This window comes from Sabethes cyaneus, chromosome 1, assembly GCF_943734655.1.
Source record: "Sabethes cyaneus chromosome 1, idSabCyanKW18_F2, whole genome shotgun sequence".
Lineage (NCBI taxonomy): Eukaryota > Metazoa > Arthropoda > Insecta > Diptera > Culicidae > Sabethes > Sabethes cyaneus.
Window position 1 is genome coordinate 125,684,044 of NC_071353.1, and position 144,179 is coordinate 125,828,222.

At 41.2% G+C, this 144,179-nt stretch overlaps 3 protein-coding genes across 3 annotated transcripts; all 3 read left to right on the forward strand.

Moving 5' to 3' along the window:
• Positions 1 to 23,974: 23,974 nt before the first annotated feature.
• LOC128745164 (uncharacterized) lies at positions 23,975 to 68,606 on the forward strand. The gene is made up of 13 exons (XM_053842177.1): positions 23,975 to 24,282; positions 24,339 to 24,953; positions 59,594 to 59,690; positions 59,768 to 60,677; positions 60,736 to 61,033; positions 61,101 to 61,264; positions 61,457 to 61,552; positions 62,594 to 62,800; positions 65,000 to 65,005; positions 67,081 to 67,254; positions 67,321 to 67,894; positions 67,952 to 68,487; positions 68,543 to 68,606. Exons 2-13 carry the CDS (start codon positions 24,576 to 24,578, stop codon positions 68,604 to 68,606), a joined length of 3,504 nt encoding a protein of 1,167 aa, XP_053698152.1. The 5' UTR covers positions 23,975 to 24,282; positions 24,339 to 24,575.
• A 6,577-nt stretch (positions 68,607 to 75,183) lies between these two features.
• On the forward strand, positions 75,184 to 75,603 carry LOC128746198 (NTF2-related export protein-like). The gene has a single exon (XM_053843243.1). The coding sequence runs from the start codon at positions 75,184 to 75,186 to the stop codon at positions 75,601 to 75,603; it is 420 nt and encodes a 139-aa protein (XP_053699218.1).
• A 14,356-nt stretch (positions 75,604 to 89,959) lies between these two features.
• Positions 89,960 to 108,127, forward strand: LOC128746199 (glycine receptor subunit alpha-2-like). The gene is made up of 3 exons (XM_053843244.1): positions 89,960 to 90,029; positions 107,515 to 107,713; positions 107,777 to 108,127. The coding sequence occupies exons 1-3, from the start codon at positions 89,998 to 90,000 to the stop codon at positions 108,125 to 108,127; spliced, it is 582 nt and encodes a 193-aa protein (XP_053699219.1). The 5' UTR covers positions 89,960 to 89,997.
• The last annotated feature ends 36,052 nt before the right edge of the window (positions 108,128 to 144,179 follow it).

A 144,179-nucleotide genomic window follows, 5' to 3' on the forward strand; every position in this document is an offset into this window, starting at 1 on the left:
CAAGTTTGATGTTCCGCAGGTGGTAAGGAAGCAGTAGCTTTCAAAGTTTTCCAAGAAATACATGATTTGGCAAGCGATCTGCTCATGTGGCAAACGGAGTGCGCCGTTCGTGACTACCGAGACTATTAACGGGCAGATCTACCGCAAAAAGTGTCTACAGAAGCGTCTGCTTCTTCTGTTGAAGCAATATGACAGTCCTACAGTCTTCCGGCCGGATCTAGGTTTCGTACTTTTGTACCCAAGGACATGAACCCCCCAACGTACCGGGACCCATCGAGGCCCATCGAAAAGTACTGAACTATTACGAAGCAGGCACTACGGAAGCAACCCAAGGAGCACAGAACAGAAGTGGAAGTTAAAATCAAAACTCGTAACTCTAACCTTTTACAGATACTAGCGAACCTGGCGGTGGAAAGTGGCTTTTTACACGGAAAATTTGCTACACAGTTTTCCAACTTTAGACTAGCTGACCCAAAGCAAAGTTGCCAGAACTATTCTTTGAAATTCTTGTACGGATGTACGGAAATGGCAAAAAGGTGTTAATAATCTTTATGCTCAAGCGACCTAACCAACAAAAACTCAATCATGCACGTATCAATTTAGTTATATAGAAGTGAATAATTTTCTAGGAATCTCAAAAACAGTGCATTGGTAACAATAATTTACATTTGTCTAACATAAAATTTCACTTTTCGGGCGAGAAACAGCTGATGCCGCTACAAAAGTTAAGTTTGCTGCTACGGAAATATCGTATTAATCGTTCTTATACAAGCACACTAGCCGCACACTAGCATAAAAGTGATCCAGATGTGTTGACTTCACCTATTTTGTTCGAAAACGTCAAAGTTGCAACCGTGTGATCAAAATTAGGTGTTTTTTCATCTCTCAAACATGCTAATGTAGTTGCCGCTAGCCGCAGGTGATCAATAATAAAAATCAAAATCTATACCAACGCGACTTTTCATTTTACTCCTGTTTTATACGTTACACCAGTTACGCATATCGTTGGAAGTTTAGCATAGAGATTGCTGACAAGAATATTACGCACACTTCGCCGCGTATACGTATACGCGATTTGCTTGCATCTGGAGTTTTTTTTTCGTTGCAAAGTGTTTCCCAATGCATACAAACCACCAATACAGTCGCACATCAACAATTCTTACATAAAATTTGTTTAAGATCACATGCCGCATGTTGAATTCGATTCTCGTCTCGATGATACATTTTGAAAATTCATAACACTTTTCTTTCTGGCATCCTTGCCAACTCGTCTAAATGCTCCAGTCTCGTCACTAGGGACTGGTGAGGCTGTCCAATTCTACATATTGTCCGTATAGCATTTATCCAAGCCCATGGCAGACAACCATGTTCTCGCCGCCAACATCTCGTGTGTGCGAAAATGAGATAGCAATTGAGCACTGCGTTTCACTCAACTGCCAGCAGTCTGATTTGGGCCCGCTGTCAAATTTTGAGCCCCGGACATGCTGTCGCTGACGTTTACTGCAGCTCGATATAGAGATGTCGATGGGGTGCATTTATCAGTTTTGGTTTTGTTACCCACTTGCTGGTTGGAAGTATTAAACAGGAAGCAATTAAACACTGTATTTTTATTACAATTTTACTATTATTAGCTGTTGTCTCCGTTATGAAATTCAAGTAGTCGAACCAACTGAATCTGTCAGTTCACTCAGTCAAACCAAAACAAAAACAAAAGTTGGGTATTTTAATCCCCCCGTATCTCGTCTAATCTGCCTGGACTGTGGGTAAAGTGATGAAATATGTAGTTATGAATTCTTTTTTTACGATATTCCTAATTTAAAAAGTTTTTGTATAGTTGTCTTCTGTAAGTTATTTCAATTTATTGCTTCTTATAAATTCAAATGATTTACTTCCGTTGTACAATGCATGTCGTTTGATTCCCCAATTAATTTGTATTATCGGTCCATCAAAACGAAAGCATAATCATAAACAACCCAAATTTTGAGCTTGCTCTTTTTCATCCATTTTCAATCCGAACTTCATTTTCTTTGCCTCGCTTGAAAGTTATGACCCAAAACTGACACCCAAGGTAAATTTCGGAGTATTTTGTTGACTAATGGCCGCTTCAGCGTCGGCTGCGGAACATCAACCACTTGTCTCCGGGGACATTTTTGTATTTTGAGATAATTCATTTTGCGGCACATCAAATCACATCGGCTTGGCAAAATAACACTAATGGAACTACCCGGTACTTGGGGGCAATTTTGAATTTTAGGATGATTCATCTTGCGGAACGTCAAATCACATCACCTTGATACCATAAGACTATATTGAAAGTATAATAAAGACATTTTGAAGGCAAATGGTCACATAAGCATCGGTTCTGGGAATATCCGGTACCTGGTTCGGCGGACATTTTTTTGTGCTTTTCTGTTAGGCTCAGGCTTCATGCGGAACATCGAATCACATCGCTTTGATAAAATGAAATTGATGGAAGTACAATGGTGTCAAATAGCCACTCCAGTGTCAGTCGCATAAAATCCGGTACCCGGATTTAGCGGCCCATTGATGATTTAAGGGTACATAAGGTATTTAATTTATAATGAACCGTAAAACGGCATGATTCAGCACAAAGCAAAGCAAAGCCATGGGTATAAACGTCGTCTTGAGAACTTGACCCTTCTTTATCGACAGACTTCACAGCCGGTTATTAGAGTACAGGGTAATTACGGGGCTAGTGCAACGATCCTACTGACTCTATAGCAGAACTTCCAAGCCAAGATTCGAATATACGACGACTGGCTTGTTAGGTTAGCATCATAAGATGGTTTTTATTCCAATGGTAATGGTTGCTTCTAGAACGCATTATTAGTTTGATATATGTATTGTAGTTTTCAGAGCCATACGATTTTGTTTCGATTTGGTTCCAAAATGTCTCCATTGTACTTCCATCAATGTCTTTTGATCAAAGCGATATGATTTAATGTGCCTTATCCCAAAATCCAAAGAATTCCCCTGAATCAGGTACTGGATGTTCCAGATCCGATAGTGATGTGGTCATTTGCTTTCAAAATGTCTTTATTATACTTTCAATAGTCTCATTTTATCAAGATGATGTGATTTGATGTGCCGTAAGATGAATTATCCTAAAATGTAAACAATGTGTCGCGAATCAGGTACCAGATGTTCTTCCGGCACCGATGTTGAAGTGGCCATATTGGTCCAAAATGTCTCCATTACTTCTATTAGTCTTATTTCATCAAGCTGATGTGATTCGAAGTCTGCGGTACATCAATTGATGCCATTGATTAATGATGAATGAGTTATTTCAAAATACAAAACGAAATTCGAATTAAAATGAGAATGAGAGCAAGCTCAAATTTTTTTTTAATGCATTAGGAAGGTTAAGAGGTTATACTATACACAGTTGAGAGGACTAAACCTTTTAACTGATTAACGTGGAAATTTGAATACATGTTACGGCAACAGACTAAAAAAAAATAATTTTAACCTTCGATTAATCTCTAGAAAATATTTCCAGAAAACTTGTTAAATCAACAAATCGAAAATATACCTTGTTCAAAAGTTTCAAGTAGATCGGTTTAGGTTTTTTCGAGAAATCATGCTTATCGACTTTGGTAACACAGTTTTGAGAAACTCGCTTTCGCGATTTGCGCTCTGAAACGAAACGATCAGACAAAAAAGCGCACAATTTTTTCTCTTGAGAATATTGTTCAGTATTTTTGCAAAGAATCTGTTCCAATCTGTTTAGGATAAAATTAACGTATTTCCAAATATTCCTGTGTGAATTGCTGTCCATTTTTTACAAGACTTCGATTTAAGTCATTTTGATTAAAAATCAAATGATTTCTTATTTTAGTTTTGAAATAATCTCAAGAGATGTTCAAACGGGTTCAAAGCTGGACTAAGGGCTGATGTTTTGATAATGCTAAGACAATTGTATTTATGGTATCGACCGCTTACAATGTATATTTAGATTGTTTAAACTCATCATCCCGGTACAATATGAATGTACCATACAACTATAAGTTTACTTTAATATGTTATCACAGAACAGAAGTGGAAGTGGAAATCCAAACACGTACATGCTACTTTCTACAGATACTAGCGAACCTGGCGGTAGCGAGTCACTTTTATCCATGAAAACACACGAACGTATACGAATGCACACAAAAGCATGTGAAAGCTGCTATGCGATTGGCAGCGAGCGTTCTGTTTATATTGCTGTTATTCGCTTCTATACGAAACCTTCCCAAAAGAAAAATAAAAACAAAAAAAGACTTTGTTACCAGTTTTGATCGCCAAATCGTTAGGACTTCCACTTCTGTTCTGGGATGTTCTTCTTGTTGACTTTTTCGGTGAGAAAAAGTTTATTTCAGTTTCGCTTCAGGTTGTTCAGATAATCGAATTTACACTTAGTTCTATCCAAAAATATATAAACTTGTTACCTCAGAGCTTTTCATAAAATTTATTGCGGTCGAATCCATTGAATCTAAATTGGTTTGTGTAAAAAGCCAAAACCATGGATTTATACCGTCTCTAGACATTACCCTTCTTTATCGACAGACTTCGCAGCCGGTTGTTAGAATACAGGAATATTACGGGGTCAGTGCAACGATCCTACTGACTCTAACTAGCAAGCCCCGCCAAGACGAGATGGCTTGTTAGACCAGCATCGTACCTCGAAGCTAACTAGGCGATGCTAACTGGTTTGTGTATGTGACATAAAATTGGTTTGTGTGTGTGACGCCTATGCTTGTATATGCATATGTACATGCGTGTATACATATATACGTAAACATAATGACAAATATATTTTGTTCTTGTCGAACTGAGTCGAATGACAGTCGCCATTATGGCTCGAAGAAGCTGGATACATAAATGCATATCATAATAGTTCGTAATATTTGGATAGCATTTTTGACATTTCCTAAATACATCGCACGTTTTCTTTCCGCACGTTCCTTTAGTTTTAGTGTGAACGTGCGGAAAGAAAACGTGCGATGTAATTACGAAATGTCAAAAATTCTGTCCAAATATTACGAACACACTAACACAGATTATACGGTTCGCCATTACGGATCGTAAAAAGCTGGATAAAATTATTGAAAAATATTCTTCTTTACGCAGAAAATGTACACTTATGTTAAACAAATAATATTTCATTCAGATTTTCAGGTTTATATACCCAGCGATAGGATGCTTCTTGAAAACTGCTATCCAAAATAACAGCATACTCTGTGAAAAAAAAATCAATCAATCCGGCAAGAGCACAACTCACGTGACTTGTGCTCTATTGTGATAATAGAAACGATATTTAGATAAAATCATGCATTTTCCATTTTGGACTTATGGCCAACATTTTGCATCAAATACTCCTATGTGCGAAGTAAAGCTGAAATATTTAGACGAGTCGAGGAATTTCGTTTAGACGAGATTTTGAATGACAAGTGCACTCAAAACAAGAAGTCGTCAAAGTTCTTACTTATTGGTAGAGTTTTAGACCAGAGCGTAGATGCCAGGTTTTGCTCGAACGATTGTTCGAACTTCCACTTCTGTTCTGTGCAAGGAGGTCAAATATGAAGAAAATATGAAGAAAAAGTGGCTTTCCGTACAGAAGAAACTGCAGCCATACGTTGTACAGAACCTTATGAGTGGAGTTGAACCTTGAACGTAAGGTGCGAGCAAAGGGTTATGGTATTGAAGTTAACTGAAATAAATATGCCAATAGCTTACTAATGGGCTATCTTTTATTGTCTGAAAGTTTGAAAAGAATCGGTCAACACGTTTTTTCCATGATGCAATTCGATGTGGGACACCCTTTAGTTCTTAACTGCCGGCTGGTAAATGGTTGGAAAACGCGTTCTATCAGTGCCACACATACCTATAGGCATAAAATAGGCCCCGCAGTGGTCCAGTGGTTATACAGGAACTCCTACTCCTACCTCATCGTGGTACTACCCGAATTAACGAGCAACCTTAGCGGAGATCGGGTAACCAACCTCGGTGAACACTAAGGTTGTATACAGACAGGGAAGCAGCCACTCATGCTTTCGCTGAGTGTTAGCAAAAGTCCTTGCCAGCCGTGATCGCCTGAATACAGGTTAGTGACAGCTCATGACGATGATCACACTGCACGGATAGGCGTTTCCTTACCAAGTGTATCTTACCATCATCCCAGGTTAAGGGCGGTGTTCAGCAGCGATTGATCCGGAGCTGCCGGTTGATTCATGAAACGCTGTGTCGCGCCAGCTATACCTAGGACGGCAGACCTACCTGTGAGATTAATCAATGCTGCCCTAGTAAGGCGGCATAGACTAGTATTCGGTATGGACCTAGGCGAACGAAAAAGCGGCAAGGATTATTGGAAACTTGGTACTTGGAATGGACTCTACTTGAAAGGGCACGTGCGGGTATCCTAGCAAGAGAGAGCTGCAGAAGATAAAGGTACAGTTGGCAGCCATCCAGTAAGTGCGACGGACGAAGACGGGAAAACGTGAGTCCCGAGTAGCAGATCCTATTGCGGGCAGGACATTCAAGTATCACATCTGCTAGAGTGGCGGAACTAAAGCAGACTATGGAGTCGAACTCGTTCTGGAAAACAGATGAAGCGTGCCATTAGGTGGAGGCTCGTTAATAACCGTCTATGTGTGTTGAAGATTAAGGGCAAATTCTTTAACCACAATTTAATAAATCTGTGCGAACCGACGAACGACAAACGCGATGACGTGAAGGAGGAGTTTCTGATCTTCTCGAAATGACATATGGGAAGTACCCAGGACATGACATAAAGATAGTCATCGAGGATACAAATGCAAAGTTCGGACGCAAAGCGGTTTTTCGCCCCGTTACCGGTAGTGAAAACCTTCATCCTACCACAAACGGCAATGACCTGAGGCTAATCATTTTCGCTGCAGTCAGAGAAATGGCTATCTGTAGTACCTATTTTGCCCGACGGAATATTCGGATGCACACCTGGAAACACCCTCAGCATCTTTGGCTCGAGCAGCAACACCCTAATGGAGAGACCTGCTCCCAGATCGACCACATTGTGGTTCATGGCTGGCACTTTTCGGATGTCGCAGACATGTGGTCCTTCCGTGGACCTAACGTCGACTCGGGCCACTATCCATTCGGATTCGGACCGACGTATTCAAATCGACACAAACGGGGAAGATACAACTGAACATTCGGTAGTTATCAACGGAAGGATTTGCTGCAGATCCCTTGGGAAAAGTGATGAGTGGGTCGGTGAACAAATTAAAAGGAACCTGAACGAGCAGTGAAAGTACATATACGATGCGACCAGTAGTACAGTGCGAGAAATGTTGGGTACTATTGCTGCAGTCACTTTCACTGAGTGGTTTGACGCACAGTACCAACAGCTAACTGACGAGAAAAGCAGAGAGAGATACTGATATGCTAGAGCTACCGAAAAGAGACTTCGCCGTCGTAAGAGACGCCAGCACAGGGACGGCGACGGCGTTCTTGCGGAAGCGGAGAATTGCTACGAGAGGCACAATACGCGATGCTTCTTTAAAACGATCAACTAAATCAGGAACCGGACCGTGCCAACTCCTGCTATGAGAAACGATAAGGAAATGAATTTGATTATCGAAAGATCGGAGGTGACCAGGCGTTAGGAACAACATTTCGATGTACTATTAAATGGTGGACAAGATAGAGCTTTCAACAGAAACAGGATACTTATTAAGGATGATAGACAAGCAGTGGATCCACCGACCTTGGACGAGGTTAAGGCACCTATATTGCTAAGAATGTCAAAGTAGCTGGTAAAGACAGCATTCCCGCCGAAATTTTGAAAGTCGGAAGCGAACGGCTGTATTATGCAATCAATCAGGTTATACTACCGGTATGGACTGACGGGGAACTACCTACGAACTGGTTGGAAGGTCTCATACTAATAACCCCTATTTATAAAAAGAGCCATCGATTCGAATGCAGCAATTATCGGGGCATTTCTCTCCTTAATTAAGAACACAAAATTCCCTCTCAAATACTTTTTCATAGACAGGAAACCTTTATTGACGAATACCAGTGCGGTATTCTCCACGACGGACCAAATGTTCATATTGCGACAAATCGTCTACAAATTCCGATAATTCAACTTGCAGTCTCACCACTTGCTTGTAGATTTCAAGACGGCGTACGATTCAGTTAACCGTTATGTGTTCGGCTGGGTACCCGGGTACCTTTTGAGACTTTATAGCCTCGAAAAACAAGGTTTACGACAACTCAGCCAGCTAAAACTCGTAGAATGCTCCTAACTAGTGGGAATAAACCATTTGTCATCAACAGATTGCCAGCAGGGGGGCTTGAAGGGGGGTCTTCGCATTTTTTTACCCCATAAATGTTCGGATGGGTACCCGGGTACCCACCGAAACGAAATGCTTCTAACTTTATCAATTCTTGACCGATTTTGGATCTTGAACCGTCAAAAGATTGGAAAATTTGTCTATTTTTAGAGCATGAGACTTACCAAGCCTGGGACCACGTCTGGTTCCCGTAAATCCGGATCTCCGGGACCATGTTCCGGACCCAAAACAAATGTGTACAATTGTCAATAAAACCACACAATATTGGTATCAAAATTCATGAAATCACTCCAGGAGTTGATGTTTATCCATTTTGAGTCCATTCAACTTATAGTCTTTGGAATGGCCATTCCGGAGCAGGTTCCTGTGGGGCCTTACGGGACCGCTAACATATTTGGATAGAAAACCCTAGCAATATGTATATCAAAATTCACGAAATCACTCCATGAGTTGAGTTTTATCCATTTTAAGTTCATTTGATAAGCTGTCCCTGGAATGGCCACTCCAGAGCAGGTTCCTGTGGGGCTCTATGAGACCAGTAACATGTTTGAATGAAACCCTAGCAATATGTATATCAAAATTCGTGAAATTTCTCCAGGAATTGAAATTTATCCTTTTTGAGTTCAGTTGATGACATGTCCTTGGAATGGCCATTCCGCGGCAGGTTCCTGTGGAGCCTTATGAAACCATTAACATGTTTGGATAGAAACCCCAGCAATATGTATGTCAAACTTCATGAAATAACTCCAGGAGTTGATTTTTATCCACTTTGAGTCAATTTGATGAGTTGTCTCCACAATGGCCATTCCGGAGCAGATTCCCGTGGGGTCCTATGAGGCCACTAGCATGTTTGGATAGAAACCCTAGCAATATGTATGTCAAAATTCATGAAATCACGCCAGGAGTTCATTTTTATCCATTTTGAGCCCATCTGACAAGTTGTCCCCGGAGTGGCCATTCCGAGGACAACTCGTCAAATCGACTTAAATGGACAAAACATATTGCTAGGGTTTCTACCCAAACATGTTAGTGGCCTCAGGGCCCCATGAGAATCTGCTACGAAGTGGCCATTCCGGACTCAAAGTGACTCAAAGTGAATAAAAATCAACTCCTGGAGTGATTTCATGAAGTTTGACATACATATTGCTGGGGGTTCTAACCAAACATGTTACTGGTCTCCATAAGGCTCCACAGGAACCTGTTGCGGAATGGCCATTCCGAGGACATGTCATCAACTGAACTCAAAAAGGATAAATTTCAATTCCTGGAGCGATTTCACGAATTTTGATATACATATTGCTAGGGTTTCTATTCAAACATGTTACTGGTCTCATAGAGCCCCACAGGAAGCTCTGGAGTGGCCATTCCGGGGACAAATCATCAGATGGGCTCAAAATGGATAAAACTCAACTCCTACAGTGATTTCGTGAATTTTGATATACATATTGCTAGGGTTTCAGTCCAAACAGGTTAATGGTCTCATAAGGCCCCACAGGAACCTGCTCCGGAATGGCCATTCCGAAGACAACTCGTTAAATGGACTCAAAATGGATAAACATCAACTCCTGGAGTGATTTCATGAATTTTGATACCAATATTGTGTGGTTTTATTGACAATTGTACACATTTGTTTTGGATCCGGAACATGGTCCTGGAGATCCGGATTTACGGAAACCAGACGTGGTCCCAGGCTTGGTAAGTCTCATGCTCTAAAAATAGACAAATTTTCCAATCTTTTGACGGTTCAAGATCCAAAATCGGTCAAGAATTGATAAAGTTAGAAGCATTTCATTTCGGTGGGTACCCGGGTACCCTTCCGAACACTTATGGGTGTTAAATTTCCTGTACACATAACGGTTAAACGAAATGAGCAGTGGCTTAAACATAGTTTTCCAACAAAACTGATTAAGCTGATCGGATTCACATGTGACGTTAGATGGCTTGAAGCAAGAGGCTTGACGGGTCATCGAATTTGTTATTCAACATTGCATTGGAAGCTGCTTGGAAGGTCATCCATACAGAGAAGCAATACCACCATCAGGAAATCTCACACTCATCTCCTAGGGTTCGAGGATGATATCCGTATCATCGGTGTTAACCGTAGAACTGTGGAAGAGGCGTACACGGATCACATCTGCCAAAACGAAGTATACAGAGGCTGGTAGAGAGTGTGGTAGCCCTTCGGATATTGAAGTTGAGAATTGAGTGTATTTTCATTTAACAGAATGAAATCCTATCCTGAATCTGAATATCTAATTTCGGCTATTTGTGACTCAAATGTGCCAGTGGATGGTTGAGTGGGAGACCTGGAGCTTAGTTTAAGGCCAATGAGTAATAATTTGGTCACCATTTGGTCAATGGTTTTAATTGCATTTGAAATCTAAAAAGTCTATGTTGAATATTTTAAAGTTAAGGCGTGATCCCATTCACATTGCAGAAAATTTAGTCAAGAATTGTTCCAATTATCATATACATTCCGCTGTGAATTTTATTCATAAAAAAGGGAACAGTCTCAGGGAGACATTTAAACCCAAACCTTCGCTTGCATATTTACATGAAGTCAAACCCTAATTGGGATGAATTTAACTTCCGTACCGGTTTTCTCTTTTTTCCCCGATCCATTCGTGCCAACTGGCAATCTTCATGGAATATTCGCATTTGTGTCCCCATTTGTCTCCCTGTCCCAAAAGTTTCCTTCTGGCTCACATTCGAACAGACAGCACGACCTCGAGTTTCCCGCCAGGATCAGGTATTCCGCTTTAATGAGCTCCGGGATTTTCGTATTTCACCGGAATGTGATTGCTTTTTACCACCCACCGCAGCACCAGCCAGCAGTCACAATCAGTTTTTGCTCGTCGAAAGCGGAGCAAGATGCGAATGCCCCTGTGTGTCGCCAGGTTTTTCCTCTTCCATTCCATTACGATTCGCTTCTTATCGCCAATTTCTTACTGTCCTATTGATTGGATTTGAAAATTGGCACACATCAACGGCCACCGCCGATGTCGTCATGTTGGCACTCTGACACTCGGGAAGATGATAAAATTAGAGCAAAACAGCCTCCCACGGTGCTCTTTCGAACGGTCTCCGATGAACAACACCACATGAATAGATAGACATTCCCAGAATAAAGATAAAAATGCATGTGAGTGAACTTTATCATATATGTGTAACCTACCTTTAGATGTGCGCAGAATATGTTGGCACTTGAGATGTAAAAGCATAGTATGTAATACCAACATTCCGTCGTCGGTCGTGTGTCATTTGGAATTTTGCCTTTTTCTCTTTGGCTCCAACCAAATAATAGCTTCTTGAATTTCATGCAGTTCCGTGCTGTCCCAGGCGAAACCGGTGCTACTACATAGAACATGCACCTGCGTGGGCCAGGATATTGATGAGAGGGTGGCATTCCTTGCAACATTTCAAAATTATTGTAACCTTAACTCTGTATTCCTATCTAATACAGAGTTGTGTAGGATTTCACTTTTTACAGAAACTCTATAGCCAGATGCGTATTGTGGCTATTATTGTAAAGTCGTTTCTAAAGGTTGATTATAGCTAAATGAGGAACGACCTAGCTCGCTCGATGGATTGATTAATTAATTGAGTATTTGAACTTGTTCGCCGAAACATAAGTTTGGATTTTCTACTTTGCCAACCCACAAAACCCTACTGCAATGAAGATATTTAGCCTTTCGTCACTTTGAAGGCGGTGTTGGTGCATAGGCTCCCGGTTCTAGGAACTTTGGCTACAAAAGTAAATCGTTTCAACGCTCTAGTGGATGGCAATCGCAGGCGCTGGTCCCGCCGGTAGGATTCTGCGCCAATGAAGCAGGTTCATTAACCATTCGGGAAATTAAATGGAAATTTAATTATCAGGCTGACTGTTGTCGCGGCAGCAATTTTATGGGACACAATTTTGAAGTGTAGTAAAAGATTGCGAAACGACTTGCTGCTGTTGCTGCTGCTGCCAGTTTCCTTTTGGACGGACGACGATCGGTGAGCAGATTTCCATCATCGCCATCAGTTGATTAGAAGTGTATGTTGGCTGCCTGAAGGCAGTATGATTGACACGAAGGAGAACGAAAATTTAATATCGTAGTTACGTCCTACCTACTAGCTTCTGAAGGAGGACGGTTGCTAGCAGGCGAATGTTTCTCGTTGAATCGAATTGTTTCCCACACAATTTGTTGGTACCGAATCAAAACATGTTGACTGAGAAATAAGCCTGTAAGTAGGTAAAAGTCATTACTAACGAATGGTATTGATCAACGGTTAAAAAGCAAAGCCTAGGTGCTACATTCCGTTTTCGAAACTTGACCTTCTGTTTTTATTCGACAGACTTCGCAGCCAGCTGCTAGAGTACAGGACATTTGCAAGGCTAGTGCTGCGATCCTGTTGACTCCAACAGCCTCTCCTAGCCTGGATTCTAACATACGACGACGAGCTTGTTAGACCAGCATCGTGTGGCGAGACCAACTGGGAGATTAGAATAATGGCTTACTTGCTTACTTTACTTTAGTGGCAACGGTCCGTTACCGATCCTGCGCCGAACGAATTATGGTCCTCCAGTACCGTCGGTCCTGGGCTGCCGTTCTCCAATCCCCTCGTACACCAGCTGAACGTGCATCGTCTTCGACAGCACAGACCCACCGTGTGCGGGGTCTGCCTCAGAGTCTACGGCCTCTTCCTGGTTCTCTGCTGAAAATAGTTTTGGCTACTCTTTCGTCGGGCATTTTGGCCACGTGTCCAGCCCATCGCAGCCTGCCACATTGCACTACCTTCACTATATCAGCATATTTGCATACTTGGGACAGCTCGTGATTCATGCGTCTGCGCCACGCTCCATTTTCCTTTTTGCCACCAAGTATAAATCGCAGAATTTTACGCTCAAAAACCCCAAGCACTCACCGATCAGCTTCCTTTAGCGTCCACGATTCGTGTCCGTAAAGGGCCACCGGGAGGATTAGTGTTCTGTAGAGCGCCATTTTTGTGCGAATTTGCAAACTACGGGACTTCAGCTGGCTATGTAATCCATAGAAAGCCCGATTCGCGGCTACAACTCGACGTTTCACTTCGCGGCTTACATCGTTGTCACATGTCACGTGTGTACCAAGGTATATCAATTCCTCCACTACTTCATATCGTTCCCCATCTAACTCCACCTCAGGACCAACACAACTTTGGCTCCCACGTTCCCTACCAGCAACCATGTACTTCGTTTTGGCGGTGATAATGGTAATGCCCAATCTCGCCGCTTCCCTTTTAAAAGGCCTGAAGGCCTCTTCCACTGCTCTACGGTTGATTCCGAGGATATCGACGTCATCCGCAAAACCAATAAGCATGTGAGATTTCGTGATGATGGTTCTTCCATTACTTTCCACGTTTGCCCTTCGTAATGCACCTTCCAAGGCAATGTTGAATAGCAGGTTAGAAAGTGCATCCCCGTGCTTCAGCTTCCATCCAACGTCACGAAAGCAGCTGAGCTCTCACCCGCTATCCTAACGCATGATTTGGATCCGTCAAGCGTGGCACGAATCAGCGTAACTAGTTTCGTCGGAAAACCATGTTCTATCATTATCTGCCACAGCTCATTTCGTTTAACTGAATCGTACGCCGCTTTAAAGCCCACAAACAGATGGTGTGTCTACAAGTTGTACTCCCAGAACTTGTGTAGCAACTGATTCGTCGAGCGCGCGACCGTCACGAAAACCAGCTTGGTACTCGCCGCCGAAAGACTCCGTTAACGGTCTCAGTCTGCAGAACAGGATACGGGAAAGCACTTTGTAGGCAGAATTGAGCAATGTAATTCCTCGATAGTTTTTACACTCCAGTCGATGTCCCGTTTTAAAAATTGGGCAAATGAGGCCATCCAACCACTCCTCCGACATTTGTCCTTCCTCCCAGATCCAGACAATGATCCGGTGGATTGCTTCGTACAGCCGCTCGCTCCCCGCTTTTAGAAGCTCAGCCGGGATACCGTCCTTCCCAGCAGCCTTACCGTTTTTCAGCTCACGGATTGCCTTTGTAACCTCCTCCTGCGTTGGTGGCTCCACAGCTTGACCATCGCTTACAATTCCTATCCTGTTCCTGCTGATCTCCGCGTTTACCTCTCCATTCAACAGTGTCTGGAAGTGCTCCTTCCACCTGGCTGCTATCGCCGTTTTGTCGGTAAGCAGGTTGCCAGAACTATCATTGCACATCACAGGTATGGCAAAATTCCTGCATCTCACCGTTTTATAGAAACTCCGTGTGTCGTTGCTGACGTATCGCTCCTCTGCGCCGGCGAGCACGTGCTCCTCGCACTCGCGTTTCTTTAGACGATTGATTTTATTTCCGCATCTCTAGTCTCTCTGTATCTCTCTCTCTGTTTTGACGCGTTGCTGCAGTGAGCATGCGACTCCTGGCCTGGTTCTTTTCATCTGTCACTCTCTGGCATTCGGCATCAAACCAGCTGTTACGCTGTCTTCCACGCGTCGTGCCTACCACCTCTCTCGCAGCTGTTTCGATGGCACAATGAATGTTCCTCCACAGCCCATTTATATCTTCACCTTCTACCTGCTGTTCTGCGATTCGTTGGTCAAGCTTCCTGGCGTACTCCACTGCTAAGCCGTCTGCCGTTAACCGCTGGATGTTGAAACGCAGCGTCCTCTCCGTGCGAGCTTTCACCTTGTTCGACAGCCTTGCGCGAATATTACTCACTACGAGATAGTGGTCAGAGTCGATATTTGGGCCCCGAAAAGACCGTACATCGATAACATCCGAAAAGTGTCGACCGTCAATAAACACATGATCGATCTGAGAGCTAGAGTCTCCATTTGGATGCCTCCAGGTGTGTTTCCGAATATTCAAACGTGGAAAGTAGGTGCTACAGATGGCCATCCCTCTGGCCGCGGCAAAATTTTTGAGCCTCAGACCTTTATCATTGGTCGACAGATGCAGGCTATGTCTTCCAATGACTGGACGGAAGAATTCCTCCCTCCCAATCTGCGCCTTTGCATCTCCGATGATGATTTTCACGTCGTGTTTTGGGTACTCTCCATTGGTTCTCTCTAGCCTGTCGTAAAACTCGTCCTTAGCATCATCGGATTTATCATTTGTCGGTGCGTATGTGTTGATTAGGCTGTAGTTGAAGAATTTGCTCTTAATCCTCAACACGCATATACGGTCATCTACGGGCCTCCACCGGATAACTCGTTGCTTTTGGTTTCCCAACACTACGAAACCGACTCCATGTTCTGCTTTTTTGTCGCCACTGTAGTAGATGTGGTACTTGAAAGAAGTGCCTGCTATAGGGTCTACAACACGAAACTCACTTTCTTCGGAATTTGGCCACCGAAATTCCTGAATAGCTGCGATCTCCATTCCGAGTTGATGCAGCTCTCGAGCAAGCAAGCCAGCCCGTGTCGGTTCATGGAGAGTTCGGACATTCCGGGTACCAATTTTCCAATCATTATCCCTTAATCGTTTCCTTGTCCCTTGCCGTGTCCTATACCGATTGTTCCGTCCTGAATTTCTTTCTTCGTTATTCGTGGTAATTGAGTTTTCGGTATACCTCACCGGGTTTGCGATACCTACTTCCCGCTGATGGGCCTGTCATCTTAGGTATAGCTTGCGGGATATAGCATTTCATATTCAGCCGCCCGTTCCGAGACAGACGCTGTGTGAGCCGCCCCTCACTTGGAGAACAGGCGCTCTAGTTTGCACCTCCTAGCTTAGCTGCTCCAGTAAGTACATGAAGCATTTCCGGGTAAGGCCATCGACCGTCATCATTTGACTTAGAACTGCGTGGAGGCGCTAGGTGGGAGCTTGACAGAGCCAGAGCTATATTTGACGCTCCTTTCAGGAGTAATGGCTACAATGGAGAAAAACCTGTCTGTTCGATACCTTTATGGACTTGGATGGTAGAATTTCGCTCGAATATGAATACAGAAGAAAATGAAGTTCCATTCAATTCAAAGGCTGTGGCTTTGGTCGAAATCGTCCTGCCATAACCAGTCTTTTCGCTGTATCCAAACTGTATTTGAAACAGTAGTTAGTCAGCTTACAATTGCTCGAATTGAATGTAATATTTCCTTTGAACAACACGAATTTTTGACTAGTCGATTAGTGAAGTTGTTTTTCTCGTCGACAAACATTTCACATGTGGAACAAAAAACACATTCACTGATCTAAAAACGACGTTCAACCATACTTACCATAAAATCCTGCTTCAAAAAATCTCACTACTCGATGCATGCCGGAAATTTGCTGCGCTTTACTAGTGCTACTTTTCACAGTTTATTACTCTTTCGAGCGTTCCTTAAGGTAGCAATTTGGTACTTATCCTTTTAAAACGGTACTGACAAGTGTCGCCGGGTTCAGCGATTTTCGGATGTATTTGTTGATTGATAGCAGAATTGTTGCCCTACAATTAATATTCCAAAATGCCAAGCAATGGCATACCATGACGCCGCCTACTGAATCGTCTTTAACAGTAAAATAAATGGGCAAGTATTCACTCATAAGAGTGGATCGCGTCAACGACATTGGAGTATTGTTTGCTCGCACCACAGCATTCTCGAAATCTTCTCAACAGCTTGATTTTATGGCTCTATATCTATGCAAAATTCTGAAGAGTTACTTCTGGAAACGGGTGCTTGTTTATGATACTGCTAAGGGGCGTAAAACGATGCACATTACGTCGGGTGTATCGCAAGGCTCCATCCTCGGACCTACGCTCCGGAATTTATAGCTCTTGCCTCGGAAAGGCGCAGCAACCCAGAAGGGGAAGCTGCCAAAGCTCCGACTCCTGGTCTGGGAGTCGTGGAGTAGGCACGGAAGGCCTCTTTTGCTTCCGAGTCCCAGGGCGTTGTGGTTACGGAGGAGATTTCGGATGTATGGATTGACCTATCACAAAATGTACCTTTTCTGGTTAGTTTATTCGACGTAAACGGAGGGAGTGGTTGCCGTTGATGGCACGTTGATTAGTCGTATTTGGCGTGGCCAGTTTTTTCCGATGGTCTGGTTACGTCCAGTGTGCCGCAAAGCGGGTCACTCGACGCTTCGCTGTGGTTCGGTGAGGTTAAGTTTAAAGCTGCTGACTTGAAAACGCTCACCTTGATCCCGTTTCCACGAGGTCGGTGTTTACGGTGTTGAATAATGGGAGTACCTGCGGCCCATGAGTCTCCAAACTGCTGTCGTTATGGACCGGATAGTCCACGACGCTGGTCAATCCCTGAGTCGCTGGCGCATGCGTGACGTGGATGAGATTTGCGGCTTTAGTAACGTCTGCCGCGATCCCGTTTTAATGGACTGGTTGGCCGCTGTGCTGATGGGCCCTCCTGGGGAAATAGTTCAGTCCCGGAGGTTCAGTAATGACGTTCCGGTTCGTCGAAGAAACTTGACGAACACGAGCTCGTTTTAACGTGGCCAAGCCACTCACTTAATAACGTCTTGTCCAAGTGAAAAAGGTGCGTTCGCTTCGATGTCTCGATCAGCACTTTCGAGCTGAGCGTCGGTTCGCCAGCTTGACATCGGCTTTTCGGTAAAACTCTCCACATATCCGGCTTCCTGGCTCAATTCAACAGTTCAGTGGAATGGCTCATCGCCGCGCCCTCTGCATGTCGAAATGCCGAACGTGCCGTATTCACCACCCAATACAATCCGATTTTAAGCTATCTGTTCATAATTAGGGCCCTACATTGCCACACAAAATTATCATCACCGAACGTCGGTAACTAATTGGATGTACAATGGTGTACAGACTTTGTAGCTACCCAGAGGTGCAGTAATCGTCAGCTTCGCAGACGACATCGTGTTATCGGTGGTCGGCGAATCACTGAAATGTAAGTGCAAATGCTGTTGACAGAGGCGATTGGAAAGATCGAGAACTGGTTGCAGGGGGAAAAGTTACAAATTGCCCACCATAAAACGGAGGTTCGCTGGTCAGTAATTGTAAAGCAGTACACGTCATTACTTCAGCGCGTGCTCTTGAATCTTGCATCTTGGAGTAATGATAAACGACCGGCTGAACTTCAACAGCCATATCGACTACGCCTGTGAGAAGGCGGAGAAGGCGGTGAAGGCTATCATTGCGATAGCCAGTATTATGCCGAATAGCTACGGGCCTAGTAGTAGTAAACGACGGCTGCTGGTTGCTGTAGCATCGTCCATACTACGATACAGAGGTCCAGCCTGAATCACGCAAAGCTGAACAGTACATACTGGCTCATGCCTGTGAGAGTCGCCAATGGGTACAAAACAATATCGTCGGAGGCAGTACGCGTTATCGCTGGAATGACCCCCATTGACATCATGCTTGTGGAAGATAACGACTGTTACGGACGAAGAAGTACCAGAGGAGTTCGGAAGCTGGTGAGGGAAGAATCGTTGGCCAAGCGGCAGCAAAACTAGGATACGGCCGAGAACGGTAGATGGACGCACCGACTTACGCTGGTTGTGTCGTCCTGGTTGAACAGGAAACATGGAAAAGTCGGCTTTCACCTGATCCAGTTTCTGTCCGGTCATGGTTGCTTTAGGCAATAACTGCACCGGTTCGGGTACACCGCGACACCAGCTTGTCCGTAATGCAGAGGAATGGTAGAAACACCACAGCACGTGGTCTTCGATTGTCCTAGATTTGTCGCGCCTAGACCTCGCTCCACAGATGCCACCTTTGAGTGTGACGTGAACAACATAGATGAAGTGTGTCGAATGCCGTTAATGGCGTTATAGCATAGATTATGTTGCAGCTACAACTAAAATAGAGGGATGACCAGCTGTCGAGACGGGCTACAAACGCCAAGTAGCACGTCTCGACAGCGCATCGAAAGCGGAACGACGAGTACAATGGAGCAGCACCAGGCTTAGACAGAAATCCTGCGAAGGTGGCTGTGAAAGGATGGAAGTCATGACGGTCTCTATCTCTGGATCGGTTCATGTCTCGATAGGTAACGATAAAGTGCAAAGGCACACCCCCTCCCAAAATAATACTTGCCGGTAGACCCGGAAAAGTGGGGAATTGACATAGAACTTAAGAGTTTTTTTAGGGGTTAGGCACAAAGTACAAATTGTGAATCTCACACAGCGCCAACACACTATAGGCCAACCTTTTGAAGTTTTTTTCTACTTACCGCAAATAAAAACAAACAAACAGACAGACAGTGATGCTGATGCTAATATGGCTCTTTATGCGAACCGGTTCCGAATTCATAGTGGTCCCTTCGAAGCGGATCGAACACACCATGCATGGCTCTTAACTGCAGCAAAGTATGTAACTGATATGACCACAATCGATAATTTGTTAAAAAAATCCATGTAGCAAACTTTTGTCATTTATGGTTGCTGCAACCTATTTATGACTGAAATTAGTCATTAATCGGTTGCCACAACTAGTTTATAACAACTGTGCTAGCAGGGAATCAACATGTTTCAAACAAAATTCAATTATTAGGCAACATTATCTAAAAAGCCATTTCGCGGTCACCAAGGAACAACAAATTAACTCCGAGACCATGTGACATATGGTCTTGAATTGTAGGTACTGTGAAAATAGAAAAGATATTAGAGAAAAATTCCTCAATTTTAGGAAAAAATCAAAGGGGTTGTGTACAAGACACGACCGCATATATAGGTGACGCAGGACTACGTAAGTCTCTTTGTAGTGATAATAGCATGTATTCATGCTTGTAATCATTCGATTCTTCATGTATACATGCTATATGCAACATATATACATGCTACATGCGTTGTATGTAACATATATCAAAGTAGTAACATTGCATACGTTGAATTCTCAAAAGATTGTGCATTTGAAAACAATTTAACAAAATCAAGAACACAAACTACTGCTTTCCTGCTACCTTACTGAAATTAAAGATTGTTTTTATTACCCATGGTTCCCCACGTTGAACGGATTTTACCAATTCAATCCTATTTTATCAACAGCACATCTTTTCAATACACTTCTAATGAAACGGTAAGCATGCGTATTCATACAGTCATATTATAACGTATACTACAGCTGTAGTACATTTTTTCCAACACAGATATCAAATTAGCCTAGGTTTAATCGTCTCGCAGTATAGAATTTGCGATCTGTTGGGACAACAAACTTGTGTCTGGCACACTTCCTTAACACAGACATCAAATTGAACTAGGTTTAATCACGTTCATAAGAAACCTGTTGGCACGAGGGGATTTTGTCAGTCTTTCTGGCGTACTTCCCAAGCAAGGACATCAAAATGGTCTAGGTTTAATCGCAGTGTTAAAAAATCTTGTTGAAATGAGGAAACTTTGTCACTTGTTTGGCTTACTTCCCAAGCACAGATATCAAATTGGGATAGGTTTAGATCATCGTAAAGATTCTTCCAACCAATCACGAAGCGAGAATTCTGGTAAAACATAGGTTCATTATTTTCAATTTTTCAATAGTTAAACATTAAGAATGCACATTTTTCTTCATTTGGGCCAATTCTTAGAAGATTTTCCAATCCAATTCCAATTTTGACGTAAGACTACGTCTTACGGCAAGTTTTGAGATAGGGTGTCATTCCAAAAAATCGAAAAATGCGAGCGTCACGAAAAATGAAAGGTTTTGAGCGCCAATAGCTCAGCGGTTTTCCGATCGATTTTCAATATTCTTACACCAATCGATTGGAAAATCTTCTAAGAATTGGCCCAAATGAAGGAAAGTATGGATTCTTGATGTTGAACTATTGAAAAATTGAAAATGATGAACCTATGTTTTACCAGAATACTCGCTTCGTGATTGGTTGGAAGATTCTTTAGGATGATCTAAACCTACACCAATTTGATATCTGTGCTTGGGAAGTAAGTCAAAACAAGTGACAAAGTTTCCTCATTCTCATTTCAACAAGATTTCTTAACACCGCGATTAAACCTAGACCATTTTGATGTCCTTGCTTGGGAAGTACGCCAGAAAGAGTGACAAAGCCCCCTCGTGCCAACAGATTTCTTACGAACGCGATTAAACCTAGTCCAATTTGATGTCTGTGTTAGGGAAGTGTGTCAGAAAAAATGACAGAAGTTCGTCGCCCCAACAGATCGCAAATTCTTTACTGCGAGACGAATAAATCTCGGCGAATTTGATATCTGTGTTGGAAAAATGTGCTACAACTGTAGTGTTCGGTTAAAATACGACTCTGTATGAATACGCATGCTTGCCGTTTCATTAGAAGTGTAGTGAAAAGCTGTGCTGTTAATAAAATAGGATTGCATTGGTGAAATCCCTTCAACGTGGGGAACCATGGGTAATAAAAACAATCTTTAATTTCAGTAAGGTAGCAGGAAAGCAACAGTTTGAGTTCTTGATTTTGTTAAATTGTTTTCAAATGCACAATCTTTTGAGAATTCAACGTATGCAATGTTACTACTTTGATAAATGTTACATACAACGCATGTAGCATGTATATATGTTGCATTTAGCGCGTATATATGAAGAATCGAATGATTATAAGCATGAATACATGCTACTATCACTACAAAGAGACTTATGTAGTCCTGCGTCACCTATATATGCGGTCGTGTCTTGTACACAACCCTTCAGATTTTTTGCTCAATGAGAGCATATAAGGTGAGGATGAAAATGTTGTTTTTTCTGTCCGAGTTAAAATCGGAGAAATTTTTGATGTTCATTTGCTTTTATTTGACAGATAAAATTCATCTCATTTCAACCCGGGTTGTTTGAACAAATTTATTATTATTTATTATTATTTATTATTTCATACCAATATAAAAAAAATCCAACGAAAAATCAGTGAAACTTGTCGCAGCTCTCTTCCTCACCTGTGCATACCTCATTGGCTCTCAGAACTTGGTTAAAACTAACCATGCTTCAGAGCAGGGTTATTTTCGGAAAACCATTGAACTGTCAAATTTTAACCAAAAAGTTAAAAATTTCGCGAAATGGTTCACAGCCTTAGAGGGGTTAACTATGAGACGCAATATGAATGAAAATAGATGAAGCGTGTTCGTACGCGACATCAGTTTTGATTGGATTTTGGTGACTGATGGAGAAAACTGATTTAAGAGTAGAGGTGGCTGTGTACTTATTCGATACGGTTTACTTTCCGGATATCAACTTCGTCTTGGTTCACTAGGAAAAAGTAATTGAGATGGTCTGGCTTGGCTACGTTTTTCTGAAACTGAAGCCAACGAAATCGCAGTACACTAGCGCGACCGCTCTAGGGTTAAATGAATAATTGACTTTGATCAGTCACGATGCACAAATTTGTCTATAGTCTATAATATAATTCTGTATGGGTATTAATTCGCTGAACAATCTTTTATCAGTTGATACAAAAATATGGCAAATGTATAACGATGTTATGAAGTTACAAGCGCTCAAAACCCGGCCACTTTTCTTTACTTCCGCATTATTCGACTTTGATTCCATTTACATAACTCCCGTGAGACACAGTCTTTCATTAAAACATCGGAAAAACTGCAAATAAAAAAAGCAATAATAATAATGGTTCAAGAAATCGCAGCTGTTTGGAAAAAGTAAAATTCTTACAGCCGTTCCGGTGAATCGCTATTAACGACGTGACGTGAGCCGCCGTAGATCTAGAGCCCCAGAGACTTTCAAGCTGTGTAAATACGCAAAGTGCTCCTCCGGCTACTGCTGGCAAATGCGCGAAGCTAAAAACATTTAATCCCACTGAAATCAACTTGAGATTTGACCGTATCACTCGGTGTGGGACTGATTGCCACGTTTCTACTTTCCCCGATATAAATATAAACTGCCGGAGATTTGCCACGTCGTTTCACCCATCAACGGGTAGTGGCAATCATCGTCAGTGGCGCTGGAGAGGAAAAAAGTATATTATGTATAATATTACATAAAATTGCAACGTTGATCATTTGAAATGAATCTATTAAAATTTGTCTACAAAATATATTCTCAAAAAATTTAGTGTTGCACTCTAACCCCAAAGACTTTGCCTATCTACAGGTGGGCATGCAACCAGGTTTAGCACCATGATTTTAATCCCAGCTGAGCTGTATCGTTACCGCGCCATCAGGAATCAGTATCATCGCATCGAGCCTTCCCTGAGGAAAATTCACTCTCTAAATGACTGGGTTACGGTCGGTAGCTTCCAATCGCGTACCCGGGCTGCATGCAACTCTATACCTATCATCGCATCGGTATGACTGTTCGTTTTCCGGCAGTGTAAACAATGCCGGATAAAGCACGTGCGTATCAATCGGCACTTACCCAGTAGGCCCCACCACAACCGCCCTGCGGGGTGCTTTTCAAAGGAACCACCATCATCCGTCGGAGTGTGCTTTGAAGCCAATGCTATTCGCTATTAAATTCACTGTTGCCGGTTGACTCTTCCGTCCCTCGTCACCGCAATCCCAGTCCAGCGCGAGCACAGGACGAATCTGTATGTGGAAATTTATTGGAAAATTTCCGTCGTCACTTTTCGATGCGAGATGATAGCGCTTCTTGATTGATGGATGAACTTTTCATTCGCTTGTCGAACAGACAGTACAATATGGCCAATAAAATTTTAGCTGAAATGTTTTCCATACTGAACCTGAACTAACATTTCTCTTTACGTTCTATTTCAGATAGATGTGGGGGTGACATCGAGATGGGCCAGGGGCTCGAACCGCCAACCGCAGATCTCTGTCTGTCCTTCCGGTCGCAGCCCCCCCAGCTTCCGTCACGCACTGATTTCTTCGAGAAATCGAAGAAGAAGGACGGGTTCAAAGCGACACCAACTAGCACCACAGCTGAAGCGACAGCACTACAACTACTATTCACTCTGCGGAGGAAATCCAGTGGAAGACGAAGCCACACGATATCATCGGCGTCAGTGAGCAAAAACAAAACACGCAATCGAAACAAACCGAAGAAGCCAGGATAGTTACCCGTGCAGACACAGTACACAGTCTCAAGCATACTGCAGTCGATTAACTGTGCTTTCAATGCTACTAGGTAAGCTAGTTCTGTCACCGGAATTCCGATTGTAACTGCTAGTTTCCTGCTTCCAGACTTCTCTTCTAACGCACACACAATGGAGTTCGGCTGAGTCTTTATCCCAATGCATACACTGAAACCAACGTCAACTTAGTGCCTCTTACGGGGTGGCACTAAAGTAAAAACACACCGACAGCAATCGATAACTACTTTTACTATACAACACACCGGTACTACTGAAAGCCGCTAGGCCGTAACGATACTATCCAGCCGTGCTCTCGGACAGCCACAAAGTGTTGCCCCTGGTGGCCATGGAACCGCCTGGTGTGCTGCCACCGGACCGAGATGGAGGCAAACTTCTGCAGCAGCAACACAGTTTACAACAGCAGCAACACCAACCACAGTCACCTCCACCCACAATGGTACTGACAGCAGCGGCAACAGCACAACAACTTCAACAAACGCAGATGACATATTCACAGCCTCAATCACAGTTACAATTGCAACCATACCATCCCACACAACTACAGCTAGTTTCGTCACTACCCACGGCTAGCCAACAGCAGCAGCTGATCCTTTCCGCCAGCAGCACCACAGCAACACCGATCAACCAGGGTGGTAGCGGCACTATCGCTGCTAACGTGCAAACCGGAATCGAGCGGCTTTCGCGGCCGATGGCATTTGACAAGGTAAGAACTATGACAATCAAGCAACTTCTAAATATCGAGTGCATGCAAAAAATAATTAGGACCACTTACATTTTGAGGATAATCAAGTTATAAGAATTCATTTTATTCTCAATGAATAATAAAATTCGGGTTTATCCAGGACACTGGCGTGCCCTGACAAAAACAGAACGTTGGGCAGTGCTCTTTCAGAAATCCACCGTCAACCGATGAAGTCAAAAACTGCGAAATTTCGAGTTACACCATGAGGTTTTTTTTTACGAGTTACATGGCCCAACCTGGACACGCTGGAGGACTTTAGATTGGATTTGAAATTAGATTTACGTAGGACTTGACAGTCGATTCGCAATTGGATTTCAATTCGAACTTTGATTAGCATTTGAACTTAAACTTGAAACTGGAATTGAAAATGGATTCAAAATTGAACTTGAATTTCGATTTTTTTTCGATTTGGTATGAAACTGAACTTCAAATTGGACCATTTTAGACTTTAAGCTTGACCTTTCATCAAGTTGGAAATTGGCCTTACAATTAAATTCAAAATTTGGCGTTGGAGAATTTCGAAAATTTCACTGACTCAATTTTATTATTACTAGATATGTAAATTTTCAATTTGGCTTGCTATGGGACTTCAAATTACACTACCAAATGGCTAAAACTGAACTTGACATTGTAATTAAATTAGACTTAGAATTGGAGCTAAAATTGAACTTTCATCTTTACTTTAAATTTGACATGAAATTCGATATGAAGTTGGACTTGAGTTTGGAACAATTCAGCCTAAAAACTGAACTGAAAGTTGAGTTTGAAATTTTACTTAAAATCAATGTGACGAATCGAGCGAGAAGTCAACCATGCCTGCTCACACGCGAAAGAGTATGGGAAACATAGCATTCAACCAAAAACATTCCATGAAGAAGACTGGGATCTCTTTCTCGCGCTCATACAAATGACAAGTAATAGAAGCAACAGCGCATCCCTTCCGACGAAAGTTGAAGTTGTGTGTATATGTATTGGTGGGAAAAGATGCGTGCGAGCGTGGCAATGCATTGCATACGTGTTTATTTTAATATACACACAATAGTATGTGTTAGTTCAACTATAACTCGGTAGATAGCATTGCTGTTGCTGTCTCTCAACTTTTAGCAGAGTTGACAGTCCTCTTAATGGAGTCCCAGCAAACCACAAATCGTATATCAATATATGAAAATCATCTAAAATTTCTCTAAATAAAATCGGAATCGTACACAAAGCTTATTAAATAGCACCCTAGTTTCTATTCAATCGTACAAAATGATGACGACTGATTTACATACGATTTTCGTCATAGAATTGTACAACATTATGGAACTAATCATGTTGGGTCGGATCTCATCGTATACAAATAGTTATGAATGTGAATTATTTACGAATAACCTGCAGTACGTATATCGCCTCCAAAATAGTACGCATATGCTGGTTTCGTGCATCTAGTGCGATTTTTCAAGATATATATCGGTACATATTTCTCATTTTTCACTTTGATATACGTACGAAAATGTTAGCTGGGGTGTTTTTGATTCAACGCTTACGCCGCACACGCAGGTGTAAAAGAAACAGCCGCCGGTGCTGTGTGCAGACATTCTGCTACCCACACACTCTCGCTCGCACATCTTCACATCGTCTTCCTGCATAGCTTATTCCCGAATCAAAAAATTCGTGGGGAATCAGCAGCCCGTGAGGCTGGTGGCGCACTGGTATATAAATGTTTGCATTACTTTTTTCTTCTTCTTCATCTTCATCTTCGCCCTCGATTCTACCCACGGGCGGGAGTCGTCGTGAATAATCGGTATCAGCAGATCGGGCTGCAACTACGGACGACGAGCGCCGACTGTAGCTGTTAGCTAAGCACACAATCGCAAAAACTCGTTGCAGTGTATGAAGAAATAAGAGCGGGAGCTTTAAAGGCATGCTTATGCCGGCGTGTTCGTAAGAATGAGTGTGGGCTTCACAACTCTGCTTAAAATTAGAGTTAAATCGAACTTGAAATTGTACTTAAAATTTGATTTAAAATTGCACTTGAAATTATTTTTTTTTTTTCATTTACTCTTACATGACTAAACGTGGTCAGGACGCAAACTTTTTTGAAAAAAGGGGAAGTTTTTGATGCGAAGAATGATTAATTGGATGAACAGGAAAACTTTGATATACAAAACAAATATATTGAGTTGTGCAATGGCAGGTGGGGCTTGCACACACGCTCTCTCGGCTGGTACCCAAATGTTTTCCTCATTAAACTACTGCCGCCCGTTATGTTAGGCAGTCCAATACCTAGTTTTGTTTTATTCTCCCAATTCGATCATTCCCATACGCTCCACACACTCCTATGCGACGATATTATTTTTGTATCACTGTTCTCAGAAACAAACAGTGTATTGCCGGCAAGCGCTCCTGCGACAAGGATTCTTTGGATGAACTGGAACTGGAATTTTTCGCATCACTCACTTCCTTTCTTTCCAAAATACTATACACCACGACCGCGTATAAAGTCATATACAAGTAAATAGGTTTAATTACGAGACTTGCCGGATCGACTGTCGGCAACGCACTGCTTGTTGCTGTCGCACTGACCGAGTAGATAAGAGTCACCTGGTCGGCGGTAGAAACAAAATGCTGTCATACAGTCAGTAGCCAGTCAGTCATACGGTCATGGCAGTCGTTAAGCAGTAGCTTAATGAATTACGTTGAAACTGTATTTATTCGAAACAAGATTTTCTTACCAATTGACTGGATAACATTTACTGAATATCTGAGTGCACCGTGGTCTTAATAAAATGGTTTTAAATATGCGTTATAGTCGCGGGAAATGATGAGATTGCTGCGATCATTGCTAGAATGAGTTAGCGTGAACATAATTGTGTGTTTTCTAAACCATCATGGAGAGTGGCGATTGCTTCTATTTTTTTCGGCCTAATTACGTGCTAGTGGAGAAAAAGTTGTTTTGATATTTATTGAATAAAAATCCGCAAATTACTTTTTTAAAAATAGTTATGGCACATTAAAGCCTACGAGTGGCACATTCGTACAGTATTATAATACAGGGGCACAGTTTTTATTTGGGAATACGCAAAAGAAAAGCAATGTAGGCTGAATTTAATAGCATGCTGAAAATACCCTCTGGTACCCTATTAGACTACCTAATATAACGGGCGGTAGTAGTTTAGTGAGTAAAACATTCGGGTACCAACCGAAATAGCGTGGGCGCGAGTCCCACCTGTGCACAGCCCAATATATTTTGGATCTATATCTAAATTTTGTAGTTCATCCAATTCATCATTCTTCGCTTCAGACACTTCCTCCCTTTCTAGAAAAAATCAAATTGCACTAGAAATTGGACACGAAATCAGAGTTTAAATTTTACTCCAAATTAAACTTAAAAAGGAAATTAGATTAGGTTTGAAATTGGGCTCAAACGTGCAATTTTTGTTACCTATTGTCTTCTTTTTTGCACTGTTTTCTTGGGGTTTTCTCTGTCTTTTTTCCTTTTTCTTCCGTTTTTCCTCTTTTCCTTTCGTTTTTTCTGTTCCATGTTTTCTTCTTCATTGTTCCGTTATTATTTGTTTCCTATTTTATTTTTTCTTATTCTCACTCCTATTGGTTTTTATGTTTTACGAATCTCTGACTTGTAAACGTAAACTTTTTTGTAAAGTGGAAGAGCGTTTGGTGAGAAGAATGGTAGACTGGATGAAACTAGGAAATTTCGATACAAGGACAAAAATATATTGGTCGTTAAATGGCAATATGAGAATAACTAATAGAAGGGTGCAGCGATAGTTTAATTGCCAAAACACTCGGGTACCAACCGAGAGAGTATTGGTTGGAGTCACACTTGCCATTGAACGACCCAATATATTTTTGTCCTCATATCGAAATTTCCCAGTTTCATCCAGTCTACTATTCTTCTCACCAAACGCACTTTTTCTCCTGTTATGTTTTTTACGCATTTTTTTTGTAGTTTTCTCTCCTGTTTTCAGTGTTTTCTCTTTCCATTTTCTTTTTTTGAGGCCAGTTTTCGCCTTTAACTAACTCTTTTCATGTGCCTTTTTGTTTTTCGCCTTTGCTTGTTCCATATTCCCTCCTTAAGATGCCCCATTTTTCTTTTTTATCGCGTTCCTTCTGTTTTTAGTTCCACTTTTTTCTATTAATCCTCGATTTTCCTTTTCTATCTTCCGTTTTACGTCTTTTTCTTTCTAGTTTTTGGTGGTAATTTCTCGTTTCGTTTCTATTTGTTTCTGTCCCATTTTCCTATCGCATTCCCATTTTCCCATCTTTCTTAATATATGCCATTTGACTTCTTATCGTTTACCCGCATCCCTCCCTCTCTCTCTCTCTCTCTCTCTCTCTCTCTCTCTCTCTCTCTCTCTCTCTCTCTCTCTCTCTCTCTCTCTCTCACACACACACACACACACACACACACACACACACACACACACACACACACACACACACACGCGCGCGCACTCTCTCTCTCTTTCTCTCTCTTCTTCTTCTTGCTCCTTTTTCTTGTTTTCTGTTTCGTGTTCCCTTTCTTGTCTCGTTTTTCCCCTTTTCTTCCACGTTTATTTCTTATCACGTGTTGTTTGTTTGTTTGTTTGTTAGAGACATTTTACTCCTTCCGGTGCATTCGTGTCTGTTAAAAGGTTTTATCATCCATCTACAACTGTTTGTATAGTCCTGTTTCTTTGAGGTAATTCACTATTTTTCTTTCATTTTCGTTTTCGTTGTCAAGTGCTTGCTGGAGGCTAGTAGAATTCATTTCATGTTTTTGACTCGCGTTCTCGTATTTTCTACAGTACAGTATTATATGTCGGACGTCGACTATCGTTCCATTCGTTCGTATGCGTTGGTCGCGTACGGCCTATTTGGTTAACGAGCTCTCGGTCGATCCAACGACTAGTATCGGCTTTGATTTCACGTAGTTTCACATCGCGAGTTGCAAACCACTGCCTTTCTCAGTGTTGTCGAATGTTCTTTCCTGTCCCGTTTTCCCTTTATTTGTCTCGTTTTCCTCTTGTTCCCTCTTATTCTCGCTTTTTTCTGCCCGCAGTTTCCCTTTTTCTTGTTTTGTTTTTCATTCCTCTTGTTTTCTATTTTCTGTTCCGTTTTACGTCTTTTTTCTTCCATTTGTGCTTATTTTCTGGATCGTTTTTCTTTTTTCCATTCTCGTTTTTTGTTTCCTGTCGCGTTATGTCCTTTGTTTTTTCGTCTTCGTCTGTTCCGTTTTTTCGCCGCTTTTCCTCCTGGATGTCACGTCTTGCTTTTCTTTTTTCTCTCCATCTTCCTCTTTTCTGTTTTTGTTTCTCAACTTTTCTGCTTTCTTTTAATTTAATTCCCCCCTGTTCTATTTAATTTTTCTTTTCATTTTCTTGCTCGTTTTCCTTGTTTTATATATACCCATATAGCCCTAGCTGTGCTGGCGGCCGGCCAAATGGAATTAAATTCCTTGTTTTATTTATCGTTTTTTCTACTCTTTTCTCATTCTCTCGTTTTCTACGTTTCTCTCAAAGTAGAAATCTTTTCTTTTCCATTCTGTCCAGTCTCCTCTGTTTTTGTCTCTTCTTGTTTTTTTCTTTTTTTTTTTTATTTTTTTCTCTCCGTACACCGCGTTTTACTCCCTTTCTTTCTCGATTTTTCTTTCGATACCAGTTTTCGTTGTGGTTCTCTTTCGCGTTTCACCTCTTTTTCTACCCTGTTTGTCCAGTTTTTGTCACATTTTCCCCGTGCTCTTTCCTGTCCCGTTTTTTTTTCAGGAGAAGCCCACTTTCCTTTGGCGTTTTCCACCATCACTTAGCCTAAAACTGAATTTAAAATTAGAAATTAATTTAAATTGGTTTTAAATTGGACTTGAAACTGGATTTGAAATCGGACTTGAAATTGAACTTATAAAGTTTTAAAGTGAGACATGAAATCTAACTTGAAATTGTAATTACAGTGTGACACATATGTATTCGAACAAAAACAAAGTGATATATTTTTGTAAATAAAGAATTAATTTCGAATTTTAGTTTTAGAAGTTGTTTAACCATAGATACAGAACGCAACAAACATTCGCCTTTTGCCTTTTGAATCACCTTTTGCCTAGATAACAGGCTTCAAACGGTTTTTGAAGTCTTTATACGCGGCACGCACTACTTCCATCGGAATATCATCCCCTATCTTGTTGATAACTGACTTGAATTCATTCAAATTATTATATTCTTTTAGACTAAGGTTTTATCTGCTCATCAGTCACTGAGATTCCAAAAAACTGCGTTCTTTTTTGTTTTGTTGTGAACAAATTTTCAAATATCTGCAGTACCGTCATCCGGGGATACTTGCAACACTTTTGAACTTTGACTTAGTATAACTGTCGAAGTATACCGTTTAGCTCGAAGTGTAAGTAGCCAAAACTTGTATAGTGGTGAGTACTTTTGATTTATGATATTGAGAAAAAATATAAACTAAATGAATCTGTACAATGAACCGAAAATAGGGGTGTTGCAAGTTACCCAGTAAACGGGGTTACTTGCAACACTTTTCTGATTTTGCGTTTCTTATGATTTTATATCTGATTTCAAACCGCGAATGACTATTTTGAGATATTTTGAATATATTTGTAGTAAAACAAGAGATACTGGAGGCGTTTTTTGTTTCCCAATTTCGTCTATCGCTTTTTTCAAGATATTCGGTGAAAACGCAGCATGTCGGCGAACTCCAAATTGCCGTTTCAAGGCACGTGGAATTTTTCACAATTTTAATTTTTCTGGAGATGGTGGTAGACAAAATAACATCGTACAGATGCAAACTTGCTTTCTACATACTGTCTATTACGATAATTTTCATTTTTACAAGTGCTGCAAGCCGCGTCATATTGGAAGTAACAACACGAATTCATCGTTTCTTCTCCAAGTTCAAAATATAAACTTAGCTCAAAGTTGCCATTTGCTAGCTTATATGACGCACTTATTGTGTACAGGAACCAAACAATAAATAATAATTCCATGTCAATGAACTGACGCAACTTTGCACATCCATTTTTCCTACTCTGAAAGTGAAATTGAATTTTACATGAAAAATCACCTTCAGCTTACTGAGTTCATAAATGCTGTTATTTATTTGCCTCAAAACTAGTGGCAGATAAAGTTAAAAACTGCGGAATTCTGGATTACAGAAATTATTTTGTTTTATACTTTCCAACCGTATAAAAACAAGCAAAACAATGATATAACGGATTAAACTTAACTAAACAATAGGTAAACATCCCTTCTTTAAAATGGCATTGGGTATAAATGGTTATGTTAACAAACAAATGCGTTAGAGCTGTCAAAAGCGCGATGCGCCAAAGTGTTGCAAGTAACCCCGGTGTTGCAAGTATCCCCGGATGACGGTACTATTATTCTTACAGAAAAATGAAGTTCAACTACTTAATAGCAAATTTTCTCTTCTTTAATATGGAAAAAAGAGATTTAAAATTGGTGCACCGCAGCCGGAGAAATTTGTTTTTATGTGCATGTACTTTTTTTCTTTAAACAAAATTTCCACTTTAATGCATATCTCAAAAACTATCCTACTTTAAATTTTTCTGACCACATTTTCGGATTCAGCGGCCAATTTTACATGAAAAATCACCTTCAGCTTACTGAGTTCATAAATGCTGTTATTTATTTGCCTCAAAACTAGTGGCAGATAAAGTTAAAAACTGCGGAATTCTGGATTACAGAAATTATTTTGTTTTATACTGAATTTTAAAGAGAAGGTTGCGACACGTGCTTCAGTGTGGCCCAGCCTGGGCACACCAGTGCCGAACTGCATCATCTACCTATAAACAAATATTACTTTTCTCATTATTAACTATTAGTGTTTACTTAGGCGCTTGCCAGAATTGAAAATAGATTGCTCCTTACGAATCGGTAATATTTAATTTGTTGAAAATACCTGGATAAATCTTATCTACACGGTTAACATAAATATTCTAAACTACGGTTACTTTTAATCTTACAAAAGCTAGCAATGTTTGCTTACACGGTATCCTTTTCGGCCCAGGAAAAGTTCAAAGCAAACAGACAGAAACCAGCTCGCTTTGGGGTGGCTGACCATTTTCTGAGAATCCAAACAAACTTAGTTCCTAGTCCACAACTGATATCAACTCACAGTTTTGCCCAGTTGATGTTCGGAACTCTGCTCTAGTGAACTGGAAGGCACACACATGTTTCCGTACCTATGCCTGCGCATAGTCTTTGGTGGTCAAAGGCTGTGTGAAAGTCCAAACCACAACCCAGCTGGCGGGCGGGTGGGTGGTGACATTTCACATCCAGCTCCTGCCTGAAAGAGAACTCGAACACATTGGCAGAGGGAGGTTGGTGATGTGAGAAATATTTGGTTTAAAAGAAAATGAACTTTTGTTGTGTGTTTCAACCAAAATAAAAACTGGTATTGTTGTCAATAGGAATTGCTGCCGGAAATATTCTCGTGATTAAATGACCTAACGTCTAACTAAAGTTTGTTGTTTGAGCGTCTTAGTAGAATAAGAAACTTTTTTCTCAACAGAATATACTGCATGACAACAGTTACAAGTGGGTCAACTCTAAGACGGTTAGATCACATGTTAGGGCAAACAAATGCACTTTTCCTACCAAAACTGAGTAGGAAAATTTTGGCACAGGCAAGGTTGGTACGTCAGGTGAGAGGATCAACACCTCAACTTATTTCCATCGCACGCTGGGAGAACAAAGCACTCAGATGTTATACCATGAAAAAGCTTAGCAGCAGAGTATAGGTAACAGTGGGTACCTACCTGACTAACTACACCAGCTGCAGTGGGTGATGGAAGGCATAAATTTCAGCTTATTGAGGCTCACCGCTTGTCGTACTTCCTGCCATTACGCGGTTGCTTACGGTTAGAACAATAGCTTTTCTTCGCAAGCTCCACAGCTCTATGTACAGGAGCGTAAGACGAGGCAACTTTTTACATCGAAAACCATTGTCAGCCCGAACTCGGTCAGAATGGTGAAAATAGTTTAGACTAATGAGAAAGTTCGTCTCCCGCAACAACCGTACCAATAATAATGGGGACATTTGTGCATGCAAAAATGTAGAGCTCTCCATTTAATTCCGTATTCAAATCGCATTACTTTCCGTATTCTGTGCATTTCGTTTAAAATTAATTTTCGAATCCTGTACATTGCACGAAATTCAATTGCATTGGTAGATCGTAAAGAGTAAAAGTTCCAAATTTACGCATGCACAAATATGTGCTGTTGATCAATATCGGTGCAATCTGCTGATGTTATCAAGTGAAGTGACGGGATGATGCCGGGAGATTATGTTGATTGTTGAGTGGATTCAATGGGTTTATGGTATAAAACAAAATGCTGCATAGAGTGTTTGTTTGTGCAGTTATTGATATACTAGATGTTGTTTAAAAGGCTGTATAACATTCCTTTGTGTTTGAGAGCAACGCAAAACAAAGACACGATTTTATAATATAAAAAATATTAAATAGACGCTAATTAGTGATAAAATGCAATGTAAAAAAATTATTAGGAATCTATAGGGTCGTTTGGGGTGATTTGGACACCTGGGGTAAAATGGACAGGTGCTTTATCTCGGAAAGTAACAGTATCTCTGCTTTCCCATTATTATCAACTACTTCCTTATCTTCTTACACCATTATTCACGTAAAAAAATTGGGCTTAACTTTGACAGGTGTTGCCAAATGTAAACGTAAACAAAACAACTGCCTTAAACGACACCAGATGTAATTTTTATGCTCTAGGTTTTAAGGTTTTTCCAGTGATTTAACAAACTTTTCAAATCATTGTGCAGTGCAGATCTGTTTGGCTACATAAGAGAAACTGTTTGATAGAAAATTATAGCTAGATTGTATAAAAATAAATCCAATTTTTTAAACTCAAATTGTTGTATGCTGTTTGGGGTGAAATGAACAGTTTTTTTGGGGTGAAATGGTCAAGTTGATTTTGAACCATTTCTTCGATCGAATTGATTCTAAATCCCGTAAAAGTACAAAAAAATAATTCTCCGAAAAGACCATTATAGACAAGAATGGATTTTGAGTATTTGAGAGTATTTACAATCCCAATAATGTATGATTGCCAAAGGGGACATTCGCAACAAAATCAGGGCTTTTAATAATCGGGTTTTGATGTGTTTGAGAACATACTGAATGGAATATTTCTCTGGTCGTTTTATGTCAAAATCTGTGATTTTTGAGTTATCATAAGTATTTTATCCCTATCGTTATGTCGAACTGTCATTCTATCTTCAGCCTTAGATTTTATTACCCTCTCTGAGCCACCAGGAACTAATGCAGGAGCACTTGCATGTAGCAAATGTGGAATAAGACTTTAAATAAGATCTAGATTCATCGAAGTATGGATTTGTTTACTTGCGAAAAAACCAAAATGATATTGGTATAATTTATGAATTGGCTCTTCCACTCAGATAGGCGGAATTAAGGTCGAAACACTATTACTAGTTAATATATGTTCCTAAGTTATCTGCTATGAGCCACAATATGTTATTTCGTTAAAAACAATAGTTTTTTACACGTTGTCCATATCACCCCAAACAAAATTTTGATGCCAAAAAATCATTATTTTTATTTTAACATAGTTTAGCAAAACTAAGCTAGATACAATTGTAAAACTCCGCTGGTAAGCAGAAAACAAGTAAATCTCAGTATACGATTCAACTTTTTTGAGTTTTGATACATAGATTTTGGAATAATAGGTGATTTGCTCAGGGTGTCCAAATTCCCCCAAATTACCCTACCTGTCTGTCTGTCTGTCTGTCTGTCTGTCTGTCTGTCTGTCTGTCTGTCTGTCTGTCTGTCTGTCTGTCTGTCTGTCTGTCTGTCTGTCTGTCTGTCTGTCTGTCTGTCTGTCTGTCTGTCTGTCTGTCTGTCTGTCTGTCTGTCTGTCTGTCTGTCTGTCTGTCTGTCTGTCTGTCTGTCTGTCTGTCTGTCTGTCTGTCTGTCTGTCTGTCTGTCTGTCTGTCTGTCTGTCTGTCTGTCTGTCTGTCTGTCTGTCTGTCTGTCTGTCTGTCTGTCTGTCTGTCTGTCTGTCTGTCTGTCTGTCTGTCTGTCTGTCTGTCTGTCTGTCTGTCTGTCTGTCTGTCTGTCTGTCTGTCTGTCTGTCTGTCTGTCTGTCTGTCTGTCTGTCTGTCTGTCTGTCTGTCTGTCTGTCTGTCTGTCTGTCTGTCTGTCTGTCTGTCTGTCTGTCTGTCTGTCTGTCTGTCTGTCTGTCTGTCTGTCTGTCTGTCTGTCTGTCTGTCTGTCTGTCTGTCTGTCTGTCTGTCTGTCTGTCTGTCTGTCTGTCTGTCTGTCTGTCTGTCTGTCTGTCTGTCTGTCTGTCTGTCTGTCTGTCTGTCTGTCTGTCTGTCTGTCTGTCTGTCTGTCTGTCTGTCTGTCTGTCTGTCTGTCTGTCTGTCTGTCTGTCTGTCTGTCTGTCTGTCTGTCTGTCTGTCTGTCTGTCTGTCTGTCTGTCTGTCTGTCTGTCTGTCTGTCTGTCTGTCTGTCTGTCTGTCTGTCTGTCTGTCTGTCTGTCTGTCTGTCTGTCTGTCTGTCTGTCTGTCTGTCTGTCTGTCTGTCTGTCTGTCTGTCTGTCTGTCTGTCTGTCTGTCTGTCTGTCTGTCTGTCTGTCTGTCTGTCTGTCTGTCTGTCTGTCTGTCTGTCTGTCTGTCTGTCTGTCTGTCTGTCTGTCTGTCTGTCTGTCTGTCTGTCTGTCTGTCTGTCTGTCTGTCTGTCTGTCTGTCTGTCTGTCTGTCTGTCTGTCTGTCTGTCTGTCTGTCTGTCTGTCTGTCTGTCTGTCTGTCTGTCTGTCTGTCTGTCTGTCTGTCTGTCTGTCTGTCTGTCTGTCTGTCTGTCTGTCTGTCTGTCTGTCTGTCTGTCTGTCTGTCTGTCTGTCTGTCTGTCTGTCTGTCTGTCTGTCTGTCTGTCTGTCTGTCTGTCTGTCTGTCTGTCTGTCTGTCTGTCTGTCTGTCTGTCTGTCTGTCTGTCTGTCTGTCTGTCTGTCTGTCTGTCTGTCTGTCTGTCTGTCTGTCTGTCTGTCTGTCTGTCTGTCTGTCTGTCTGTCTGTCTGTCTGTCTGTCTGTCTGTCTGTCTGTCTGTCTGTCTGTCTGTCTGTCTGTCTGTCTGTCTGTCTGTCTGTCTGTCTGTCTGTCTGTCTGTCTGTCTGTCTGTCTGTCTGTCTGTCTGTCTGTCTGTCTGTCTGTCTGTCTGTCTGTCTGTCTGTCTGTCTGTCTGTCTGTCTGTCTGTCTGTCTGTCTGTCTGTCTGTCTGTCTGTCTGTCTGTCTGTCTGTCTGTCTGTCTGTCTGTCTGTCTGTCTGTCTGTCTGTCTGTCTGTCTGTCTGTCTGTCTGTCTGTCTGTCTGTCTGTCTGTCTGTCTGTCTGTCTGTCTGTCTGTCTGTCTGTCTGTCTGTCTGTCTGTCTGTCTGTCTGTCTGTCTGTCTGTCTGTCTGTCTGTCTGTCTGTCTGTCTGTCTGTCTGTCTGTCTGTCTGTCTGTCTGTCTGTCTGTCTGTCTGTCTGTCTGTCTGTCTGTCTGTCTGTCTGTCTGTCTGTCTGTCTGTCTGTCTGTCTGTCTGTCTGTCTGTCTGTCTGTCTGTCTGTCTGTCTGTCTGTCTGTCTGTCTGTCTGTCTGTCTGTCTGTCTGTCTGTCTGTCTGTCTGTCTGTCTGTCTGTCTGTCTGTCTGTCTGTCTGTCTGTCTGTCTGTCTGTCTGTCTGTCTGTCTGTCTGTCTGTCTGTCTGTCTGTCTGTCTGTCTGTCTGTCTGTCTGTCTGTCTGTCTGTCTGTCTGTCTGTCTGTCTGTCTGTCTGTCTGTCTGTCTGTCTGTCTGTCTGTCTGTCTGTCTGTCTGTCTGTCTGTCTGTCTGTCTGTCTGTCTGTCTGTCTGTCTGTCTGTCTGTCTGTCTGTCTGTCTGTCTGTCTGTCTGTCTGTCTGTCTGTCTGTCTGTCTGTCTGTCTGTCTGTCTGTCTGTCTGTCTGTCTGTCTGTCTGTCTGTCTGTCTGTCTGTCTGTCTGTCTGTCTGTCTGTCTGTCTGTCTGTCTGTCTGTCTGTCTGTCTGTCTGTCTGTCTGTCTGTCTGTCTGTCTGTCTGTCTGTCTGTCTGTCTGTCTGTCTGTCTGTCTGTCTGTCTGTCTGTCTGTCTGTCTGTCTGTCTGTCTGTCTGTCTGTCTGTCTGTCTGTCTGTCTGTCTGTCTGTCTGTCTGTCTGTCTGTCTGTCTGTCTGTCTGTCTGTCTGTCTGTCTGTCTGTCTGTCTGTCTGTCTGTCTGTCTGTCTGTCTGTCTGTCTGTCTGTCTGTCTGTCTGTCTGTCTGTCTGTCTGTCTGTCTGTCTGTCTGTCTGTCTGTCTGTCTGTCTGTCTGTCTGTCTGTCTGTCTGTCTGTCTGTCTGTCTGTCTGTCTGTCTGTCTGTCTGTCTGTCTGTCTGTCTGTCTGTCTGTCTGTCTGTCTGTCTGTCTGTCTGTCTGTCTGTCTGTCTGTCTGTCTGTCTGTCTGTCTGTCTGTCTGTCTGTCTGTCTGTCTGTCTGTCTGTCTGTCTGTCTGTCTGTCTGTCTGTCTGTCTGTCTGTCTGTCTGTCTGTCTGTCTGTCTGTCTGTCTGTCTGTCTGTCTGTCTGTCTGTCTGTCTGTCTGTCTGTCTGTCTGTCTGTCTGTCTGTCTGTCTGTCTGTCTGTCTGTCTGTCTGTCTGTCTGTCTGTCTGTCTGTCTGTCTGTCTGTCTGTCTGTCTGTCTGTCTGTCTGTCTGTCTGTCTGTCTGTCTGTCTGTCTGTCTGTCTGTCTGTCTGTCTGTCTGTCTGTCTGTCTGTCTGTCTGTCTGTCTGTCTGTCTGTCTGTCTGTCTGTCTGTCTGTCTGTCTGTCTGTCTGTCTGTCTGTCTGTCTGTCTGTCTGTCTGTCTGTCTGTCTGTCTGTCTGTCTGTCTGTCTGTCTGTCTGTCTGTCTGTCTGTCTGTCTGTCTGTCTGTCTGTCTGTCTGTCTGTCTGTCTGTCTGTCTGTCTGTCTGTCTGTCTGTCTGTCTGTCTGTCTGTCTGTCTGTCTGTCTGTCTGTCTGTCTGTCTGTCTGTCTGTCTGTCTGTCTGTCTGTCTGTCTGTCTGTCTGTCTGTCTGTCTGTCTGTCTGTCTGTCTGTCTGTCTGTCTGTCTGTCTGTCTGTCTGTCTGTCTGTCTGTCTGTCTGTCTGTCTGTCTGTCTGTCTGTCTGTCTGTCTGTCTGTCTGTCTGTCTGTCTGTCTGTCTGTCTGTCTGTCTGTCTGTCTGTCTGTCTGTCTGTCTGTCTGTCTGTCTGTCTGTCTGTCTGTCTGTCTGTCTGTCTGTCTGTCTGTCTGTCTGTCTGTCTGTCTGTCTGTCTGTCTGTCTGTCTGTCTGTCTGTCTGTCTGTCTGTCTGTCTGTCTGTCTGTCTGTCTGTCTGTCTGTCTGTCTGTCTGTCTGTCTGTCTGTCTGTCTGTCTGTCTGTCTGTCTGTCTGTCTGTCTGTCTGTCTGTCTGTCTGTCTGTCTGTCTGTCTGTCTGTCTGTCTGTCTGTCTGTCTGTCTGTCTGTCTGTCTGTCTGTCTGTCTGTCTGTCTGTCTGTCTGTCTGTCTGTCTGTCTGTCTGTCTGTCTGTCTGTCTGTCTGTCTGTCTGTCTGTCTGTCTGTCTGTCTGTCTGTCTGTCTGTCTGTCTGTCTGTCTGTCTGTCTGTCTGTCTGTCTGTCTGTCTGTCTGTCTGTCTGTCTGTCTGTCTGTCTGTCTGTCTGTCTGTCTGTCTGTCTGTCTGTCTGTCTGTCTGTCTGTCTGTCTGTCTGTCTGTCTGTCTGTCTGTCTGTCTGTCTGTCTGTCTGTCTGTCTGTCTGTCTGTCTGTCTGTCTGTCTGTCTGTCTGTCTGTCTGTCTGTCTGTCTGTCTGTCTGTCTGTCTGTCTGTCTGTCTGTCTGTCTGTCTGTCTGTCTGTCTGTCTGTCTGTCTGTCTGTCTGTCTGTCTGTCTGTCTGTCTGTCTGTCTGTCTGTCTGTCTGTCTGTCTGTCTGTCTGTCTGTCTGTCTGTCTGTCTGTCTGTCTGTCTGTCTGTCTGTCTGTCTGTCTGTCTGTCTGTCTGTCTGTCTGTCTGTCTGTCTGTCTGTCTGTCTGTCTGTCTGTCTGTCTGTCTGTCTGTCTGTCTGTCTGTCTGTCTGTCTGTCTGTCTGTCTGTCTGTCTGTCTGTCTGTCTGTCTGTCTGTCTGTCTGTCTGTCTGTCTGTCTGTCTGTCTGTCTGTCTGTCTGTCTGTCTGTCTGTCTGTCTGTCTGTCTGTCTGTCTGTCTGTCTGTCTGTCTGTCTGTCTGCCCCTACGTTCCTTATAGAATCGAAAACTATTGAACCGCTCGGCGTGAAAATTTGCATGTAGGAGTTTTTGGGGCTAGGGAAGGTTCTTATGATGGTTAGAGACCCCTCTCCCCACTCATAGGGGGGGCTCCCATACAAATGAAACACAAATTTCTGCATAACTCGAGACCTACTCAAGCAAATGGAACAAAATTTTACATGTGGGTGGTTTTGGAGACTAGAATTTTTTCTATGGTGAATTGAAAACCCTCCCCACTTTAGGAGGGGGGGGGGCTCCTATACAAATGAAATACAAATTTCCTCATAACTCGAGAACTAATCAAGCAAATAGATCCAAATTTAGCATGTGGGGGGTTTTGGAGGCACGAATTTTTGTAATGATGGTTTGAGACCCCTCACCCCTGTGGTAGGGGATAAGGACTCTCATACAAATAAAACAGAAATCATACAAATAAAACAGAAATCATACAAATAAAACAGCAAAACTCAAGATTGTGACAAGGGTCATCCGAGATTCACGATTTATGTACAACACAGTTTAATTTGTGGCAATACGAAGTTTGTCGGGTCAGCTAGTTAAATATAAACCTTATCAAAACTTGTTAATAAAATCTATTCTAATACAAATTTGGAAGGAATTTCCACAAATTCACATCATTATGATTATTCAGCGCCTTACACGGAAGGCAAACGAAATAAAATTCAATAAATCAGAAACAGAATCTCCTCGAGCAGAGCGCGTTAGCGTATAATCCTAGGGCATTTTCGTATTTGACTGCGTAGAAAACGTAAACCGCCTTCAGACGGATCAACCGAAACATTTACAACAGCCAAGGGTTGTTTGGCAGCATAATTCAATTGTTTTTATGCCTACACCCGTGATTGAGTAAAACATTCATCATCATCGTGAAGGTCCTCGCTCGACAATGCTAAACACATTGCTCTGAATAAATAACGCAGGTAGCAATTTTGTCGGTTCACCTTTCCACGGAAATCTCCTCTAGCAAAATAATCCTAGCGATTCGAAATATTTCAAAACCTTACTCCATCACTCATCACGGTAAATATTCCATTTTCCCTATTCGTCGCAAGCTTGGAGCAAATCGGGGACATTCCATCCATAAATAATAGCATAAATCATTCCTTTCGCATGTTCCCGTTTCATTAGCATAACAGGGTAAACGCATATAATTAACAATTTTACGAAACATTGGACGGCCCACACAAACACAAAACACAATTCCGTTCTTCACGTCACAATGCCGGCACAAAGGTTCACACGCACGCACACACATACACACACACACCTACAGCTACAGCCCCGGTTCGCTGAATTGGCCCCGCAGGATTCATTTCCTATGCTGCAATCAACGAAGATCACGGCAGACAATCGAGCTAGGTAATAATCGAATTAATCTCTCAGGTGATGATGGTGGCCACGGATTGGATGGATAGTTAGAGAGGATAGGAAACCAGCTGGGCGGGACGGACTAATGCTGTCTGGGTGAGCCTGTCATCTTCACATGCTAGCCATTTCCCGGCCTCGTGATGGGGAAATCCGGGATGTGCACATGACCGATAATTTTCGTTGAATAGCGCCAGCAAATGGAGCAGCGGATTTGGTTAAACTGTGTGTCGATAGTTGCAGCAACAGCATCAGCACTCGAGTACATACTCTATTGGTTGGTGGGAAATATTAACACACCATAAAGCGGTCAGTGCTTTTAGCAATTCTGCTGAACTTTACGGTGCAAATAATTGATTCCGCCGCAATCGGCAGTATATCGAACTGATTGGGATTGGATGAATCCCACGAATGTTAGCAGTTAAGGAATTTCTTCTGCGATTAGGTTGAAAGTTTTTAAGTTCCTGCTTTAAATTACTCAAAAACTTCGGTTTAATTGAGATTTCGCCGAATTTCAAATATTATGATTTCATGATTTTATGCATTAAATCGGAATTGAATTTCTTACTGTGTAGAGTTCCGAGTGCAATATGGAGGCAAATAGATTCCACGCAAGAATATTCTACATACGACAGGAGAATTTTACGGTCACCCATATTCGCTCAACGGGCGACCAACCGTCGCTTTCATTGATGGAGGCGATGAACTGCAATCAAAACTTCTCCTTCCGCAGCTTTTCCGTTACTGTGCGTACTTCGAACGCAAAGAAAAACCTCGTAACTAGGTCCCAAAATCTGCCGAGAGCACGTACAATTATCAAGCTACGTATTGATAGTACACGTGGATAAAATGGAGTTCTGGGAGGTTGGATAGCGATAAGTGGAAACCGAAGAATGGATCAGCAGCAAGGCTAAAATAAGTGATGCGAAACTTGCTTAATCGACGAGTTTGGAAACCCCATTTACAGCGTCCATGAGCAAGTGGGGAAGAAGGGAGCTTTCATAATACCATCGAGAGTACCTTCCTAATGCGTAAAACAGACCCCATAGTGGTTCTTAGCCTCTTATACAGCAACTCCTATCCCTACCTCCACATGGTACCAACCGGAATACGCGCAACCCTAGCGGAAATCGGGTAACCAACCCCGGTAGACACTAAGGTCGTGTACCAACAGGGAAGGAGGCACAATGTTGTCTCGACACTTTCAGATGGCAGCCCTTTCACGAGACTCGATAGCGTAAGCCCTAGTTCGTCTACCTATTTAAACTCACCCCACTAAAAAGAGTCAAGAAAATTCCACTCGGAACAATCTGCATGAACATAGCTGACGAAAAAAGGACATCGAATGGAACTGCAGATCACTATATTTCGTTGGTGGCGACCGGGTACTGCTCGATCAGTTAGAACCCCGAAAGTATGGTATCGTTGCACTGCAGGAGATCGGTCGCAAAGGCGAGACGGTGTGGAGGATTTGTGGCGGCAAAGCCCAATTTTTCCAGAGCGGTGGAGCGACCTACGAGCTGGGAACGGGCTTCGTAGTGTTGGGCAAAATGCAGGATCGCGTAATATACTAGAAAGCAATCAACGAGAGGATGTGCGTGTTGAGGATTAAAGACTGTTTCTTCACCTCAGTACACCATCATAAACGTGCATTGTCCAGACGAAGGTAGACTCGACAACGAGAAGGAGGCTAAACTAACTGATAAAAACTATCTAAGCATATCCACGAGTAAGAATTTGGCCAAGTATCGACGAGCGCGGAATGAGTTGACTACGATCCTGAGGAGGAAAACGCACCAGAAGGAGGACAGAGATCGTGCAGAACGGGAACAACTATTCCGGGCTAAGGACACGCGCAAGTTTTACGAGTAAGTGAACCAAATTCATAAGGGTTGCACACCTATACCTGACATGTGTAGGAACAAGGGAGGGCATCTAATCACAAACGAGCGCGAAGTGGTCGAAAGGTGGAAGCAGTACGATTCGATGAGCACCTCAACGGCGATATAGTAGAAGGAGACGCAAGGGAAGTTAACCTAGGAGTGCCTACAAACGACAACAGCGTGCCGGCTCCCGATCTCGAAGAGATAAGGCGAGAAATTCGTCAGATGAAGAATAACAGAGCCACCGGAAAGGACTGATTCCAGGCAGAACTCCACAAAAATGGGCAAAAACTGCTAGCAACGGCGCTTCATTGGATAATTTCAAGGATTTGGGAGGAGGAGAAACTACCGAAGGAGTGAATGGAAGGTGTAGTCTGTCCCATCTACAAAAAGGGCGACCAGCTATTTAACTGTAATTACCGCGGCATTACGCTGGTCAACGCCTTCTTCTTCTTCTTCAGCAGCATAGAGCCGGGGTGGCTGTGCTGTTTCAAGCACTCGTCTCCATTCAACTCGGTCTTGGGCTACTCGTCGCCAATTTCCTAGCCGTCTCAGAAGTCGCAAATCGCTTTCGACCTGGTCGAGCCATCGTGCACGTTGGGCCCCCCTGTTCCTGGTGCCGGTGGGGTTGTTGAAAAGGACTATTTTCGTCGCACTGTCGTCCGGCATCCTTACGACGTGTCCGGCCCACCGTAGCCTGCTAACTTTCGCTAGATGTACGATGGGAGTCTCCCCCAGCAGTGTTTGTAGCGTGATTCATACGCCTCCACCACTCTCCGCTTTCAGTTTGTACTTCGCCAAATATCGTCCGCAGCACTTTCCGCTCAAACACAGCAAGGGCGCGTATGTCCTCCGTAAGCAGCGTCACGGCTTCAAGTCCATAAAGAACTACCGGTCTAATAATGGTTTTGTACATTGTTAGCTTCGTGCGGTGGCGTATGCTTCCTGATCGTAGCGTTTTACAAAGGGCAAAGTAGGCCCGATTTCCCGCTTGGATGCGCCGCTGGATGTTCTTACTAGTGTTGTTGTCTGCGGTCACCAGCGATCCCAAATACACGAACTCCTCTACCACTTCTAGATCGTCACCGTCAACGGTTACCGTCCGTGGGAGGCGCGCGTTTGTTTCCTTTGAGCCTCTTCCTTTCATGTATTTGGTCTTCGACGCATTTATTTTTAGCCCAATTCCCTAGACTCCGCTTTCAGTCTGGCGTAGATTGCCTCCGCCGTCGCAAAGTTCCTGGCAATGATATCGAAGTCATCTGCAAAGCCTAGAAGTTGGCTACTCTTGGTAAAAATCGTGCCTCTCGTTTCGATGCCCGCTCGTCGGATCACCCCCTCAAGAGCTATGTTGAACAGCATGCAGGATAGACCGTCACCTTGTCTCAACCCTCATCGCGTCTCGAAGGGACTCGAGAGTGTCCCAGAGATGCGTACGAAACACATCACTCGATTCAATGTAGCTCTGATTAGTCGCGTCAGTTTGTCCGGAAAACCGTATTGGTGCATTATCTGCCATAGCTTGTCTCGATCGACTGTATCGTATGCTGCTTTGAAATCAATAAAGATGTGATGCGTGGGCACGTTGTACTCCCGACATTTCTGCAAGATCTGTCGGATAGTAAAAATTTGGTCCGTAGTTGCGCGAGCCCCCATGAAACCCGCCTGATACTTCCCTACGAAACCTTGTGCTATCGGTGACAGCCGGCGTAACAGGATCTGGGAGAGTACCTTGTAACGGTCAACGCCGCCTACCAGATTTTGTTACATCGTCTAACCCCAATAGCAAGAGAATTCGTAGGGCAGTATCAAACGGAATTTATGGGGGCCCGTGCTACTGCGGATCAAATTTTTACCCTTCGACAAATGCTCCAGAAATGTCGAGAGTAGAACGTGCCCACGCATCATATTTTCACGGATTTCACAGCAGCATACGATACAGTTGAACGCGAACAGGAGTCTAGTAAGGAGATCCAACGACGCATTTAAGCTGGAAATCGAGCCTACTTTTCCCTCCGCAAGATGCTTCGATCTGGGAGCATACGCCGCCGCACAAAGCTGACGATGTACAAAACGCTAATCAGATCGGTAGTACTACGGACTTTAGACAGTAATTTTGCTTACGGAAGACATACGTGCTATTACCGTGTTTGAACGAAAGGTGTTGTAGACTGTTTTTGGCGGAGTACAAACGAAAGTGAATCACGAGCTACAGGCACTGCTTGGAGAGATTCCCATCGTACATCTGGCGAAAGTTGGGAGACTACGGTGGATGATGCCGGATGATTGTGCAGTGAAATCCGTTCTCCACAAGAACCACCCCACCGGCACCAGGAATAGAGGGGCCCAACGTGCTAGATGGCTCGACCGGATTGAAGCCGTCTTGCACGCGAAAACGCGCAACGAATTGGCGACAAGTAGCTCAGGACCGAGTACAATGGTTAATACGGCAAGTGCCACCCCGGCTCTCGGATGGTAAAGTAAGTACCCAGCTAGCACCAACTCGTATATCAATGTACGAAAACTATCGTAAATATCTCCTAACAAACTCGAAATCGTAACTGAAGCTGGATAAAGTGGAATCAAGTTGATTTTATGTCGTATATAATGATAATGACTGACATACATACGATTTTCAGCACAAAATCGTAGAGTAGTACGGAGCGACTCTCGCTTAATCGGATATTATCGTATATAAATACTTATATAGTCGTAACGCTCAAAATTATTCGTAATCACGTATATCGCCTCCAAAATAGTACGGATATGCCAATTTTGCGCATAAAATACGATTTATTTAGCATGTATATCTGTACGTAATGCTGATTTTTACCTTTTTTTATACATATGAAAATGCTAGCTGGGTAGTGCCTTCCAATATCACTTTGGTCGATGAGACAAGCGTTTGACTGAGATCAGTAAAGGACGTACACGGAACTATTGCAATACTGCATATTTACTATAAGTTCTCCTATATTTATCGGATTAAAAACAAATTTGTAGGGCAGTTTTATACATGTATTAACTTCAATTACCATAAATTGGATCATTTCTTAGAGGTTGTTTGGTAAAACTTTTGTTTAACGCTGTCCATAAGAGTATGTACCGTCCGGTTTCCTTTTCCCTTTTTTTCGCTTTCTTAGAATGTCCTTGATAAGCCTGTGGCATGCAGGCAGGCTTATATTTGCTCATCATAATCATGAAGAAACAGATAAATATGTTTCTCTCAGCGACCCACCGCACAGTGGGATTTTTTTTTTTGCAAAAAAGTCCTTTATCTGAATATCTCCAAATGCCGCTGTGATAGGATCAATGTTTCAATGATATCAGAAGAATGCTATTTTTATGGGGATTCCAATGGTGTGGTCCTTGTTTACGGCGCGCATCTGTTTTCAGTAGTTTTGGCCAAATGAAGGGGATTTTACCCTACTTTTCAAGGAGTACAGAGGTATATTGATCAATCACTCTGGAGTCCGCTGGGATAAGGGCAATCTTTTTTCGCCACAAGAAAGCTAGCTTTATGTAGATTCCCATTTTTCCCTAATTTTCTCAGTGAACGTTGCCAAATTAAGGTTGTATGACTACAAGAAACAAACAAGTGCTGTAAACAAACACTACACTGTTCGAAAGTTTAAAAAATAGCTTTCTTTTGGTGAAAAAAGATTTAATTTATCCCATCGGAATCCAGAGATATTCACGTTTATTGATAATCATTGATAAAACTAAAATGCTCTTTTTATTTGACCAAAACAACAAAAAATAACCATGTTTCGTAAACAAATACCATGTCGTCGGATTCCTCTTTAACATAGCTTATTTATGATGAAAAAAGATCATCTTTATTTCAGCGGAATCCGGAGATATGGACCATTATATCTCTCCATGTCTAGAAAAGTAGGGTAAAATACCCTTCTTTTGGCGAAAACTGCTGGAAATAGATGCGTGCCGTGAACAAGCGTTACACCATTGGAATCCTAATAAAAATACCTTTATTTTGACAGCAAAAGATTGATCTTAGCCCAGCGGTATTTTGAGATATAGAGATAAAGGACTTTTCTTGGAAAAAATCCCCACTGTGCACCGCTCTCGTTTTCTGTTCAACCATTTGTTCTGCCCCCTAATGACGCACCAGTGATGGTAAAAACTCAAAATCTCAAAACTCACCAAAAATCAAAATCAACTGTGAATCATGTCAGCTTGATCCTATGCAGAAAAAAATCACGCGTGAGCTTTTCTGTTTTCATAGCCACAAGCACAAAACTCTCACATATTTCTTCCCGTTTGATCACATTCAGCTTTGCTTCAACTGCTACCCGGAGCTATGCACATATACATGCAAATTCCTCGTTGAACAGCATAGGCATTCTCTTGTGCGATACGTAGCTGTGAGTGAGTGTGAATTACATATTTATCTAATTCTTATTAGGCTTGTTACTTTCTAGTTAAGAAACTGTCGTTTCCCGCGAAGGAAAAATGTAAATTCCGCCAATATGTTTGCTATCTTAATTCATGAATGTGCGCTGCATTTATCGCTGCTGTTGTTTTCTCTGACAGTAGATTCTCTTTTGTTCTCTGATTCGTTATTTGAAATGCCAGCTGCGGAAGAATTAAGCAAAATGCTCACAGCTGAATTTGGTTCACATCGCATAGCAACAGAGACATCGCGTATAATAGCGAGAGAAATTTATATGTGAGTTTCGCGCTTGTGATCAAGGTTGAAATTTCATGTGCTTGAAATCTCATTGAGTTTTTTGTTGCTCTGAATTTTTCAACGCTGTGACGCACAATACTGTTTTCCCTCACAACTCCTCTTACGCAGAAAGAGCGCACCTGTAAGAAGAACTAATTTTTTCTACTCACCCTTACGACTGGACATTATGTGCGTTATAGAGAATACCTGACAGGCATCGACTACTGAATACCGATTAAAACGGTCTACCACACTACCTACCAGCCACCGTATACTTCGTTTTGGCAGAGTTTATTGCAAGCCTTACCCTCGAAGCTTCCTCCCTAAAATGCGTGTACACCTCTTCCACAGCTCTACGGTTAACTACGGTATCTATGGTATGACATCGATGTCATCCACGAACCTTAGGAGCATGTGAGATTTCGTCATGATGGTACCACTTTTCTGCACGCCTGCCCTTCGAATAGCACCTTCCAATGCAATATTAAATAGCAAATTCGATAGCCCGTCACCCTGCTTCAAACCATCTAACGTCCCAAATGAGTCTGATGTCTCGCCTGTTATTCTGACGCTTGAATTTGAACATTCAAGGGGGCAGCACGAATCAGCCTAGTCAGTTTTGTTGGAAAACCATGTTCAAGCATAATTTGTCACAGCTCGTTTCGTTTAACTAAAATCGTACTGGGTCTTAATATCGTTTCAAAAAATATTAATATATATGTATGACCGCATTTCAAGGTCAAGACTAAAAACTTGAGATTAGTCTACGTACTGGGACTGCAAGTTGACTTCTTGGAAATTATCAAGGTTTTATCGCAAGGTGAACATTTGGTCCGTCGTGGAGAACCGCGCTGGTAGCTGCCAATAAAGGTTTCCTGGAATGGCCTTAGTCTATGAAACAGGATGCGGGTGAGAATTTCGTATGCAGAATTGAAGAGACTACTGTCACGATAATTGCTGCATTCGAGTTGGTGGCCTTTTTGATAAATAGGGCATATGAGGCCTTCCAACCAGTTCGTAGATAGTTCCTCCTTAGTCCATACATTTAGTATAACCTGATGGAACGCACAATACAGCCGTTCGCTTCCAACTTTCAATAGTTCGGTGAACGGGAGGATATACAGTGCAACGTGCCTCGCCAGAAATTGCCGCCTTCATCAGGGAGGATGTGGTCTTTTGGCCGGACCTGGCCTTAGCCTATTTTGCCAAGAGAGCCTCCTAACAACGGTCCCCAGCAATAAAAAATTGTTTGGCGAACCTCAAACAGGAGATCTACTCCAACACTTTCGTGGTCACCACAAAGAAGCAGACCAGTACTGGATGGACTTTATGGAAGCCCAAACTACCACGGATCAAATTTTCTCCATCCGAGAGGTTCGTAAATGCAACGTGACCGCAAATCTCATTGTGCTCGATTTTAAGGCCGGGTACGATACAGTCGATCGAGAATAACGAAAGAAGAAGCCGCATAAACTTAAGTGATTTACAAAAGTAACCAGCAATCGCGTAAAGTGTTATGTGTCTGATACTCTGATAAACAACAAATCCTACTCTCAACTTTAAGATAAGGCAGCGGGTTATCGTGCTTGGTGTAATTGAGAATTTGATAGAGGGAGCGGGCGGCTGCATTGAATTTTGCGAGATTTGCTAAATTTGGAAGTACCGTTCTGACTCAAACTTAGAACAGCCTCAAACTTCGAACACTTCAGAATAAAATGCTCTTTAGTATCGCTAATATGATAAAATATTATGCTTATTGTACACCACCGTGTTCGTTAGAATGTCCTCTATCCGGTGAGGTATGACATTGAACTGTCGGACTCCTTGTAAGAAATCAGCAGGCGCTGGAAAAAAGTGAGAACTTAGATTTTAACTTGGTTCGCATACTCTTAGCGTTTCGTGCAAAAGTAGCTGTTTTTTCGTTTGCATTATTTTACCAATTTTAGAACGTTTGCCTTCCTACTTCGCGATTATTAGATAAGTGCAAGGTATGTATGTACTAAACCATAGTTAAAATACAATATTTCATGCATTATTTCAAATATATAAGATAAATTAAAGTGTTCGAAATTGGAATCACGTTTTGGGGCGTGATTCAAACTTCGAACACCCACGAACAATATCAGGTTTTTTGATGTTTTTCAATGTAAAATAACATTTTATCCTTATTTTTTAAATTTACCCACAACAACAAATAAATTATCCTGCTATTAAACCACTTGTGGGGGTAGAATAAAGATGTCTTCGAACATTTTACTTTGAAAAAAGTTTTAACATAGCTTAAGTGTTCGAAGTTTGAAACAAAACGGTATAACTGATGGCTTTAGCAACACATTTTACAAAAGTTAGTAGTCTACTTCGGGTCGAACGCATCTCAAGGACGATAATGTGTTTTAAAAGCATCTTTTCAGTAATCACTACTCATCACTGAATCTCGATAATAGCTTGAATTTCCTTAAAACACTCTTGCTTCGTGAATCTTCTAATCTAACTAAATGGGATGGACGATGGTAAGGTGGTCTAACAACTCGTATTTTGAGCCTACTTTCACGAGTTTAAGTAAGTGCTGGTACCAAAACAAGGGTCCACTACATACATTGTGTTCCCTTTTTCAGTTAGCCATGGGTGGTCACTCCTGTATGTATTAACGCCATTCCTGTAGGTATCACGTTTGATTCCCCAAATAATTCAAATTATATTGAGCTTTCCACATGGTAGGGAAAATACTGATTGGATAAGGAAGGCATTCCCTCTGTGGTCTGTGTGTGCCAGTCCTTGGAACTTGGATTGTACGTAAAAGAAACCAAAAGCAAGAAACCGTTTGTTCGACTAATCAATTCCGCACCATTCGTTTACAAACGTTGCATATTCATTTCGATCGATAGCCAGGAAGAAGTTTGTTACATCTTGAAGGACGTTTTGTTTCGACTTTCCATAGCAAAAGTTACACACTTGGTAGGTACTCCGCAGCGCCACGCCAGGCCAGAGCTCTAAGTAAATACGTTTTGATATGCTATTAACTTTTATGTGACGACATACGGCGGGGAATAAAAATACCTCGACCGGAGAGGTGTTAGGAAAAGTTTGTTGATTTACTTTCCCCCTGTGACAATCGGGCTTGACATGCTCCTTCGGTTTGGAGTGACTTTGTTTCTTATTCTATATCGATCCAAAGCAACTTAATTATGGCTGGAATGATTAGTCTGGAATGTGTCAAATGATTCGAGTTTCTAACTGCGTGCGTTTCAAAAAAAAGGTGAAAGAACAACATTGAAAAATTGATGACATGTTTTTACCTATGCTACAGAATGTGGCACCAACATTTCAAAAGGGCGTAACTGCAAAATGTAACGTGATAGTTATTTTCTGCTATACCGTGGACCTCCGATAATTTGAACGATTCCTCACTCTGACTAATGGGTTCCTATTTACTTTGAACAACTACACATTCATACAGAAAATAAAAACGATTATTATCCGGGATATTTTCAGGTTTTTTTTTTAAATGAATCAATTTTCAGTCTAGTTCTGCGACATTCCTCTAATGGGATGATGTGAATACAATCCTTGCATCTTCACACCATTCCGTGGGTACAGATGAGTCCGGCTGTAAATAAAAACTAACAAAATCGTTCCCGCCCGCCGTGAAAAACACCCGACGAGGAGTGCTAAATTTTCAGCGATTCGAACTTTTATACTTCGACGGGGGGGTCGTTAGCAAAAATGGAAAACATCGTTTAAACTTTTTGTCGACACTTTTCAAGCTACGGCTGATAGTTGGGGTTTCAATAGATGCGCTTTGCGCTATGAAAAAGCCATTCAAAAACGGTTGAAAAGTTGCGGTTCGAAATATGTATTTGCGGTTTCAATCCTTGCTGCTGCGGGTAGGTAACTTTCGGCTCGCTCGGGGAGAACGTCTGTTTTATTTATTTTCATAAAAATAAAATAACAGAACTCTTCCGGAAGCCATGAATAGCCAGCTGCAGTAATAAATTCGAGCTGAATTTTCGACTTTCCATTCACCCTAATCGCGATATTTAGCAAACCGTCTGTTATTAATTTGCGCAGAATTCGTGTTTGTGAGAGTCTTTCCTGATGCCTTACCGCGGGATGGTTTAAATTTCCACCGGACGGCACACGAAAGTGACAAAGGAAAAACTCAAGAATGGGAACTTTTGTTTTAACGATAATCGCCTTGAGAATTTGGGATTTGATTCCCTGTGGGAATGCAGGGAGACTTGAAAAGATGCCACACAAATAAATAAGGAATGAGGAACCTTAACGATATATGCCGTTGGAAAATGTTATTTTCATGAACTCTCCCAAGAAACTTTCTGGTCTGTTCGATAATTTCTTTCTGAACAGAAGAAAAAACTATACCTACAACTCGATAGCAATTTGTGATAGTTAACGAAACAATTGAAACGACAAATAAAAATCCCATAGAAACTTGACCAATATTAAGTTTTCATACTGAAACATTTCTAAAATAAAAATTATTTCCTCAAATTCTCCATACCTGTGTCCGCTTCACCCTGCTAACAGAAGAAATAAATTAGTTTTCTTGAAATCCTCCACTTAATCCATACATCATCGATTGTCTATACGTTTCCTAACGAACTAACAGTCTTCAGTAGAGGAACGTTGTACACTCTAAATTTCACATAGGTGCATGTCATATGTCATAAGTTACGTAAAAGATTGGAGAAACATTACTAGCACTGACAGTAAAGTTACCAACATTAATAATAGCCTTTTGATAAATCACCTTCCTGACCAACCTGTCCAGTACGGATTATCGGTAAAACACAAAATTGACGTGTAGATAGGTAGGTATTCAACTTTGAGGTTAGCTGCGAAGAAAGCAGCAGCGGCCTATAAATTGCAGTCTAAGAACGTGACCGCAATGAAAACGGAATCTCTTCCAATTCCAATTTCGAAGCAGTTGTTATATTCCCTGCCAGCCAGTTTGGGGCAGCTTGTGATTAAAGCGTCAATATTGATAAAGCTGTTTGTTTTTTTTTTCTTCTCTTTGCTGGGATTTAGGTGGAGACAGCTACTTGTATTTTAAATACGTGTAATCAATAATAGAATTACTGTTTGAATATAAATCTTATTTTGTTGCAATATTTGTCAGTCTTTAGATCGACGTTTCTGTATATCGACGTGACGCAAGAATTATTATTCATTGGTATCCTGTCCCTACTAAGAATTACATTGTGACACGTATATAATCGTACAAAAATGCTTGCTACGGCATATACAATTAATACAATCAAACTAATACAATGTGTGTGTTATTATGCCTTTAGTCTTACTTGACGTAGTTTCAACTTAGTATTGTGTCGCGGTCGGTGTACACGTACCAATGTTCGAGCTACGGTCGTTGATAATAAATAAATTCCGAAACAGTGCTGTTTGCAGCACTATTTTTCGTGACCTCGAACATCTCGGCATAAAAAGAGGATTTGCACAAATATATGACTTTGTTTTTGTTCGAATATATGTGTGACACTATACATTTGAAATTAGATTTGAAGAAGGAATTCAGATTGTACTAGAAATCAGAGTTTAAATTTGACCTAAAACAGAACTTCAAATGGGAAATAAATCAAACTTGAAATTGGGATTGAAATCGGACGTGCAATTAGACTTGAAATTGAACTTGATATTGAACATTAAATAAGACTTGTATTTGGACATGAACACGCAATTAAGCAAGTAGTTTTACTTGGAATTATGATTGACATTTTTCATCTTGAAATTTAATAAAAGAAAACAATTTCCAAATTAAATTCTGCAATTTTTATTTATTTATTTATTTATATTTATTTATTATTTATAAATTTATTTATTTATTCGCGACAGATATGTATTTCTCCTACGACTTGCAGGTTTCATCAGTGTCTGTTTTCGAAATAAATAAAAATACTAGAATTAAAATTGGAAATAGTTTTCTTTTATTTAATTGTAGGGTACGGATTCTATTAAGACGCTCTAAAACACTTCATTCAATTTTTCGTCTTACTCTCCTGAAGGTTTTGCCTCTTTTTTGTTCCTCTTTACGTTTTTCCAGTCCTGTTTTTCCTCTTTATTCCTTTTTTCTTCTTTTCTGTACCGTTTTCCCGGTTTTCGTGCTCACTTTTTAGTTTTGCCTTTTTTATCTCGGTTTTAATTTTTTCTGTCTCTCTTTCCTCTTTCCTCTGTTTCCTCTTTATTCCTTTTTTCTTCTTTTCTGTACCGTTTTCCCGGTTTTCGTGCTCACTTTTCAGTTTTGCCTTTTTTATCTCGGTTTTAATTTTTTCTGTCCCGTGTTTTCTAGTCCATTATTCAATTTTTCTTAGTTTACTGTTCCATTTTTCCTAGTTTCAGTTTTCCCTCTCGTTTGTCACTCATTTTTTGTAATTTTCTTTTCAGTTTTTCGTCAGTTCTCTTCCCTTTTTCCAATTTTCAGTTTTCAGCTTTCGTTTTTTATAACTTACTAGACGACCCGGCGCGCGTTGCTACGCCATTCTAAAAAGGGGGCACATGCATAATCCTGAAGATTTGATTAATTGTAATCTTGCAGCCAAGAGCTTTCTTTTTGACAACCCAAGATATTGCTAAATCATGCAGCAAATTTTTAATCAAACGCATCAGCATTTGTGACTCGAGCAGCAAGTCCAACGTAACGATTTGCGATTATCAACCCTTAAAATGGTAATGTTGGCAAAATCGTAATAAAATATCAGTGCAGTTCGATCTACCAGAGAAAAAAATTCTACCTCCAAAAACACAAACTTCACATGCCACATTTGGTTCCATTTACTTGATTAGTTCCCGAGTTATAAAGAAATTTGTGTTTCATTTCCCTCCCTTCTAGAGGGGGAGGGGTCTCAAACAACCAAAAAAAACCCTGTCTCTAGAAACCCCCACATGCCAAATTTGGTTCCATTTGCTTGATTGATAGTCAAGTTATGAAGAAATTTTGGTTTTATTTGTATGGGAGCCCCCCCTCTTAGAGGAATGAGGGTTCTCCATCTACCATAGAAAAAAATTCTGCCTCCAAGAACCTTCACATGCCAAATTTGGTTCCATTTGCTTGATTAGTTCCCGAGTTATGAAGAAATTTGTGTTCTATTTTTATGGGAGCCCCCCCTTCTAGAGGGGGGAGGGGTCTCAAACCATGCTAACAACATTCCTCACATCAAACGCAATGTTTCATCAAAATCTGTCGAGCGGTTTGTGAGTCTATACCGGACACACGAACAGCATTTCATTTTTATATATATATAGATTTGATCTACACTCAAGTCGCTTTTTACGCGAAGGATACGTCCCGCGTAAATCAAAACCCCGGGAATAAAACTAATTGCGTAAATTCCGAAAATCGCGTAAAAAACCGCATAAATTCCGAAATTCGCGTAAAGAAAAACCAAAATTTCGCGTAAAAAAACTTTGTGGATTTCAACACTACGCGAAAAAATAAGTGTTTTGAGAACATCCGCGCAAATTCCGAATATTGCGTAAAAAAACGCGTAAATTCCGAAATTCGCGTAAAAAAACCGCGTAAATTCCGAAATTTGCGTAAAAAACAAAAGCGTAATAGTCGCGTAAAAAACAAACCGCGTAAAAAGCGACTTCAGTGTACTTTATTTTTCGTTTTTCGCTTTCTTCTGATCGTTTATCCTCTTAGTATGCCCCATTTTTTCTTCTTTTTTGTCGCGTTTATTATGTTCTAATCAACTATTTTGTCTATGCTCTCCGCTTTTCCCTTTTCCTCCGGTTTAGCTTTTTTCTGCCCATTTTCCCATGCCAATCCCATTTCTTATTATAAACCATCTTTCTCCATTTATATTTCCTTCGAGCTCTTTTTTCCCGTTCTCGTCGATTCCTCTCTCTCTCTCTTCTTTTCATGTTCTTTTATTGTCACTTTATTGTCTCATTTTTCCGCCGTTTCTCTCTTGTTTTTTCCATGTTTTGGCCCAATGTCTTCTCATTTTCTGTCCCTTTTCTCTAATTTTCCTGTCTTTTTCCTCCTTTCTTGAGTTTGTTTTCTGTTCCGTTAACTGCTTTTCTATTTTTTCGTTTTCATTTGCTTCGTTCTTCCTCTCGTTATGCTCTGCTTTTCCTCCTTCACTGTTATGTTCTGTTTTTCTTTTCCGTTTTACACTTTGTTTCTTCCATTTTTACTTTATTTTCTCCATTTTAGTTTTTTTCTGTGGTTGTTTCTCAATTTTCTTGCTCCCATATCTTGCCCTTTTCTTTTCCTCTTTTCCTAACCTCTTTTTTTGTCCTTTTTTGTTCCGTGTTTTTCACAACTTTTGTTTAGCTCGATTTCCTCGTTCCTCGTTGTTCATCTTTCTCCATCTTTTCTCGCATTATTCTTGTTTTCTCTTCTATCCTCGCTCTATTTCTGTCCAGTCTCTTTTGTGTTGTGTAAAGTGAAGGAGTTCTTGGTTCAAATAATGATAATTTGCATGAAACTGTCAAAATATATTGAGGCGTTCAACGGCAGGTCCCATCCCACACTATCTCGGTTGGTACCCAAGTGTTTTTGGAATTAAACTACCGCCGCTACCTTATATTAGTTAGTCTCATATCTAATTTTGTCCCTCCAGTCTTGCAGCCTTGGAGGGATAAAAAGATATGATCTTAAGATAGTGGTTGGGTTTTTAGACACAGATCGTGCCTCTTCCTCTGTCTACTGTAGATAAACATCGACCGAAACGTTTTAAATCTAACTTATTTTTACTGGCATGACGACGACACTATGCAGGCCCTTATGACTTTCAAGGTACTACACGTGACGTTGTTCGTCTGTCAGCGTGTTAGCCGCGATTCTCAGTACGGGTTTTCGGGGAAAGGCTTCGTGCCTATGAAATAGACTAATGTCATGTCATCTCATGGAGGAAGAGGCAAAATTTGTGTCTAACAACCCAACCAGACGCGTCGCTATCTTGATAAGTGGGTAGACTAACGCAACTCCTATTCCTACTTCCTTTTTTGTACGCCAGAAGGGCATTGGCTGCCGTCGTAAACTTGCTTGTGCTAGTAAGTGTCTGCACTCCATGTTAGGGGCGACTTACGACGACGTCTAATTCACGGCGGGCAGCTGAATTGAGAACCGTATTTTCTTGGATGCCGCCGCTAAAATGGCATTTCTTCCTCCTTCTCGCTAATCGTCATCTACAGAAGGACCTTATTTGGGAACTTGCTAGATGTATTTAATGGCATCGCTTACCTCCTTGGTGGGAGATGCATAGTAACCGGTCATGGTCACGTAGGTCTTGCCATCCATTATAACCACGACGTCACGCTTCTCCGGAAAATTGGTTTTCACCAGCACCTTCAGCCGCTCCTTTTGGATGACTGCTTGCTGCTTTGGTAAGGCCGGTATCGACTGACGCTTCCGCATAAAAATGTCTGTTTTGGTCAGGCACCGTCGGGTGGTCGGAACCAGGCGGACGCTTTCGCCCGTCTCTAGGAGGCAGAGAATATTGCAAATGCCAGATCGGCTATATCCGACCGATATTAAGTGCCTCACTGCAATTATCGTTTCGATTTGAATCCAACTGAAATTGTTCTGTACGAAGAACTCATCTCTACTCCACTTAGACCTAGACTACCCTTTGCAAGAATTTGAGCAGCCAGAGGGCCCGGTTTCAAATATTTGACATTTTAATTTACGTAAAATTGTGTAAATAATGAGAATCTGGACCCCTTGAACGATCATCCCCGCGAAAATGTGATCGGCCCCCTAAGTTTTGTTGGTTTTTATAGCTGATTTTATCTCGTACAATGGCACTACCATTGTATTGGTGTTGGCGAGGGCGATGCGTTTGACTGGTCTGCTGAGATGTCGCTGTCGCACTCAAAAAAATCAGCACGTCAAGTTTACGTGAAAACATAGGTAATTTTCATCCATCACAGTTTTCATGTAACATTCACGTGAATTGTTGGTAACTCGCACTCATACTAACCAGTTTACGTGCGATCCCGGTAAATTTTATCAATTTTCCCGTTAACTAGGGTAACCAACGTATTTTGGAACCCCTCAGCAGCTGTACATAATTTGGACACTTACAGCAAAATCAAATGCAAGTGTCCAAATTATGTACAGCTGCTGATGGGGTCCAAAATAGGTTGGTTACCCTAGTGTATGATTTTCACGTAAGTTGCTGTATAGAAGTTTACATGATTTTTCACGTGGATGCGACGTGTCGATTTTTTTGAGTGCGCTGTGTCACGAGTGACGCTGGTACTTAAACTTTTGCTCAAAGGGGTCGAACCAACATTCGTCGTCATATTTGTATTCATCTTCGCCATGTATCATGAAACATCGCAGAGGCTGTCATCGGTTACAACAATCCTCCCTTTTTTGTCATCAAAAGAGTTCAGCATACGACCTTGATTTCCTTCGTGATTGATTAAGCCTGTTGCTTGTTTCTTGATTGGTTTTAGGCAGGTACAACAGCTTTCAACATTTATGTTAGTGACAGTACATTCCGGCTTATAGCCATGTGAGTCGCGAGTGCATACAGAACAGCATCATATCAGATAGTATGTGTCATTGCCAGATTAATTCCTATCAGTATCACTCTCCAGGAGGATAGGGAGTGCAGTACCTGCATCGAATGTCCGAACACAGTGGGCGAACTGTGTCGTGAATGTTGTCCGCAGCGTTTTAGCGCAGATTGTGGTGCAGCTGCAACGAATGTGGAGGGACTATCAGCAAACCAGCAACGCCAACTAGACGTATTGGAAGCGAAAGCGGAAACGGAGCGGTGTTGACGCCAGAGCAGTACTGAGTTTGATAAGAAGCCCCACGAGTGTGGCCGTGGGAGTATGGAAGGCAAGACGGTCGCCATCCCTGCATCGGTACAAGTCTCGACAGGGATACGGAGCAGTGCGAATACCTTGCGGTAGTTCCGGGGGAGTTCTTGACCAACAGCCCATGAGGTTTTTAGTGGGTTAGAGTCTCATATCGTGCCACGCGTAACGTGTGTAACATCAGGCGCTACTAGCACAGTTGTTATAAACTAGTTGTGGTAACCGATTAATGACTGATTTCAGTCATAAATAGGTTGCAGCAACCAGAAGTGACAAAAGGGTGCTACTTGGGAGGGGTTAGTGGGCCAGACTTCGAGCGTTTCCTCACGAAAAAAATACAGAGATGTCAGGAGAGAGAGAGAGAGAGAGAGAGAGAGAGAGAGAGAGAGAGAGAGAGAGCAAACCAATTTAAATTCCTTTGGAGAGACCACAGGAAAGTCCACCCTCATCTTCCAGTAAACTGATTATATAACACGCCAGTTTTGTGTTCATCCCAGTAGCATTCAGTAAACAATCTTTTCTTTTTTTCAGATGGAGAGCCTGGTTCGCGAAATGCAAGACCCGGAGGCTGGTGTACCGGTACGCAGTCAAAAGCTTTTTCTCACTTCAATTCCTTCTGCTTTTATGGGTAGGTTTACTGTGAAATTGGCAACTGCCGAGCACCCTCAAGCTTTTACTTTGTATATTTACGCATTTCCCCGACAGGTTACGATCTGATCGAGTGGCTAATGGAACGGTTGGGCATCGAGGAATCGGAGGCGTTGAACATCAGCAATCAGCTGTGCATGCACGGATACTTTTTCCCCGTGTCGGATTCCAAAACGCTCGTGGTGAAGGATGATTCATCGCTGTATCGCTTTCAGACCCCCTACTATTGGCCATGGCAACAGAAAGCTCCCGATAACATTGAGTACGCGATTTATCTCGCCAAACGATCACTGCGGAACAAACAACGACACGGCTTGGAGGACTATGAAGCGGATGCGTTGAGTAGTTTGCACAAGAACCTCAAAGGTAAGTGGGACTTCATTACGATGCAGGCTGAGGAACAGGTTCGGTTGGCAAAAGAACGCAAGAAAGGGGATAAGATTGTCGGAGATTCCCAAGAGCGAGCTTACTGGCGAGTTCATCGCCCTCCGCCGGGGCTGTTTACCCCACTGGAACCCTGTCCCATTCCGTCCCGTGATCGTCAAGGCAAGCCGCGGAAGCGCAACGTCGATGACTGGCAGCGTGAAGTGGAGATTCTGAAAGCTTCGCTTGGCAGGAATCGGGTAAAGATGTCGCAAGCTTGCGAAAGTTTGGTTTCGTACTTTGAAACGTTCAGTGAGTATGATCCGATGATGCAACCACCGCTGCCGTCTAATCCGTGGGTCACCGAGGATGTGAGCTTCTGGCAAATGAACAATCCGGTGGTGGATGTACCGACGGAAAAGCGCGTCAAACGATGGGGTATTTCTATCGAAGAGGTGGTGTCCGATCCGACGGGACTGCAGGAGTTTACTGCCTATCTGAAGAAGGAATATTCTCACGAGAATATTCGCTTTTGGATGGCGGTTAACGATTTGAGACGGTCGTCACATTCGCAGATATCCAAGAAAGTGAAGGATATTTATGAGTAAGATAATTTCAGATTTTTGTAAACCTCTTTAACACAAACGAATTGATGTTTACAGGGAATTTCTTGAACCCGGCGCTCCGTGTGAGATCAACATTGATGGTAAAACGATGGAAAAAGTGCAGCAAGGCTTGAAAAATCCCTCACGATTCTCGTTTGACTTGGCTGCTGAGCATATCTATATGTTGCTACTGAAGAAGGACTGCTATCCACGTTTCATTCGATCCGAGCACTATAAAAATCTGATGGCTAATGCAATTCAGCCTTCGCACAAGAAGCGTTTCTTTGGATTTGGTGGAGGAGCGAAAAAGAAAGGATCGACCACGGTTGCACCGAATCCGTCACTTTTGTCACAGGTTTGTTTTTGTTTTTTGCTTCAATGGTCCCATCCAGTCAGCTCACTCGAATTATCTCCTCTTTCAGCCATCGGCTTCAGGTGCAGGAATTGTGAACAGTTTATCGAAACGACGTGGAAGCGACCGCAGCTTATCCGGATCGGCTCATGAATTAGCTGTTTGTGGAGTGAAGGACAGTACTAAAGTGCCACATTCTCATAGCCAAAGCAATCTCAGCGATATCCCGTACAGGTAAGGAGTTCCATTATTCTGTCACAGAAAAATAAGACTATTACTTTTGCAATTCGTACCATCAAATAATGATTGCTACACGTTAAACTCGCGGTTGAGCGCGCCGGGGCTGTGCACGACGAGCAGGATGGAACTGTGTTGCCAGCGATCTCTGAAATATTTTCTTTATTACCTTGTGTATTCTACATTCAGTGTTTCGATCTACAGAGGTGACATGCCATCCGGTAGCTTTGTCGGACACTCGGCCACACTAGTAGGAGGCTACAGCGAACAGAGAAACGGAAAGCAGTAAGACTATCTTCCACTTGATCAGCCCATCTGCCAGTTTCTTGTGCGACCGACCGCCTCCCCTTGCTAATCTTTTACTGGGGGTTTCGCCCAGGCTTGATCAGGCTGCGGAGTTGCCAGTTCTTTGCTCTTACACAATTTATTTGGCTGTCTTTTCCCTCTAACACACCTCATAGTCACCTAACAGTTTTGTAATTTATGTTTTCCATGTTTTTTTGCTGTTTAATCGCTATCACACACATTTCTTCAAACGGTGTTAGTTTCCACTTGTTATTAACTGATTTTTTTTATCAATGTATACTTTTATTCATCAGAGTGGTAGTTGATGTCAAACTATGTTTACAGTCAGTTCACACTTTACTAGTTCTATTCTGGCCTCGCAATATGTTTTAAAACTTTATTGAAGTCATTTTTAGTTATTCGTTAACCTTTTATCTTGATGTTTCGCACACCGATGAATCAACCACATAGTTTAAGGTATTATTGTATTTTTGTTTAACTTTTTTGCCTTCATAAGCTTACTTAATTCATCACTAAAATGTGTACACACGCCGAGGGAGCCGTATTTTGTGAAGTTTGGTAAACTTTATCGCACCCGATCGACTTTTGACAGCTTATACTCTTTCCGTACTCAATTTTATACATGTTTTGGTTCAACAGTGTCTATAACTGTAGTTCAATTCTACATATATATGTGTGTACGCGCCTCATTTGTTGTTATCAACACAGAATTCCAGTAATTTAACATTGTTGATCCACCTGCTGTTCTAATTCTCCCTGGTGATAACGCAAACAATTCAATGATTGATACAGTGTGTTTTGCTCATACCGTCATTGTTGTATCCGATCACAGCTGAATACTATCTTTCTAGAACCCCCTAAACTAATACACACTCACGCCACAACTCACATTACAGTAACTCGTGATGGTGTAAAATTCTTACAATGATTTGTCTGTTTTGTTTTGTTAAATAACTACTCGATTGATTAGTACGACTCAGTTAACTGACTAGGCTGTTTGTGATCCTTTTTTTTGTACAGGGAAGTTAGCGGTAAAGCTTTAAGTACAACCCTGGAGGTATCCCTGGAATCGACCGGTGCCGCCTGTTCCGTGTGTCCCTGGGATACTCCGCCAACCGCAGTCAAAGCTGCTACCACACCGACCGTAGGCGGAAAAGAGCCACCGGCTGCCGTGTCTGTTTCCGTTTGTCCGTGGGATGACAATGATGCTCCGCTACCATCCAACAGGTAAGTCGAATGTGCACGTAGTACGGTAATATATCTTCATTGAAATGTCTAATCTTTTAAACGAAAAATGTTGCAATCATATCATATCAAAACGTCAGCACCGTTTAACTTGCGTTTTGCCAAGCTAAAACTGTGGGACGGATAAACGCGTATGCGTTCAGGTTATCATCCGAATCATTGCGATGTACAGCGGAGTTCTTTTCAAACAGTGCGATACAGTTTATGGTGCATGAGCCGTCGTCACACTCCGTCATCCATCTGTACTTCACCGAAGATTGTCCACAGCAAATTTCATTCCAAATCTCCGAGGGCTTTCAGGTCTTCATCGAGAAGAGCGGTAGTCTCAAGTTTATAGAGGACAACAGGTCTAAACTTGACTGCAGTACTTAACAGTCTCATCTTCACGTGTGTGTGCCACCCGCTTCGAACTCGGTGTTTTTCAAGGTCAAAAATGGATACTAATTCACGGCTTACTAATTTAAGGGGTCTCAACATAACCCTTGTTTATCTGCGGAAGTATGGGTTGTATATAGATGACATCCGACGAATTCGAGTGGACCGACGGAGCAGAAACGGCTAGATAATGCGGAATGGTAAACTGCTAGATAATGCGGAATATAGACCCCATAGTGGTCGTTAGCCTCTTATCCAGCAACTCCGATCCCGCCCTCCTCGTGGTACCAGCCGGAATACGAGCAACCTTAGCGGAGATCGGGTAACCAACCCCGGTGGAAACTAAGGTCGTATACTAGCCGGGAAGGAGGTATAGTGCGTCTCGGCACTATGAGATGGCAGCCCCATCGCGAGACTCGGTAGTGTTGCCCCAGTACGGCTACACACCTAAACTAAACTTAAACTAACAACATTCAAGCATATTCGGAGCGGAATATTCGGCATCGACCTAGGCGACGAAACAAGGACGACGAATGGAGACTCGGGACTTGGAACTGCAGATCGCTAAATTTCGCAGGTTGCGAGCGGGTGCTGATTGAACAGCTGGAACCCCGCAAACTCGGCATCGTAGCTCTGCAGGAAATCTGTCGCAAAGGAGAGAAGGTATGGAAGATCCGTGGCGGAAAGGCCCAGTTTTACCAGAGCGGTGGCGCTACCAACGAACTGGGAACGGGCTTTGTAGTGCTGGGCGGAATGCAGGATCGCGTGATAGATTGGAAGGCGATCAACGAGAGAATGTGTGTATTGAGGATAAAGGGCCGTTTCTTCAATTATAGCATCATTAACGTGCACTGCCCGCGCGAAGGTAGACCCGACGATGAGAAAGAAGCGTTCTACGCGAGGCTGGAGGCAACGTACGACAGCTGCTCGTCACGGGACATCAAGATCGTCATCGGGGATATGAACGCCCAGGTCGGTAGGGAAGAAATGTATAGACCGGTGGTAGGACCCCATAGCCTGCACACCGACACAAACGATAACGGCCAACGATGTATAAACTTCGCAGCTTCCCGAGGCCTGGTGATCCGAAGTACCTTTTTCCCGCGCAAGGATATCCACAAAGCCACCTGGAGATCACCTGACCAACGTACAATGAACCAAATTGACCACGTTCTCATAGAGGGCCGGTTCTTCTCTAACATCACGAACGTACGCTCCCGTCGGGGTGCGGATATCGATTCTGACCATTACCTAGTAGCAGTACATGTGCGCTCAAAGCTGTCCACCGTATACCGGATACGTCAAAGCCGCCCTCCTCGGCTGAACATCAGGCAGCTAGATAACCCACAAGCTGCCGAGAACTACGCGCGGGTACTGAATGAGGCACTGCCTTCTTCCGAGGAGTTAGGTGCTTCAAACCTCGAAGACGGTTAGGGCAGAATACGCCCGGCCATCGGAGAGGCCGCTACCGCGGCACTAGGTATTGAGCCTCGGAGTACACAAAATGATTGGTTTGATGGGGAATGCCAACAAGCGGTGGAGAAGAAAAAAAATGCTTGGTAAAATTATCTAAGTATTGCCACTAGAGAGAACCTGGCCAAGTACCGACGAGCTAGGAACCAGTTGACCACGATTCTGAGGAGAAAAAAGCGCCAAAAGGAGGACAGAGATCGTGAAGAATTAGAGCAACTATTCCGAGCTAATGACACGCGCAAGTTTTATGAGAAGGTGAACCAAACTCGGAAGGGCTACACACCGAAACCTGACATGTGTAGGGACGAGGGAGGGAATCTAATTACAAACGAGCGCGAGGTGGTCGACAGGTGGAAGCAGTTCTTCGATGAACACCTCAATGGCGAAGTCGCAGAAGGAGGCGGAACGGAAATTAACCTAGGAGCGCCCATGGAAGATAGTGATGTCCTAGCACCTGATCTCCAAGAAGTCAAACGAGAAATCTGGCTGCTGAAGACCAATAAAGCCGTTGGGAAGGACCGCCTACCGGCAGAGCTTTATAAACATGGCGGGGAAACGCTAGCAAAGGCTCTACACTGGGTTATTTCGAGGATTTGGGAGGAGGAAAAGCTACCGGAGGAATGGATGGAAGGAGTGGTTTGTCCCATCTACAAAAAGGGTGATCGGCTAGACTGCTGCAACTATCGTGGTATTACGCTGGTAAACGCCGCCTACAAGGTACTCTCCCAGATCCTGTTACGCCGGCTGTCACCGATAGCACAAGGTTTCGTAGGGAATTATCAGGCGGGTTTCATGGGGGCTCGCGCAACTACGGACCAAATGTTTACTATCCGACAGATCTTGCAGAAATGTCGGGAGTACAACGTGCCCACGCATCACATCTTTATCGATTTCAAAGCAGCATACGATACAGTCGATCGAGACAAGCTATGGCAGATAATGCACGAATACGGTTTTCCGGACAAACTGACGCGACTGATCAGAGCTACATTGGATCGAGTGATGTGTTTCGTACGCATCTCTGGGACACTCTCGAGTCCCTTCGAGACGCGACGAGGGCTGAGACAAGGTGACGGTCTATCCTGCATGCTGTTCAACATCGCTCTTGAGGGGGTGATCCGACGAGCGGGCATTGAAACGAGAGGCACGATTTTTACTAAGAGTAGCCAACTTCTAGGCTTTGCAGATGACTTCGATATCATCTCCCATCGTACATCTAGCGAAAGTTAGCAGGCTACGGTGGGCCGGACACGTCGTAAGGATGCCGGACGACAGTGCGACGAAAACGGTCCTCTTCAACAACCCCACCGGCACCAGGAACAGAGGGGCCCAACGTGCACGAGCCACCCCGGCTCTATGCTGCTGAAGAAGAAGAAGAAGAAGACGGAGCAGAAGAAGCGGGCGGTTTTCCCGAGGTAAATGTGGCGCAGAAAGAACCGGTTGATCTGCAGACGACGATGAACCTTCAATGAACTTGAACTCTTCCAGCAAGATTTGCGACGGCAGATGATGGTTCAACTAAGCTTCTCCAGCAGTAATGTTCCTCTGAGCACGGAGTTGATTGGTGTGTGATCTGATGAGCCTGCTTCCATCCAGTAACACATTGTAATTGATCCTACCAACGTTACTATAATCCACGTATAGCCGTTACCAAAAATGACTAGCCTATGGCCATGATTCAAGTAATGTTTTTGGTAGAGATTTGACCACTATTGCGCAAGCGCTCACGACGAAACGAAATTTTACACATCCTGTTCCATGCCTTGCTGCTGGTTCCGCATTACCGACCTCATTCGCTCTTGACCGTTGTGTACTTTGTGGATTGCCTTAAGTATGGGTAACTGATACACTTCCGGCATGAGATTGCTAGTACTGGGCAGCCAGCTATAATGTGTTTGATGGTTTCTTGTGGTTGATTTTTTTTGCAATGTGAAAACGTGACAGCTTCCACTTTGATTCGATGCATTCCTGATCGCTTTTTACTTTTCGGCGGCTTGTGGGAGACCAGGATGAAGTCATTTAAATTCTTTCGGCGGATCTTTGTTGTCAATTCCTACACATCGGAAGAATTTTCTACGGTCACGACTAGCATCTAGAGCGTCCTAAACTCCTGATATCTTACTTCCCTTCGCTGTGCTAACGTCTGGCCACGTCTTTAGCGAGGACCAATGTTCTTGATGTACATTTTTTCCTGAAATTGGTTAAGAATTTTTGCGCTAAGTTCTACATTTAGTTGGTTTCCTCCCTTAGGAACCTGCATACAGTTCACAGAAACAATTGGGATTTATCGTTGTTTCTTACTTAAAGCTTCAAAGGATCTAGGGTTTACTTTCAACTCCATCGTTGTTAAGCAAATTGTATTTATAAACTGATCCCAGCTGTTGTACTTATTTCCTTCGTCTATTTTTTTCCAGCAAATCCCGAGCTGTGGAGGCCGTTCGGCCTGCGGATATCAGCGAAGTTTCGGAACGGATGAAACGTTCTTGTGGCCTAAGACAAAACACGCTGGACAGCGATTTCCACAGTTCGAAACGGTTGGCGCCGGTGATTACTGAGCAACGCCGGGCTTCCATGACGATGGCACCTAGGTTAGGGACAGTCCGTTGTACGAACAGGGTGCTCGAAACTTACTACAGAAATTCTCTTCATTGCAGACTCTCCGATCTTCAGTTTACGCTTCGGGCAAACTCGACTGGTGGCGAACCGAACGAGCCGACCAGTACATTGCAGCAGCAACGATCCGTAGATTATCCGAGAAATGTTTCCCAAGGCTCACTGTCAACGAGTTTCGAAGACCGTGACGATTCTGTAGCGACTCCGCCTACCATGTCGGTAGAAAATATACACAAGCAAAAAGTGACGGCTGCTCCAGAGCAGAAAGTGGAACCGCTCAGTGTTGCCAGTGTTGTTAACGAAAAAACTATCATAATTGAAACAAACAATGAACGTGTTAGTGATTGTACGTGTGTCACGGCACAAACAAATAATATAAATGTGTTTGAAGTGAAAGTAGACAATCCAGAATTAATGGACGAAACAAAACCCTGTGCGGAAGAGTGTAGAGAACCGAAGGTTACTGAAAGTGAAGATCAAAGAAAAGAAAGTGTTTCCGAAAAACAACCGCCAACGATTAGTGTATGTTTTGCTTCAGAAGAAGAAGTGCGCCGAAAACGATCATTGGTTGCAACCGAGCAGTCCGTTGAAGATGATCTACAAGAAGCTGAAGAGGTTCAATCTATATTGTCTAACCCAGCCATTACTCAACCGCGCGCGGTGTCTCAACAGCCGGTGGTGTATCCCCCCTGTAAAGAACATGAACACGGAGTTGTAGAGGACGTTGATACAGGTTGCGAGCTACCGGACCTTCCACAGGACATGCCACCGCAAGCTGAGGATGACAATTTCCCCGAGATGATCTCGCATCCGAAACAGTCATCGCTAGAACAGGCAGAATACGAACTGATGGAAGGGGACAACCTGGTGGCGCCCGGGTGTGTGGCTCCGGCTCCAACTCCGGCACCATCGATCGCTCCGCTGGCTGAGGTGGAAATGGATCCGCCGGACGATGAACCAGAACCGGAAACCGAAACGGACCGCACCGAAACATTTACGGTGCACGTGACGACCCGGGATAAACTGCAAGAGCTGGAACCGGAAGCATCGGCCGCCGGTGCAACGACGGTCGTTATCGTGGAGGATCAGATCAAGCGCAAAAAGAAACGCGACCGGAAGGATCGCGATAAGGATCCGCTGCAGGCGCAAAGAAGCGAAGAGGAAAATAGTGAGAAAAAGACGGACGCCGTTTGCCCGTGGGATGATGAGTGAGTTTGACGGTAGAGCGCATTTTGATCGAACTAATTGTTTATTAATTTTTAGGGATGAATCAGCGGCGGATGATGCACCCTATGTTAAGACTTATTCTACTCTTGGCTACTTGTAAGAACTGGTTGGTAAAAACTTTTTCGAGTGGGATCTTTCTGAACGTATCTAAGACGAAAGAAAAGAGTAGAATTGTGGAATTGTGCTACTGGAAAGTTTAATTACAGCTTTTAGGATTGGTATCCACTGCAGAGTTTGAAGAAATTGATTGAGAAGGATATAGATTGAGCTAAAATTCAAAAAGAATTCTGATTCAAGCCCTAGAATGAATTCTTTTTGTGCAATTTTTGGTTACACAAACATAAGCAAACAATGACAGTTCCATAGGATGTGAAAGTCGAAGGATTAGCAAGTGAAAGTGACCGAACAGAGGGTAAACTTTTCGCACATCAAAGTGAAAATATAGTCTAATAATTTTGTTCGATGCATCTGAGAGCCCCAATGAATAAAGAATATTAAAAACGAGAATGCATCGATTAACATTTTTATTATTTCGATTTATCAAAGGCTAAATTCTATTCGGTCATTTTACAGAAGGACAGCTCTTAGATGCTGTACCGTAAAGTGCGAGAAACATTTCGCTGATGTTGGATTCCAGAAATATGCAAACATGAGTGTGAATTTATAATTAAACTTCTAGTGTAACGATATCTCAAAATGTGTATTATTACCTCAAAATGGTGCATGATTAACAAAGCATATTGAGAGAAATTTTGAGTAGAGTCGTTCACTGTACCGATTCAGAGTAAATTTTTTTAGAATTAAGTCAATATACATGATAGTCACCAATGAAAACAGATACTGAAATGTTAGATGTTAGTAATGGAAACTACCAATAGTACGTAAGATACGAAATAAGTGACAACCTTTTCTCTAGTGCATCGACAACTTGGAGAAAACGAAGATTTATCTGTCATAAGACGGATGAAAAAGTTTGTTTCCCGTAATTTTTTCAACAGAACCACGTTGCAAACAATAACACTAACGCTTCTAGTAAAGATTCCGTTAAAAGACTATCTCATCTCATCATTCTTAACATACAAAAAAAATGCTTTTAAAAACGAAGCAAAATAAAAAACAAACAACTACAAACACTATTCCTAACAGTAAATACGTGGAATCAAATTGGAAAAAATAGCATAGTATAGCATGATAGAGCGTAAGAATATAAGCATAAATTGGTGACCCCATGAGTAATTGAATAAAAACTTTATTGGAACAAATTCGTAATCATACCAAATATCATATATCAAATTTACCTTCACATCGTCATATAACCATTTGTCTAAAACAGAATTGTTCGCCATCGCAACAAAATGATCGTCGAAATTTGGCTGGGAAACTCTTTGGTCACATTTTGGTCGGCCATTTTTTGCGCCAGTGAAAATTAATCCAATTTATTTGTTATAAACTTGCATATTACGAATCCATCGCGTCAGTTGAATGATTTTTCCGTCCAGCAGAAACTAAGCGGGTTAAGAGTTAAAAGTGCAAATCGATAAATCGAATGCTAGAACTGTCATTGTGTAAAGCTTACGTTTGATTGTGAGATTTTTCAAGTGATCTGGTTTTTTAAACGTTTGATGACACTGTTTGCAAACAGCGAACAGTTGAAAACAGTAAAATATTTGATCACATTGAAAAAATCTTTACTAATACACGAATGATTACGGTAGTAAACAAACTGGCAGCTCTGCAGTGGAAGTGTCAATTTTGATGGCTTTAGTTGACTGTACTTTGCTAGTATCTTTTCCAAATGGCCGCTAACAGAGACGGAAAAAAGAATGTTGTGAAAATAATGTTTGAAATCTGAGAAAAACTATTTACAAGAATCAAACCAAAATCTGTTACAAATTTAATGATTTTATCGTCACATAGTCTCCTGACGAAAAAGAAAAAATATTCATGTAAAAGGTTGTTGTTTTAGCTATACAACTATAAAAGAAGCTATTATCTTTCTAATTAATACCATACAGAAACAAAATTTAACACTATAATCGAATCCAACGTAAACAAAACGTTCTTATTGATACCGATTCAACATTTACTAGGTACTTAAAAAACCATTATCAAACTAAAGAACGAATGCCACCGGTTATAAACAGAACACATTTTATTTGACTCTTACCAATCCTCGATAAAATAAAAAGGAAGTAAACACTTAAAACAATCGCGTAGGTCGTATAAACATAAAGTAAACGTCAAAACATAGGAGAAAACTTATCAACATCTTTTAACGGGTATAATCAAGTAAGTGAATTTACGAAAGCGATTTTTAGCGGCGCAAACCGAACCATTTTCACCCGAAGGCAATTCGCCTGGCAGCACTGCACTACTGTATTGCCTCCATGACGGACACTGTGAGCAAAGAAAACAGAAATGATGACGATGATGATACGTTTGTTTTGAAAAAATAAAACTCCATTTTCCCAGGACAGGCTGCACAAAAAAACATACAGCCAAGTATTAAAAACCCACCCATTTCCCTGATACGAACGACATAATCACAGCTGTAAATATTTTCAAATCCGCACCACAACCACCCATTTAGTTACACACAGTCATGTACTACGATAGACTCATTCCTCTTTCTAGGGTGAAACTAAGCAAGCCGCTTTCAATATTAGTGAGATGAAAAATCCAGGAAATTTGCATAATGTTAGAGAAAATACATATTAAACTGTTTAGGAGAAGAAGTAACAAAAACACATGATACAACGCGAATGTTGATAATTTTATCGCTATTGTAAAATAGTCTAGAAACAATGGTAATTGAATCCCTAGAGGAAAGAAAAATAGTCGGTGAAATTTAGTCATTCTATTCGAACATACTAGAGGTTAAAAAAAAACACTAACATGAAAGCTAAAATTCTAGTTGAGCAAGTAATTAAACCACAATGCCAGTTAATGTGCCGCTGTATTAGTGACTATGTTTTACCAAGCAGAGATTTAGACTATTATAAAGGAATGCTACCCGTAACGTTAACCCAGCTGGCTACGATTGATTTCGAGTTTGCCTTTCCTGGTTGGAAAAATCCAAGCATTCGTTGTCACAAATGGAAGGCATGACAGTTTTTAGTGACAAACTCATACGTAAACAAACAATGATTTGTTAAGAACCAAAGTGAATGCTTTGCAATAGCCGATTTCTTCAAATGACATCAAATGACAGCAGTTGAAAAAAAACACCTTTAACGAACCAGCACACACGTATCTAGACAAATATATAGCAGAAAATATGTTGCAGCATGAATCGAATCAAAGTACAATAATAACAAAATGGAAAGACATGCCAGAGAATAAAGAATGGAAAAAGTTAGTGTGGATTTTTGTGTGATATAAAGCAGACGCCAAAGAAAGCCATGCTTCGCTGGTACTAAAAAACGGATAATCATATGCTCCAAGAAAAATACCCAACTTATTATTACTTCGGGCGTACCACCTACTATGGACGACCTCCGATAATTTACACGATTCATCATGCAAACTAATTAGTTTTTAGTTTCAACATCTAGCAATCCTAAATATGCTGAAATTTGTATGAAATGGCCGCCCTGTTTTTTGTTACTGGTTCAGTGTTTTAATTGGTAGCTGTAAGCAGCGAATATTTCGTTCTTCGGTCGAAATTTAATCAGAATCGTTGGGAGCTGGGTTCAAATTAAAACTATTCAGATTAAAAAAGGGATGTTGGGCTGAACGACCCGCAGCCTCCCACGACCCGCCGAAGTGCGGTCCACTCGAAGGACTGAAATGCCACCGAATTCCGTCCTCTGTAGAGTATTTTGATACCCTGTCATGGTGATATCTGTTTCCCAACATTTGCATCAACTCTTCGTATCACAAAACAACGGCGTGCTTACAATCTGGCCGCTACAGATCCATTGCCAAATCAGAAGTTTTCTAACAAATTAATTTGGAAAAACAAACTTAAATCTGCTAGGGACTTCTCTTTGAACCCCTGAACCCTGAATCCCTTTTGGCCAGGAAGTTGCCCAACATATATTTTCATATGCATTTCGTCAGAAATTTGTTGTGCAACTTGCGAGTGCGACTTTTGGCCATTGTATTCTGCCCTTAGCGTTCGGTTTGACCGCCTGCGGTGTGAAATGAACGATAACCTGCACGGACACAAATTCTCTGGAAAATACTCTTGTTGGAATTGTATTCTCTTGTTTCGGCTAATATCTGTCACAACTGTTTTTGACGTAGCACTACGTCTTACGGTACTTTTAGCGGCTTAGCGGTACTTTTGACACATTTCTATCGAGAATAGCCGAGTCAAGGGAACTGAATCTGTAGCATGGGTTGGCATAGGGGATATGGGTCTTGAGTAAAGACAACCCTCGATCTGTTTCAATAGAGTTAACATTTCTTAGTAGGTTGGAATAATGGGCCCAATGACACGTTTCGTGTGATGTTTTACACTCTTGATAGCAGCCTCCCAAATTCCACCAAAATTTGGTGACCTCGGTGGAATAAATTTCCACTCTATTCCTTCCGATGTATAGTACTGCTGTATTTGTGGAGGTAATTGTCGGTTGAATGTCTTAGTTAGAGATGCAGTTTCATTTCGAAGCATCGAAGCAAATGTACCTTTATGCTGAAGGGACCACCGAAATCAACACCGCAACACTTGAACAGCCTACTCGGCATCAGACGGATACGCGGGACTTCACCCATAATTTTATTCTCAGGTACAAAAAACTGTTCTGAGTTATTTTTATGATCTGTATTTCCGCTTCACGCAACTCCTTCAATGATAGGGTTCCAGTTGTCGTTCAGTTTTACCACATTACCCTTCTTTATCGACAAACTACGCAGCCGGCTGTTAGAGTGTAGAAAAAATACGGGGCCAGTGCAACGATCCTACTGACTCTATCTAGCAATCATAAATCTCTTGTAGTAAACCTTGATTCGCTGAAGTTGTGAGAATATGGAATATTTCTCCAAAAAATCCCAGACACGGTTGGCAATGAATTTAGGCCACTTGTCAGCAGGCTTACCGATCCAATCGAGAATAACCATTGAATCGGTCCAATAGTGAACTCTACTCACTTTTAAATCTAAAGCATCTTTTATTTTTGCATTAATCCAATGAGTAACGTAACTGCTAGTAATTTCTGCTTCGGTATTGTAATGTTTTCTTTCTTCTTGCTGGGAGCTATTCTCGATTTTGCACATAAGAGACGGACGTAGATACCATCGAAGCCTGTTGATCGCACATAGATAACCGCACCAAAGGATAGTTTTACAACGTCCGAGATGCCGTAGAACTCGATTACTTTTCCCGTTTTCTTCACATTTATTGGTACTGTTATTTGAGCTAATTCCGATATTTGCTGATTTGCTTCCAAAACTTTTCATCCTAATCCAGTCGTTCTCTCCAAATCTCAGAATCCCAGAAAGTGATTTTGTTATTCCTTCTAGGTACATGCTTGATTCCGCTGCAGAAACAAAACGTGTCATTATAAGAATCCCATAGAAGTCCTGAGATTTTCACAATTTTGGTTTGTTTGTCTTTATCTGCAAGCTGTGGCACATTGGAGTGCCATTTGTGAAGATCGATACGAGCAATAGAATGTTTTTTTTGTACCGAAACTCTTTCAAATTCTGTTAAAAGGATGTATACCGGTTCCGATATAACTTCCGTTGCCTTCTCAACCATGTCGCCCATGCCTTGTACTCCACATTCATTGCTGGTGTTGGTTTCCATTTTACCTAAAGGGCAAAGTTCGAAATAATTCAGTAAAATGTCGTCCATTGTTTAGTGGCTCACATCCGCCATAACCGGTTTGTCAATTATCAACGCACTTGTATTTAATTTTTAACATTTATTTCGCCAAACCTTGTATTAGCGCCATTTTGTTTGATACATACCCATTTTTTCCATGTGTGGACTCATTACTGCGACCAGTATAGTTGATCTATTGTAATATCGCCCGGGTGTTTGCTGTATGACCTGCACTGCATTTATTTTTGCTATAATCGCTATTGAGTGAGCGATATGCTTATTAAATTTTATGCGTGCTTGCGTGTATTGGGGTTTACCCTTCCTTCAAAGCTTAATCTACTTTACCCACTTATTCCTCGCTGCCAGCACTATCCCATATTATAGCCGTCCCTGGCGAGGACTCATTCGTACCTCTGACCAGAACACTTAACTATAGGAGGGACATTTGCACTGTCAAGAGGCTTCAGAGGGTAAATATAGAATTCAGCACGAAGGAAGGGTAAATGGAGGGGCCTGAGAATAAACCCATGCTAAAGTCACTTGACATCGAATGGCTTGATTCTACTAAGATTCGAACCCACGACCACTCGCTTGTCAAAGCAGACTCGGTAACCTTGCGGCTACGGAGCCCCCCTCAATTACGAGTTAATTCCAAATAATAAGAAAGGAACCAATTGTTACCTAGACCATTTATTGAATGCCTGCTCAATCACTATCCGGTGTTAACTTTACCTAGCTGGTTTTGGTACCGATACAATGTTTGAAGATAGGTAAACAAAGAATTAGGTAAATAAATTTCTGCTATTTAAGCCGTTTGGAGCACTAATGCGTTATCAATTGCTACTGGAAATTCGGCTTAAATCTTAAAGTTCTTGTGTTGAGCCTAATTTTGATTCATTCTATCAACATGTCGATTATTTTTCACCCGGATACGCGCATGACAATCGATACTGCTTGTCGAACGGCTGAGCAATTCACCAAGTTGTACTACAAAAGTGTAGATAAAAAACGTCACCAAGTGGCCAGGTTGTACATGGCAAATGGGCGGCTGGTTTGGAACGGGCACGGCGCAGCCGGGAAGAACAAAATTCGAAAGTACTTTCAACAGCTGCCCCGATCGAAGCACATAATTAACAGTCTCGAAGCGCAACCGATTTGCGGTGATGCAGTGCCGTCGCAGTTAACTCTCATTATCCAGGTGGCCGGCTACGTCAAGTTTCTACAGAACCGTAGACCATTCCTGCAAACGTTTATAATTACGGAACAGGGTGAGAAATGGAAGATAGCCAACGATTGCTATGTATTAGATAAAATGCAACAAATCTAATATTTTAGATAAAGTGCTATCTGCTTTTAGATAAAGGGAAATAAATCTGTCCATCCGAACTTATGAACTGATATTGTTCAATACACCACATTATACATAAAGTTGATTAAATAAATACAATAAACTATAGATATATCTTTTCTATTAGTTCCTAAGTTCTAAAGTCCAACCCATATGTTGATCACAATATATTTCGCTAATTCTTGTATTACCACCATTTTGTTTGTGTCGTAGGCAACTCATATACAGTCAAATTACGTTAATTGCACTAAGATTATCGCCGATTTTTCCGTAATCGCGCTGATCTAATTAATCCAATAGCTGAAATGAACAACACTTAAACCACAGACAAACAGACGAGACACTCGCGATAATTCCATCGTCCAATCAAAAACCGCTCATTTTTCAAAAAAGCATGTTTCGCAACATGGCCACACCGCGGCGCGCGGGTGTTGCTTTGAGTTTTCAGTATAAAACCATTCAAATGTACAAAACTCTACAGCATAAAACCCTGCAAATGCAAGCTACTTCGCAAAATGCATAACAGAGGTGCTAGTGTGCAAGAAAAATGTGCAGGACGATGGTTTTTAAAGGATTTTCTTCTAAGTGCCGTGTCAGTTCGTCAGTGCTTAAACTATTACCTATAACAGCACAGCCCAATTAATAAAAGTTTTTGTGTAAACTGATGATAAGCTTAGTGCAATTAACGAAATTTGACTGTATTGGAACGCAATATTTTTCGATATTCCTTGCGATAGCCTGTTTACACACGTACAATTCCAATCCTCATGCCGGTACTGTCACAAAATCTCACCTGGTCATTATTTGCTATTTTTGAATCTACAGTTCGTCAATAATTGCTACCATAATCACAAAGCACGATAAATACCCAAGTGCATCGTCTAGCGCTACGCCCTGTATAGTTTCGCTCCACCTCACACTTACCCGAATCCGGCTCGAAGGACCACTTTATGTTCCGTATTCAAGCAATCACGTCTGCACTATAGTTACTATATATATATAGTTCGGCGGATACAAAAATCGGGAGCCAAATAAACGTCAAAAGCGGAGCCAAACGTTTTTCAAAATTCGAATTGTGGGACTAATGTTAATAAAAACACTTTATGTTCATAGATGTAGTCATTTTCAACACCCACTAGCGATTATTTTCCGTAAAAACCTGCACATTTCTCCATAATTTCAAATTTAAATTTAATTTCAAAGTGTTGCCAATTTGCCTGGTTTTCTATCCGCCGAACTATATATATAATAACTATAGTCTGTACTCAACAACGGTCGAGAAAGAAAGGAGAGGGAGTGCAAATCGTGCACTCAAAATAATCCGCACATAACTAATGGAAAATTTCCATATGAAAATCCTTATGATTATTATGTGCCACATATAAACACAATCCGCCCAGAAGTAGACATGAAAATCATATGCATATAATGAATAATATGTGCAAATTTTAAAGATAAATTTTAAAAACACATAAATGGTAACTGTTTGGCACATAAAGTTCATTTACTGGGCACATTGCATAAATCTATATGTGGGACACATAGAAACTATACGAAAAATTTTCTCAGTGTTCTAATTTCCGTTTTAATATCACATAATGATTGATCAAATTATTAGTGCTACCAATGAGTAACAATTTTATCAATCACTTAAGTATTCACGCATTAATCGGTAGATAAAGCTAAAATGACCCATAATTATGTATGACCCATGATTGGTGACTGACTATATATGTATTTAGAAGACATCAAAAAATTGCTATGGTAAAATGGCAGGTTGAGAAATCCAAATATCTGTAAGTCGATAATTTTTTTACATCGTTTTATTCATTTTCGTGATTGATAGATAATATAAGTAAGATAAAGTTGTTTGCAAAATATTTTGTACCTTACTGCCCTATCCAGCTTTTTAAGAATCGTAATGTCGGACGTATTCGTAATATTTGAATAACACTTTTGACATTTCAGTAATACATCGCATGTTTTCTTTCTGAAATGTCTTTTGGTTTTGCCGAGAAGACGGGAAACAAAACATGTGAGGTGCGTCGTAATGCTGATATGTCAAAAAATATTGTTCAATTATTAGAAACCCGTCCGCGATGATAGAAAGCTGGATACTGAGTTGACGGTCAAATAAACATTGGCATCACTACGGATCCCTCCTGATTTGTCTTGTCCATCATTTTCGATTAATTATTCTAAATGTAATGCTTGATTCACACTTAAAAAATCAGAGGGGTTGTGCACAAGACATGACCGCATAGGTGACGTAGGACCACGTAAGTCTCTTTGTAGCGATAGTAAGATGTATCCTTGTATGTAATAATACGATTCTTGATGTATACAAGCTACATACGTAACGTTTATCAAAGTAGAAACATTGTATACATTCAATCCTCAACCGATTTTGGAGTTATATCCATGAATTGATTAAATATATTTTATTAAAAAGAAAACAAATCAGTAACTAAACCAAACAGTAAACAAATTTTTATATGTTTCTACGTTGAATAGTGCTTTTCCTCTGATAATCGGTAGACGGTACGCGTGAGTTTTCAATAAGTTGAAAATTTTGCGCAACTTTTCTGCGGCTTACAAAAGAACACTGATAAAGCATTTACAATCTGCAGACGTTTTGGAAGTCGCAGAAAATGTCGCCCGTGACCAGAAAACTTATTTCCGTAATTTGTTGGTCGTCCGCAATAGCGAAAAATTCAACTTTTCCCTCGGTGCCTGTGTTATTATGGTATTAACTGGGCAAGAAAATATAATAAACTCTTCAATCGTTGTGTGGTCCTTGAAAGGACCGATTGTTTGATTATCATAACTTCAGCTTGCAATAAACTTGCACTAACGCACTTAACGTAATTCCCTGTTCGGTAAATTGGAGTACCGATAACCGCTAACCAGGTACGACTTGTTGCAACGGACCAGCCGGAAAGCTTTAGCAGCTATGCGATTAACGAAGCCGTTCGTGTATGGTTCTGAATCACGATGAAATACCACTCCAAGTGGCCAGCTGCAAGCGACGTGGGATGCTTCTTGTTGTATTGTTGTCGCGTGCAGCATATTTCCTGCCAATTCCAGAACTTCAGCAGTCAGATATTTCATCACGGCAACGAAACGAGTGCGCCAGCTCCAACATACTGCACTGCACACTAGGGTTACCAAGTCTGAAAATTACAAAAACCGGCCGGTCGGTCCTGCCTTCAAAAATGCGGGGGGGGGGGGGGGGGGGGTATTTGTCTGTAATGTGTAATGTGCGTTAGATAGTCACCGGTAGCATGTAATCGGCATAGAGAGAAACTGGGAGTCGGTTGACAGTATCCCATGTAAATGATTGAAGATAGCTAGTTTTTGAATGACAACTGCTTGATTCTGGCGCTAGTGGACAATTTAATGTATATTACTGCCAGAAGCAAGGTATTATCACTGCAAAACTAGATATCTTCAATGATCCACTGTTCAGGATTGCTAATAAATTTATCAGAATAGTTAACAAATCAGGCAAAAAGTACAAATCCGGCTTCAAAAGTCGGAAAACCGGCCTTTTTGCCGGATTGACCGGCCACCGGCTTTGCAAGTGAAAAACCGGTCTGGCCGGCCAAAAACCGGCCACTTGGCAACCCTACTGCACACACACTGCAGAAGTGCACGAGTCGAGCGTGACTTTTGTTTGCCCTGGCAAACTATGTTGGCAGTAACTCAGCTAGCATTTGAATAATGCTGTTCGCCGGCTTACCATGTGTTATGTACCAGAGCAAGCGACAAGAATCGGCCACGCCTATTTTTCATGGTCCTTCATTCTATCATGTACGTAAAATAAAATAAGGCATTTCAATTTCAGTCTGAACAAAAGAGCAAAGTTACCAGTGAGCCGTTCGCCTTTTGCTGCCATAGAAAAATTACGCTACGTATTATTACTGTAGCATTGGTGATGGATAAAATTATGTTGCTAAAGAAAACCGAGTGAAAAGCCCTCCCTAAGCTCCAAGTTTCCTAGGTTTCAGCAATTACTGAAAACCGTTGTTTGAAGAACGAACAAATTCTTATATGAAGATGCAAAAGATGTTACTTAAACTCTTTCATTTTATTAAACCTATGGTTTCATTCATTTTGACGCTTGACCGAACACATTTACTTGGAGCTGAAATATTTGTTGGCTGCTTTGGTACCTTCCAAGACGACCGACTTCTTAATCACCAGCAACAAGAGAACAAAAGCGCGAGAGGTGATCGGTTAAAATTATTTGATAAGGAGCGAACAATTAGAATCAATCTAAATTAAATAGAATTCAAATCAGTGAGCAAAATGTCCTTAAATCTTCATGAACATATGTTTCGTTCTTAAAAGAACGGTTTTTCGACGTGATATGCTGGAAATTTAAGCCTTCTTTTCCTTCTTCTTGGGCAGCAACAAAACAGTTTGGATGCCCGGAAAGACACTTCTCATAGTAGTGGTGACACGGGACAGCAATTTGTTCAACTCTTCGTTGTTGCGGATGACCAGCTGCAAGTGATAATTCTGATCGGTTCGTTGTCGCGAGCAGCATATGTCCTGACAATTCCAGAACTCCTGTCGCCAGATATTCCATCACGGCAGCGAAATGAGTGCTCCAGCTCCAACACCTCGGTTGGTGAATTTGCATATCTTCGTTGCCTTATCCGTGAGAAGCAGCAACAGCTGAAGCAAAACAATTTTCGATCGGATTCTATAGGGCGTAAATTAAATACAATATAAGGAAGCTTAACCCATAGCTTATATCGTATATATTTCTGTCATCCGTGCTAGGGAAGCACTGACAAGGGAAGGCAAAAATATGAAAATAATTCAAATTTTCAAAATCAATTCAAAAACAAAAATTTTTCAAATTCAATTTCAAAAACAAAATCAATAGTTTTCTATATTTTCAATATTTTCAATCGATTTCCCGATCAATTGGTGTAAATATCTTGAAAATCTATTGAAAATTGACTGAATTATAAGCTGAAGCGTGAAAACGCGTTTCTACTTTGATGATGTCATTTCCAACAACCAATCACGAAGCGAGAATTCTAGTAAAACATAGTTTCATTATTTTCAATTTTTCAATAGTTCAACATCAAGAATCCACACTTTTCTTTATTTCGGTCAATTCTTAGAAGATTTTCCAATCGATTGGTGTAAGAATATTGAAAATCGATTGGAAAACCGCTGAGCTATTAGCGCTCAAAACCTTTCATTTTTCGTGACGCTCACATTTTTCGATTTTTTGGAATGACACCCTATCTCAAAACTTGCCGTAAGACGTAGTCCTACGTCAAAAAAGCACCGAGTTCGGCAAAATTTTGCCGAAATCTCAACAGCCGAACGTTCGGTAAAAATGTCGATGGTGTATTTCGACGTTTACGGATCTTTATGGCTGTTGAGATTTCGGCAAAACTTTGCCGAGCTCGGTGCTTTTTTTAAGTGTGTTGACTATTGAAACTATGTAAAAAATCAGAGAGGTTGTGTACAAGACACGACCGCATATATAGGTGACGCAGGACTACGTAAGTCTCTTTGTAGTGATGGTAGCATGTATTCATGCTTGTAATCATTTCGATCAATTCGATTCTTCATGTATACATGCTATATGCAACATATATACATGCGTTGTATGTAACGTTTATCAAAGCAGTAACATTGCATACGTTCAATTCTCAAAAGAATGTGAATTTGAAAACAATTTAACAAAATTAAGAACACAAACTATTACTTTCCTGTCACCTTACTGAAATTAAAGATTGTTTTTATTATCGTGGTTTCCCACGTTGAAGGGATTTTACCAATTCAATCCTATTTTATCAAAAGTACATCTTTTCACTACACTTCTAATGAAACGGCAAGCATGCGTATTCATACAGAGTCGTATTATAACCGAACACTACAGCTGTAGCACATTTTTCAAACACAGATATCAAATTCGCCGAGGTTTAATCGTCTCGCAGTAAAGAATTTGCGATCTGTTGGGGCAACGAACTTGTGTCATTTTTTCTGCAACACTTTTCTAACACAGACATCAAATTGGACTAGGTTTAATCGCGTTCGTACGAAATCTGTTGGCACGAGGGGGTTTTATCACTCTTTCTGGCGTATTTCCCAAGCAAGGACATCAAAATGGTCTAGGTTGAACCGCGGTGTTAAGAAATCTTGTTGAAATGAGGTAACTTGGTCACTTGTTTTGGCTTACTTCCCAAGCACAGATATCAAATTGGTATAGGCTTAGATCATCGTAAAGATTCTTCCAACCAATCACGAAGCGAGAATTCTGGTAAAACATAGGTTTATTATTTTCAATTTTTCAATAGTTCAACATCAAGAATCCATGCTTTTCTTCATTTGGGTCAATTCTTAGAAGATTTTCCGATCGATTGGTGTAAGAATATTGAAAATCGATCGGAAAACCGCTGAGCTATTAGCGCTCAAAACCTTTCATTTTTCGTGACGCTCGCATTTTTCGATTTTTTGGAATGACACCCTATCTCAAAACTTGCCGTAAGACGTAGTCCTACGTCAAAATTGCAGTCAACTAACTGACGCAAAGCAGCAAATGAAACGTTCAAAACTATTCTCAGATAAAAGAGTCGTTGATTTTCCTCGCTTTGAGAATTGTTGTGTTACATCATATGCACAAATCTCGACCAACATATCAAAAGGTCCAATCTGCAAATGAGACATTCTCTTTGTGGCTCCTCTCTTATGCTTTTTATGGTGGCATAAATGCACTTCAACCCAATTTTTCATAAGGATTAGCTAGCCAATAACGCCAGCAACCGTTTCATGCAAAACAGACGCATTCAAGTGTCTCTATGCCTCCGTGATAATCGTAAGAGAGGAGATGCAAAGAGAATCATTTGCACATAGGACCTTCTGAAATGTTGCTCGTCAAATATCCCTTTAGCCCGGTCGCCTTGCTAGACAGCAGTTCCGAACAAATTCTTGCAGTACCTATATAGATACAATTTGGCAAAAGGAAAAGTTTCACTTCCAGGACATCAATTTGGACTAGGTTCAATGTTTACTGATAAACGTGGTTGAAAAAAGAGTGATTTTATACTTTAACAATCATTTTATTCCCCAAGGGGTCGTCAAACTCTTCAAGCTCAAAGGAACATTCCTTCCAATAAAGGAACATTGATCCACATGTCAAAGACTCTTCTTGAATCCGTTTTGTTAGTATGAATAGCGGTTTTGTTGCCTTGGTGGATCGACCTACGTATATCCAGAATTTTTCATTCCCGCTGTAGCTCTGCAGGCAAGAATCTTTGAGCAACTTTTTTCAATGCTTTTCGATGGAGGTGATCATCAAATATGCGGAGCCCCATCACGTTTCTCCATCTAGTATGGGTGTGTTAGTTGTGTTATCATTTTTAAATGTAGCTGAATTTCGGAATTACGTTCGGTGGTGAAGCACATTCGTCAGGTGATGTGGTTTGTGACCACAAAGCTGTGGTGGCGGTGAAACCGAGAAACCAATTACTGAAGTAGTGGAGGATAGTTGTTTATTATCCCGCTAGAATTTGTTGCTTTTCTTCGAGACTCTGGGTAATTTTTCTTCACTAATAATAATCAATATTGAAATCATGCGCAGAAATAAACGCGCCTACGATAAGTAAGCGTCAAGATTTTATTCTACTCTAAATATAAGAATGGAACTTTCTCACCACATTCTTCAAGCCTCGCAGGAAATTTGTAATAAACCTTGGAAAACTGAGGCGTTTCTCTTCGAGATGGAACTGCATCGATTGTAATTTTTAAACAAGGATACATCTTTTTTCACTGATAAATTCCAATTTCCGAAAACGATTTTCTTTCATCTGTGATTGCGTTCGTACACTTCACAGTCAGCTTGATTATCCAGCTGCAAACAAATGAATTTCTCCGGTCACTAACAAAGAATTATTTTATGGTATTCCGGTTCCTTATCACTGTTCTTTCAAATATCGGCTCTTCCGAACCAATTTTTTTAAATAAGTCAATAGACACTACTATATCACAAAAATTAGAGGGGTTGTGCACAAGACACGACCACATAGGTGACGTAGGACTACGTAAGTTTCTTTGTAGTGATCGTAGCATATATCAAAGCATGTACTAAAGAATGCTTCGATCACTTTGACTCAATTTTGATGCATTTGACAGTACCGTCAGAGCAGCGCAAAATTTGGCTAAGTTATATATGAACAGTGTTGGGCACCGCTGATTCGCTAACCGACCAATCGAGAAACGCTAGTTATACTTTATAATTTATACTCGGACTAGCCGAATTGTTGCTGGTCCATAATTCCAAATGAAGTGCCGCTGTTTATTTTAAAATTAATAAACTGTACAGTATTTTATCCATTATAATAGGTTTTGATCTTAGTTAAATTAAGAAAAGTCGTGTAATATATCCAAGTTAGTAATAATTTGTACAGTCATAGATTACAATGCAAGTTGTTGCGATATGTTCAAAAATAAACAGTGACTGTTAATTTGCAGTTGGCGATTAGTGATTAGCGAAATTTCCACGATTATCAAGCAAATTGTATCGATTAGCGAATTACCGAATTAGCGGTACCCAACACTGTATATGAGACATAAAGAATCAAAATTAAGTCAAAGTAATCGAACCATCCCTGCCTGTAATAATACGATTCTTCTTGTATACATACTACATACGTTGTACGTTGCAACTTATCAGAGTAGTAGCATAGTATACGTTCAATTCTCAATAGACTTCAGAGTTATTTCTATATGCATTTGAAAATAATTTAACAAAATCAAGCACATCAATAATTCATTTCATGTAACCTTATGCAAATTAAAGATTGTTTTGACGTAGGACTACGTCTTACGGCAAGTTTTGAGATAGGGTGTCATTCCAAAAAATCGAAAAAGGCGAGCGTCACGAAAAATGAAAGGTTTTGAGCGCTAATAGCTCAGCGGTTTTCCGACCGATTTTCAATATTCTTACACCAATCGATCGGAAAATCTTCTAAGAATTGACCTAAATGAAGAAAAGTATGGATTCTTGATGTTGAACTATTGAAAAATTGAAAATAATGAACCTATGTTTTACCAGAATTCTCGCTTCGTGATTGGTTGGAAGATTCTTTACGATGATCTAAACCTATACCAATTTGATAACTGTGCTTGGGAAGTAAGCCAAAACAAGGGACAAAGTTTCCTCATTTCAACAAGATTTCTTAACACCGTGGTTAAACCTAGACCATTTTTATGTCCTTGCTTGGGAAGTACGCCAGAGAGAGTGACAAAGCCCCCTCGAGGCAACAGATTTCTTACGAACGCGATTAAACCTTGTCCAATTTGATGTCTGTGTTAGGGAAGTGTGCCAGAAAAAATGACACTAGCTCGCTGAACCAACAGATCGCAAATTCTTTACTGCGAGACGATTAAACCTCGGCGAATTTGACTGTAGCACACATTTCCAACACAGATATCAAACCCGCCAAGGGTAAATCGTGTCACCGTAAAGAATTTGAGATCTGTTAACGAGAAATTAGCCCTCAGTACGTATTGATGATCACGATGATTGCTTTAGGTGTGTTAGTAAATAAGCTTTCGTAGCTCTATAGTTGGAATTCTTGAAATGTAGCACGGTAAATTCACTAAGATAAATGTTATTTTGTCTTACCTTATTTATAATCTTTCATATGCAACTCGACTTTATCGAAAAAAAAGTTCCTCTGTTGAGAAAACTGTTTATGAAAATATGCACTTCAAAATCACCTCAGCATAAAACATAAATCATACAATACACACACAACACTAATCTGATTCCGTATCGCAGCTACATAAGCCTTTTAAACAAAACCGGCGGCAGTTCTTCACTTGAAATTCAGTATTTAAATATATTTTACTATTGCACAACCATATCTAGAAGATTTTTCATCAATATATAACCGAAATTGATAGATATTTGCAAAACATCAAAGCACACAAGCACCTAATTCACATACGCACGAACGAAACAGACCCAACATGCACCGAGGCATGCACTCAAGAAAAATATGCACGTAGAGCTTGCGTAAACTCTTGCGCAGTTTTCATTCACAGAATTTTCCACGAAAGTTTGCTTTTCAGCTGTTTTTACTCATATTAGTCGTTTGGTCTGAAAATCTAGTAAATTTTATTTATTTTACTTTCAAACATAAAGTGAAATGCATGCCGACTGCAAATCAGATGTATTCATAATTATTCCGGTAAACGAACGTATCGATTTTTAGAGTGCGTTTATCTTTTGCGGCAGAGACGATTTTCGTTTTCTTTCTTTCCCCCATTCCTTGTAGTAGTGTCCGAACTCGTCATTTTTTCAGTGATGCCATATGAAACACTAAAATTGTTGTCTTTTCTCTATATAAAGTTAGAAATCTAACTGAGGGAATGGCAACATTTTGATGTTGTGTGAGGGACCTGTTGTGCCTAATGTGTTAGGGAAAAAACCAACGGATTTTGGTAAAGCTTTCGAGTGACTCAAGTTTTAATGTTTTTGGTCATACTTGAAAGATTAGCAACGTAAACGTATGCGACAAGTGCGTCGTATGCTCGATTCGCGTCTTTTTGTACAATTTTCTGCGGTTGTGTATTGTTATGCTATTTATTTGCCGGTACGAATAAGATTTATTATTACAAAGTGAAATGGGACGGAAGCGGAAAGCACAGCGAGCTGCTCTTCTGCGTCAGCGAAAACAGCGCACATTGGCAGTAGAAGAACATTCTAAAGATTGTAAACCTTGTGTGTTGGTTTCAGGTATGGTTAAAACATATTTTTAGTGCTACTGTCCGTTGTCTATACATATTATGATTCGCGAAGCTTACGTGTACCTAATATCTATAATCTCTTCAAAAGTATTTGCGTTCAAATATTTGTCTTCATCATTGTTAAACAATGCTATAAGCATTGTTTCTATGTAAATGAAAACTAAATTTTCGAAAATAGTAATCTGATTAAAGTCTTAAGAATGCAATAGAACTCTGTTATATCTACTAGTTCGATATATTATTTATTTATTTACATATGATTACAATACTTCCCATATTAATAACATAACATACATTATATATATACCATGCATTTAGTTATTTGTCGTTGACACTTCCTACTCTGTTCGGGAACCAATACAATTAAGAAGTGATGATTTCCTAATGATCACTAATTTCACCTTAAGACAAGGAACTTTTTCCATTTTTTCTGGCCCTCTTCCCTACCACAGATATCAAATTGGTCTAGGTTTAATCGCGAACGTAAGAAAACCTGTCGAAATGAGGAGATTTTGTCGTTTGTTCTGGCTTACTTCCCAAGCATAGATATCAAATTGGACTAGGTTCAATCGTCACAAAAAATCTTCGACCTGTTCGGACGGGGTGATTTTGTCAATTTTTTCACCAGTGCGCACTTCAACATCAATTGTTTTTCTTATTGGTATTGATGCGTAGAATATTTTCCGATCGATTGGCGCAAAAACATAGAAAATCGATCGAGAAACCGCTAAGCTATTAGCGCTCAAAATCTTGCATTTTTTATGACGCTCGCATTTTTTTATTTTATCAAATGACACCCTATCCCAAACCTTGCCGTAACACGTAGTCCTACGACGGGGTGATTTTGTCAATTTTGACGTAGGACTACGTCTTACGGCAAGTTTTGAGATCGGGTGTCATTCCAAAAAATCGAAAAATGCGAGCGTCACGAAAAATGAAAGGTTTTGAGCGCTAATAGCTCAGCGGTTTTCCGATCGATTTTCAATATTCTTACACCAATCGATCGGAAAATCTTCTAAGAATTGACCCAAATGAAGAAAAGTGTAGATTCTTGATGTTGAACTATTGAAAAATTGAAAATAATGAACCTATGTTTTACCGGAATTCTCGCTTCGTGATTGGTTGGAAGATTCTTTACGATGATATAAACCTATACCAATTTGATATCTGTGCTTGGGAAGTAAGCCAAAACAAGTGACCAAGTTTCCTCATTTCAACAAGATTTCCTAACACCGCGGTTCAACCTAGACCATTTTGATGTCCTTGCTTGGGAAGTACGCCAGAGAGAGTGACAAAGCCCCCTCGTGCCAACAGATTTCTTACGAACGCGATTAAACCTAGTCCAATTTGATGTCTGTGTTAGGGAAGTGTGCCAGAAAAAATGACATAAGTTCGTTGTCCCAACAGATCGCAAATTCTATACTGCGTGACGATTAAACCTCGGCGAATTTGATATCTGTGTTGGAAAAATGTGCTACAGCTGTAGTGTTCGGCTATAATACGGCTCTGTATGAATACGCATGCTTGCCATTTCATTAGAAGTGTAGTGAAAAGATGTGCTGTTGATAAAATAGGATTGAATTGGTAAAATCTTTTCAGCGTGGGAAACCATGGATAATAAAAACAATCTTTAATTTCAGTAAGGTAGCAGGAAAGTAATAGTTTGTGTTCTTGATTTTGTTAAATTGTTGTCAAATGCACAATCTTTTGAGAATTAAACGTATGCAATGTTACTACTTTGATAAATTGACTGAAATAACTTGATAAATCGAATGATTACAAGCATGAATACATGCTACTATTACTACAAAGAGACTTACGTAGTCCTGCTTCACCTATATATGCGGTCGTGTCTTGTACACTACCCCTCTAATTTTTTTCACCAGTGCGCACTTCAACATCAATTGTTTTTCTTATTGGTATTGATGCGTAGAATATTTTCCGATCGATTGGCGCAAAAATATAGAAAATCGATCGAGAAACCGCTAAGCTATTAGCGCTCAAAAACTTGCATTTTTTCATGACGCTCGCATTTTTTGATTTTATCAAATGACACCCTATCCCAAACCTTGCCGTAACACGTAGTCCTACGACAAAATTTCTAATCGATTGATACAAATATCTCCAGAATCTATTGAGGGATGACTGAGTTATAAGCGAGCAAACCATGATCACTTTTCGTTACATATTCACCCATATTCTGTATTTCGAACGGGTTGAAATATTTCGATCGACTTGGCAAATATTTCGTTCGAGTTGTTTTTTCATATGAAGATCTTTCGTTCGAACCGCTGTTTTTTCGAACGAAATGTCAGTTTCGATCGAAACATAAACTCGTTCGAAATACAGAATAAGGGTGATTGCCTTTTTGTTTCTCTGAAGTGCACTCCCCAGCAACAATGTGAGTTTTATTGTACTCTTATTGTGGTCTTCAAGACCAATTTTGGTCTTAAATGCCATCATAGGAGTGTGATAAAACCCAAATTGTTACTTGGGCTCTCAATATAGAAATCAAAGATGTACTCCTACGTCAAAACAAGTGGTCGTTTCTCATTATCTTAAGAAAATATGTAGTTTGAGAATAGCAGGTCAAAAGTTTCACCCGCCTCACCATATTCACCAGACCTGAAGTTGTCTGTTGTTGACATATGTTTACAAATGTATTCTTATTTTCTCATACCTGACTTAGTCACTAACCAGTCAAATAAAATCCATCCGGAAGATTTTTCCTCAAATCAAAACGGAATGACAAGCTTATCTTCGAAATGGAAAATTTGCATCCACCATTTTCCGTTACAACCGTTTAATTTCCAACAAGGCTACCAACAACGACAAATAGTAACACTCAAAAGTGCTTCCATTCATATTGTCGAATGCAGCGTAGGTACCTACCTGTCTGCTTCGTTAGTTCCAGCAGCTGAATCGATACCAACCTTACTTTTAGTTCGTTTCTTTCATTCGTCGGGATCGGTTCAGGTGCCCCGTTACGAGTGCGCGAAAAGTGTCGCGGAAGTTTAATTCGATTGTAACTTTTCCTTCAAAAATGGCGTAATGGATGAAAATGTTTCCGATTTCTTCCTACTCCGTAGCCGCTCGGACTGTTCAAAAGCTCAAAATTTTTGTTTTCCTTCAAGAAAGTCGAGTATCTTATCAAAGAGCTTAGTTTAGAGAAAAATGTTTAGTCTAAAGTGTGATTTGAAAAGATGCCGCAATATTTTACTTCAATTTTAATATGGTTACACCGTTGTCAGCAATCTGCTTCTGCTAGGATAATTTACATATTGTTAGCCTTTAAAAATACCTTGCAAATAGTATGTTAGGAAAAGAAACGTGTTAAAGCATACGGATTAGTGAGTTTACAACTCTCGGCAGATAACCTAAAAGTGCACACGCGAATGTTTCGGTAATTAACTGCAGCGCGCAGTTGAACGGTGGTAGCACGGGACTGCAGGACCTCTTTTTTGGAAATTCGAATTTTCGCTTTGGAGATGAGGGTATTCTGACTGAATCAGAGCCAGTGAATGACGCGAAACCTTAACCACCATGATCGGAAGATGGATTGTTCTGTTGATTCCACTACTTGCCCGGATGCACGAAACACTAGCGGGAAAAACTTATCGGTGAGTTCCGAGTTTCACCGAGTTTCTATTAGCAAAGCAGCTGGAAAACCTTCGGGGGCCATCTTGTTTTCTGTGTACAGTCAGTGTCACATGCGGAGGGAATGTAGACTAGATCAGTCGGCCAACGAACAGAGAGAAGGAAGCGATAAATGGTTGTCAACAAAGTAGGCTAGGAATTATGCAAGTTACTTTTTTTTCCTTCCGAATCCAACCGACCGCTGGTCGAACGGTTTTAGTTTGGTATCAGTTTTTCTTTTACTCGTACCAAGGACGACGACACTGTTTCCTATTATTCTACACCACGATGCGTGATTCGATAGCAAACCAGGTGTCGTCGTAGGGAAGCCTATCACATGTTTTTGTTGTCAACCGTTTTTTTTTGCTCTAGTATCTGGATGCGTGTTCGGTTGTTATGACGGAACTTTGATAAAAGTTCGCATCATGTTGGGCACATTGCGTTGTAGTTGAGCTTTTTCTATTGTTTTGCATTGGTTCCGGATAGGTTCTAATCTTATTCTAATCTTGGTAATCTTATTTGAAATCCGATCGTTATGATGAAGGTATAGATTAAATAGGCCTTTAATCACAAGTCATGTAAATTTTGTAATATTTTATGAGGAAATATGTCCATTATATGTATTTGTTTTTAACCGTTATGTGTGCGACAAAAAAAACACCTTTAGCAGGGCGACAAGGGTACCCGGGTACCCAAAATTGATATTGTCATAACATCAACAATTTTAAACCGATATTGATAAAATAAGTGTCATTTGATTCGTTAATTTATCTAGTTTTGAATTATTTGGTCATTTGGCCATTAAAAGACATACGGGGCTCAAAATTCCGGAATTCCGACAGAGTGTCCGCTGTGAGGTAGAGAACTGATTGTATTGCAGGAAAATCAATCAAGCGGACATAAAAACTCTAAAAATTCATACAATGAACTATTTCATACAACGAGATGAATCAGGTTGGCCATTCCGGAGTTGGTTCCTGTGGGGTCATGGGTGGCCAGTCTAGGATTGGAGGTAAAACCTAACAATATGGGTATCAAAGTTCTTGGAATTAGTTCGGTAGGTGATATTTTTAACATTTCGATGTATTTTGATTGGTTATTTCGAAAATGGTTTCTACGGGATCCCAGATGATATAGCAGGATTCAAGATAATGCTTAGCATTATCAGAACAGTTCAAAACGTAGAACCAACCGTTATACATTTGGAACCAGTTCCAAAATTATCAATCAGTACTAAACTGGCCATATCAGTTCAAAACATCTAAAAGATCCGCTAAACCAATCCTAATATTGGGTTAGGCACTCAACTGGCCATCTGTAACCCTGCAGGAACCCAATTCTGGAATGGCCAATGCGATTTAAAGTCACCAATTTATATAATAAGATGAAAAAAGGGTCCACAATGTCAAGTTCAAAGCTAATAGGTTTGCTGAAAGCTGATATTCCTTCAAAACAAGCGGCTTCCCACGTTTTACCGGACATTGCTCCGGAATTACCGATTCCCGGGAACTACATGTCATTTGATGGCCAAATGCTTTATTTAATCAAAACTAGATAAATGTACGAATCAAATGCCACTGGTTTCATCCAAATCGGTTCAAGATAGCCAAAGTTATGAACATAGCAAATCATGGGTACCCGGGTACCCTTGTCGCCCTCCTACGTAATAAAAAAATTCAAGTGCCTCTCATTGCTAATCCCCTTTATGGATATGCACCAAAAAACCCTCAATTACTTAAGATCAACGAGTTTTACGATGTCGCAAAATTTCAATGACGTATGTTTTAAATTGAATGAGTTATAACTATTTTAAAACTGAAAAGGTACCCGGGTACCCTGTTGCACACATAACGGTTAAAGTTTCTGCTTTTGATGCAAGAATATATCTTACGGAAAGGTAAGGGTGTAAAATCAGACTTGGAACGCTTATTATTCCCTTATGTTGGAACAAATTATCAAGATTAGGGAATAAACTATAACATTGTGACTAAGTTTCTACTATTCTACTATAAGATTTCCTCTGCATTACCGAATGCCCGCACCTTGCCCTTGACACTACTCATGAGGTTTTGAACTATTGTGGGTCCGACTTCTTTTGATACTTTTAATAATGTTTTTTCGAAACCAGCATTGGCGTAGCTAGAGGGGGTGCCTGGGGTACCAGGCTCCCTCCAGAATTCTGCAGGCCCCCTCCAGAAATTTTCCTCATAGGAATTGGAAACCGGGAAAAAACTCAGTGTATATGTTCAGGGTTGCCACATGCACAGCTTATTCTGTGTTTAACAGATATTTGAAAGAAATCGCCTGTACAGAATCTGTATGCATAGATTACAGATTTTCGCCAAATTACACAGATTAAACAGATTTTTGAGTTTTTACATGAGAGTGAAAGAGACGGAAATAGTCAGCAAATGACGTTCTATCTCTTTCACTCTCATTGTTTTGCATTGAACAGATTTTTACACAAATATTTTTCCTTGCCGTACAGATTGTCAGATTTTTCCAACAAAAAACACAGAATTATATGTGGCATCCCTGTACATGTTCCCGCTGTGTAGATATTTTCTTTTTCACTAGGCATCGCAAAAGCGTAGTTGTCGTCGTCGTCAGTAGCTTAGTAGCCACCCCGGCTCATGCTGTTTCAAGCATTCGTCTCTATTCAACTACATCATGGGCCACTCGTCGCAAATTTCCCACTCACAGAAGTCGCAAATCACTTTCGACCTGGTCGAGGTATCACGATGAGCCTCCCTGTTCCTGATGCGGGTACAGTTGTTAAAGAGAACTATTTTCGTCGCACTATATCCTACTGACTTTCGTCAGATGGCGATGGCAATCTCTCCAAACAGTGCTTGTAGCTCATGATTCATACGGCTCCGTTACTCTTCGCTTTCAGTTTGTACTCCGCCAAATATCGTCCGCAGTACCTTCCGCTCGAAAATAGCGTAGCTAAGACTTATCGACTTTGCCACCTCCAAGAACATGGTCGTACGTATAGTATCTTCTGCCAGCTTAGACTCCTACTCAAGTACAGCTGGATGCCACCAAATCAACCAGAATTACAGATCGACCACGTTTTGATTGACTGTCGGCACTTGACGTCTGATCCTATCGAAGCGCTAACGTTGACGCGGGTAAATGCCTAGTGATGGTTAAGAAGCGCCCAAAACTTTCCGTTGTGAACAACATTCGGTATCGACGTTAGTCTCGGCTAAATTTCGCGCGGTTGAAGCAGCCAAACGTCGCCGTGAACTACGCGCATCCTCTTGAAGCTGTGCTGCTGGAAGAGAATGAGCTCAACGAAGACCCTCTCGAGGATTGTTGAAATACCATCAAAACAGCCATTGGCAGTGTTACGGAGAGCTCCACCGGGCACGTGGCACGAAATCAGCGGAACGACTGGTTTGTCCCATCTACAAAAAGGGTGATCGGCTAGACTGCTGCAACTATCGCGGTATTACGCTGGTAAATGCCGCCTACAAGGTATTCTCCCAGATCCTGTTACGCCGGCTGTCACCGATAGCACAAGGTTTCGTAGGGAATTATCAGGCGGGTTTCATGGGGGCTCGCGCAACTACGGACTAAATTTTTACTCTCCGACAGATCTTGCAGAAATGTCGGGAGTACAACGTGCCCACGCATCACATCTTTATTGATTTCAAAGCAGCATACGATACAGTCGATCGAGACAAGCTATGGCAGATAATGCACGAATACGGTTTTCCGGACAAACTGACGCGACTGATCAGAGCTACATTGGATCGAGTGATGTGTTTCGTACGCATCTCGGGGACACTCTCGAGTCCCTTCGAGACGCGACGAGGGTTGAGACAAGGTGACGGTCTATCCTGCATGCTGTTCAACATCGCTCTTGAGGGGGTGATCCGACGAGCGGGCATCGAAACGAGAGGCACGATTTTTACCAAGAGTAGCCAACTTCTAGGCTTTGCAGATGACTTCGATATCATTGCCAGGAACTTTGCGACGGCGGAGGCAATCTACGCCAGACTGAAAGCGGAGTCTAGGAGAATTGGGCTAAAAATAAATGCGTCGAAGACCAAATACATGAAAGGAAGAGGCTCAAAGGAAACCAATGTGCGCCTCCCACGGACGGTAACCGTTGACGGCGACGAACTAGAAGTGGTAGAGGAGTTCGTGTATTTGGGATCGCTGGTGACCGCGGACAACAACACTAGTAAGGAGATCCAGCGGCGCATCCAAGCGGGAAATCGGGCCTACTTTGCCCTTCGTAAAACGCTACGATCAGGAAGCATACGCCGCCGCACGAAGCTAACAATGTACAAAACCATTATTAGACCAGTAGTTCTTTATGGACTTGAAGCCGTGACGCTGCTTACGGAGGACATACGCGCCCTTGCCGTGTTTGAGCGGAAAGTGCTGCGGACGATATTTGGCGGAGTACAAACTGAAAGCGGAGAGTGGCGGAGGCGTATGAATCACGAGCTACAGGCACTGCTTGGGGAGACTCCCATCGTACATCTAGCGAAAGTTAGCAGGCTACGGTGGGCCGGACACGTCGTAAGGATGCCGGACGACTGTGCGACGAAAATAGTCCTCTTCAACAACCCCACCGGCACCAGGAACAGGGGGGCCCAACGTGCACGATGGCTCGACCAGGTCGAGAGCGATTTGCGACTTCTGAGACGACTAGGAAATTGGCGACGAGTGGCCCAAGACCGAGTTGAATGGAGACGAGTGCTTGAAACAGCACGAGCCACCCCGGCTCTATGCTGCTGAAGAAGAAGAAGAAGATTGGTTTGAGCGCACCCAAATCTTCCGACAAAAAAAAGATGCCTGGAAGAGCAAGATTATGCGAAGCTGGAGTGGCTGTAGCGTTCTCAGGAAACCTGAAAGGTCTACTAGAAACTGAACAGTTCTACAGTTCTTGAAAGACCTTGCACCGCGAGACAAAATATGTCGGGATAAGAATGGTCATGGAAGTAGCATTACGGTGAACACGCAACCTTATTCCGGGCTCTGAAAATAATTTTAATTCTCGGCGTTTACTGGCAAAGCGCAGAAGGAGAATTGACCCGCTCTCTCTGTGGGATAATAGCTTACCCGAAAAGCGAAAAAATATTTTTCTTTTGCAGCGCTTTGCTCTGTCCCCGAATGAGCGTTACAGAGACCATAGGTTACAGGGGCGACAAGGCACTCAAAAATCTTTTTTTGATACGATGGTTTTACAATTGATGGAGGACGGTAGGGGAAACTAATGAAAATCTATACCTATAAAGAAGGATTTCTGTCTGTCTGTCTGTCTGTCTGTCTGTCTGTCTGTCTGTCTGTCTGTCTGTCTGTCTGTCTGTCTGTCTGTCTGTCTGTCTGTCTGTCTGTCTGTCTGTCTGTCTGTCTGTCTGTCTGTCTGTCTGTCTGTCTGTCTGTCTGTCTGTCTGTCTGTCTGTCTGTCTGTCTGTCTGTCTGTCTGTCTGTCTGTCTGTCTGTCTGTCTGTCTGTCTGTCTGTCTGTCTGTCTGTCTGTCTGTCTGTCTGTCTGTCTGTCTGTCTGTCTGTCTGTCTGTCTGTCTGTCTGTCTGTCTGTCTGTCTGTCTGTCTGTCTGTCTGTCTGTCTGTCTGTCTGTCTGTCTGTCTGTCTGTCTGTCTGTCTGTCTGTCTGTCTGTCTGTCTGTCTGTCTGTCTGTCTGTCTGTCTGTCTGTCTGTCTGTCTGTCTGTCTGTCTGTCTGTCTGTCTGTCTGTCTGTCTGTCTGTCTGTCTGTCTGTCTGTCTGTCTGTCTGTCTGTCTGTCTGTCTGTCTGTCTGTCTGTCTGTCTGTCTGTCTGTCTGTCTGTCTGTCTGTCTGTCTGTCTGTCTGTCTGTCTGTCTGTCTGTCTGTCTGTCTGTCTGTCTGTCTGTCTGTCTGTCTGTCTGTCTGTCTGTCTGTCTGTCTGTCTGTCTGTCTGTCTGTCTGTCTGTCTGTCTGTCTGTCTGTCTGTCTGTCTGTCTGTCTGTCTGTCTGTCTGTCTGTCTGTCTGTCTGTCTGTCTGTCTGTCTGTCTGTCTGTCTGTCTGTCTGTCTGTCTGTCTGTCTGTCTGTCTGTCTGTCTGTCTGTCTGTCTGTCTGTCTGTCTGTCTGTCTGTCTGTCTGTCTGTCTGTCTGTCTGTCTGTCTGTCTGTCTGTCTGTCTGTCTGTCTGTCTGTCTGTCTGTCTGTCTGTCTGTCTGTCTGTCTGTCTGTCTGTCTGTCTGTCTGTCTGTCTGTCTGTCTGTCTGTCTGTCTGTCTGTCTGTCTGTCTGTCTGTCTGTCTGTCTGTCTGTCTGTCTGTCTGTCTGTCTGTCTGTCTGTCTGTCTGTCTGTCTGTCTGTCTGTCTGTCTGTCTGTCTGTCTGTCTGTCTGTCTGTCTGTCTGTCTGTCTGTCTGTCTGTCTGTCTGTCTGTCTGTCTGTCTGTCTGTCTGTCTGTCTGTCTGTCTGTCTGTCTGTCTGTCTGTCTGTCTGTCTGTCTGTCTGTCTGTCTGTCTGTCTGTCTGTCTGTCTGTCTGTCTGTCTGTCTGTCTGTCTGTCTGTCTGTCTGTCTGTCTGTCTGTCTGTCTGTCTGTCTGTCTGTCTGTCTGTCTGTCTGTCTGTCTGTCTGTCTGTCTGTCTGTCTGTCTGTCTGTCTGTCTGTCTGTCTGTCTGTCTGTCTGTCTGTCTGTCTGTCTGTCTGTCTGTCTGTCTGTCTGTCTGTCTGTCTGTCTGTCTGTCTGTCTGTCTGTCTGTCTGTCTGTCTGTCTGTCTGTCTGTCTGTCTGTCTGTCTGTCTGTCTGTCTGTCTGTCTGTCTGTCTGTCTGTCTGTCTGTCTGTCTGTCTGTCTGTCTGTCTGTCTGTCTGTCTGTCTGTCTGTCTGTCTGTCTGTCTGTCTGTCTGTCTGTCTGTCTGTCTGTCTGTCTGTCTGTCTGTCTGTCTGTCTGTCTGTCTGTCTGTCTGTCTGTCTGTCTGTCTGTCTGTCTGTCTGTCTGTCTGTCTGTCTGTCTGTCTGTCTGTCTGTCTGTCTGTCTGTCTGTCTGTCTGTCTGTCTGTCTGTCTGTCTGTCTGTCTGTCTGTCTGTCTGTCTGTCTGTCTGTCTGTCTGTCTGTCTGTCTGTCTGTCTGTCTGTCTGTCTGTCTGTCTGTCTGTCTGTCTGTCTGTCTGTCTGTCTGTCTGTCTGTCTGTCTGTCTGTCTGTCTGTCTGTCTGTCTGTCTGTCTGTCTGTCTGTCTGTCTGTCTGTCTGTCTGTCTGTCTGTCTGTCTGTCTGTCTGTCTGTCTGTCTGTCTGTCTGTCTGTCTGTCTGTCTGTCTGTCTGTCTGTCTGTCTGTCTGTCTGTCTGTCTGTCTGTCTGTCTGTCTGTCTGTCTGTCTGTCTGTCTGTCTGTCTGTCTGTCTGTCTGTCTGTCTGTCTGTCTGTCTGTCTGTCTGTCTGTCTGTCTGTCTGTCTGTCTGTCTGTCTGTCTGTCTGTCTGTCTGTCTGTCTGTCTGTCTGTCTGTCTGTCTGTCTGTCTGTCTGTCTGTCTGTCTGTCTGTCTGTCTGTCTGTCTGTCTGTCTGTCTGTCTGTCTGTCTGTCTGTCTGTCTGTCTGTCTGTCTGTCTGTCTGTCTGTCTGTCTGTCTGTCTGTCTGTCTGTCTGTCTGTCTGTCTGTCTGTCTGTCTGTCTGTCTGTCTGTCTGTCTGTCTGTCTGTCTGTCTGTCTGTCTGTCTGTCTGTCTGTCTGTCTGTCTGTCTGTCTGTCTGTCTGTCTGTCTGTCTGTCTGTCTGTCTGTCTGTCTGTCTGTCTGTCTGTCTGTCTGTCTGTCTGTCTGTCTGTCTGTCTGTCTGTCTGTCTGTCTGTCTGTCTGTCTGTCTGTCTGTCTGTCTGTCTGTCTGTCTGTCTGTCTGTCTGTCTGTCTGTCTGTCTGTCTGTCTGTCTGTCTGTCTGTCTGTCTGTCTGTCTGTCTGTCTGTCTGTCTGTCTGTCTGTCTGTCTGTCTGTCTGTCTGTCTGTCTGTCTGTCTGTCTGTCTGTCTGTCTGTCTGTCTGTCTGTCTGTCTGTCTGTCTGTCTGTCTGTCTGTCTGTCTGTCTGTCTGTCTGTCTGTCTGTCTGTCTGTCTGTCTGTCTGTCTGTCTGTCTGTCTGTCTGTCTGTCTGTCTGTCTGTCTGTCTGTCTGTCTGTCTGTCTGTCTGTCTGTCTGTCTGTCTGTCTGTCTGTCTGTCTGTCTGTCTGTCTGTCTGTCTGTCTGTCTGTCTGTCTGTCTGTCTGTCTGTCTGTCTGTCTGTCTGTCTGTCTGTCTGTCTGTCTGTCTGTCTGTCTGTCTGTCTGTCTGTCTGTCTGTCTGTCTGTCTGTCTGTCTGTCTGTCTGTCTGTCTGTCTGTCTGTCTGTCTGTCTGTCTGTCTGTCTGTCTGTCTGTCTGTCTGTCTGTCTGTCTGTCTGTCTGTCTGTCTGTCTGTCTGTCTGTCTGTCTGTCTGTCTGTCTGTCTGTCTGTCTGTCTGTCTGTCTGTCTGTCTGTCTGTCTGTCTGTCTGTCTGTCTGTCTGTCTGTCTGTCTGTCTGTCTGTCTGTCTGTCTGTCTGTCTGTCTGTCTGTCTGTCTGTCTGTCTGTCTGTCTGTCTGTCTGTCTGTCTGTCTGTCTGTCTGTCTGTCTGTCTGTCTGTCTGTCTGTCTGTCTGTCTGTCTGTCTGTCTGTCTGTCTGTCTGTCTGTCTGTCTGTCTGTCTGTCTGTCTGTCTGTCTGTCTGTCTGTCTGTCTGTCTGTCTGTCTGTCTGTCTGTCTGTCTGTCTGTCTGTCTGTCTGTCTGTCTGTCTGTCTGTCTGTCTGTCTGTCTGTCTGTCTGTCTGTCTGTCTGTCTGTCTGTCTGTCTGTCTGTCTGTCTGTCTGTCTGTCTGTCTGTCTGTCTGTCTGTCTGTCTGTCTGTCTGTCTGTCTGTCTGTCTGTCTGTCTGTCTGTCTGTCTGTCTGTCTGTCTGTCTGTCTGTCTGTCTGTCTGTCTGTCTGTCTGTCTGTCTGTCTGTCTGTCTGTCTGTCTGTCTGTCTGTCTGTCTGTCTGTCTGTCTGTCTGTCTGTCTGTCTGTCTGTCTGTCTGTCTGTCTGTCTGTCTGTCTGTCTGTCTGTCTGTCTGTCTGTCTGTCTGTCTGTCTGTCTGTCTGTCTGTCTGTCTGTCTGTCTGTCTGTCTGTCTGTCTGTCTGTCTGTCTGTCTGTCTGTCTGTCTGTCTGTCTGTCTGTCTGTCTGTCTGTCTGTCTGTCTGTCTGTCTGTCTGTCTGTCTGTCTGTCTGTCTGTCTGTCTGTCTGTCTGTCTGTCTGTCTGTCTGTCTGTCTGTCTGTCTGTCTGTCTGTCTGTCTGTCTGTCTGTCTGTCTGTCTGTCTGTCTGTCTGTCTGTCTGTCTGTCTGTCTGTCTGTCTGTCTGTCTGTCTGTCTGTCTGTCTGTCTGTCTGTCTGTCTGTCTGTCTGTCTGTCTGTCTGTCTGTCTGTCTGTCTGTCTGTCTGTCTGTCTGTCTGTCTGTCTGTCTGTCTGTCTGTCTGTCTGTCTGTCTGTCTGTCTGTCTGTCTGTCTGTCTGTCTGTCTGTCTGTCTGTCTGTCTGTCTGTCTGTCTGTCTGTCTGTCTGTCTGTCTGTCTGTCTGTCTGTCTGTCTGTCTGTCTGTCTGTCTGTCTGTCTGTCTGTCTGTCTGTCTGTCTGTCTGTCTGTCTGTCTGTCTGTCTGTCTGTCTGTCTGTCTGTCTGTCTGTCTGTCTGTCTGTCTGTCTGTCTGTCTGTCTGTCTGTCTGTCTGTCTGTCTGTCTGTCTGTCTGTCTGTCTGTCTGTCTGTCTGTCTGTCTGTCTGTCTGTCTGTCTGTCTGTCTGTCTGTCTGTCTGTCTGTCTGTCTGTCTGTCTGTCTGTCTGTCTGTCTGTCTGTCTGTCTGTCTGTCTGTCTGTCTGTCTGTCTGTCTGTCTGTCTGTCTGTCTGTCTGTCTGTCTGTCTGTCTGTCTGTCTGTCTGTCTGTCTGTCTGTCTGTCTGTCTGTCTGTCTGTCTGTCTGTCTGTCTGTCTGTCTGTCTGTCTGTCTGTCTGTCTGTCTGTCTGTCTGTCTGTCTGTCTGTCTGTCTGTCTGTCTGTCTGTCTGTCTGTCTGTCTGTCTGTCTGTCTGTCCTGTGTTCCTTATAGAATCAAAAACTACTGAACCAATCGGCGTGAAAATTTGGGAATTATAACTCCTCTCCCCTTTAAGAGGGGGGGTTTTCATACAAATTTCCTCATAACTCGAGAACTAATCAAGCAAATAGAACCAAATTTGGCATGTGAAAGTTTTCGAGGGCAAGAAAATTTTCTATGTTGAATTAGGACCCCTCCTCACTTTAAGAGGGGGGGCTCCTGTACAAATGAAATACCAATTTCCTCATAACTCTAGAACTAATCAAGCAAATGGAACCAAATTTGGCATGTGTGTGTTTTTGAAGACAAAATTTTTTTCTATGATGAATTGGGACCCCTCCCTACTTTAAGTGGGGGGGGGGGGGTCCTATACAAACGAAATACAAATTTCCTTATAACTCGAGAGCTAATCCAGCAAATGGAACCAAATTTGGTATGTGGGTGTTTTCGGTGACAAGAATTTATTCTATGGTAAATTGAGACCCCTCCCTCTTTATAAGGGGAATTGTAACTCCTCTCCCCTTTAAGAGGGGGGGCTTCCATACAAATTTCCTCATAACTCGAGAACTAATCAAGCAAATGGAACCAAATTTGGCATGTGAAGGTTTTCGAGGGCAGGAAAATTTTCTACGGTGAATTAGGACCCCTCCCCACTCTAAGAGGGGGGGCTCCTGTACAAATGAAATACAAATTTCCTCCTAACTCGAGAACTAATCAAGCAAATAGAACAACATTTGGCATGTGGGTGTTTTTTTTGGTGACAAGAATTTATTCTATGGTGAATTGAGACCCCTCCCCTCTTTATAAGAGGAATTATAACTCCTCTCCCCTTTAAGAGGGGGGGCTTCCATACAAATTTCCTCATAACTCGAGAACTAATCAAGCAAATGGAACCAAATTTGGCATGTGAAGGTTTTCGAGAGCAAGAAAATTTTCTATGGTGAATTAGGACCCCTCCCCACTTTAAGAGGAGGGGCTCCTGTACAAATGAAATACAAATTTCCTCATAACTCGAGAACTAATCAAGCGAATTGAACCAAATTTGGCATATGTGTGTTTTTGGAGACAATTTTTTTTTCAATGATGAATTGGGACCCCTCCCCACTTTAGGAGGGAGGGTCCTATACAAACGAAATACAAATTTCCTCATAACTCGAGAACTAATCCAGCAAATGGAACCAAATTTGGCGTGTAGGTGTTTTTGGAGGCAAGAATTTTTTCTGTGATGAATTAGGACCTCTTCCCACATTAGGAGGGGGGGCTCCAATACAAATGAAATACAAATTTCCCCATAACTCGAGAACTAATCAAGCAAATAGAACCAAATTCGGCATGTGGAGGTTTTTGGAGGCAAAAATATTTTCTACGGTGAATTAGGATCCTTCCACACTTCAAGAGGGGGGGCTTCTACACAAATGAAATACAAATTTCCTCATAATTCGAGAACTAATCAAGCAAATGGAACCATATTTGGCATGTGGGTGTTTTTGGAGGCAACCATTTTTCCCATTATGAATTAGGACTTCTTACCTTTTTAGGAGGGGGGGGGCTCCCATTCAAACGAAATACAAATTTGCTCATAACTTTAGAACTAATCAAGCAAATGGAACCAAATTTGGCATGTGAGAGTTTTAGATGGCAGAATTTTTTTTCTGTGGTGTATTACGACCCCTTTCCCTTTTAAGAGGGTGGGCTCCCATACAAATGAAATACGAATTTCCTTATAATTTGAGTACTAATCAAGCAAATGGAACCAAATTTAGCATGTAGGAGATTTTTGAGTCTTGAATTTATTTTATGATAGTTAGAGACCTCTCACCCCTGTGGTAGGGGGGTATGGACTCTCATACAAATAAAACAGAAATTTTTGCGAAACTCAAAAACTAATCCAACTCGAGAAATTCGAGACTCTTCCATAAAACATTAATCAATAACAAGACCACAAAAACTATCTATAGTAACACTAGATCATTCAGGACGAGCCGGTCGCGAGTGTTGCCGGTGACCCGCCGTCGGAAGCGCCGCCCACTGGGGGGCTTGCAAAACTCGAGATAGTGACAAAGATCATCCGAGATTCATGATTTATGTACAACACAGGTTAATTTGTGGCAATACGAAGTTTGTCGGGTCAGCTAGTAAAAGATAAATAAAGATAACTCTCCGTTATGATTTAAAATTTAGCGGTTTTTGAGTACCTTGTCGCCTCTATAATCTCTAGTCTCTGTAATGAGCATCAGTGTAGCTTCATCTTTTAGTCCATAGAATTGCCTGTCCGTTATTCTCTTTGGGATCGGAGCAAAATTTAACAGTTTCTTGTCTACAGTGTGTGAAGAAAAGAATAGCTCTACAGGGTGTTCAATAAGTTTGAATACACTTCAAAAACTACAAGGTATACAGCCCTAAGGGTTGTACGAAAGGGTGACGTAGGACCATATCAGATCATCAGAACAAAGACTAACGTATTTCTGGTATATGTATGTTTATAAGAATCTGTGAGTGGCATTGTTTAAGTGAATGTTTAAAAGAGAAGAGCGAAATATTCAGATTCAATTCTTCATTTAATGCAATGGTGGCTTTGAAAATACGTGGACGAGGGTTCATAAGCACAAAGCCTGTAACCTTTGAGACATAGAGATTTCTTTTAAAAATCACTTGTGTGCATCATAAAGGTTGGAAGGGTAATGAATGACCAATTTCTGTTTTATTTGTATGAAAGTCCTTATCCTCCTACCACAGCGGTGAGGGGTCTCAAAGCATCATAAAATAAATAAATTCAAAATAAATTCATGCCTCCAAAAAACCCCACCTGTCAAATTTGGTTCCATTTGCTTGTTTAGTTCTAGAGTTATGAGGAAATTTGTATTTCATTTGTATGGGAGCCCCCCTCTTAGAAGGGGAAGAGGTCTCAGTACACCGTAGAAAAAAATCCTGCCTTCTGAAACCCCCACATGCCAAATTTGTTCTCGAATATTGATTAGTTCTCGAATATTGAGGAAATTTGTGTTTCATTTCTACAGGAGCCCCCCCTCCCTCTTACGCCCTCCTTAAAATTGCTCTTCAACCCCTTCCCCCCATAAAATTGCTGGTCATTTTATCTATCCAACGACATATAGATTGCTCAGTTTCGTTCAGTAGTTTAGTAGTTATTAGCATTTGAAATCTTTCATTCAAACGTTACACTTCTATTTTCGTTTTCACAAAGTGCTACCCAGTCCCAATATAGTAAACAAAGACGTAGTCCTACGTCAAAATGTGTTTTTGAAAAATGAAAATACAAGATATTCTTTTCTGAGTCAATTTTTATTGAAGCAGTGGTTATTTAGAGCCTTTACGACATATTTGGTGGAAACATCCCCCCCCCTTGTCCTTTATGACGAGTTTGACACGTTTCTCAAAAGAATCACACGCGGCACGCACCTGGTCCATGGGCATCTCGTCCCAGATCTTGGAAATAAGCTTCTTAAACTGGTCCATAGTGCTCACTTTATGTTCGCTCTGCTTAGCCAGCATGTACGACCATACATAAAAGGGATTAAGATCCGGGGAGGGAGGCCACAAAGTGTTATCGAGAAAATCAGTCAAATTCTCCCGACACCATGCTTGGACGATATCCGCCATGTGGGCCGGTACGCCATTCTGCTGAAAGACGTAATGATCCTTCCCGTAGAGGTCCCGAAGTGCCGGGGCCACAACCTTCTCCAGAACCTCGGTCTAATAGTACGCGGCGTTGATTTTCATGTTTTTTTTTCGATAAACACCAGTGGAAGCCCCCCAAACCATCACCGACGCAGCGCTCTGTAACCGTGGGATGTTTATGTGGGACGGGGAGATACTGGCCAACGTTGGCGCCCACAGTCGATTATTTTGGACATTGTGCGGCTGTTGCAAGATGAAGAGTTTCTCATCAGAAAACACGAACTCCTGACCAGCGTGCCGCAAAAGTATCAGTTTTGCTCTGTTCAGCTTCTTCTCCGTTGTAGCCTCCGTTACCCCGTGAACCTTGCGTTTCTTGTACGGCTTGCATCCCAGGTTCTTCGCCATGATGGTGTGAGCAGTCCCGATCGACGCATCTAGGTCAACAGCGGTCTTCCGGATCGAGCTGTTCATTTTTTGACGAACCCGCTCCCTCACCAACTTGATGGCTGCTGGCATCCTCGCCGAAAGCGGCCGTCCGGATCTAGCACGGTCCTTGGCCGAGCCCGTCTCTCGATACCGACGGATGGTGTTATAGATGAAATTCCGCTTCACCCCGAGGGATTTCAACCGCCGAAATATGTCGCCGGGTCGCTCATCTCGCAAACAACTTTACTACGACGTTGCGGTACTCCTTCATCGCGCACGGTAAACAAATAACAAATGACATCAAGTCGACACCTTGCGCGTCGGTTAGCCTATATATAAGGCTTAAGCTGACACCAATACCAATACACAGAATGCACATGATGCGCACTTACACAACGATGAAAAGTTATATTCGAACTTATTGAACACCATGTAAAATATTCCCTTAAATTTTCATTTGGCCTGTGAATGTGCTATATTTCTGACATTTATCTTACGCACACTTCGTTGTGATACGAATACGCAATTTGTTCACATCAGATGCATTAGAAAAATATGGCGTCATGTTGTGAAATCGTTTCAGAAGTTTCAAAGAAATTGTTCTCTACCGAGTTCTCTACAGCTCTATCTAGCCGGTTAGATAGAGCGTAGAGCTCTACCGAACGCCATATTGACATGGCATTTGGTAGAGCTCTACGCTCTCCAGTTTCTCCAGTGGAGACACTCCGTAGAGTGCGTGGTAGAGCTCCACGCAAAAGTTCTCTGTAGAGCGGTAAAGTGGTAGAGACTAATAGTGTACACATTACTGGTAGAGTCTCTACACTCTACGCTTTTTACTCTACCGAAATAACTCTATAGTGAACACTTGGTTTAAGAGAAAACACCATTCAGTAGAGTACTGAATTGAGAGATTGACCATGGCAACTCAGTAGCTCGCGAAAACTTGTCATCATTAAACCAGCGACACACGTTTCACGTAATCAATGAGTGTCGTTGGTTTATTGATGCGAGTTTTTGAGTGAGATGGCCAGTCTCTCAATTCAGAACTCTACCATTTAGGCATTATTCGGAGCGAGAGCAAACGGATTGAACAGAAAACGAGAAAGCGGAAAACAGAGAACTGGGTCGTTATGTGAAGCAGATAGCTTAGTCTCTGTGCGGTTAAGATGCGCAAAAACAAACCTGTAAACACCTGAATGGCACCAAGGTGGAGAATCATGCCGGCGGAGAACACAATTTCGACAGTGCGAAGAAGAGGTTCCATTCCCAATGATAAGCAATGTTGAGGAGGATATCATGTAGCTTAAGAACAATAAATCGCCCGGGATTCTATAGCAACATGGAAGATGTTGCAAGTGCTGCTTGGGCATTTGACCGGTTGTTTTCTACGGGCATGAAACGTAGACAATGCTTGAGGAGGACCTACGAGTGCTCGGAGTGTTCGAAAGACGAGTGCTAAGCGCGATCTTCGCCGGCGTACAGGAGAACGAAGTATGGAGCCGAAGGATGAACCATGAACACGCACAGCCCTATGGCGAAGCCAGTACCCAGTCAGCATTTTCATATGTATAATTAGATTACAAATTAGAGTTACGTACTGATATGTATCCAACAAAATCGTATTTGACGCGCAAAAGCCGCTTATCCGTACCATTTTGGAGGCGATATACGCACTGAGGAATAATCTTGAGCGATACATTTATATAGGCATTTCAATACGATAAGATCCGATTAAGCGCGACAAACTTCATACAGCTATACGACTTTGTGCTGAAAATCGTATATTTGTCAGCTACTAGCATTATAAACGATAGAATATCAACTTGTGCGCATTTCATTAGGCTTTATTTACGAATCCGGGTTTGTTAAGAGATATTTACGATAATTTTCGAACATTGATATACGAGTTGGTGCTGGCTGGGTATTCAAAAGGTGACAAAAAGTAAACGGACAGGATAGGCAGAGCACCGGACAAGTACCCTGCGAAAATAGCGATTTTTCAAAGACCCCATAACAAGAAGACTGGCAGCTCTGCCAATATTCAGGAGACACTGATGGTAGCTCGCCCTTGCGGCGAAGGTAGTCTCTGAATGCATCTGTGTGAGTGAGTGTGAGTGATAATATTCATACCGCCATGCCAACATAGTCGAACAAATATCAATAAAAAATTTTGTTGAGCTTACTTATACTCATGCGAAATTTACAACCTTCGCAAATAAAAGCGTCGCTGATGCTGACGCATGGTTTTTATATGAACAAATAACTGAAAAAACAATCTTGTTAATAATGGGGTCTTCGGTTTTCTTCAAATCCGCTAAGAACAAGATGACTAGGGGCGAGCAAGATGGTGAGATCAGGTGGAGCAGAATCTGGTGGAGAGTATCACGGTGTCCTAGGTAGTCCACAATTGACTGAATTGGAGAAATTTTGTTCATCAGGCTTTTTAGGACGACAAGTCAATTAACACCAAACATGTCTCTTTACCAGTCTAACACCAGCCATGCCTAGTAGCAGGATGACAAATCCAGTTAAAACGGCGTCTCGCATCCGTGAGGCCACAGAAAGGGCAGCAGGCGCTTCTGGAGTCACTTGTCCCGTTGATGGTACCCGGTGTGATGTACGCCTGACTTATCTTGGGGCACTCACACCTTCCAAATCAAGAACTTTTATGTGAATTTGTCAACCTTACCTCCTCAGGAACGGCAGATCGTGCTGTGGCAGCGTCACACTCCTGTCCGGTAACTACTTTATGTCCGCCTTGATGTTAGCTTTGTCGTCCATCACGACGCACCACGGTTCCATCAACAACTCTCGGTACAGCTTACTGGCGCAGCTTTAGACGATCGAGTTTTGTTTGTCGTGCCGGTTCGGTATCTTTTGAATTTCGAAGACGTGGAGACCGTCTTCTTCACCGTACCGTCACCGTCAAGACCTTATCTGTCTCCTGCATCGCACCGTTAATCAAAAATTTCAGCCGACGCTTCATCATACTTAACACCTTCCTGCCTGTTCGCCGCTGTGTATCTGGATTTCCTTGGATGTCTTTGCCACTCTGGACACCGTTGAATATTAGAATGCCAGATGTTTCTCGATCCAGCTGTGAGATGCAGTCGAATTTTCCACGACGGCGTACATGATTTCTTGGTGAAACTGTTCATGTTGAGCTTCTCTAGATATTCTGTCCACTCTTTCAAAAAGGTGTCACACAAAAACCAACTCCTACATGAATACATTTGTTGTAAGTTACAACTTGTAACACACTAAACCCATATTGATTTTGTCATTTTGTTTTATTCGGGATCACATTAACTGGCATTAAACTCTATTCCGCAGAAATAACTACGCCAACTATTCGGACGTAGCCGAGCTGTCTACTAAGCATCCTGCAGCTAGTTTGTCCCTGAACGACATTCTTCCGTTGCATCACAAAACGTACGACAAAAACCGAGCACCCAAGCTTCTCGGTCAACCAACGGTCGTCTACTTCCACGTGACGGTACTGTCTATCGATTCAATCAACGAAGAATCGATGGTAAGTTCTTCCTCTATCATGGACTATGGATACATCTTGTAATTGGCTCCGTTTTCCCTGCAGACGTACGTCGCGGACATCTTTTTGGCACAAAGCTGGCGCGATCCTCGGCTGCGGCTGCCGGAGAACATGAGCGAAGAGTACCGGATACTGGACGTCGACTGGCTGCACAGTATCTGGCGGCCGGATTGCTTCTTCAAGAACGCCAAGAAGGTGACCTTCCACGAGATGAGCATACCGAACCACTATCTGTGGCTCTATCACGACAAAACGTTGCTGTACATGTCCAAGCTGACGCTGGTGCTGTCCTGTGCGATGAAGTTCGAATCGTACCCGCACGACACCCAGGTCTGTTCCATGATGATCGAAAGTCGTAAGTATAGTGTGGACAACAAAGACAATGATGGTTGGTAGGTACAGAGGAACAGTGTTTCATTTAGCGTGACTCAATCTGTCTAGTGCGGTTAGTTTGATGGCAGAATATGGTATTTTTTCATTTTGCAGAAATGATAAACATGTTTTCAGCAATCATAACTGAATGAATGTTTTCTATTTTTGTTTTTACCTATATATTTTAGCAGATAGTTGATACTACTTCTCCTAGGCGAGGATCTACACACTTAAATAAAAGCACTGAGCTCGGCAAAATTTTGCCGAAATTTCAACAGCCGAACGTTCGGTAAAAATGTCGATAGTGTAGATGGTAAAAATGTCGAGTGTGTACCCTACGCCGTCTAATATTATTTTTATAAAATTTTCGGTCATTTCTAGAAAGGTGAATTCGGACTATAGGGTAATGTATTGGATGGAAGCGCACTTTATCAATTTATCTTTAATATAGAATTGCAGGCTTCATAAGAAAAGTTAACTACTGATGCGACATTTGCTTCTTTCACAGATCATTGCATAAAACTAATTGTTGGAACTTATAGTTGAAACCCATTCTTTTTGAATTCGTTGGAAGAGGGAGGAAAAAACAGCCAGAGAAGATAGAAGCTAAAAATGTAATGTCATTTACAGCAGTCCCCCGAATCGGACCGTGATGTACGCCCATGGCGATTTCTTAGTTGTCCATTAATCAATAGCGTTCATTTTTGGTATATTTTTAGTATCTGGTATAACCTAGTCAACTACCAAAATTCAACTTTATTGGTTAATGAACAGCTGAGATATCGCGTTCGGCGCTCGGCACCATCCATCGCCTTATTCGGGGGATTCCTGTATAGCTAAACCATCACACTACGGGGTTGAATAGATTTAAGATATAGTAATAGTTTTGCAAATTGGTCGTTCAATCTTTAAAGTAGATGCTAAAGTTAAAGAAGCCGTTTTGCTTTCTTTTGCGGCATAACAAAAAATGTCTACTTTATTCAAAGACAGAACGTCAGTATCCAAATCTATTATTAATAATTACACTTGATAAAACTTCCATTAATTCTAAGAAAAAAAAAGAAATATAGAGAATTGATGATAACGGTGATGAAAAGACAATAATGAAGCTTATAAGAAAAAGTTAATAGAATCACTTATTCTTGGCTGAACTGAACTACAAATGAAAACGGGTGAGCTATGGAGTGTTCCTATTCCTTTTACCCCCAACTTCCAGGACCGATTATTTGTTATTTCTGGCGTAAATTTCCGATGAGACGTACACCTAAGTTACAATGAGAGACTATTTGTTGGGTCTCTTTTCTTTCGCAAAATTTCTGAACGTCCACGGTGTGGTTGGAAAGCTCCAAGCCATTGACTTTCGGAACTGGTCTACCAACGTGAACGAGCGGCAGCAACAGTAACGGCGAAACTTACTATCCAGCTTTTTACGAGTCATAATGGCGGACGTGTTCGTAATATTTGACCAGCATTTTTGACATTTTCCTAATACATCGCACGTTTTCTTTTCGCGCATTCACGGTAAAACTGAAGGAATGTACGGAAAAAAAACGTGCGATGTATTAGGGAAATGTCAAAAATGCTGTTCAAATATTACGAACACGTCCGCCATTATGGCTCGTAAAAAGCTGGATAGATTTTGCTACCTGAACCGATAGCAGCAGCAACGCAATGAGAAGCGGACAGCAGACTCACCCTAAGCACTACCATGCATCGACGCTTCCAGATCCAGCATCAGCTGGCCGAACACACCCCCACATCCAGTAAGTTTATTAATAAAAGTATTTATTGAATAAGACCTTGTTTGAATTTCTAGTTAGTATCACTTTGTCCCAGAGCCAACGTGCCATTAAAACGAGGCCTTCGAAGACAAGTCCCGGATAGACCTCAGTGGCTTGAATAGAGACTGGGGTCATTTGTAGCAGTCCTTTCGACTTCTAGAGATAACCATTCAATAACAAAAATTAATTTTGCAGAACTTTTTTATTCCAAAAATTCTGATTCTACCAGCCTAAACTACAATTGCAAGCAAGTCTTGTAATAACATTTGTGTATGCTAGCTTGTACGCAACAGGGGCCCAATTCAATTACTTGTTTAGTATCTTGCATGATAGGTAGTTCGCAATATACATACAAGCTGTATTGCGTACAAGCTCTTCTTGTGTCTTCTGAAAGTACCTGAGAATGGGTGGTAAAAAATTAATGGTCGGTGTTACTAGTACATATAAAGGGGACAAGAAACTCATTATTTTGAAACTAAATCGTAGGTAATTGTAATTTTTACTGAGTAATTTGATGGTAAAAGTGTTAAATAATTTTAAAAAAATGTATAAATGCACTAGCGTGCCCAGACATAAACATCTTTTAAAACCATGGGTTGACCTAAAAACTATCAAGTGATCGTAAGATGGCAGATATTTCTTACGCAGCTAAATAAGTTATAGCAAAAATACCAACAATTCAAGTTAAAAACTCCGGACTTCTGAGTGATTTTTTAAACATAAATTTGATAGATAAGGCGCAAAATGTACACCAGCCTGGACCCACTAGTGGACTTCAAATTCGATTAGAGGTCAAACTTAACTTGACTGAGATTAAACCGAGTTTGAAATTACAGACGTGCCCAGGCTGGGGCACCATTGGCTGGCATTGGATTCGAATCTAATGTCAAGTTTAATTTAGTTCTAATTTCATCTCCGATCCTTCGTCCTTTTTAACGTTCAAAGTAATGTCCAGCTTTGAGTAGAATTTAAAAACGCAATTTTAGGTGCAAATTGAAGTCCAACTTCTTGTCCGATATCAACTCTAGTTTCAAGCCATGTGTAATTCAATTCCAATTACAATATAACACTGATTTCAAAAACTGGCGTGCCCAGAGCTAAACGTAAGGTGAGGCTCCAACCTTTCAGAAGCATGTTTTGGCGTAGAAAAATCATTGTAGGATAGCGGGTCCATGTTCAGCCAACTATATTGCTTATCGCAAAAATACCGGCCGATTAAATCAAACACTACGCAATTCCCAAGTTGCATTATAAGGAGTTTTTTACGTTAAATTTTATAGAGAAAACAGGACCCATGTCGCAATCCGAGGCAACCCAGCGGCCTTGAACGTAGAATTGAAATTGTACACAAAACGAAACTTGAATTTTGGCTTTGATTTGATTGAGCCAATTTAGACGCGTTGCCTGACCTCCAATTAAATTGGAAAATTGGACTTTGAATTCCATTCTAAATTGGATCTGGGTTAAGACTGCTAATTTGAATTCGAATTACTCATAAAATAGGCTTGATGTGGCACATACAATTTGACTTGAAATAGAACTTAAATTGGTCTTGAAATCAGTTTTGGACTCGCATTTAATATTGGACTCAAATTGGATATGAAATTATCATGAAGTTAAGCTCAAATTTGTACCAATTCAGACTAAAGCTTACGACAAACTTGCAGTTTAAGTTGTTTAATGTTTAAAAGAGAAGAGCGAAATATTCAGATTCAATTATTCATTTAATGCAATGGTGGCTTTGAAAATACGTGGACAGGGGTTCATAAGTACAACGCCTGCAACCTTTGAGACATAGAGATTCCTTTTAAAAATCACTTGTGTGCATCATAAAGGTTGAAATGGTAATGAATGACCAATTTCTGTTTTATTTGTATGAGAGTCCTTATCCTCCTACCGCAGGGGTGAGGGGTCTCAAACCATCATAAAATAAATAAATTCAAAATAAATTCATGCCTCCAAAAGCCCCCACATGCCAATTTTGGCTCCTTTTGCTTGATTAGTTCTCGAGTTATGAGGAAATTTGTGTATTATTTGTATGGGAGCCACCCTTCTAAAGAAGGTCTCAATTCACCATCAAAAATGTTTGCCTTCTAAAGCCCTCACATGCCAAATTTGGTTCCATTTGCTTGATTAGTTCTAGAGTTATGAGGAAATTTGTATTTAATTTGTATGAGAGTCACCCCTCTTAAAAGGGGAAGAGGTCTCAGTACACCGTGGAAAAAATCCTGCCTTCTGAAACCCCAACATGCCAAATTTGGTACCATTTGCTTGATTAGTTTTCGAGTTTGGAGGAAATTTGTTTTTCGTTTGTATGGGAGCCCCCCCCCCCTCTTACGCCTTCCTTAAAATTGCTCTCTTACCCCCGTATAAAATTGCTGGTCATTTATCTGTCCAACGATATATAAATTGTTCAGTTTCGTTCAGTAGTTTAGTAGTTATTAGCATTTGAAATCTTTCATTCAAACGTTACACTTCTATTTTCGTTTTCACAAAGTGCTACCCAGTCCCAGTATAGTAAACAAAGACGTAGTCCTACGTCAACATTTGACTTGAATTGGAATTGCAATTGCACTTGAAATTGAACATGAAATTTTACTTGATATCCGACATGAAATCTGACTTTAGATTAGAATTGAAATCAATTAGAAATTTAACATGATATTTGATTTGAGACTGGTTCTATTTGTACGACCTACAAACTTTATATAGGATTTTGACAGATGAATGCTTAATGAAAACTATTTACTTAATAAAAACTGCGTAGCTTAGCATTAAAAAGATTAACTCACTACAACGATCACAGGGAAACAGCAACAGTGAACAACTGATGCACACCAAACCCGAATTAATCCACCTAGCGGCGTGACCTAGCCTTTCTACTGCCACAATAATCATTATTTAATTTCTCAGGAACATCTATGTATAATTAACTTGACTATATTTTTAAATATCCGTTCCGTATTCCTAAAAATCCTTATTTGCCAGTAAAATTACCAACGTATTGCGTAGAATAATTAAATTTTCTTTCCTTGGGTGCGTAAATACTTGTAATACCTTATTTAGTTTTATAATCGGTCGGCCTTAACTTTCGGGCTTCAGAGCCACATACGAAACTTGTTTTGAATTGACAATATGAAATATGTAGTTATAACCGATTTTTTGATAATTAATTAATACCATGCGTTCAAAAGTGAGCATCTTTGAAAAACAAGAGTTCAGAAAAATTATTATTATACTTCGCTTTTGAAGACAAAGGATATCGACAACAAAATGATTAATCTCAAAATTTTACTATTAGTTTGCTTGGCTTCAATTTTGCAATATATTTGAATTAGAAAAAATAACTGAATAGAGCATTAGATATGAAAAAGAGAAATTGAACTTTTTCTTAGCTGGCGCTCCTTCAGATAATTATTTTGCATGAAAATCAAAACTTAAGCTTCTTTTGAATGTACTTTCATGAAAAGATAGTCATTAGCTTGATCGCATCGTTTTTACAATGTTAGAGGGTTAGGAAAACAAGATGAGGTCGAAAAATAGTGCAAGCTGCGCCTTAAACATGCTTGAGAATGGGAAATATGATCGATATGATTTCCAGTGCTTGTCATTTTTGATTTATTTGTTCAAACATGATACATGACATAAGACATCTGTCCTTTAAAATGTCATTAACGAAAACAAATCCTAAAAAATTACTACCGTGCAAAGTTTACTTCCTATTTTTCATATAACATTTCTAAGCTCCAGTATCTATTGATTAAAAAGAGCGTCTATTGATGCGTAAAATTTGTTTGAAATTTGTATAAATTTATTTGGAAAACTCATTAGTATTTTTAATCCTATACACCACTATACCTACATGCTTAAATTAACTGCTTCTTTTCGCTGTTTGCTTTTCGTGTACAATTGTGAGTAACAGCAAGTGAACAAAATGACAATTGAAATCTGAAATCAAAGAAAAGAAATAGCTTTTCGATTAAATCCCACTATTTAATATTTATTTGCAACAGATACGTAGTTCGTCTACGACGTGCAGGCTTCATCAGTGTCTTATTTCAAAGCGTATACGTATTTGTCACAAATAAATATTAAATTGTGGAATTTAGTCGGTAAAAGTTTTTTCTTTTCTTTGATTTCAAATTTCGTATTCCACTAAGAGGCTTCAAAAACTTCAGACAATTGATTCACAAAAGTGAGAAACATCTTTTCTTGAATTTCAATGCAAATTTAAAAATTGCAAATTGTCATCCCAAATAACAATTTGAGTTTTATTACACTCCTATGATGGCATTCAAGACCAAAATTGGTCATGAAAACCACCACAAGAGTACAATCAAACTCACATTGTTGCTTGGGACCACATACACACACATACATACATACATACATACATATATACATACATATATACATACATACATACATACATACATACATACATACATACATACATACATACATACATACATACATACATACATACATACATACATACATACATACATACACACATACATACATACATACACACATACATACATACATACATACATACATACATACATACATACACACATACATCACACACATTGACTACAATCAACATTTGTTTTGATTTCACGCGTTTTAACGGTTTAATATACGGTGCTTAAGTGTTAAAGTTTAAATAACTTTTGAATGAACCGTCCGATTTTTAATAACTCGGTTTCGTTTGATAGATCTCAGCAGTAATTTTCAAATAATAATAAAATGTGTGATGTTTTTCATTGAATTAATGTTTATATGTTTCAAAAATATGTTTTAAATACTATTTTTTCACATTTCTTTATGTAACTTTCAAACTACAAGCCCAATCGTCATGAAATTTGGAAGTTAAGGGTTTGCAAGGCTCCTCTTTCATATGCAATCAATTTTGTTCAAATCGGTTAAGGGACCTATGAGATAATGAAGTCCCATATTTTTCATATTTTTATACATAACTTTTGAACTAAAAGTCCGATCGGTATGAAATTCAATAGCGACCAATGGGACACCTAGACCTTTCATTTGACACTAAGAACATTAAAATCGGTCCAGCCATCTCCGAGAAAAGTGAGTGAGATTAAAAGCGTCACATACACACACACACACACACATACACACACACACACACACACACACACACACACATACATACACACACACAGAAAATGCTCAGTTTTCGAAACTAAGTCGAATGGTATATGACATTCGGCCCGCAGGACCTTCTTTCCATTTCCGGTTTTCCAAGTGATTTCTATACCTTTATACTATATATTTATATAGTAGAAAGGCAAAACCAAGTTGGTGCGTTTGTTTGTAAGGGATAAACTCAAGAACGGCTGGACGGAATTGCATGATTCTTTTTTCAATTGTTGTGTTTTGGTCTGCGTCAGGTTTATATGTGACACATTCCGCCGTGACGTTACAACGTTTTGACTCTTCTTTGCACACTATTTGTGCTTCAGCTGGGAAAATTGTTGAGAAACACCCAAATATTATTATATATTTGGAAAGAGCATAAAATTTCCAATTAAAAGTAAACAAATTAATAGCATTTGCTTTAACCAGATTGTTTTGGAAAGCAAAAATGTAGCGTGACGTTACAACGCGCCAGAAATTCGTCTTTTGGTTCTTCTGTTGAATAACATGAAAATTCTGCTCTCTTTCAGATTTTATCTAAAGACTTTCTTCTATGATTTGATAAGAAATGTAAACTGAATAACTTGCCATTTTCAGAATTCCGATAATTAGTGAAGTTAATTTTTAAACAGCTTTTACTTTTCGTGACGTTACAACGGTTTGTTTTACACAGAGAGGGTCGTAGCTCCGTTGTAACGTCACGAAAAATCTGTTCAGTTAATATTCGTCAATTATCGCTGTTGCTGCCTTCTGAATATAACAGATAATCCAAAGACGTGTTGTTAGTATGTCTTTCACTATTTTGACTACGTAATTTTGGGGTTGTTCACAAATTACGTCGCGTAGTGGGAGTAATTCTAAGAAAGTGAGACATAAGTAATATCATCGAAACCATAAGACATAGCATAATAGTTGCTTCTGGAAAGTTTCTTCATTTTAAATGCACTTTCTATTGGTGAAAAAATATTCGGACATTAGGGTGTCCTCAAGCAGATACAAAAAATATTTTCTTTATTTTAAGTCAGAAATGATTGCTGTCCACAGAAAATTTGTAGTAAAACTAATTTTAAGAAACTTTGTTGAATACTGAAGATTTCTATTTCTTACATGAAAAAAGTTATAGAGAAAAACTCTTAGGGACACCCTTAAAAATAGTTTTTTTTATCTAGCGCTTTAATAACGCTTCGTATGCCTTGCAAATGTTCTAAAAATTGATGATCTAATTAAATTGCCCATTTTTATCGAAAATGGTAGACCTCTATCTTTTTCCCTTTAGAAGCTATCACTGTTTTTTTTTTGTTTTACATGTACTACTCTTCAAGGGGGTGTGTCTCGGGGGAGAGCAGCTATGAGCAGCTAAACTCACTTGTTTTTTGTGAATCAATTTATGCTGTATTCCACCATGTACAACTTAGGGTAGAACATTGTGGAAAATCTAAAAAAAGTTATTATGAAGGCAACCGTAGGTGAACATGTAGAAATAAAAGAAACAAGGGATAGCTCCTAAAGGGAAAAAGATAGATCTCTACTATTTTCGACAAAAATGTGCAATTTAATTCGATTACCAATTTCTTAGAATATCTAAAAGGCGTACGAAGTGTTATTAAAGAGATAGATCGAAAAAATCTATTTTTAAGGGTGTCCCTAAGAGTTTGGCTCTATAACTTTTTTCATGTAAGAAATAGAAACCTTCAGCATTCAACGAAATTTGTTGAAATTAGTTTCTCTACAAGTTTTCTATAGACAGCAATCATTTCTGACTTGAAATAGAGAAAATAATTTTTGTATCTGCTTAGGGACACCCTAATGTCCAAATGTTTTTTCATCACTAGAAAGTACTTTTAAAATGAAGAAACTTTTCTGAAGCAACTATTATGCTATATCTTAAGGTTTCGATGCTATTACTTATGTCTCACTTGTTTTGAATCTGCCCGGCTGACCGCCGTGACGTTACAACGCGAGCTTCAATCAGTTGTAATTTAGGTTCTACTTAACTTATCTTCATTCTTTAGGCGCCGTTTTAAAGGTAATTATGAGTACAAAGAGAATACGGATTATTAGATTGTTCGAATTTGTACTTTTCTGCGAAAGCGAAAAAGTACACCTTTTTCGTGACGTTATAACGCAAAAAAATGGTCCTATTCAATCCACTTGAAATACAAAATAACTGCAAAATTACATCCAAACTATTTTTGGAATGGATTTAGCATATATTTCTTTGTATGTTGGTCGAAAACAAGTGATATTATTAAATGTTTTAGCGCACTGTAGCAACATTTTTAAAAATATCACGAAAAATAATTTATTTCTTGTAAATTTCATCTATTTTCGATGCACGTTTTATATAACTTCCGAAAATGCTAGAATACCAATTATGGCAGTTTTTAAAGGTTCAAACATTGCACAATCATGGAAAAATATTCAACTATGCTAAAAGCAACTTTTATAAAATGTCTGATTGGTATACCGGCCCGCGGAATGTGTCATGTACAAATAATAATGAAATTCTAAGCGAAAAGTTGGAAAAAAGCAAAAAACCGTTATTTTACTTTTCCCGCCATTTATCGTATACGCTATGTTTTAGGCTACTACGATTATAATCGGGGAAAAGTAATAAACACCACGTACCATCAAGCAGCAATGGTTGTTATTTGATGTTAATCAAACACGTGTTAATGATAGTAGGTAACTTTGACCACTGAATTTTCACAGAACCCGTGTTCCTTACAACTGTGCAAATCTTTCCGAAATCCTAAAATTTCTTGCAACCATCCATTAGAATATTTGATTTGTTTCATGTTGATTTTTCAACTCCCACCACTACCCAACAGTTGTGGTGGTCATCAGATTATCTTTTCCATAAGAGAACTCAATGGCTTTGGATAACACCCCATTTCGCCTGCACCAGTTGACCGTCGAAATAACTTCAATGTATATTAAAACGAAATCTTTACACTTGCTACAACCAATTTTATGAACGTATTACTTATTTGGATGCGTATTTAATGCATTTTTACAAATACACCCAATTCTTTTTTGGCACGGATTTTTTTTACACGGATTTTTTTTGCACGACTTTTTTTGCACGGTTTCTCGAAATAACACGGTTTTTCTAAAATTTCACCAACAACAGTTGTACACCCAATTCTTTTTTTACACGGATTCTAGTACGCGGAATTTTTTTTGCACGACTTTTTTTGCACGGTTTCTCGAAATAACACGGATTTTTTTACACGGTTTCTCGAAATAACACGGTTTATTTTTGCACGGTTTTTTTTACACGGGACGCATCCCCCGTGTAAAAAAAGAATTGGGTGTACAGTGATACAAATCCGCATTCGTACGCCAACATGCAGATTTCGTTTTTCTACATTTGGAAGTTTAACAGAAATTTTAGGGACGTGTTATTTAGATAAAATCATAGTGTCAAATGTTAATTTTAAGATATGATATTTGGTTTTGGAAAAATGGTTTTTATTTATCTGAAAAAAAATTATAAATTAGCGCATGAAAAAATCCACTCAAAGTCATATTCGCACGGGATGTCGCAGATGTGGCTTAATTTCAAGGATTAGTATTTAGAATGGTGTTTGTTGGTCGTTGCAACTGCCTTTAGTGGTTGTGGAATGCTGCCTACGAGTTTTTTCGTGTATTCGATGGGAATTTGGTCCCATTTGTCCATCAAGTGCTTTCTAAGATCGTTTTTGTTAGAAATCTGATGATTTCTAATTTTTTTTGTCGAAATATTCCAAAAGGTTTTCAATGGGGTTGATGTCTGGAAATATTGTGGTGGAGTGTCAATAAGTTTTGAGCAGTTGTTACCATGTGCGTTTCTTAAGTGCTTTGGGTCATTGTCCCAGTAAAACTTGAACCTCTGATTAAATCCCATTTTGTTGGCACTTGACTTCAAATTTTGCTTTAAAATGACCAAATAGACATTTTGATCCATTAGCCACCTTTTGTAAACAAAGATGTTAAATTTCGACTCATTTGCAAAAATAATATCTTGTCGTTGTCGTTTTTTATGGGGAAAGCCAAACGATGAACAAAATGTAAAAGATTTGAAAGCAATGGTTAAACACGGCAGGGGTGGAGTTATGGTAAGAGGGTGGATTACGGCTAAAGGGGTTGGCAATTTAATCTTCATCGATGGCATAATAGATCAAAATGTCTCAAAAAAGCAAAACCTAAATTATATCTTGAGTACATCCGAAATTTACAATTTTTGACAATTAGGTAAAAAAAAGCCTCCCAGTGGACGTTGAGGTACGTACGACACTAGCCTCACAAACCAGCCGTTGTGAATTCGAATCTGGACTAAGAGAGGTTGTTAAAGGCAATAAGTTTGCAGCACCAGGCCCGCAACCATCCTGCACAACAACAGCCGGCCGCGAAATCGTTCAAACAGAAAACAGTAAATCAAGTTCCGAATGCGAAATATTGCACCAAGGATTTGCTTTTTCCATTTAGTACAATTTGTGGCAGTACGAAGTTTGCCGGGTCAGCAAGTACACAAATATATTAGACGTACCGTGAACGCAGGTAATTCCAATCACTCAACTAAAGTAGTCGATTTTTAGAAGATTAAGGTAAAATTCATAGTTCAAGGGCAAGCTTTGATGAGGATTCTCATTAACTATGGTTTCTGATTACCTGCGTTCACGGTAAATACACTTGAAATCAGGAAAACAACGCACCAAGCGTCTAACAGTCAACATTGCACCTTGTCAAGATTATTCAAAATATTCGTTTTAGACTTATTTGAAATGTGAAATTTTAACGATGGGTAAAATATTCACACCGATATACACCGCACAGCACTAAACATAATAATAGGACGAACGGAACAAACAAAAAAGAAAAAATAGGAAACAAGTTAAAAAGGAAAAAGACGAAACAAGACTGAAAATGACAAAAACGAAAAGTAAAAGAGGAAAAACCACGGGAAAGCCAAGAAAGAACACGAAGAACAGGGAGAAAGAGGAAATAACGGAGCGAAAAAAGGAAAATTGAGAGAAAAAGTCACACTAAAAAGAAGGCGGAACAGAAAAAAAGAGCAACCAAGAGCGAAAAGAAGAATAGATAAAGAGAAAACCGATAGAGAAAACGGAGAAAAGTGGTCCAACGGAATATAAAAGGAGAAATATGGGACAAAAAACGGGAAAATGGGGCAGAAAAAGAAGGAAAGGAACAGTAATTTTCTACAGAATCAAAGAAAAACGTGAAACGGGTGACAAAAATAGGAAATACAGGAGATAAAATTGGAACAACGGAGAGCAAACGGGAAAAGGGAACCAAAAACGAAATAAACGTGACAAAAAGATGGAAAACCGGGTCATCACAAGAAAAACGAGTTGAAAAAAAGACGAATTCTGCAAACGAAAAAGGAAAAAGGGAAGCGAAATTACGGGAAACGGGAAAGAAAGGGATAAACGATAGAAAAAGAGAAAAAAATGCAAGGAAAAGGAAGAAATCTGAGAATAAAAGCTAAAACAACCAAACAGAAAAAAAGACAAAACGGAGCAAAAAGGTGGAAAACTGGACTGGAAAAAAACACGGAACACAACAGAGGTGCAAGAGAATAAAACATAAAAATCCTTTTTTAAGAAATATTTCTTATCGGATTTTGTGACTATGTCCAATTTCAAGCCTAATTTAGGTCCATTTTCATATTCCCAGCTAGCACCAAATCGTACATCATTAACCAAAAATTATCGTAAATAACTTTTCATAAACTCGAAATCGTAACTGAAGCTAAATAAACTGCGTCCAAGTTGATTTTCAGTCGCATATAATGATAATAGCTGACATACATACGATATTCAGCACAAACTTGTACAGCAGAACGGATCGGGTTGGACTCAGGGATGGTTCGATCACTTTGACTCAATTTTGATTCATTTGACACTACCGTCTCAGCCGAGCAAAATTTGACAAAGTTATGTATGAGACATTTGTAGAACTCGTTATTATTTACAATTTTGCAGAATAAAGTGTTGCAGTATCTTTTGTAGTTACGGCGCTACAATGCTAGTACCTCTTTAGTACCTAAATGAACGTTCATTTAGTTACTAATGAGATACTAGCATTGTAGCACCGTAACTACAAAAGATACTGCAACACTTTATTCAGCAAAATTGTAGATCTAGTTATTATCTACAAATGTCCCATACATCAATTTGTCAAATTTTGCTCGGTGAGGACGCTACTGTCAAATGAATCAAAATTGAGTCAAAGTGATCGAACCATCCCTGGTTGGACTTAAGGTAATACGGTACTGAATCCCAACATGGCCGGAAAAATGGCGTCCATGTGAGGATATGGATACCATCGAACCGGCCATGTTGGGATTCAGTACCGTTTCACCTTAATCGGATATTATTGTATATAATTACTTATATAGATGAAACGCGTATATTTATTCCTAATCACGTATATCACCTCCAAAATAGCGTGGATATGCCAATTTAGCGCATCAAATACGATTTATTAGCATGTATATATGTACGTAATGCTGATTTTTATCTTTAATCTATACCTATAAAGAAGGATTTCTGTCTGTCTGTCTGTCTGTCTGTCTGTCTGTCTGTCTATCTGTCTGTCTGTCTGTCCGTATGTTCCTTATAGAATCGAAAACTACTGAACCAATCGGCATGAAAATATGCATGTAGAGGTTTTTTGGGGCCAGGAAAGGTTTTAGTGATGGTTAGAAACCCCTCCCCCCACTAAGAGGGGGGCTCCCATACAAATTAAATACAAATTTCTGCATAACTCGACAACTAATCAAGCAAATAGAACAAAATTTGGCATGTGGGTGTTTTCGGTGACAAGAATTTATTCTATGGTAAATTGAGACCCCTCCCCTCTTTATAAGGGGAATTATAACTCCTCTCCCCTTTAAAAGGGGGGGTTCCATACAAATTTCCTCATAACTCGAGAACTAATCAAGCAAATGGAACCAAATTTGGCATGTGAAGGTTTTCGAGGGCAAGAATATTTTCTATAGTATATTAGGACTCCTCCCCACTTTTAGAGGGGGGGCTCCTGTACCAAAGAAACACAATTTTCCTCATAACTCGAGAAGTAATTAAGCAAATGGAACCAAATTTGGCATGTGGGTGTTTTTGGAGACAAAATTTTTTTCTATGATGAATTGGGACCCCTCCCCGTTTTAGGAGGGGGGGATCCTATACACATGAAATACAAATTTCCTCATAACTGAAGAACTAATCAAGCAAATGGAACAAAATTTGGCATGTGAAAGTTTTCTAGGGCATGAATATTTTCTATGGTGAATTAGAACCCCTCCCCACTTTAAGAGGGGGGGCTCCTATACAAACGAAATACAAATTTCCTCATAACTCGAGAACTAATCAAGCAAATGGAACCAAATTTGACACGTGGGTGTTTTTGGAGACAAAATTTTTTTCTATGATGAACTGGGACCCCTCCTCACTTTAGAAGGGGGGGCTCCTATACAAATGAAATACAAATTTCCTCATAACTCGAGAGCTAATCAAGCAAATGAAACCAAATTTGGCATGTGAAAGTTTTCGAGGGCAAGAATATTTTCTATGGTGAATTAGGACCCCTCCCAACTTTAATAGGGGGAGGGGCTCCTATACAAACGAAATACAAATTTCCTCATAACTCTAGAACTAATCAAGCAAATGGAACCAAATTTATCATGTGGGTGTTTTTGTAGGCAAGAATATTTTCTATGGTATATTTTCTATGGATTTCCCCACTTTAAGAGGGGGGACTCCTATACAAATGAAAAACAAATTTCCTCATAACTCGAGAACTAATCAAGCAAATGGAACCAAATTTGACATGTAAGTGGTTTTGGACGCAAGATTTTTTTCTATGGTGAATTGAGACCCCTCTCTTCTTTAGAAAGCGAGTTATGGCCCATCTCCCCTTTAAGAGGATGGGCTTCCATACAGATGAAATGCAAATTTCCTCTTATCTCGAGAACTAATCAATCAAATGGAACCAAATTTGGCATGTGGGAGTTTTAGATGGCAGAAATTTTTTCTATGGTGAATCTGAACCCTTCCATAAAACATTAGTCAATACAAGACCACAAAAACTATCTATAGTAACACTAGATCATTCAGGACGAGACGGTCGCGAGTATTGCCGGTGACCCGCCGTCGGAAGCGCCGCCCACTGGGGGGCTTGCAAAACTCGAGATTGTGACAAAGATCATCCGAGATTCATGATTTATGTACAACACAGGTTAATTTGTGGCAATACGAAGTTTGTTGGGTCAGCTAGTATACATATAAAAATGCTAGCTGGATTCAATTTCAAATCAAATATAAATTCTGATTTCAAGTGCAACAACAGTTTTGTGCTATATACAACAGTTTTGTAAACATTGCGCCCTATTTCTAATCCTCGTTACTTATTGATCACAACACATGCCACCAGGTTACGCTTCACGTTTGGTTCAGTTATTACCAAGACCTCACGGTACTCATTCCGAAAGTGCAATCGAACAAATTGAACCGACAAAAAGTTCGTCCACCGTCGTCGTCAGCAAAATCAATCGACAACAGGAAAACACGATACTCGCCTGTCAGTTCCCTCGAGGACAATTGCAACCCTCATCCGCTTGGTTCGTTACTGTATTTCTTTTTCGGCACGAAGAAAACTGGAAACCGCACCTTTCGATTCAACGATGCTCTCGTGCAGAGAAGAAAAAGTCTACCTTTACGTTGACGTACCGGTGGAACCATCAAACGAGCAGTTTTGGAGAAGGAAAATAAATGTCCATGCCTGTAAACAGTTTGCCAGTGCTTTTTCTTTGCTAGTTTGCTTCGGGTGGCTCGGTCAGGAGATCCTACGGATGTGTAACGGCCATGTTAGCCAAGAAACAACCGCAGACCGGGAGGATGAGCAGCACGGTTCTTACGGGTGGTCGTTCTCTTTATATAATTCCAAAATTTATTATGTCTGGTATGCCTTCTCAATACATAAAACATAAACAACTCCACTATCAGCCGTGTCTGCACGGCGACAGGACACGATACACGTTGCACCGAAAGTGTTACCCCGGGAACCGATGTAAGGCTTAGTGTAGTTATCGCAATAATTTACACGGACACAGCAGCCCTCTGCTAAATCTTGCGGCCGGGTGGATACTTTAACGAGATGTTTCGGGGCGCTTCGGGAGTAATTATCGTTGGTTGGTAACACGCACTCCGGCGCAGAAGCAAGGTAAAATGAATCAATTGCTGTGAACTATCAGCTTGCCTCCGGTGCTGAAGTAGATTGTTTAACAGAAAACTTTTTTACTTTATTTAGTTATTTCCACCAGTCACTAATTTGGGATTAAATGTACCGGCAAGAGCTTTCCGAATTGACGGAAATCGCCTAACTTTGTATTTGTGTTACCCTTTACTCAGCATATTTTAATTTAACCACAATTAGTAAACTAACTTGAAGTGAAATTCCATTCTAACGAGTTGAATAACAACCAAGAGTTGGTTATGGGTGTGTATTTCCAAACGTATTCAATTGTAGAAACAGACATGACGTTGAAAAGTACCATTAAGGCATTTAGTAAACTGCTGTTCAATTTTAAAATTGTGCCCTATTAAAGTGAAAGGTTCAGTCTGCTAAAAACATCACACCCTATCATTACCTGCCACCATAATTAACCGTAAACGACCGAGTGTATTTCACAGAGCAGCAGACTTCCTTTTTCCTTGTTTCACCTTTTTAAGGAAGGTGTGTTCGACGTGGAAAATTGTCCTCGATGATGTTGTCTGTGGGCAAATGATTATTGCTGTCAACTTGTCTTCGACTTCGTCAGTCAGCGTGGAAAACTTATTGACAATTCAAAGTACATTACCGTCGTTCGAAAGGGTGGTCTAAGTGTCCAACGCAAAGCTCCGTTTATTGTTATCGTTGTTCATGATTATACTCATAAATATATAGGTTACGATTATGATTTTCATTGTTCACTCCGGAATCTGGCACTTTATTTGAGGGCTTGTGTCTAAAGGTATACATCTGAGGCTCAGGAAATATGCGAAATCATTCTGTAACGATTTGAAACTTTAAAGTTAACTGCAATTAGACAAATAACATTTCATTTGCGACGCACCACAAGTGTGAAAAACAAGAATGAAAAAAACTTGAAACTTCAAATCCTGATTGATTACCCTGCGGAAATGTACACTCATTTTAACGCAGATGATGAAATCGCCAAGACAAAGATAATAAATTTCGTTACCCGATTGGATAGAGAATCGTTATTCCATATGGCGGTGGTGGACGCTCGGTGATGGTCGTCCGGCATCCGGTCACTTTGTACTTGTTGAACATCAGACGGCAACAGAGAGCGTTTTGCAGACAGGCCAACCCAACCGACGAACGGTCAAGGGAAGTCGAAGCATTAACTTGTCGACGGTACAATAAGCGCTCAATTAGTCTTGGGTGCGAAATGGGCTACTTTAGAACAAGAGTGTTCTTTAAAGTCATATGTATACGTAGAATAGTGTTTTATTTTCTTGCCGAATGACGACAAAGCTGTTTATTGCTTCCTGATTTCACTGTAATTGTGTTTGTATTTGCTGTCACACTTCCGCAGCTTGCACCGCGCTTTTAGATTTTGCTCAATTACCGAGGCGGACGAATCTATTATCACGCTTGATGCCGATCGCCTCGCTCTTGATGTTTCATTTAGTTTGCCAATTCCTGTCGTGCTTGAGGATGTTATCGACGGCCACCATTGTCTGTGGCCTGCTTGTTGATCTGTTTCTGGATGATCGCGTTGCTCGCAATAAATGCAACCTTTTTTCCAGCAGGCTTTCAATCGTTTTCCTGCTTCCTTGGAAGACTTGATTTTGCTCATCTTAAACATACAGAGACAGAGTAATCTGGGGTGACATTGCGCATCTCGTTTCGAGTGATTTTCGTTCGAGACGCCCATTTGTTTAACGTGGTCGAAACGAACGAAAATCACTCGAAACGAAATGCGCAATGTCACCCCTGCTTCTCATGACAACCAAGAGCTTTCGTTTTCTGTTCAATCGTTTGCTCTCCTTGCGAATGATACCTGAATACTGTTTTCTCTTATAACCACTCATCTTGCGTAAACGGAGCACAACCAGTCCCAAGTAACAATTAGGGTTTTATTACACTCTTATGATGGCATTTAAGACCAAAATTGGTCATGAAAACCGCCATAAGAATATAATAAAACTCACATTGTTGCTTGGGGTGTAGCGAAGCCCACACTCCTGGGCTCTAATTTTCTCACACACGCGTACTGATTCTAATGAACACGCCGGTATAAGCATCCCTTTCGGACTCTCGCTCTTATTTATTCATACTCTGCGATGAGTTTTGACGTAGGATTACGTCTTACGGCAAGGTTTAGCATAGGGTGTCATTCCAAAAAATCGAAAAATGCGAGCGTCACGAAAAATGGAAGATTTTGAGCGCTAATAGCTTAACGATTTCCAGACAGATTTTAAATATTTCGACGCCAATCGGTCGGAAAATCTTCTACGCAGCCACACCAATAATGAAACCTACTGATTTCAAAGTACGTACCATTGAAAAATTGAAAGTAATGAAGCATTGTCCAACTGGAAATCCTCGCTTCGTGATTGGTTGGAAGATTCTTTACGATCATCTAAACCTATGCCAATTTGATATTTGTGCTTGGGAAGTAAGCCAAAACAAATGACAAAGTCTCCTCATCTCAACTAGTGATGTCCGTTAATCGTTCGATTAATTCAACTAATCGAATAACTATAAAAATATTCGAATAATTTTTAATCGAATACTGCCAGCACGAGTAGCTGAGTTAATTGAATAGTTCAAAGGAAATAATATGAATGCGAATAATCCCCGAATAATACCCGCTAATCTTTCATAATCGTTCGATTAATCGAATAAATGAAAAAAATATTCGAATATTTCTAATCGAATACCACTAGCACGAATAGTTGAATTAATCGATTAGTGCAGACAACGCTCGCCGATTAATCGGTAATCGAATAATTGAAAATTTCGGACATCACTAATCTCAACAAGGTTTCTTAGCATCGCGATTAAACCTAGACCATTTTGATGTCCTTGCTTGGGAAGTATACCAGAAAGAGTGACAAAGTCCGCTCGTGCCAACAAATTTCTTTCGAACGCGATTAAACCTTGTTCAATTTGATGTCTGTGTTAGAGAAGTATGCCAGAAAAAATTACTAAAGACCATTGTCTGAACAGATTGCAAATTCTTTATGGCGAGACTAGTGATGTCCGTTAATCGTTCGATTAATTCAACTAATCGAATAACTATAAAAATATTCGATTAATTTTTAATCGAATACTGCCAGCACGAGTAGTTGAATTAATCGAATAGTTCAAATAATATGAATGCGAATAATCCCCGAATAATGGCCGCTAATCGTTCATAATCGTTCGATTAATCGAATTAATAAAAAAAGTATACGAATATTTCTAATCGAATATCACTAGTACGAATAGTTGAATTAATCGATTAGTGCAGACAACGCTCGCCGATTAATCGGTAATCGAATAATTGAAAATTTCGGACATCACTAGGCGAGACGATTAAGCATAGGCGAATATGATATCTGTGTTGGAAAAGTCCGCTACAGCTGTAGTGTTCGGTAATAATTTAATTCTGTATGGATCCGCATGTTTAATTGGAAGTGTAGTGAAAAGATGTGCTGGTGATTAAATGGGATTGAATTGGTAAAATCCTTCAACGTGGTGAAACGATTGGTAATAAAATCTTTAATTTATGTAAGGTAACAGGAAAGAAACAGCGTGTGTTCTTGATTTTGTTAAATTGTTTTCAAATGGACATAGAAATAACTCTGAAATATACATCGAGGATTGAACTTTGACTAAATGTTACATACAACGCATGTAGCATGTATTTATGCTGCATATAGTATGTATACGTGAAGAATCGAAAGATTACATGCATGGATACATACTAGGAGGAAGTCGTGTATGGCCGGACAGGCCTCTATGCCCGGACACTAGCGATTTCTCAAAAATCAGAGGGGTTGTGCACAAGACACGACCGCATATATAGGTGACGCAGGACTACGTAAGCCTCTTGGTAGTGATAGTAGCATGTATCCATGCTTGTAATCATTCGATTCTTCATGTATACATGCTATATGCAACATATATACATGCAACATGCGTTGTATGTAACATTTATCAAAGTAGTAACATTGCATACGTTCAATCCTCAAAAGATTTCAGAGTTATTTCTATGTGCATTTGGAAACGATTTAACAAAATCAAAAACACATACTATTGCTTTCCTGCTACAGAAATTAAAGATTGTTTTTATTACCTATGGTTCCCCACGTTGAAGGGATTTTACCAATTCCATCCTATTTTATCAACAGCACATCTTTTCACTACACTTCTAATGAAACGGCAAGCATGCGTATTCATACAGAGTCACATTATAACCGAACACTACAGCTGTAGCACGTTTTTCCAACACAGATATCAAATTCGCCTAGGTTTAATCGTCTCGCAGTAAAGAATTTGCGATCTGTTGTGACAACAAACTTGTGTCGTTTTTTCTGGCACACTTCCCTAACACGGACATCAAATTGGATTAGGTTTATTCGCGTTCGTAAGAAATCTGTTGGCACGAGGGGGTTTTGTCACTCTTTCTGGCGTACTTCCCAAGCAAGGACGTCAAAATGGTCTAGGTTTAATCGCGGTGTTAAGAAATCTTGCTGAAATGAGGAAACTTTGTCACATGTTTTGGCTTTCTTCCCAGGCACAGATATCAAATTGGTATAGGTTTAGATCATCCTAAAGAATCTTCCAACCAATCACGAAGCGAGAATTCTGGTAAAACATAGGTTTATTATTTTCAATTTTTCAATAGTTCAACATCAAGAATCCATACTTTTCTTTATTTGGGTCAATTCTTAGAAGATTTTCCAATCGGTTGGTGTAAGAATATTGAAAATCGATCGGAAAACCGTTGAGCTATTAGCGCTCAAAACCTTTCATTTTTCGTGACGCTCACATTTTTTGATTTTTTGGAATGACACCCTATCTCAAAACTTGCCGTAAGACGTAGTCCTACGTCAAAACAAGAAATGATATGGATATTTGGAAAATATATAACAGTAGTACGTATAAAGTGCTATAATTTAATTCTTTGCAAATATTTTTATCACTTTTTGTTTTTGAGAAATCGCCAGTGTCCGGGCATAGAGGCCTGTCCGGCCATACACGACTTCCCCCTACTAGCACTACAAAGAGACTTTCACGTAGTCCTGCATCATCTACATATGCGGTCGTGTCTTATACACACCCCCTCTGATTTTTTTGACCCGAATTGTGTTCATGAAAACACGTCATTGTCTCACTGAATATTGATAAAATACAATCCATATTTACCCGAAGAGTTCATTTCTTTTGCAAACCCGCCTCCAGGCAGCGAGTAATGCATTACTATTTGAATGCAGCGCATGCTGCTTATTCCAAATTAGTTCTTCATTTTTCATGAGTTCGGCCAAGAACTGCTTTTCTTCGACGTTTTTTACTTTTCACTGCTTCTTCTTGGATTTTGATCTCGCTTTCGGAGAACTGCGGTGTCTTTTAGTGTTCTGTTCGTTATCTTGTTCCGATGGATTTACTTCTTCGTTGTCGGTAAACAGAGGCGATTCCAAGGGCGATACGTCAACTACGAATTGGCTAAAGAAATCCCCAAGGGTTGATGAGACAACTGCACGAAACTGGTCCGTATCTTGTTCCATTTTTTCTGCAGAGAAGAGCCGGGCAGTAAAATTGAACTACACACAGCCGATGACAACAAAACAAATGATTTTACTTTTCAATTCAATGAGGCATATGCAGGTGTGGTAATGGTGCTGAGAATTATTATTGCAAATCATTGCAATCCAAAATATTTAAATATATTCGTGTGAAATAGAAAATTTATCAAGCAGAACCGGACATGACGACAGGCTGCAAAAACATACCGCATTATTATTAGAAACCATTGGGGTTTGAAGTTCACCGTCGATTTCTTATTTCTAAAACCGATGTCTCATCATTTATCTTACCTATGCACGCCCCATTGACTTGAAACGTCAACTTTTCGCTTGCTGCAGTTTTCTTCACGAGAATTGAATATCTGATACTGCTTAAAAACGACTTAAATGCTTTGGCCAGTTAAGCCCGTGTCTAAAGTCTATATTACCTTTTTGTTTCGTGTCTAAAGCCTCTATTACCTTTTCCTTGTTTTCAGTTAAAACAAAAACCTGGCTTCTATACGAGCGACTTCCCTCGGGCTTAATTCCTCATTAAAGGGCGCATCTTCGTGGCATAAACGAGAAGACGGATCAGCTATATTGTCAGTCCCTTTAACAACTACTCTGGTTATAGCCCCTTTTGAGCTGTACCGTGATCGATTCAAAATAAAAGTAATTCCTTTTACGTCATTACGTAGAGTAAAATGACGAATCAGCTAGAAGTACAAGAAGTGTTCTACCGTCCAGACTGCGCCAAGCGCTTCTCGTTGATTCTGAGGATATCTCTTTGATTTCGGTCAATGCTTTTTGGACAACATTGAAACGTGATAATTCTCACGGTTTCCATCGTCCATTTATTTATAAGCGGCCGTCCTACTAAACCCAGGAAATTTGTCTTACGCATCTCTCTTTTCATGGTTTTCATTACCAATTTATTAATTAGCGGCCGCCCCGACGCGCTCAGGTAATTTTTCTTACGCACCTGTATTTTATGGTTTTTAATACCAACTTAAACGGCTGTCAACTCACCATTCTGAGGTGGATTTTTTTACACACCAATTTTATCACATCATTCAAGCGGTTGTCCCAACTCGCCATTTTTGAGGTGGTTTTCTTTACACACCTTTTGACGTAGAACTACGTCTTACCGCATGGTGTCAATCCAAAATTTGGATTCAACCTAGCGTCACGAAAGAATGAAAGGTTTTGAACGCTAATTATGAATATGCTACCGATCGACTCATAAAAGATGTAGAAAATAAAAGATGCAATTATATGATTTCTATTATAACATTCTTTTACAATCACTAATAAGTAAAAATTACCAAATAGTTTCAAGGTCAAATTATCCCATACATTTTCTTTGTGATCGCCTTGCTCCACAGGCAGGGACGACAGTTAAATACATCATCTTTTTACTGTGATTTCGATTACTTTATGTTTAGAAAAAAAAAGCAACAACACTTCCTCGTCCCAATAGGTCGAAGATTCTTTATGACGTTTAGACTTATACTAATTTGATATCTGTGCTTGGGGAATATACCAGACAGAGCGATAAAGTCCTCTCGTCCCAACGAGGTTTTTTAGGACTGCGACAAACCTAGTCCAGTTTGATGTCCCGAAAGTAAACAATTTAGTTAAAGCATAAAACCACCCTTTCCTTTCAACCTAGTTCAGTTTTAAACATTGAATCTAGTCCAAATTGATGTCCTGAAGGTGAAACGTCACAGAAAAGTGAGCAGCAAACAGCAATCCTTTCCTTTTGCCAGATTGTATCCACTCTTATGACTACGAAGTTGCTAATATTTGTTTGGTAATATTTTTGCTCTTGTTTTCACGCAAGTTTTGACAATGGGTTTTCGTAAGTGCAAACAGGATTAAAAATCTCTTTAGCTTTCGCAGTCGCGAATAGGTACTGCAAGAATTTTATCAGAACTGTTGTTTTACAAGGAAACACGGCTGAAGGGATATTTGTGCATGTGAAGTAATGCAGTAACGCAGCAATTCTCAAAGTGAGGAAAATCAGCGACACTTTTTTCCGAGAATAGTTTTGAATGTTTCAATTGCTGCTTTGCGTCAGTTAATTGCCTGCAATTGTTTACTACTCAATAGTCAAGCGGTCAATAGTTTATTTTGTTTCGAAAATGATGGAGAAGACAAGGCACAAGGGATCCATAGTGGTTCTAATGTTTATTTGACCGTCAACTCAGTATAAGCCAGTAAGGTACAAAACATATTGCAAACAACTTTAACTTACTTAGTAGCCTTCAATCATTACAATGAATAAAACGATCTGAAAAATTATCGACCTGCAAAAATTTGGATTTCTCAACCTGTAGCACAGTCAAGCCATTTTAACATAACAATTTTTTGATATCATCAAAATCCATATGTGTGTGAATACATGTATGTGAATACATATTGATATTAACAAGAGAATTTTGTTAATAGCTGGGTGCGTGAGGGAGATACGGTTCGTTAATTAGGTGTTCGTTAGTTGGGCCAAGCTCCAACTTGAATGTCAAAATTCTATTGAACTTTTGAGTTTAAAAATTTCAATCAACTGTCAGTCGGCCCAATTAGCGAATCAGCTGAAATGCAGTCGTGACCCAATTAACGAATTCAGGCTGTACTCCGATTCTGGCACTGGTAAAAATATTTGTTTTTGGCATCACAAATTACACAAAACACATACCACAGACAAGACACTCGCGATAATTCCATCGTCCAATCAAAAACCACTCATTTTCCAAAAAAGCATGTTTCGCAACATGGCCACACCGCGGCGCGCGAGTGTTGCTTTGAGTTTTCAGTATAATACCATTCAAATGTACAAAACCCTACAGCACAAAACCCTGCAAATTGGTTTATTGTTAAACAATAAACAATAAACAATAAACAAATGCAAGCTACTCCGCAACATGCATAACAGAGGGTGCTAGTGTGCAAGCAAAATGTGCAGGACGATGGTTTATAAAGGATTTTCTTCTAAGTGTCATGTCAGTTCGTCAGTGTACATACCAAAACTATGATACAATTATTATTTATAGGCACTATTATTTACTTAACGCTACTTTACGCCACACATATGTCAATATGGTGTGAAAGACATGTCAAGGTTTCTTCGCAAAAACTCGCCTAACGTAGTTCTACGCCAACTACGCAGTTGTGTCTGGAATACAACCTTTCTGATTTTTTTTATGGTTTTCATTACCCATGTAGCCGGTTGTCCCAACTCGCCCTTTTTGGTGGTGGTTTTCGTTACACACTTTTTCTCAACACGTCGTATATATCTGAGCGTGATATACCAGACGCTCCGGAGAATTACTCGACACGGGAAAGTGCTTTGCACAAAAAGTACGTCTTACCTGTCCTAGCGCCTGTCATCGAAAGAGGACGATGTGCGAGCGATGTTGCCAATGTTTATGACGACTTCACATGACAGCGTTGCCAATATTTTCGTTAGTAAGGGGGAAGGAATTTAGAAGCTTAGAATCTCGTATGCATGGACCTTACAACCTCAATGCAGTAAAATTCGGAAATGGTATGTATAAGACATTTATAGAGAACATTATTACAGTAGCACCCCGCTAATGCGACAATTTCATGGCCGGATTAACGAATTTTGACTCGATAATCCGACAGTCAAACTAATTGACCAAACTCGTGTTTTAGTCTTTTTGACCTTGAAATGCGGTCAGACATATATTAATATTTTTTTGAAACGATGGTTCTACAATTGATGAAGGGACGGTAAGGAAAAGTAATGAAGAAGGATTTTTTGGGAATGGAGGGGACAGAGTGGAAAGGAAGGGGGGAGGGGGGTAATAGGTAGCTACGCTTAACAAGTTGTCTTTGTGACTCCTACCTTTTGTCCATTGCTGGAAGGTGCATGGATCGAACCAAGCTATAATCTGAGATTATAACCGGATTTGAACCCACAACACCCGCCAGGGCATGTGGCTCGCTGGTACCCGTGTACCTATGAACCACAGAGGCGCTGGACAAAAGGAGTCTGCACAAACCCCCTTATTAACCGTAGTGACATGGGTTGGGCTATTTTTAGACACAAATTGTGCCTCTTCCTCCACCTACTGTAGAGACCACCGACCGAGAAGTTTTGATCTAACTCGTTTGTACTTTCAGGACGACGACACTACCCGAGCAGGAGCGAAGAGCAAAATAATATCAAAATGTGTTGTTGGAAATCGAATAACTCATATCAAAATTTGGTCTTGTTTTGGCTGACATAGTTGGTAAAATAACAAAAAATAATATCAAAATTTTACTCCTTTAAGGCCAAAAGAATAACTAATTGTGTTATTTGAATAACAAAGCAATAACATGACTGTATTCAGAGTTAAGAATAACATATTTTAGTATTATTAAGGTATTGAATAACAAATGCAGTAGTATATGAGATATTGAAAAATCATTTTATAAAATATTTATAATCTTAAATCTCTTTAATCAATAAAAAAATTGTATAAAATATATTGAATGTCATTTTAAGGCCAAAATAAGATATGATAACAAAATCAGTTAATAAACTCATCTTACAACCACTGTTTTAAATATCTACTCAATAACAAAATGTGTTATCAATGTATCTCCATATCTATTCAATAACAAAATATACCATTAAAACACAGTTTGATATTGTTTTTATATTATTTTGCTCTTCGCTCCTGCTCGGGTATGCAGGCCCTTACGACTTGCAAGGTACTGCGTGTGACGTTGTTCGTCCGTAAGCGTGTTAGTCCACGTTTCTCAGCGCGGGTCTTCGGAGAAAGGCTCCGTTCCTATGAAATTGACCGAACTCGTGTTTTAGTCTTTTTGACCTTGAAATGCGGTCAGGCATATATTAATATTTTTTGAAACGATGGTTCTACAATTGATGAAGGGATGGTAAGGGAAAGTAATGAAAAAGGATTTTTTTGGGAATGGAGCATTAGACTTCCAGCATTGGACAAAAGGTAGGATTCACAAAGACAACTTGTTAAGCGTAGCTACCTATTAAGTCCCCCCCCTCCCCCTCCTTCCTTTCCACTCTGTCCCATCCATTCTGAAATCACCAAAACTTTATTATTGCTGTGTGTTACGATTTTAATGCAAAATGCGAGTGTATCGAATCGTTATTGATCGTGTTTACAATTGAAGAAAATAACTCCGACCCAGTAGTTTCGCTGCAGTCATGTTTATTTTCCTCCACGCAACAAATGCGACATTTATTCCAACATTTGCCAGCATCCACGCGGACGTTATCGTTGTTCCATTCGGCGCAGTGTCCAGTTGCTGTGTAGCAGAATACAAATGAATTCTAATATTTACCGCAAATCGATATTTGTATCATATATCCGAACGGATGCTAGGCGCATTCTGCCGAACAACACGGACACGGTTGCTCCCTGGGGACCCTATCAGTCCGACAGTAGGCGTACGTAAACAGTTAACAGGAGGTGTTGCATAATTGGAATGAATTTGTCTTGTTTTCCCTCTAATTAGATGCTAAAGCTTGTTCTTCTATCCCCGTTGGTCCTATGCGTATGTGGAAGCGGAACTGCGTTGATGTGGCATGACCGGAACAAAGCAAAATATACCTACCCGATGCCGGTTGCTGTCCGAGCGTGTTGACTGATTGCCGGAATCTGTCATGTCGATATTACCTACGCTTTTATCACAGCTTGCGTGTGGTTTTGCTATACCTAATAGAGCATTATGCGGACAACCTGCAAACGGACGGCTGAAATGAAATTCAAATCGAGGGAGAATTTTCATTCGAAAAATTTGTCCGTTTGTTTCTGCAGTATGCTTTAGTCCAGAATTATTCACTTTAATTTCTCTCAACCAAAACATGTACGAAAGTATGTGTACCCTTCGGAAGGGACTATGATCGTCGTTAGTCATGCGTTCGCGTGACATATCATCAACACATCGTAATTAATTCCAATAATTCCCTGGACGATTATTTTAATCCATGCACAAGAATGCTTGAAGCGAAGACGGGAAGAACCCAGTGCTTACAGCCTGTAGCCGATGGCCGGCCCCAAGAACGTCGCAACCGAATGAATCGAAGCAGCAGAAATGATCCTCGCGCACACTTAGCCTAAGAATGTACCACTTAGGAGTTAAATTTATGCCAAGTCATAAACTCGCAAGACCTCATAAATCAAGCGAACTGTTACTTCAATAGCCTAGCGATCGTCTTTGTGTACGGTGTGTGGTGGCGTGGCCAAAGAAGAAAGAATATATGTATAAGGTCCCTGATTGGAGGACGTTCAAGAAGCAACAATATGCAGTTCACAGTTAAGTGGATTGTGTCACGTTTCGTATCTAGAAGAACTGTGATCCAGATGAATCAAACTCAATTATGCGCAACGTTTCTAAGCGACTGACGGAAGTTGTCAGGAAGTACCTACTATTCATGCATCTCTATCAAGTCATTCTTTACTCGACCTGGGATGCTAAACGGTAAATTCCGCTGTGAAAGTTGAATAAGACTTTTGCATGTCTTTTTAATTTGCTGCCAGGTGTCGCGAAACCGCCCTGCGTCTACTTCCGGTTTCCGTCGAGCCAGGCACGTTCCGTACGGCGCCAGTCAAAAGTAAATTAGTCAGACCAGAGTATAATTTAATTTCACCTAACGGAGAAGCGTGATGAATGATAAGCAGTCCTTTCACCGGGTGTGTTTTTGGAAACTTTTCGTCTACTTCCACCACATAAAACTGAGCCCATAAGCATTTTCAATTTTCCGGCCACTGACAGCGTAGCTGGCATTTTCTGTGCCTCCATCAAGAAACCGTCGAAGAAGAAGCTATAGGTTACTTTTCGGCTTAGCTAGCAACACCCGGAAAAATAAATTCAACTTTCCTTTCGCCGCCGACGCTAAACAGTCGATACTCAAACCCGCGTCTGGTATCTTTTCCGCTACCCATCGGGGAAGCACAGCAGGGAGATATTCTCCAAGCGCCAGGAGATGAACTGGCCCGCCCACTGACTGTGTCGTGTCGTTGTTTCACGTACGTAGCAAATCCGACTTATTTTATATTCTGTCGATGTTTTTTCCCAGTGGATCACCACGTGTGCGGAGACCTCGAATTCGAACGGACTGATGCTGTGGCGTGATTCAGCTGCGGGGAAGTTGATTTTTAGTCCAATGCTAATTATTTTGTAACAGCAGTGAAGGTTCTTTTTTAGTAGAATTACGCATCAATCTTGTACTTTTGTGCCACTATATGTTTCTTATTCCACACCAATTTCAATTTTATCAATTTATCTATTCTACAGGTAACATTTTCTGCTTTTCAGATTTGCTTAGAATTAAACAAAGAAAATCAGGCAATGAAAATATTTTGTCGACACATTTACTCCGCAATTACCTATGGAATCGGAGGTGCGGAGTGGCTTTCTGGTTAGTTGCCTTTTTGGATTTCATTCAATTCGATAATCTTTGAAATAGGGTATAACTGCAAATGAGCGATTCTCTTCGTGTCTCCGCTCTTAACGTATGCATTGTAAAAATGGACTTTTTTCGGAGGGAGTTAAAATACCACTAAGACAGCTAATTGAGTTTGATAAATCTCCCATGCAAGGTAATAATATTAACTTACTTACAAAAAAAATTCTACGCCCTTCAGGTTTGCCCAGAAATTCTCGATGGGACGCAGCTGGGGGACGTTGGGCGGGTTCGCCGGCTTAAATACCAGCTGCTCCATCTCCTCCAACGATCACTTCGAGTAGTGGGCCGACGCCAGGTCCGGCCAAAACACCTCGTCTTCGCCCTTATGGTATTTCTAGGTTGAATGACGCAACTTCCGGCAGGCACTTCGTATCATAAATTTTCCCGTTCATCGCCAGTCCGGAGCGGAGAAGAGCGTCTTTGACATCCCCTTTTCGCTGATTGTTAGCCACAGAAGCACCTTATTGGGGAACTTGGTGTGTGAAACGAACTTCACCTCACATCTTTCGTGGGGGAAGTAAAATACGAAGTGCCCTGCCAGTCGTTCCCATCCAGGCTGAGATAGGTTTCGTCGTCTATCACCACCGCCACGTCGCGATTCGCCGGGAAATTCGTCTTGACCATCTTATTCAGCCGCTCCCGGCTACCTGACATATGTGTCCATGTGCGCCAGGTGCTTTTTCACTGTTTGGCCGGTTGCAGCGATGTAGTCACTTTTCCCTCGGTCTTCCTCTTCAGCATCCTTTGGAGCTTCTTGTCGCTCAGGGTCCTTGGACTTCCGCAACCGGGCTTTCTTTCGATGCTCTGATTGTTGTGCAAGAGTGCCAAGATGTTGTAGATGCCGGAATGGTCATATCCGGCATCCACAAAGTGCCGCACGATGCCAGTTTTCGACGCGCCAGGGTACCGTTCTTTGAACGCGCATACTTCTGAACGGAGTAGCTTCACTATTTTCGCCATCATGGTTAGAGTTCGATTGATAGAGCTGTAGAATTTTTTTTTTTGCTAGTAAGTCCACTCGATGATTCGATGAGAAAATGATTAGGTGTCAGCACAGGTGACTGATCGGTTACCGAGAGGGACATCGGTCAAAGGCTTCGAATTTACGATATATGTATTCTACTTCTATCAGTATACTCCGCCGCGTTTCATCGAAAGGCAGTCGATGCGGTTGCGGTTGCAGTTTCCCCAGGTTCTGTTTAACGGTGCGAATCAACCTCTCCCAAGACCCGCCCATATGAGGAGACATGAGAGGGATGAATTTCCAAGTCGTTTGCGGCTAGGTGAAAGCTGCCACGATCTCATACACTGTTCCCTGTTGGCGTCCACGAAGTTTGTACCATGGTCGCTGAATGTAGCAGCCGGCACCCCCTCCTGTCCATCACATTACATAACGGTATGATACACGAGTCAGTTGTGAGCGAGAGTGCAACTTTCGGACGGATTTCGCCTGTAGTAAGCAAGTGGCCAAGACCCCTCAGCGTTTTTCCTCTTAACGTACAACGGACACTGTCATTGGGTCGAAGTAATCCACCTTCATCTGGTTGAATGGTTGGTTGCAGGCCGCGAGGCGTGATGGTGGAAAATCACTGATCAATGCACAGTGGTCCAGCAGCGAAAATTAAGTGGAAAGTTTTTTGTGGTTCAAAATAGCTCCCCACAATGTTCAGCAAAGTTGTACAACTCTAAAAGACAATTAATGCGAAATCAACAGCTAAGTTCCAGTTTGGCTTGTAAATACATAACACATAATAACTTTTTATAAGAAAGAGATAGAAGGATAATTTCTTCGACAAAGTTGTAGCTAAAGATTATATGAGTAACTTTGCCAAAGACATAGTAGGCGTATTTTTAGGCGTTTCTAACTTGCAGGGTGTTTTATAAAAAGACCTCTCAAAAATCACTTTTTCGCTGATTACTTCAAATGCAATGGTTTTATTGCATCATAATGTCTTACAAAGTTGGTTATCTTATCAAAAGACATATTTTTGTAGAACATTGTATGTTGAAAACTCATACGTATAACGAGTTCTAACGTTTTTCCTGTGTTTTTTTCGTCTTTTTTGGAATAGAATATCTCAAAAAGGGGCAAACGAAAAAAATCAAACTTGGCCGTTTCTGAAAGCTTGGAGTTTTATCTCAAACATATGTGAAAATAAAAAACTGGTTTTTTCTCTAACTCGAGTAATTTCAGTTTAATTATTTCATGTTTGACCATTTTCTACTATGCAGTATTTTCCAATATCTTCTTGAAGACGATTAAAGTCAACATGTCAATAGTAAAAAAGAAATTTGTCGTACCATGACACAATTTCTTCTGATTGTCACTTAAAATGATGGTGGCAAATCACTGATCAATGGCGTTTGTGGACGAGCTCGTTCGTTTTTGCAGATCTTGCCGCTATTCCGGACCAACTTGTAGACGGCGTACTCGCTCCTTAGTGCTATCTGGTACATGTAGCACTCGGCTTTCACCAGCTCGTCGCGGGTGAGTGGTCCGCAGGCTTTGAAAGACGCATGCATGTTGCTGATAGCTCGGAACACGCATGCTGTAGTCTTCAGTAGGATAGGCCATTTGCTGATTCAAGTACCACACTATAGATCCATTAAGTTGATGCAACTGAAATTAGTCATATTTCGGTTACCACAACAACTTTGTAACAACCGTGCTAGTAGGGGAAGCGGCATATGTCGATGTTCGACTCGAAAATCTTGAAGCGAAGATGAAACTGCGGTCGAAGCTTCGTATCGGTGACTCTGATGGACTGCGGCGTTGCCGGCCATTCGTTTTCTGTTTTCCAAAGGAAGTCAGGTCCACGAAACAAACGACTAGAATTCCTTAGCTCGGGAGTATTCTTCCTTTTGGTCCCGTCGTCCACCACGTTCAACTTGTCAGAAACCCACCACCATTCCCGTAGATTCGTCGTTTCGAAGATCTCGCTGATCCGTGCGCCCACATATTGGCTGTAGCGCCCGATGGTCCGAATGCAGCCAGAATAAGATGTCCATGGAATCTGTCCAGAAATAGCGCTTTTGCACCTTGATCGACAGAGATCCTAAGATAGAGTTCGCAATCTGACACCTAGAACGGCCGCCTGTAGTTCACAGCCCGGTCTAGAAAGAAATTTCAATGGCGCAACTCTGGTTTTTGCCCCAGCTAGGGTAACTTCCACTGCATTTTTTGCTGGAATCGTAAGTAGACAACTGCCGCGAAACCGTTCTCGCTCGCATCCAAGAGGGTGTGCATTTCCACGGTGTCTTTTGCAGATGTGGTGATCCGGTATCAGCGGGGAATCTTGAATCTTGATATCTGAGACACGTGGGAGGAGCCATGTGAGCCACTTTTCGAAGTGGGAGTCGTGAATTTGCTCATCCTAATTGACGGATGCTTTCCAGATCTCCTGCAGTAGGCTTCGGAGGAACATCAGGAAGTGACTGATCAGCCCGAGCGCGTCGAAGACCATCATCAGAGTTCGCTGCACTTCGCGCTTTGTAGACCGTTTTCGTTCAGACAGTAGTTCAGCTTCATGGCAGGTTCAGCTGCAGTATTCCACCACATTCTAAGCACTTTTTGAGTGGTGTCTGTTTCTTCCACGCTCAGGTTCTTTTCCTTGGTTTCTTCTCCGTCTAGCGTAGTTACTACCGCCGATGAATTAGACACCCAATGTCGTATTTTTCGAAACCTTCCAGATTCGTGGATTCTCTTCAAGTCCGTTGCCAGCTGGATTGTCTTCTCCGCTCCGCTGTCTTTGCACTGATCAGCATGTCGTCCACCTAATGCTAATGAACAATTATATGAACGGCTTCCGGATACTCCTGCTCAACTGTGCGGTGCGTGCTAACATGACGTACGTGCTGGGAGCTGTGTCAGCTTTATTCTCCTTCCACAGGAAGCGCTGGCAGTGTTAATCCTCCGCTCTCATCCTCACTTGCTGGAACATTTCCCGGCTGTCCTCGGAGACAGTCATACGAAACTACCGAAGGACCAACAAGAGAGAAGCACAGAATTGAAAGACACCCCGTACGAAGTCGCAGCTGCGTCCCAAACAAACCTTGTTTTGCCGCGTTTGTTGGGATTGACTCCAGAAAACATAGGAAGGTACCAAACTCGGTCACGACTCAACTCTAGTTCCTTTTTCGAGAGTTCCCTGATGTAGTCCTTGGCCAAATAATCGCTCATTTTCGCGCTTAGCGCCTGTGCTAGATTCACATTCTCCTGCATTCGCCGATCAAGGCATTCCCACTGTCGTAGCGCCATCGATCCGCCGTCCGGAAGCCGGACGTTGTGGTACCGCCAGAGAAGGCCGGATTCGTAGCGTTCGTGCATTCGTGCATTCGTGCGTGTAAGCATTTGCAGTAGCTCAGTCGCTCTTTGGTCATCGTTGGATAGCAGCAGCTTGTTCGGCTAGCTGATGTCACGGCTTTCCAGTGAAAAGTACTGTTTCATGGCCTCGTGCATTTCCTTGTCAGATTGGGATTGCACTGACAGATTTGAATCTCTCCACTATTAGGTACTCTTACCACTGCGTCCATTATTTTGAACTATTGTGGTATGCCCCGTTTTATTATTTTACTATACGCTTCAAACTTACCTATCACTTATTTAGGAAGTGACAGGCTGGTAGCTGGAGCGAGACATGTGCCAATCAGGGATGACTAGGTTTATGAACCTAATACCCTGATCGGCGACGCCAACCAGATCTCCCCTTTTTGAGATACTGCAGTCTGCGTACTATTTGTGCCCCACGATTGCAGAGCAAGCGTTCCGAGATTAAATATCATCTTGTACGAAACTGAGATTTTGAAGATGATATTACTCGGACAATATCCTGTCGCAAGACCGGTAAGCTTGCTGAGATCTCTCTTATTGAGACTCAGCAACTTTTGAGTAACCCAGGGGTGGATACTCAACGTTATATATTTTTAGATTGTTTGAGCGATTGTACAGCCATCCTACTGGCCATAACTGTTCGGCTCTCCTTTTGTTTCAGCCTACCCTACAGCACACAGTAAGAGATCAGGCAGAGTGAATCACGACCCGTGAGTAGAAAGTTGAAGACACATCTTCGTTTGTCGACTCACGAGTCGGCGTGTTGAGGATAGACAAGGATCAGGACTGAACGTCAGCTAGCGCATCGTTCAAGTTCTTTTTCTCCCCTACTCTCCTCTCCACCTCATTCGTTTCTTTGTTTTTTCGGCAGAGAGAGAGCTTGCACGGTAAAAATCGTCCACTGCATCAGTGACCGGCTTGATGCAGCAAGAGCAAATTGCTGTGGAGGGCGCCCTGGTACTCCACAGGCTCCGTTGCGGCGAGAGAATTTATAGAACCCCCTCCACCATTCATCCCTCGGCACGGGTCGCGTCACATCTTGGATTAGGGGTTTATCCATTCCAAGGTTTTACATAATAGCCATTTATAACACCTATTACAACCATCTCCTTTAGGGGCTTTGGACCCTCTGCTTTGGTTCCTGGGAGTCAAGAGAACCGTCCTGCAGGCGGAGAGTTTACACTTCAGCCTTCGCATGAGTGCCCCCTTCTCTGTCCGCATACGACCCTAGTTTCCACCGGTTTTCCGATTTCCTCTAAGGAACGTATCCCGGATGGTACCACGAGGAGGTAGAGATAGGAGTTGCTGAATAAGAGGCTGTGGAACCTCATGGTGGTTCTGGAACACATTATTCAACCATTTACCATCCGACAGATTTGAATACTGTGATGATTGATGTGACTTCCATTATTAGTTGTCCTGGAGCAGGGCCCGTAGGTCATCCAACCCAAGCGCGTCTTGACTGTTATTGGTTCGTTCGGCTTGCCCTCACTGCACTTCATCACGTTACCCGAACTTGCGAAGTCCAGGCCTATGAGAAGTCGCTGGCTGACCTCTTGATATGATTCCAGCAACAGGCCTTGCAGATGACAATACTTTTTCAGCAGCTCAGGTATCAGCAACGTTTGCAGTCGACGTTCTAAGCTTCCGACAGTGTGCACTTCGGAGAGCTTGAACTTCTTGATGGGGTTCGTGATGCTGGAGGTGTAGAAGTTTACCTTTGGGGATTGGCTTTCCATTCGGTTAGTGCCTCCAGTCCAAAGGAGACATAGATTTCATAGGTCTTTCAACCCCTAGTGCTCTGACCAAACTCAGCTCCATCAATGTGAGCTCGGATCCCTCGTCAACAAATGCGTAGGTTTGCACTACCTTCGACGGCCCGTGAAGTACAACTGATACCATCCTGAACAGGATTTCAGATTGCCATTGGTGTACGTTACAGCTGCCATTGGTAGCGTGATCCCCGCGGCGCGGTGGAGCAGCAGATGATGTCGATGAAGGTATTCGCATCGTGAAGAAGTGGTGAAGCCTCTTCTGACCTTTAGAAGGGGTTTAGAGCTAGGCTGAACTTATTTTAGGACCACTTATTTTCTTACCTTTTCAAGTGTATTAAAACTGTTCTGAGCTTACGAAAATTGAACAAATTTTATTTATTCTGAAAAAGTTAATAAACTTTACAGCGGTAGTGCCAATAAAGAAAAACAATAGGAACACAGACTAACAGTCGTAACAGTTCGAAGAGATTTTCTAACAAAACATCATTTCAATGTCACGCCTAAAACTTGGAAAAACACTAGCAACACCTGGCGCAGTCTTCGCGCAACGCAGTGCAGGTCGCTATAAATTTAGCAATGCTATAAAATTATTTGTATATTATCTGACAACTGCGCCAGCACAGGTGAGTGGCGTGCTCGCGCAGCGACTATTGTTTAAGTCTTGGCTTAAATGAAAATTTGAAATGATCTTTTTTATTGGCGATGGAATGAGGTTTCTGTGTTACGTCTGTTAGTCTGTGGTAAGAAGCCGTTTAATTTTTTTTTTTGATTTCCAAACAAAAATG

Coding starts and splice junctions, on each gene's coding strand:
- LOC128745164 (XM_053842177.1), top strand. CDS start 24,576: ATGGAACCGCCTGGTGTGCTGCCACCGGACCGAGATGGAGGCAAACTT. Junction 61,034..61,100: donor ATCCGTCACTTTTGTCACAG/GTTTGTTTTTGT, acceptor CTCCTCTTTCAG/CCATCGGCTTCAGGTGCAGG. Junction 67,255..67,320: donor TCCATGACGATGGCACCTAG/GTTAGGGACAGT, acceptor TCTTCATTGCAG/ACTCTCCGATCTTCAGTTTA.
- LOC128746198 (XM_053843243.1), top strand. CDS start 75,184: ATGTCGATTATTTTTCACCCGGATACGCGCATGACAATCGATACTGCT.
- LOC128746199 (XM_053843244.1), top strand. CDS start 89,998: ATGCACGAAACACTAGCGGGAAAAACTTATCG. Junction 90,030..107,514: donor CTAGCGGGAAAAACTTATCG/GTGAGTTCCGAG, acceptor TCTATTCCGCAG/AAATAACTACGCCAACTATT. Junction 107,714..107,776: donor CAATCAACGAAGAATCGATG/GTAAGTTCTTCC, acceptor TTTTCCCTGCAG/ACGTACGTCGCGGACATCTT.